Raw genomic sequence first — 144,179 nt, 5'->3', positions numbered from 1 at the left:
GATTAACACTTGACATACTGGGCTTGCATACCCCCCCCCCCCCCCCCCCCCCCCCCCTTCAAGCCCAAACCACTGACTATGGACTTGATACAAACCATGGCAAAGTGCAATCACCTATAACCATGAGTAGAAGTCCATTAGCCGAGAATCCTCCGTTGTAACAGCTGGCAGATTTGCCAAAAAAAACCCAGGTCTCTACTGAGATAGGAGCCAAAAAACCTTTATTAGGGAGTAACCAAAGTTTGTGCTCCACCCCTAAAGAGTCAACCTCCACATGTCAAACTGGTAGAAATGGGAAGATTTTGGATACCTCTAATATTCTTTAACAGCTTCCGCATCTGCAGCATCCCTACAGAAAATATTGTTGCTAGGTGGGAGACTTGGAATAGTCGGGGCCGTGACAAAACTCGGGCTGAGCCCACACTGCTTTTTGAGAAGGTTAGCAAGTTCAGATCCATCAGACGAATACTTGGCTAAATCCTCTTTATGAGCTTTAAAGATAGTTGGAATTTGAGCAATAATGTCCGTAATAACAAAGACACCCTCCTTACTGTTTTTGACCAAAACTCGGGCTAAGCCTGCACTGCTTTTTAAGAAGGTTAGCAAGTTCAACTCCATCAGACGAGAACTTGGCCAAATCCTCTTTATGAGCTTTATAGATAGTTGGAATATTAGCAATAATGTCGGTAATAACAGAGACACCCTCCTTACTCCTTTTTGACCAAAACAGCTAAAGTTTTGACCCATTTGTCAAAGGAGACTGTGTGAATCAGGGAAGTAGTATTATTACTAGATGAGGTTACAATAAGAGAAGATGATTCCACATCTTGAATACGTCTAAGAACCAAAAGTGAAGCCCTTGACAGTGGCTCCATTGGTAAATCCAGTCCCTGATACATCAAAATTGCCCAAAGGAGGCATAGTTAGAAATGACCATAATTTTGAGATGTCCCAAAAATTTGAAAGGAAGTATAATAAAAAGCAGAATAAAAAACAAACTATACATTTAATAGTGTAGTGTAGTTTTCTGGTAGCCACCCCAACCTTCAACCGGTCAGAAAACATTCATATTGATCGTGTGAGGCTAGCCCCTCCTAGCTCAGACTTACTATTTTACTAGATCATCCTGACCTAGCACAATACTGGGAGCCTAGTCCTGACCCAGTTGTAAGACTGGATCTAAGTGCAATTTGTGTGTATTTTAGTATTTACATATATTACCCACAAACAAACATATACATGTTCAAAGACCAAGGTACCCAGATAAATACAAGGTTTATTATACAAAAAAAACTTAGATAGCTTGATTTTGTACGAATGAATATCAACAGGTTGGTATAGGACACCATCCAAAAGGTGAAAAATCCTTAGAACTAGCTGTCAATCTTCCAAACAGTAAAGCACCAAAAAGCTGAACCAAAGAAGGTAGCCCTCACTTGCACCCATAGAAAACAACACAACATTTCGTTAGCATCGACTCTGTATGCAGGTGATGCATGGGCATCCTAGTTGTTATCCATGTCACAAAGGTACAACTTTTTTGTGAAATTAAAGAGAAATTTCAAGAGACTTTGGTAGCCAATTACACCATCATAAACAAAACTTTACCAGTCTGGTATATTGGTACTCGTACTGGTACTCGTACTAGTACTGGTACCAGTCTTAGATCCGTAGTGCTAGCACTGGTAGTACTGGTATTGCTATATCGCTATCCTGGTATACTAGTTTATCCTCAATACTGGTATTAGTCTCAGTCTTTCACTGCTGGTACTGGTACTGGTAGTGCTGGAATTGGTATTGTTATACTATTATATTATTATATTGGTTCTTAAACATTTGTTTATGTCGAGAATACCAAAAAATAAAGAAAACTAGTAGCTCTATACTTGAAAATAGAAAATAGGTAAAGAGCCGGTGTACTGGTATTGATATAGGTATGGTATACTGTTTCTCGAACTGGTACTAGTTTTCAGATTTGCAATGCTAGTACCAATACGGTTAGTCTTGGTACTGATATTGCTAAGTTACAGGTATACAAGTATACTAGCACTGGTACTAGTTCCTATATTGTCAACATTACTACTGGAACATGTGCTGCTTTATTTCTATACTACTCTATCGGTTTATCGATATACTGGTTTTCAGACATATTGTCATGCAATGAATGCCAAAATGAATGTATAACAAGGAGTTATATAGTCAGAGAAGGGAAATAGGTAATTCTACGAGTCACACTGAGAGCTGGTGTACTGATATAGATACATATTTGATATACATTTGATATATTGGTACTAGAACGAGTACTAATCTTCAAATTTTCAATGCTAGTACTGGTACCAATAGCACTGATATTAAAACTGCTATACTGCCATACTTGGATATTCATAATGGTACTAGTTTCAGACTATCCATTCTAGTACTCATGCTGGTGGTACTGGTATACTAGTCAACCAAATGGTAACGGTATTCAACTCTCAGAGGGTTAACATCATCAAGCATATATCTTCCCTATGTGTTAATGACATTACTTCATTATATTTAACTTAAACAGAGGCCCAAATTAACAACTTCCAGTGTTTGCCAAAGGAAACCTTAAAAATCAAACCTCCGGTTGGTGCCAAACTATGCCAGGCCAAAGTTACATATCAAACAAGTAGGTCCACAATACCAAATGGTTTTCATCACCAAGTGCTATGACGAGCGTCATCCTCAGGCCTCAGCTTTATAAGGCGCCAAATAACCAGCTTAACTGGCTACAATACCCTCGTTAATGTTGAAACTACCCAAGCTCAGGATAGCACTGAATATGCATAACGAAAGGAAATCCTTCATTTACGAAAGGGACATAAAACCAATGCCGCTGATACAACTTTGAACCTCAATGTTTTAACAAGTGATTGAAAGGTCTCTTACAGGAGTATACACCATCCAAGCCATAGCAAAAGTGACATTGCAAACTGAGTATGAGGAATAGCATCATAATCTTAATCTAATCAAACTTTACCATTCGGACAACAGTCAATACTGGAAAATTAACAAAAACATGAGTTGCCATACATGTCCTTAATGTGCATGAGAAACCAATCTGAGAAAAACATCACCATCCTATCAGACAAGAATCCATTTTAATGTCAATATTCACCTGAGATTGAGTCGGAGCACACAGCTCCACAATGGCCTGCTTCTCCTTGCCTTTAGCCATAGATACTTTAGTACCAACCAATAGGCCAGGTCATAGAAAGTTCTACTATGCAGATAAATACATCAAGAACACATGCACACATTACCAATGCTAAGTGAGCTAAAAAATCTCACCTTTTATAGGGTTTAGGATCACGTAACACCTTCTTCACGGTAGTACAGCAGGCCCATCCATAGTAAGTTAATGGAGTAGTGGTGCGCCACCAGGTTAGAGGAAAACATAAGGAGGAAGAAAAAGGAGGTGTTATGGAGCAAGTTGCAGCCAACTCTCAGCATAGAACAACATGCCCATACACTAGATGTGGAGTTAAGCCACGCTGCAAGTTCTCATAATGGAGAGAGCGCGAGAGGAGGGAGCCACCATGGTTTTGCAAATGAATGCCAGTGAATGCAGAGCCATGAAACCTGCATACCCTGATGTCCTTAATTAACTACATGGTTAGGTATCTGTACGGTCCCACCTGAGTGAATACAAGCTCCTATCCCTGCAGGGAAAAATGTCCCCTTTATTTTACAAGGTAAAGATACCATAAGGTCCTAAAACCATTCTTTACCGGAGCCAGGAGTACACTCTGGGCATCCCTGGCTATAGTCCCAGGAAAATAAAACTTAAAGAAATTGCAATCAAGCAGGAACTAGCCATGAGAGAGAGAGAGAGAGAGAGAGAGAGAGAGAGAGAGAGAGAGAGAGAGAGAGAGAGAGAGAGAGAGAGAGAGAGAGAGAGTCCACCCATACCCAGGCACATACCTAATAAGGTCGTAGACCCCTTAGGTATGGACTAACTTCCTTATTAGATTGCAAAGAAAAAGAGGATCTACTCTGGCTCTTGGCCAATAATTTGCTTTTTATATACTAGCAACAAGTCCACTCCGCAGGAAACCATTATTACAAAATTTACATATCAACTTGTTGATTTCTTCATAGGGAGAAAAGTTATCCGTTGATGATTATACAATCAGTGACAGAATACCAAAGCAAGTGTTACGCGCATTTTTTAATAGGTCTGTTACTTTTCCTTTGACGAATTCAGCAGGACTAAATGACAAATTATCCCGTTTTCAAAAGAGGTGTGTAGTGTATTGTCCAATGTAGGGAGAGTGAAGTTGAATTTCCATGTTCAAAAAGCAGGTTTTTAAAATTATAGTTCTACCTTCTACCTCCACTTTTTCTAGATAGGTAGGCTCTAGCAAGAGGCAAGGTGGGTAAATCTCAGTCAGGTAGTCTTTGAAGTTCTGGTTGTTTATACTCAATAAATCATCCATGAATCTAAACGTGTTATTGAAGACTCAAAGTTGTTTGGCCTCCTGATAATATTTCATTTTTTAACACAACCATTTGTATTCAAAAAATAATAGCAGATTATAAATGAGCAAGAGAACCCCATAGGTATTCCCTTCTTTTGTCTATAGCAATTTGGCCCTAATTGGATAAAGCAATTCTACAATATTCATTTAATTACCATAATTAGAATAGTTTTGTCAAAGCACTACGGTGGCTTTTTGACAGAACTTTTGACCCAACATGGTGTTCTAACTAGTGAGATATTTTCAAACCCTTGTGTTTTTTTTGTTGGAAAAAGCCATGTTGATAATATCTTCAAGCACTCCAAGCAAGCCATCATTCCCTGAGAGAGGAATATTTTCATAACTTTGTGTAATATCAGCAGCGAAGATACAATAGATATACGTAGATAGGTTGATAAACACCTCTGATGAATTCCTAGCAAGCTAGAAAGTACAGCAATCTATACCACTGAATTTTTAAAGATCTATCCTCCTTTTCGTACAAAGATTGCAGATCTCTGCCATGACGAGGTTTAGGCAAGAAGTAATATCTTTTGTAACATAATAAAAAATGTAGTTTCAAGCATCGAAAATCCATCTGAACTTTTGTTTGTGTTTTTTAAAAGTTGGAAATAATACGGGAAGCTTATTTGAAGTTCCAGTATACCCTACATTGTCCAAATCTCTTAGCAAGGCTAAGGCCACATCCTTTAGTGTTTCATTCGCCTTTTCAAAGTCATTTCCACCCAACCTTACCAGGGCAGCTTTAGAAACCAACTTTTTACAAATAACTGATGCAGTGTTGGCTGCTTTATCAAGGCTGACAATAAACCAATCACGAGCCAACTCATGATAGTCTTGCATAATTTTTGGGTTGACCCAAGTACTATCCAAGCTGAGTCATTTATATGGCAAAAGACTAACTTTTTAAAAAAAGACTGCTTTAAGTTTTTCAACCAGACCTTGTAGGATCTGTTGCTCCAGTTGGAGCTTTAAGGCAAAGTCAGCTAGACAATCCAATAGTGCTAAAAATTCCATTCCAAGATTAAGAGGTTCTACACGTATGTGATTCAAACCCATACCAAGTAAATCTCAAAGAGAAGAAGTCTTAATAATAGTTAGGTTTGTTGTACAGACATGCATACCAAGTAAACCAAAATCCTTGCAGTAAGCGGTAAAATTTTTGCATTTACACTAAAAAATAGGTTCATGTCTCATAAATTCATTTGAGTATACAAAACACTTAATAGGGTTAGAATATCTCCAACCAAACACCATATTTTCAATCATAGAATGACTACCATATATTAGATCAAAGCATTCAACAATAATCGATTTTGGTGAAAAGAAATCCAAAATTCTATTGGTGAAATGACAATGAATGAAATTTGCACTACAGTCCGAGTTTTGCTTGGTAGACAGTGCCTCCCTATCTCGTTGACCACTACCTGCAGTCACATTTCCAAAAGGTGTTTAATAGGCAACCTTTGACCCCTTCCTCTTGTAAAGCTTCTAGATTTTCCTCTTCCAAAACTAGAGTCAGAAGACAAAGAGGGGGTAAGAAAGGAAGTAAACGTGAAGTTTGGAGTTAGCAGTTTGTTGGGTTTTTTTTAGAAGGGGACTCATCTTCTTCAAAGTTAGGCTTTAGAAGTCCCATAATAGTTTTAATCCCTTTGTAAGAACCGTAAGTAGTAAGGACCATTCCTGGTTCAGTTGTTGCTATGAGCTCCTTGAGCATGTCAACCATTAATGTACAAAAATGTATGAATGCAATTTGCACCAAAACCAACTTCTTGGCTTGTCCACCTAACCAGGAGAAGATGAGAGTAAGATGAAAGGATGTAGGCTTTTCCAGGAAAATAGATTCCAAATTGTTGAGTGCATACCAAACTGCGTGGTCAAACTATATAATGCTAGACTCACATGATGCTTTTGGGTTAAGAAATCTGCAAGCACACTTGAGATATGGTCTGTAAATATTCCATACTGGTTCTGCATAATAATCTACATTGTTTTTACTGAACTCCATGAGACCTTTGGTTCTCATGTACATACCTGCATTAGAGCTACACTTCTTGGAAACCAGAAAATACATGTTGAATGGAGCTTTAATCAGCTCTCCTTTGTCCAAACATTGCATTCCTTTGAGTGTCCTTAGCCGAGAATCCTCCATTGTAGCAGCTAGCAGATTTGCCAAAAAAAACCCAGGTCTCTATTGAGATAGGAGCCAGAAAACCTTTATTAAGGAGTAACCAAAGTTTGTGCTCCACCCCTAAAGATTCAACCTCCACTTGTCGAATTATATGGGAAGATTCTGGATACCTTAGGTACCAATTCCAAAAGCAAAGTCTCACTAAGAGAACATAAATCTCTCTAAAATTCTTTAACACTTCCGCAGTTGTAGCATCACTACAGAAAAGATTGATTGTAGGTGGGAGACTTGGAATAGTCGGGGGCGTGACAAAACTCACGATGAACCCACACTGCTTTTATGAGAAGGTTAGCAAGTTCAACTCCATCGGATGAGAACTTCGCCAAATCCCCTTTATGAGCTTTAGAGATAGTTGGAATATTAACAATAATGTTGGTAATAACAGAGACACCCTTCTTACTGCTTTTGACCAAAATAGCTAAAGTTTTGACCCATTTGTCAAAGGAGTCTGTGTGAATCAGGGAAGTAGTAGGATTACTAGACGAGGCTACAATAAGAGCAGATGCTTCCGCATCTTGAATACATCTAAGAACCAAAAGTGAAGCCCGTGACAACTGCCCCATTGGTAAATCTAGTCCCCGATACAACAAAATTGCCTAAAGGAGGCATAGTTAGAAATGACCATAATTTTGAGATGTCCCAAATTTTTGAAAGGAAGTATAATTAAAAGCAAAATAAAAAAGAAACTATACATTTAAAGGTATAATGTAATATTCTGGTAGCCACACCAACCTTCAACCGGTCAAAAAACATTCATATTGATTGTGTGAGGCTAGCCTCTTCTAGCTCAAAATGATTGTTTTACCAGATCATCCTGACCTAGCACAATACCGGGAGCCTGGTCCTGACCCACTTGTAAGACTGGATCTAAGTGCAATTTGTTTGTGTTTTGGTTATTTACATATATTACCCACAAACGAACATGTACATGTTCAAAGACAAAGGTATCCAGATAAATACAAGGTTTATTATACAAAAAAAAAATTAGATAGCCTGATTTCGTACAAATGAATATCAACAGGTTGGTATAAGACACCTTTCAAAAGGTGAAAACTCCTTCAAACTAGCTGCCAATCTTCCAAACAGTAAAGCACCAAAAAGTTGAACCAAAGAAAGTAGCCCTCATCTGCACCCATATAAAACAACACAACATTCCGTTACCATGGGCTCTATATGCAGGTGATGCATGGGCATCCTAGTTGTTATCCATGTCACAAAGGTACAACTTTCTTGTGCAAGTGAAGAGAAATTTCAAGAGACTTTGGTAGCCAATTACACCATCATAAACAAACCTTTACCAGTGTGGTATACTGGTACTTGGATTGGTACCAGCCTCACATGTGCAGTGCTAGTACTTGTAGTATTGGTAGTACTATTCCGCTATCCTGGTATACTGGTTCACTTGGTATTAGTCTCAGTCTTTCAGTGCTGGTACTGGTACTGGTAGTGCTACAATTGATATCGTTACACTATTATATTGTTATAACGGTATATCGGTTCCCAAATATTTGTCTATGTCGAGAATACCAAAAAATGAAGAAAACTAGTAGTTCTATACGCGAAAATAGGAAATAGGTAATTTTATACGAGTCTTGCAAAGAGCCAGTGTACTGGTATTGATAAAGGTCTGGTATACTGGTACTGGTATTGGTACCAGTTTTTAGATTTACAATGCTAGTATCAGTACAATTAGTCTTGGTATTGATATTGCTATACTGCTAAACATGTATACATGTATACTAGTACTGGTACTAGTTCTTAGATTGTAAACATTAGTACTAGTTCTGGTAGTACTAGAATAGGTTCTGCTTTATTGCTATACTAGTCTACCGATTTACTTATATACTGGTTCCAAGACATATTGTCATGTAGCGAATACCAGAATGAATGTATAACTAGGAGTCATATACTCAAAGAAGGGAAATAGGTAATTCGACGAGTCCTACTGAGAGCCGGTGTATTGATATAGATACATATTTGATATGCATTTGATATATTGGTACTAGAACAAGTACTAATCTTCAGATTTTCAATGCTAGGACTGGTACCAGTAGCACTGGTATTGAAACTGCTATACTGCCATATTGGCATATTCGTAATTGTACTAGTTTCAGACTATCCATTCTAGTACTGGTGCTAGTGGTACTGGTATATTGGTATATTGGTCAACCAACATGTAATGGTATTCAACTCTTAGAGGATAACACCATCAAGCATATTTCGTCCCTATGTGTTAATGACATTACTTCATTATATCTAACTTAAACACAGGCCCAAGTTAACAACGTCCAGTGTTTGCCAGAGGAAACCTTAAAAATCAAACCTCTGGTTGGTGCCAAACTATGCCAAGCCGAAGTTATATACCAAACCAATAGGTCCACAATACCAAATGGTTTTCATCACCAAGTCTTATGAAGAACATCACCCTCAGGCCTCAGCTTTATAATGCACCAAACAACCAGCTTAACAGGCTACAATACCCTCATTAATGTTGAAACTACCCAAGCTCAGGATAGGACTGAATATGCATAACGACAGGAAATTGTTCATTTACGAAAGGGACATACAACCAATGCCACTGATACAACTTTGAACCTCAATGGTTTAAAAAGTAATTGAAAGCTCTCTTACAAGAGTATACACTGTCCAAGCCACATCAAAAGTGACATTGCAAACTAAGTATGAGGAATAGCATCATAATCTTAATCTAACCAAATTTTACCATTCGAACAGCAGTAAATACTAGAAAATTAACAAAAACATGGGTTGACATACATGTCCTTAATGTGCATGAGAAACCAATCCGAGAAAAACATCATCATCCTGCTGGATAGGAATTCATTTTAATGCCAATATTTACCTGAGATTGAGTCGGAGCAATGGCCTGCTTCTCCTTGCTTTTAGCCATATATCTATTACTTAATAGTACCAACTAGTAGGCCAGGTCATAGAAAGTTATACTATGCAGATAAATATATCAAGAACACATGCACACATTACCAATGCTAAGTGAGCTAAAAAACTCACCTTTTATAGGGTTTAGGAGCAGGTAACACCTTCTCCACGGTAGTACAGTGGGCCCATCCACAGTAAGTTAATGGAGTAGTAGTGAGTCACCAGGTTTAGAGGCAAACGTAGCGAGGAAGAAAAAGGAGGTGTTATGGAGCAAGTGGTAGCCAATTGTCAACACAAAACAACATCCCCCCTACACTGGATGTGGAGTTAAGCCGCTCCGCAAGTTCTCATAATGGAGAGAGCGTGAGAGGAGGGAGCCACCATGATTTTGTAGAAAATTCCAGTGAATGCAGAGCCATGAAACCCACATACCCTAATGTCCTTAATTAACTACAAGGTTAGGTATCTGTATGGTCCCACCTTAGTCAATACAAGCTCCTACCCGTGCAGGGAAAAATGTCTCCTTTATTTTACAAGGTAAAGATACCATAAGGTCCTCAAACCATTCATTACGGGAGCCAGTAGTACACTCTAGGCATCCCTAGCTAGTAGTCCCAGCAAAATAAAAATTAAAGAAATTACAATCAAGCTGGAACTAGCCATGAGAGAGAGAGAGAGAGAGAGAGAGAGAGAGAGAGAGAGAGAGAGAGAGAGAGAGAGAGAGAGAGAGAGAGAGAGAGAGAGAGTATGTGTGTGTGTGTGTGTGTGTGTGTGTGTCTCAATTGAGCAATTGCACGACTTGTGTCGCAGATATGGTTCAAGTATGTGCACAAATTACTCGAGATTTCTTTTCTCGTGGTGTTTCTTAAAGAAGCTCTATACGGTGGTAATTGTTTCTCTGTGTTTTAGTGTCTCCTGTATGCATGAAATGTGAGATACGTATCATTTCCCAATAAATAGAAAATTTTCCCTTTGCCATGGACAGCCTTGCTGTCATACTATCTTGTGACATTGGCATTATACGGGCCGATGGAAAGCTCCCAAGCTCAACATCCCACTATAGGGAAAAAATTGAATTACAGCAGAATATTTCAATTTTGTTTATGTGCTCTCCATGGATGGTGTCGACCACAAACTCGTGAAGTAAGGGAATGAAATCATTGATGTGGATTGGTTAAGTGTATTTAAAGATCCGAACGATCGTCAACTAACTTTGCATTAAATGCAGTTTCATACATAGATATATGTATGACCACGTGATTCAGCTACACTACAAGGTGTACCATAAGGCCCCAACCAACATGGAGATCAACTCTCCATTCATTAAGGGAAAAAGGATACTATGAGGCCCATGTGAGTCATTAGGAAGGGACCTGAGTGTAGGAGGACCTCTTTATTTGACATGGGATTAAAAATGAGATTAAGGAATGAGAAAATGGGGGATTGCCATGTGGACTGAAATGGTGGGTGTGATAGGTCCTAAAAGTGAGTGGTCAAACTTGTAGTCCTAGAGGTGGAGTCGTCTTTTCTTTATTAATAGAAGGAGAAAATTAAAAAAATGAACCTTTTTCCAAAAAGTTGGTGTAAAACTCTACTCTTCCTCTCTGTAGAGACTACTGACTCCTCCCCCCTCCCTCTCAAAAGGGGGTCTTTCAAAAAACGTGCTAACATTCTCTCTCTCCTCTTTACTCTCTCCAAGTATGCTATCTCTATCCTCTCTCCCATCCAACTATGAGATCTGCATCTCTTTCTTCAAGCCTCTCTCTCTTCTTAACTCTTTGCAATGCTGCTATCTCTATTCTCTCTCTCCTCCAACTGTGAAATATGCATCTCCTTCTTCAATCCTCTCTGTCTTCTTTACTCTCTGCGAGGCTACTATCTCTATCCTCTCTCTCCTCCAATTGTGAAATCTACTTCTCCTTCTTCAATCCTCTCTCTCCTCTTTACCCTCTCCAAGGCTGCTACCTCTATCCTCTCTCTCCTCCAGCTGTGAAATTGGCATTTCCTTCTTCAATCGTCTCTCTCCTCTTTAACCTCTCCAAGGCTGCTACCTCTATCCTCTCTCCTCTCTAGCTATGAAACGTGCATCTCCTTCTTCAAGTGCACTTTTCCCTCCAAATACTTGTTGCAGCAAAGGTTTGAAACCTCCCTTCTCCATAGATGACCCAACCTCCCTTCGCCATAGATGACCCAACCTCACCTTCACAAATGTCTTCTCACTTGCACCATTGGAAGGGGAGAATCATGGATTTCAAGAAGAAAACTCAAGATGGCAAGCTGCTAGCAAAGGTAAAACCTGTGTATATAGATTCTCAATCGAAGCTTGACACATTCTTCTCTCAACTAAGTTTTTTGCAAACTGTACAATGCCCTACTTTTGCTTACATGTTTTGGACTGTCCCATTTATGCTTTTACCTCTTAGGTTGTTTCAAATGTGTACATGATTTGGTGTATTTTTTATATATATTCTTTTCCATCTACCTTTGTCGAGTGGGAGTCGGTGGAATCTTTTACAAGAAACTTTTAAGCTATACATGTGGACCTTGGCAAGCTGTTATTGCAAAGTGTCCGTGAGAGCTTGTCTCATAGTTCAAAAATTCTTCTATAACCATCCTTATGTCAAATCAAGGCAAAATAGATGCAGTAATATTTCTCCCATTAACTTAATAAGCTTGGATAGTTTGCAATGGTGGAGACCAAACAATGCATTGGGACCAGCAACCAAAAGAAGGATGGAGGTGGATGTGCATGCTACAATAAGGTGTACCTATGGGTCACACAAAGCTACCTTATTTCTCTACACATGGTTTTTTATATTCCTTTTATGTAAATAGCATAGTTGTATCATTTGGAGAAGAGAAGGTTTTTACTTTTGTAAGGGCATCTCATTCCCATGATGTATCATCATACTAGCTCAACCACATAGCTCTATCTTAATGAAAATTTATTTTACATCCCATCTTTGTGTATAACTATGGATTGTAAAGTAGTTTTCGATTCATTTTACGTGGTGCTGTTGGTAGTTCATTAATTTTTGAGTTGTGAATGTGTCAACTTTGAAAGTCATCTGTGAAATTTTAAATTTCATTTCTCCTTGTCATAAAACTCTAGCTTTCCTGCTTTCTATGCCAATTTTTGCCATCTACCTCCATGGCAACACCCCATGAGTCACTTCTGATGTATCTAACAAAGATGGGCCTTTAGTGATCACATCGATACACTAGTTCCTGTGTTTGAGGGCACAACTGACATGGAGGCAACATCAACCATTCACATTGATGCATTCAAAAAGTTTGTACATGGAGGTACACATGTCCAAATATGCAATTGTTTTAAGGGACTCACACCATGTGGTTGTTGATTAATTTTCTAAAGCATATGTACAAATCTGATAAGAATTTTTTATATTTTGAAAGGGCTTGCTAAGAGGGACTACAAGATAGAGGATGAGGATGACCTCATTGACTTGGGCATGGGGTATATAGGCACCTAATTCCTTAATTTGGACATGGTTCCAGCCTTGTTGGTGCTTGAGGACACAAAGAGGGCTAAGAAAAGAGTAAAACGCAAGCAAGCAGCTCTCATAATCCTAGTTGACAAGAAAGATAGAGAGGTTGAAGAGATAAGTGAGCATTTTGTGGCCTCAATGGCACTTGTGATCCTATAGGACTCTGGCCAGCCCTGAAGACGACAAAGATTGAGTACTAGATGGAGATGAGGTGATGGAGGACGTTTCCATCTACTCACTTTGCATGCAATGGTGATAGAAGGCGATCAATTTCTTTTCCTCAATAGCATTTCAAACATTGTGGGACTTCGAGAGAATGAAAAATTCTAAATTATTTCACATGCACTAATTTATTGTGAATGGAGCTTAGGGAATTATGGACCTCGTGCTCTTTTAATATTTTTGTATATCATGCAAGGCCACTTTCTTGGCTCTCCATTTCCTATTCTTCTTAGTTAATAGTGGTGGGGGAGGAAGGGGTTGTCATTTCTATGCAAGCTCATGTGCCTTTTTCTACTCTTCTGGGGCTATATATTCCTCTATGGTTTTAGCCATATTCTTCTTCTTTCTTTGTCATGTTCACTGATGATCTAGTTTTGCATGCCCTCTCTACAATAAGTCTACTTATTTGGAAAAATAGGGTCAATTAGAAAAAGATAGATGGTGGCTAGTGGTGGCAATATATGTACCAAAAAATCATGTGCGATGGGTTTGTTGAGAATTGGGGAGAACCTAGGATAGTTAGTGCACCATGGCACAAGTTTGGCCTATTGGATGTATTTTTGGGACCGAAAAGGGGATTTTTTCATACAAGGCCATGTTTCCAAGGCACATTTGGCAAAATCGAACGACAAATGCGTCCAAAAACCGCACCGAGGGGTTGTACGGGTCTCGAGGACCCCAAAGAGTGGCTTGTGCGCCACGGCCCGCAGATGGCCATCTAGACGGGACACATTTGGTAAAATCGAACGACCAATGTCTCCAAAAACCACATCAAGGGCGTGTACGAGACTTGAGGACCCCAATAAATGGCATGTGCACCACGGCGCATAGATGGCCATCTGCGTGCCATGGCGCACATGCCACTCATTGGGGTCCTCGAGACCCGTACACCTCCCGACGCGGTTTTTGGATGCATTTGTCGTCCAATTTTGCCAAATGTGCCCAAGAAACATGGCATCACATGGAAAATTTCCCTTTCCAATCATTTTCCGACCACCATCTTGCCAAGATATTCTGGCAAAAGGGAATATTTTGTTTTTCTCACGCATGATGGTTTCTCTTCGTGATGGGGGCCTTAAAAATGAGTGTTTCTAGAATAACAATATAAGGGAAAATCAGGCTCCATAATTAACAACTCGTGATAGCAACCATTTTTTCCAATTTAGAGTTTATGAGCTTGTCCCATAGGTTGTACGGACGTTGCTTTGTCAGTTTTCGATGAATCTGGAGTCTGTTTATAATCACAAGTCAAAATTGATGCTTTGCACACCACCATGTCCTTTTCTAATGCCATGGGCATCAATTGATGTTTCTCGATGATCTAAATAAGATACATTGTCTATAACCTCCATCTAGAAGCTTCCTTTGCAATATTTGAAACTCAATTCTAACACTTTGCCAAAAAAGAGATTATTATCTATAGACCCCCTTGGACCGTAAGTCAAATGGTCATATGAGCTTGTGGAAGTGCTTTACATGTCTATGCTATGGCCCTTTCCAATTTTAAATCAACTAATTGGTGTATCGAGCCAGTCGCTATGTTCAATTTTGCACCTATGTATCCCGAAGAGGCCCTACTGACCTAGGGTTTTTCTTAGCTTTCCATTTGTCAAAGTTTGAAACTAAGTATTAATTTTTGGTTATCCCGTTAGTAATTTTGGTTTTTCGACGACTAATTTTTCTCTTGCACGATGGTTCTTCCTCATAACATTGATAACAAGGGTCTTACAATTGTCCTTTTGTAAAATAAGAATTACAAGAGTAAATCACGCTCCATATTTAACATATTTCCATGTCCATCTTTAAGGGGACAAAGTGTTAAATAGTAGTAACTTTCACTAAATCAAAAATGTAGGTCATATATTTTTTAAGTTGGCTCTAATTTCATTTTTAGGTATGTAGTGGAGTTGTAAAGCTTCCACAATGTCTCAATAACAATTGATGGAATTCATCTCTTTTGGGCCTTTTGAAATCAAATATGAGTCTTATCTTTTTTCCACATATTTAAACTATATTGTAATGTATATTTCATATTGTATACAAAAGTTATGGTCGAGTTAACAAAATCAATCATAAGCTACGTGGTCGAAGCCATGTACTTGATCCAAAGCAGTTTTTTTACATATGTCATGAGGTCTACCACACTCCAAGGAACTTTTATACATACATCCTAAAACTCGTGTTAATAGACCCTACCATTCTAACCTTTGTCTACCAAAGTTTGATTACGTCTTAGCACTTCCTTAAACTACCAATTGAATAGGTCTCCTATACCAAAGTCTTTCTAATTTCTATAAAGGTTGATTGCACTATTAGTAGCAACAACCTGTTTCCACAATTCAGATTTAAATGTCCTTTATATGGAAACAATAATAATGAGCTTTCCTTTGTTTTATGGTGCCTTGTGTCCATCCTTTCACTAGCCATTATTGACATCCAGTTATGTGCAAGAACATCTCAACTACAAGAGTTCCTAGTGTTATCGGGTTATCAACCACGGACATTCGCATTAGGGCTTGTGTTCACATAGCCCTAGTGTTTCCAAATCTCTCAAAGCCAAACTTACTTGTTTGATTTATTTTATCCACCATAAATGTATTTTGTATGATGGAAGGAATCCAACCATTGAATATATGACATAAAAGAAGAAAGAATTGTCAGTTTCTTTGCTTGGAGTTCACAATGCCCAAGCCCAAAAACTATAAGATATGTACGCGAAGAACTTGCTTGCTGGATAGGATAAACGTGTAAACCATTAGACCCACCAAAAAGCAACCATGCTCAGATATCCTATGATCACAATTGCTACAAAATTAAAGATAGCATACGCATGCACATGTTCAAATAACACGGCGCACGTTGTAAAAAAGCATTCTACTATCTATTTTTCACACAATAATATTCTCTCTTGTCAAGAACCACTAGGCTTCTAGGTTAGCCAATTTCATAACATCATCCATGTCACGTGTAAAATCCCATTCCCACAAAAGGTCATTACACTAGCAACAAATTTATAAAGAAATCAAGATCCAGGATATTGTACAAGTGCCTCATCATTAACAGCTACAGAAAATGTCAACAAAAGAATGGCATCACTTTTTTGGGATGTCAGACAATTCTTTCCTACTATGTTGCTGAACTAATTTAGTACCAACTAGACCCTGCCAGGTTACGACCAATGCAGATAGCGTGAAGGAAAGCCAGGACCTTTTTTAACAACGGTCCACAAGAAAAATCTGCATTCTCATCACCTGCTTCTGTTAATTGCACCATGAGTTGACGTGCTGCTTTCATTCAAAGCTGATCAATGCCTTGGGAGGTGAGCAGTAGGCATTGATTCCTGATCGAAGAAACTGATCCCTGGTGATCTCAAAGCCGGATACGTCCCAGAATTGAAGACTTGAGGAGTCGCAACTGTTGAAGCGTACTTAACGGCACCTGGCCCTGCATGGGAGGCGGCGGCGGCGGCGGCGGCCGAGGAAGTACATTTGCATATCCAAAACTGTGTGTGCTCATATTTGTTGGTTGCGGTGGACCTGGGTGGAGTGGAGGATAATGAGGTTGACCCTGCCGAGGAGAGGATGAGTACATACAGTGGCCCTGTTCCTTGTAACGGAGGCGGTTGGTGCACAAAAGCTGAGTTATTTTCTGAACTTCGCACAAAGTCTGATCCCTCGAGGGGTGCACTTACAGTCCTTACGTTTGAAGCTTCTTCAACCACCATTGTCAAATCGCCAACGCCACTTACCCAACAGCCTCTGAAATGACCATCAAACTAAATAAATTTTAAAGTTGAGCCCCATCAGTTGCATGTCTTTATAAAAACACTCCTGTTTAAACCTTGCTTTCACCATCTGAATTGTACACCTCTTTAAATAAATAGGAAGTTACACACGATGATTGCCATGACCACCTAGAACAGAACAACAGGTGGAACTGGTTTATATAAAATGATTCAAGCAGCCTCTTTCTTCTTTACACCTCATCAAAAAAATTTGGTCAACTTCCAGTTAGATCCACGAAAACGTAGCACTACACAAAGCACCTGATCAAACAACCTTGCAGTCCTGAGACTAGATCTCTTGGATCTATCCGTGATGTAGTTTGGGGGAGCTCCTCGCCGTCTCCAAGCTCTAATCGTCTCAGCATGCTCTAGGGTCGGTGGTGGTGGATCTCTGATCCTCTGGAAGAAGTCTATAATCTCAAGCGGGAATGCATAAAATATTATATACTAGTAGGGCCGGCCGGCTTCGGCGGCCTCTCTCTCTCCCCCTCTCTCCCTCTGTATCGCGTGCAATTTTTTTCGTTTTGGACTTTAGCCTTTAGGTCGCAGATTTCGACATGTGTAAAGGGGAGCCCTTCCGCCATATTATGTTAGTAGATACGCTTATAATAAGACTTTATCATTTAATTGAGAGAGAGAGAGAGAGAGAGAGAGACACACACACAGAGAGAGAGAGAGAGAGAGAGAGAGAGAGAGAGAGAGAGAGTGTAAATTACGCTGGTAGCTTTTGGCATTGCTTTTTAGACTAGAAGCTTTTGAGTTTTGAAGGCTTTTTACTGTAAACTGCCTGTGGGGCCTAGGGCCTTTAAATATGTGCTGAGGGCTCATTCTCTGGCATGCTTCCTGGAAAAGGTGCAGAGTCTAGAGTACCGGCTTGGGGTGGAATTCTGCCACTCCGTGTCGCGTGTCGTCTCTCTCTCTCTCTCTCTCTCTCTCTCTCTCTCTCTCTCTCTCTCTCTCTCTCTCTTTCAGTTTAGTTGTTATTGAAGTGCTAAAAGTCTGTTCAGTCTATTCTTTTCTATTGGCACGTGGTGCCCAACTTGTGACAGTATCTGTTGCAAAAATGCCAGGGGATCTGTAATCGCCAGGCTGATCTGCAACTTGCAAAATGTTGGGACTGATCTGCAGCTGGTGAAAACGCCAGGCTGTTCTTGATGGTTGAAAATGCTAGGTGTTCCGCCCGGGGGGGGGGGGGCTGAGAAGGTGCACTGTCAGACTCGTGGTCTTTGCTACCTCTTCTGCCAGAAAACACTAGAGCTAGCTTTTCTTATATACCTGCTTGGTGAAATTGCCCTACCCAGTTTCCCATCAAATAGGAAAAACGATCTGTGCACTATAAAAATGGTCATGATGGCTACTGACTGTATTGATGATCATGTTGTGTGCAACCAGAGGATATGCATCTACTCTAAGTGTCTGGACATACACCGTCTGCGAACAGACTCACAAAAGTGCCAGAACACTTCCTAAGCTAGGCTGATTGAATCGTTGTTATGAAGTAGCTTGTCCACATGCACATAGGGTCCTAAGCTAGGCTGATTGAATCGTTGTTATGAAGTAGCTTGTCCACATGCACATAGGGTTAGATGTGCACGTGACATCCCCTCCTTTTTTAAGTGAGGTACTGGTACCGATCTGCATGGCTTCCTTGTAGGCTGCCAGCATTTTGAGATAATCTTTGACAAACTCTTCATCAACCCACACTACTTCGTGGGTTCCTCGATCCTTGAACTTCAAAAAGTATTGTCTCACTTGCTTCTTTGAACCATGGCGAAACTGATGCAACAACACTTGCTCCGGCTCCATGACTTCAGCCTCATCGATGATCTCTGGTTCTTCTTCTTCTGAAATGTCCTTTGGAGGTGTTGCCTCAAACACTTTCAACCAAGAAACATAGAAAACATTGTGCATTGACCATGAGTTAGGCAATTGCAATTTCATTAAAACCTCATTTATCTTTTTAATGACAGGAAATGGACCATACATTCTGAAAGACAACTTTGGACACTTCTTTCCAACTTGCTTAAGACATTGCTTCACGATTCTTAAATACATCCAATCCCCTTCCTTGATCAAAACATCCTGACCATGCTTGTTGGGCTGTCGTGAGTAAGACTCCTGAGCCTTGCTTAGCGGAAGCTTCACACTCTCAAAAATCTCATCCAACGATTGACTTTCAACATTGGCATCATGCATTTGACTGATCGAGTGAGTCAAAAGTGACTGGAACGGACGACCAAAAGCTGCCTCATACGCATATATCAACCAATGGCAGAGAAAAAGAGTCATTCAAAATAGCCTGAACCAATGGCAGATAGAGCTCCCAATGAGACAGTTGATCATGCACATATGACTTTAAAACATCAAAAGCCAACTGATTGTAAATCTCTGTCTGAGTATCTGATTGTGGATGGAAAGCCGATGAAAAATTCAACTTAGTCCCAAAATTTTCAAAGAGTGCACGTCAAAAATTGGACATGAACTTAACGTCCCTATCTGAAACAATCATTTCGGCAAACCACAGAGAGTACCAATGCTTGATGAACAACCGTGCTACATCTTGTGCGGTGACTGTGGCCTTACAAGGAATCAACATGCAAAACTTGCTGAAACGATCAATAATTGTCAAACATTGAGTATTCCTTGAAAGCAAACTAGGTGGAAGGTTAGTCACAAAATCCATGTAAATATCTTAAAAAGGTTCATCGGGAATAGGTAGCGGCAGCAAGAGGCCTTGCTGTTTACCCCGAGGAGCTTTTACCTTTTCACAAATAGTGCACTGTGTGACATAACAAAACACATCTTTTCGCATTTTAAGCCAATAAAAGAATCTTTCTATTTATTCCAGAGTGGTGTTCATTTCCCTGTGTCCACCCGTGAGAGAGTCATGTGCATCATGCAATATGGTTGTCCTGAGAGAGGGCAACACACATAGATGTTGACGAAAATACAACAAACCATCACAAATGAGATAGTTGCCTGGCCCTTGGGAAGCAAGAGCCTGCAACCAGTGCTTACCAAACTCGGAATCCGCATACTGGTTCTTCATGTTGTTGAAAGATGCACCCTGAAGAGAAACTATGGATCTTGACTCAAGAGCCAGGATCTGTCCTTTCCAACTTAACGCATTTGCAACATGGTTAGCTTTTCAAAGAACATACTTGCTAGGTTTAATGGCCATGTGGTCGACTGCCCATCACTAACTGCTACTAGCCGTAAGTGTATAGCTATACACTTGTGTGAGCCACTAACATTAAGTACAATGTGTATTGTGCCTTAGTGTAAAGGTAGAGAAGAAAGAAAGGGGGCACACAATACGTGTTGGCTCTCCCCCTCCAACCTGTGTGTATGGCTATGATGGTGTGTGTGTGTGTGTGAGTGTGTGCATGCGTATTCCTCTTCCGCTGTGCTCTCGGCTCCTCCCCTTCATCTGGTATCAGAGCCATCTCATTCTGAAAATCGTTTTCGCGTGCACGCGCACTTTCAAGAGTGAAAACAGGATTCCAATTTCGCCATCGGTAAATTCAGCTTTCCGAGAGCGTTTCCATCAAGTGTCCTACTGTTTTACCCCCCATTCGGAGCCATTCGAGCCATCAAAAATCCCATTCGAGCTACGATTCTAGAGCTGAAATTTTCAACCCTCTTTTGGTAGTTTGTGCTGCAGAGCTTCCATAGCCAGTTACAACTACCTTTGTTGCAGTCTCTTCCATCTACGAGAGTCCACGACTCATTCGGGAGTGTGTAGCCTTTTTCAGAGTGGCCTCATACACACACATAGAGTGGGAGTCTGACGGCATTGTCTTCTTCGACTACAGGTGCAGGTACAGGTACAGGTTTCAGTGCTTGCGATACTTTGATTCCAGTGGGAGCAGTTGTTTATGCGTACATGCATATGTTGACACTTTTGACAGTGTTTGAGCTCTTTTGAGAGCGGTTTGACTCCCCGCAGGGATGTTTATTTGCATGCACATGCTTTTGATGCTTGTTTGAGTATCGTGACAGACTTGTACGTCTTTGTGGATACTACCATTGTACGCTTTTGTGGAGCCATCTTTTGGCTAGTACGATAGTCTCGACCATTTCTGAGACTTGGTTAGGAAGATAGCCATTTCTGAGACTTGGCTATACGTTTTGCTGCATAACCTACGTTGTTGAGGGTTGATAGCGTGAGGTTTTTATTGAGCTGGGGTATTCCCAAATGTGGAGATACCTTCAGTGATACAGGTAGCTGGAGCATCCCTTACGAGGCCTCGCCATAGGACATGTAGAGAGTGGTATAGGTGCTTTTGATGCCGAGTTGGTGGTCTATGTCAATTTGACAGTTTATTCGCCTCATTTGATCTCTATACAATGTGCTTTTGAGAGGCATTGCTCTCTTTTATGCTTTGTGAGTAACATAATTGGTCATTTTGTCTCGTATTTTGGTTGACATAGTCCCAAATACAAAGGAGAGTAGGTCAAGATGGTTGAGAATAAACCAAATGGTATGATCAAACCACATGATACTAGATTCACAAGAGGCTTTAAGGTCAAGAAATGTGCCGGCACATTTTACATAAGATTGAAAGACATTCCAGATGGATTCAGTGTAGGAATCTGGGTTACATTTAGCAACTTCCATGTTTCCTTTAGTACGGATGTAGAGGCCAGTATTGGAGGGACATGTGGAGTGGTCAATGAGATTGAGGTTGAAAGGTGCTTTGATGAGCTCCCCTTTGTCCAGAAATTGTCCTCCTTTCAAAATCTTGACTCTGAAGTCTTTCACAGTAGAGGCAGGGAGGTTGGCAAGGTATACCCAAGTTTCACTCAAAATGGGTGCTAAGAACGCTTTGTTGGGCAGGATCCAAAGCTGATGGTCAACCCCAAGGGATTCAATTTCAATTTGTCTAACTGGTAAGACAGGAAAAAATTTAGAGATCTTAGGTACCATCTCTAAGAGGTTAGAGTCATTGAGGGAGCAAAGATTACTCTGAAATTCTTTCACTGCTTCAAGAGCTGCACTATCCCTACAAAAGATACCACCAGTTTGTGGGATAGTCGGAGCAGCTGGTGTACAGACAAAAGAGGGATTGAGACCGCACAGCTTCCTTAGAAAGTTAGATAGATCAGAACCTGAGAAAGAGAATAGGGCAAGTTCTTGTTGGTACTGTGAAGATAGTAAGGGAAGTTGGGCTATGTATTGGGTAATCCAATTCACCCCTTCCTTGGAGTCCTTGTCCAGAGTAGCCAAAATTTTGACCCAATCATTAAAAGACAGCATCTGTAAGATAAACAATTTTTTGTCAGAGGTAAGAGCCAAGTAATACATTAGGTGAGAAGCATCCAAGTTGCTAATACATATGAGTACAAGAGATGTGGCCACTGAGAGGGGCTCAGAGGTCAATTCCAATCCTTGTGAGAGAGCAAGAGTCTGCATATTTCAAAAAAGTGTGGTGAGGTTTACTTTTTCTTACCATAGTAAGTAATACGATCTTTGGCTTTCCTAGTAAGCAAGGGTCTAGTTCTAACTGCCAAAGCATTCTTTAGTTTATGGTCCTTAAGGTATAGCTTAATCTGTTCGAGAATCTTTGCATGTTTCTCAGGGTTGTGTTTAGTACTCGTGCGGGCTATCTTTCTAAAGGGTATGTAGTCCTGAAAAAGGAACAATTTAAACATAAATAAAAGCAGTAACTATAGTTTTGGGCCTGCAAATCTTAAACCGACAAAGTCAAAGACTATAGTAGCCGTGAGCAGGGGACCAGAAATAGAGTCTATGAAGGACCACCTAACACCACTCAATCAGTCAAGGGATTATAGACTGTGGGTCCAACTTAGAGCTCAATTTTGGAGTTAATTTCCAAAGCTAGTATCTTGGTTTCTCTAGAAAGAAAAACCTTATGTATAGGATGTGTGTGTAGCTGTTTAATCTTAGATAATAAGACATAATTGAACTTTTACATTCAAAAGACAGCTGGCTAAGGAGCAAAAAAAAGATAAGTACAGAAACAACTCAGTATTAGAATCATTTATGTACAATGTTTGTAGGAATGAGGTCCCATTCCAATATACAGATAGTAGAAAAACTTCCCGAATCATAAGTGAGTGTGCAATCCAGTATAGGTCAGCCTGCCAAAGTTAAAAAAAAACCTCCAAGATAAGATAGAGTCCTTACCTGCATCCATCCAAACAAAACAACAATTCAGTTAGCTTTGGATGTGTTTTACAGGTATCAATGGACTATACCAGTTGTTATCCATGTCCATCTTACAAACTTTTTTTTATATTACAAGCTTAGTTTTTTTTTAAAAATTTGTGTTTTCTCTCATTTTCTTGAAAGATTCCCAAAGTTTCTGGTAAAAGAGTATCATTTGATTAGAAGGCCATCACCCCTTCTAATCCAAGTGTCTGAATCCCCCCCTTTTTTTATATATATTTTCAACAGTTTTATCAGTCCTAAAAGCTCCACCAAATGAATTTTATAAAAAGTTCCATTTACAGTTTTTATAAAGTATCAAGCTCGTTAAAACTTGCTTTTAGGTTAGATACCCATCACAGTGAATGGATTCCAAATCATAAATCATTTACCATTTACTTCTGCTTAAGCAATCCAAGTAACAAGGAGCACTACTAAAAGCAAGGCCATACTCCTTTCCATGAAGTTTTTAAGGGAAAAGATAAACCATGATTAAAGTGCTAGTACCATAACAATATCCAAAGCTATAACATGAGCAACATCTGCCTGAGTGAATGCAAAAAAACTATAATGTATATCCTATCCTTTGAACAGTAAAGACCAAGAACTACCATAGTGTGCAACCGGGTTACCCAAAGGAAGTAGAACCATCTAACACCCATATGTAGCAGGGTGAAGTTTTATCTTTTTGTATTTATAAAACAAGATGCTAATGCAAATAACAAAAAAGCAATATATCGGCCAGAGTTAGGGAACCGTTACAAAAGTCGTAACCGAATGCATTTTCGACAGCTTACCTTACCAAAGTAATGCCAAAGTAATATAACCCCTTTTCTGTTTAAAAAACCAGTCTAAAAAACACAGACAACAGTAACCCATAGTATCAAGTCCTTTAAAGGGAACACCAACTATTAGTGGGTAGACTAAAACGTAAAGTATAGCATTGAAGGTTCATTTAGAAACTGCCATAACGTACAGCCTGGCACAAAGCATATAAACACACAATCGGTGTGCAGAGGGTGGAATACCATACCCCTTTCTTTACCCAGTTCACCATCCAAGCCCAACTATGGTTCAACCAGTCAAAAGGAAACAACCCATGTAGTCAAGGCACCAATTAGCTGGCCAATCAGTTACTAGGGTAAAAGGCCATAGCCAAACAAGTGGTCCAGCCACCGATATGCAATCAGTAGACAGTAAGCTGTATAAAAGAACCACTAATACATAATCTTTAATAGAAAAAAGCAGCACATATCAAAAACCTCATGTAATCGGCAACCAGAAAACATCTTTAACATTAACAGTGCCCTCGACATTACCATAGCCACCATGTCATGTCATGATAAGCCATGTGTGCTTCTCATCTAAGAGTAACATAACCCGATATCATAGCAAGAGCAACATGAAAAAAACCGTCCTCGATAGTAGTTATTTCAAGAAAAAACGTGCAATCAAAAACATATGGCCAAGGAAACAGACCTGTGTGCTAGAAGAAGAGAGCTCCATGCTTCAGTGTCAAAATACCACGGAGGATTTTCAAGGCAAGGCAACAATAAAACAAAGCTAAGCGAGGGCCAGAGAAGTGCCCTCACCTCTTTAAATAGAGGAAGGAGGGAGAGAGGCGGTCCACTAGATCGAAGCCATGAGTAGAATCGCCATGAGTGTACCGACAGCATTACACGACAGTGAGGCCGCCTATAGTTGTAGAGAGAGCCCCTGCGCCTTCACGACAAGTAATGGTAGTAGGGTAGTAAACCACTAAGTAAAAACCTACTTGGAGGTAATAGATAAGGGCCCAGTCCCATGGTGTGAAGTTCTTTTTTAAAGGCCATAAACTATATCTAAGTACCACTGTGTGTGTGTGTGTGTCTCAGTTGAGAAATTGTACGACTTGTGTTGCAGATATGGTTCAAGTATATGCACAAATTACTTGAGATATCTTTTCTAGTGGTGTTGCTTAAAGAAGCTCTATAAGGTGGTAATTGTTTCTTTGTGTTTCAATGTCTCCTGTATGCATGAAATGTGAGATACATATCATTTCCCAATATATAGAAAATTTGCCCTTTGCCATGGATAGCCTTGCATCATACTATCTTGTCACATTGGCGGTATATGGGCCGATGGAAAGCTCCTAAGCTCAACATCCCACTGCAAGAAACAAATTGTATTACAGTCGAAGATTTCAATTTTGTTTATGTCCTCTCCATGGATGGCGTCGACCCCAAACTCGTGAAGTGAGGGAATGAAATCATTGATGTGGATTGGTTCAGTGTATCTAAAGATCCGAAGGATCGTCAACTAACTTTGCATTAAATGCAGTTTCATACATAGGTATATGTATGACCACGTGATGCAACTACATTACAAGGTGTACCAAAAGGTCCCAACCAACATGGAGATCAACTCTGCATTCACTAAGGGAAAAAGGATACTATGAGGCCCATGTGAAAAAGTCATTAGGAAGAGACTCGGGTGTAGGAGGGCCTCTTTATTTTCCATTGGATTAAAAATGAGATTAAGGAATGAGAAAATGGGGGATTTCCATGTGGACTGAAATGGTGGGTGTGACAGGTCCTAAAAGTAAGTGGTCAAACTTGTAGTCCTAGAGGTGGAGGGGTCTTTTCTTTATTAATAGAAGGAGAAAATTGAAAAAAATGAACATTTTTCCAAAAAGTTGTTGTAAAACTCTACTCTTCCTCTCTGTAAAGACTATTGACTCCTCCTCCCTCCCTCCAAAAAAGGGGGTCTTTCAAAAAACGTGCTGACATTCTCTCTCTCCTCTTTACTCTCTCCAAGTATGCTATCTTTATCCTCTCTCCCATCCAACTATGAGATCTGCATCTCCTTCTTCAAGACTCTCTCTCTTCTTTACTCTCTGCAATGCTGCTATCTCTATCCTCTCTCTCCTCCAACTGTGAAATTTGCATCTCCTTCTTCAATCCTCTCTCTCTTATTTACTCTCTGCAAGGCTGGTATCTCTATCCTCTCTCTCCTCCAACTGTGAAATTGGCATTTCCTTCTTCAATCCTCTCTCTCCTCTTTACCCTCTCCAGGGCTGCTACCTCTATCCTCTCTAGCTATGAAACGTGCATCTCCTTCTTCAAGTGCACTTTTCCCTCCAAATACCTGTTGCAGCAAAGGTTTGAAACCTCCCTTCTCCATAGATGACCCAACCTCCCTTCCCCATAGATGACCCAACCTCACCTTCACACCTTTGCGTAAACCTCTAGGATTTGAAGCCCTAGGTTCTTCTAGAGTATCTTCCTAAACACCTTCCTTGGTCCTTCATTGTGTAGATCTAAAATGGTCTACCCTCATAAATCAACATTGTTTTGAAGATTAGGCATAAGATCATTATTTGGTAAGACCATTAGCCTTCTTTCACCATATATATTGGTAAGGACAATGAGCTTTGTACCTATTTCTAATGTTCTCATAATTTTATGCACTATATTGGTTTTTGTTTCCATCTTCCAGGTAAAGATTTGTAACGGTTCCATTGTCTACTATTGTATAGATCTTAGCATTGTTTGTCATGATGCACTAAGAATAATCGTGTATATGAACAAATCTTGATTTTTTTTTGCAGTGTGAGCTACATTTCTTTCATGGCTTGTTTCGGTGCTTGTCAACCCAAGAGCGTTATTGAGTCATTAAGATGCAACAATGTGCAAGATAATAGTGGGGATTGCTATCGACTACAAATGATTTATGCAGGCCTTCACAATACAACCAAACTCAAGAGGTATATTGAAGGGGTCAAGGAGACATTTGTCTTCTCAGATGCATCAATGGAAGGGAAGAATCATGGATTTCAAAAAGAAAACTCAAGATGGCAAGTTGCTAGCAAAGGTAAAACCTATGTATATAGATTCTCAATTGAAGCTTGACACATTCTTCTCTCAACCTAAGTTTTCTGCAAACTGTACAATGCCCTACTTTTGCTTACATGTTTTGGGCTGTCCCATACATGATTTTACCTCTTAGGTTGTTTCAAATGTGTACATAATTTGGTGTATTTTATATATATATATATATTTTTTTCCATCTACCTTTGTCGAGTGGGAGTCGGTGGAATCTTGTAAGCTATACATGTGGACCTTGGCCAGCTGTTACTGCAAAGTGTCCGTGAGAGCTTCTCTCATAGTTCAGAAATTCTTCTATAACCATCCTTATGTCAAATCAAGGCAAAATGGTACGGTAATATGTCTCCCATTAACTTGATAAGCTTGGATAGTTTGCAGTGGTGGAGACCAAACAATGCATTGGGACCAGCAACCAAAAGAAGGATGGAGGTGGATGTGCATAATACAAGTGTACCTATGGGTCACACAAAGCTACCTTATTTCTCTACACATGGTTTTTTATATTTCTTTTATGTAAATAGCATAGTTGTAAATAGCATCTCATCTCCATGATGTATCATTATACTAGCTCAACCACAAATCCCTATCTGAATGAAAATTTATTTTACATCCCATCTCTGTGCATAACTGTGGATTGTAAAGTTTAAGGTAAGTTCTTTTAGTTTTCAATTCAGTTTAGGTGGTGCTTTTGGTAGTTCATTAATTTTTGAGTTGTGAATGTGTCAACTTTGAAAGTCATCTGTGAAGTTTTAAATTTCATTTCTCCTTGTCATAAAACTCTAGCTCTCCTGCTTTCTATGCCAGTTTCTGCCATCTACCTGCATGGCAACACCCCATGAGACTCCTCATGTATCTAACAAAGATGGGCCTTAATTGATCACATCGATACACTAGTTCCTGTGTTTGAGGGCACAACTGACATGGAGGCAACATCAGCCATTCACATTGATGCATTCAAAAAATTTGTACATGGAGGTACATCCAAATATGCAATTGTTTTAAGGGACTCACACCATGTGGTTGTTGATTAATTTTCTAAAGCATATGTACAAATCTGATAAGAATTTCTTATATTTTAAAAGGGCTTGATAAGAGGGACTACAAGATAGAGGATGAGGATGACCTCATTGACTTGGGCATGCGGTATATAGGCACCAAATTCCTTAATTTGGACGTGGTTCTAGCTTTGTTGGTGCTTGAGGACACAAAGAAGGCTAAGAAAAGACTAAAATGCAAGCAAGAAGCTCTCATAATCCTAGTTGACAAGAAAGATAGAGAGGTTGAAGAGAGAAGTGAGCATTTTGTGGCCGCAATGGCACTTGTGATCCTATAAGACTCTGGCCAGCCCTCCAGACGACAACGATTGAGTACTAGATGGAGATGAGGTGATGGAGGACGTTTCCATCTACTCACTTTGCACGCAATGGTGATAGAGGGTGATCAATTTCTTTTCCTCAATAGCATTTCAAACATTGTGGGACTTCGAGAGAATGAAAAATTCTAAATTATTTCACATGTGCTAATTTATTGTGAATGGATCTTAGGGAATTATGGACCTCGTGCTCTTTTAATATTTTTGTATATCATGCAAGGCCACTTTCTTGGCTCTCCATTTCCTATTCTTCTTAGTCAATAGTGGTGGGGGAGGAAGGGGTTGTCATTTCTATGCAAGCTCCTATACCTTTTTCTACTCTTTCTAGGGCTTTATATTCCTCTATGGTTTTAGCCATATTCTTCTTCTTTCTTTGTCATGTTCACTGATGATCTAGTTTTGTATGCCCTCTCTACAATAAGTCTACTTATTTGGAAAAATAGGGTCAATTAGGAAAAGATATATGGTGGCTAGTGGTGGTAAGATATGTACCAAAAAATCATGTACGATGGGTTTGTTGAGTATTGGGGAGAACCTAGGATAGTTAGTGCACCATGGCACAAGTTTGGCCTATTGGATGTATTTTTGGGACCGAAAAGGGGACTTTTTTATGCAAGGCCATGTTTCCAGGGCACATTTGGCAAAATTGGATGACAAATGTGTCCAAAAACCTCACCAAGGGGTTGTACGGGTCTCGAGGACCCCAAAGAGTGGCTTGTGCACCACGGCCCGCAGATGGACATCTTGACGGGACACATTTGGCAAAATCGAACGACAAATGTGTCCAAAAACCACATCAGGGGGGGTATACGGGTCTCGAGGACCCTAATGAGTGGCATGTGCACCAAGACGCATAGATGGCCATCTGCGTGCCATGGCGCACATGCCACTCGTTGGGGTCCTTGAGACCCATACACCCCCTGACGCATTTATTGGACGCATTTGTCGTCCAATTTTGCCAAATGTGCCCAAGAAACATGGCATCACATGGAAAATTCCCCTTTCCAATCATTTTCCGACCACCATCCGGCCAAGATATTCCGGCGAAAGGGAATTTTTTTTTTCTCAGGCATGATGGTTTCTCTTCGCGATGGGGGCCTTAAAAATTGTGTGTTTCTAGAATAACAATATATGGGAAAATCAAGCTCCATAGTTAACAACTCTTGATAGCAACCATCTTTTCCAATTTAGAGTTTATGAGCTTGTCCCATAGGTCGTACAGACTTTGCTTTGTTAGTTTTCGATGAACAGTGGAGTCAGTTTATGGTCACAAGTCAAAATTGATGCTTTGCACACCACCATGTCCTTTTCTAATGCCATGGGCATCAATTGATGTTTCTCGATGATCTAAATAAGACATTGTCTATAACCTCCAGCTAGAAGCTTCTTGTACAATATACAGAACTCAATTCTAACACTTTGCCAAAAATTATCTTTAGACCCCCTTGGACCCTAAGTCAAATGGTCATACGAGTTTGTGGAACTGCTTTATATGTCTATGCTATGGCCTTTTCCAATTTTAGTTCAATTTGGTGTATCGAGCCATTCGCTATATTCAATTTTGCACCCATGTATCCCGAAGAGGCCCTGCTGACCTAGGGTTTTTCTTAGCTTCCCATTCGTCAAAGTTTGAGACTGAGTATTAATTTTTTATTATCCTGTTAGTAATTTTGGTTTTTCAACGACTAATTTTTCTCTTGCACAATGGTTCTTCCTCATAACATTGATAACAAGGGTCTTACAATTATCCTTTTGTAGAATAAGAATTACAAGAGTAAATCACACTCCATATTTAACATATTTCCATGTCCATCTTTAAGAGGACAGTGTTAAATCATAGGAATTTTCACTATATCAAAAATATAGGTCATATATTTTTTAAGTTGGCTCTAAATTCATTTTTAGGTATGTAGTGGAGTTGTAAAGCTTCCACAATGTCTCAATAACAATTGATGGAATTCAATTCTTTTAGGCCCTTTGAAATCAAATATGAGTCTTTTTTCCTCATATTTAAACTATATTGTAATGTATATTTCATATTGTATACAAAAGTTATGGTCCAGTTACCAAAATCAATCATAAGCTATGTGGCCGAAGCCATGAACTTGATCCAAAGCAGTTTTTGCACATATGTCCTAAGGTCTACCACACTCCAAGGAACTTTTATACATACCTCCTAAAACTAGTGTCTAACCTTTGTCTACCAAAGTTTGATTACGTCTTAGCACTTTCTTAAACTACCGATTGAATAGGTCCTCCTATTACCACAGTCTTTCTAGTTTCATAATGAGCTTTCCTTTGTTTTATGGTGCCTTGTGTCCATCCTTTCACTAGCCGCTATTGACATCTAGTTATGTACAAGAACATGTCAACTACAAGAGTTCCTAGTTTTAACACGTAATCAACCACGGACATTCACACTAGGGCTTGTGTTCACATAGCCCTAGTGTTTCCAAATCTCTCAAAGCCAAACTTGCTTGTTTGATTTATTTTTTCCACCACAAATGTATTTTGTATGACGGAAGGAATCCAACCATTGAATATATGACATAAACGAAGAAAGAATTGTCAGTTTCTTTGCTTGGAGTTCACAATGCCCAAGCCCAAAAACTATAAGATATGTACTTGAAGGTTTTGCATGTTGATTCCTTGTAAGGCTACAGTCACCACACAAGATGTAGCACGGTTTTTCATCAAGCATTGGTACTCTCTGTGGTTTGCCGAAACGATCAACAATTGTCAAACATTGAGTGTTCCTTGAATGCAAACTAGGTGGAAGGTTAGCCACAAAATCCAAGTAAATATCCTAAAAAGGTTCATCGGAAATAGGCAGCGGAAGCAAGAGGCTTTGCTATTTACCCCGAGGAGCTTTTACCTTTTGACAAATAGTGCACTACGAAACACATCTTTTCACATTTTAGGCCAATAAAAGAATCTTTCTATTTTTTCCAGAGTGGTGTTCATTTTTCTGTGTCTACCCGTGAGAGAGTCATGTGTATCATGCAATATGGTTGTCCTGAGAGAGGGCAACACACACAAACGTTTACGAAAATACAACAAACCATCACGAATGAAAGAGTTGCTTGACCCTTAGGAAGCAAGAGCCTACAACCAATGCTTATTAAACTCGGAATCCGCATACTAGTTTTTCATGCTGTCGAAAGACGCACCCTTAAGAGAAATTGTGGATCTTGACTCAAGAGTCACGATCCGTCCTTTACGACTTAACGCATCTGCAACAGGGTTAGTTTTTCGAGGCACATACTTGTTAACTGCTACTAACCCTAAGTGTACAGTTATACACTTGTGTGAGCCACTAACATTAAGTACAATGTGTATTGTGCCTTAGTGTATAAGGTAAAGAAGAAAGAAAGGGGACACACAGTACGTGTTGGCTCTCCCCCTCCAACCTGTGTGTATGACTATGGTGGTGTGTGTGTGAGTGTAGACGTGTGTATTCCTCTTCCGCTGTGCTCCCGGCTCCTCCCCTTCATCTGCTATCAGGGCCATCTCATTCTCGAAATCGTTTTCGCAAGCGCGCGCACTTTCAAGAGTGCAAATAGAATTCCGATTTCGCCATCGGCAAATTCAACTTTCCGCCCAAAAACTATAAGATATGTACTCGAAGAACTTGCTTGCTAGATAGAAAAAACATGTAAACCTTCACCGTTCTCCGAAAACATTTTTGGAACACCCAAGTTTCCCTCACAATGGTTGTAACCATTCAAGCATATTTATGCACAAGAGGATGTGGGTAATCTAGGAAAAAATATTTTAGAATTGAACATTTGCACTTCGACAAATTAATCAATTGCTTGACTTTAGCTTTTAAATGTCGTGATGACCATAACCAAATTTGTGAATCAAACACCAAAATCCGCATCTTATCAACCAATGTTGATTCCAACGAGGAATGATGCAAATTGATTAGCCATGCACAACATTTATTTAACGATGTTTGCAAGTAGAATACTTTAACCATATCTACATGCAACTCATTTCAAGTTGTCAATGGTTCACCTGACAGGCAACCAATATAGTAATCAAAAGCTATGCCATATGACGTCAAATGCATTGCTCATAAAACGCGAAGATAGATCTATGCATTGGCTAATAAAAGAGATGAGAAAGAGAAAAAGTATCCTCTTTCCTTTGACATTCTCAAAATCTCGAGTAAGAATGCATCACTATGCACTGACATGCCGAGCAATATGCATCATAACATGAGCACTCTGCCACATCTGCATGTCCTGCTCGAGCAAACATTATGCGGAAGAATTTCACCAAGACTTTCTGGCTCAGCCAGAAACTAATGATAAAAGCCAATTTTTCTATGACCTTTGCACATACAGTCAATAGACCAGCACCTCCCAAACCATTAGACCCACCAAAAAGCAACCATGCTCAGATATCCTATGATCACAATTGCTACAGAATTAAAGATAGCATACGCATGCACGTGTTCAAATAAAACGCTGTAAAAAAGCATTCTACTATCTATTTTTCACACAATAATATTCTCTCCTGTCAAGGACCATTAGATTTCTAGGTTAGGAAATATACATGTAGCCAATTTCATAACATCATCCATGTCACGTGTAAAATCCCATTCCCACAAAAGGTCATTACCCAAAACACAACAAGTATCACCTCTGCGACTGAGCAAGACTGACCAGACTGAAAGCCAGAGTACCAAGAAACTGGCATCCAACCACATTACTATGATAGCAATCTTGTTGGCTTCGCTTTCAGTATTGAACATAAAGATGTCTTAGGAAACCTTGTTGCGCTGTCAGTCATTGTGCATGGAACACTAGCAACAGATGAGAATCAAATTTATAAAGAAATCAAGATCCAGGATATTGTACAGGTGCCTCATCATTAACAGCTACAGAAAATGTCAACAGAAGAATGGCATCACTTTTTCGGGATGTCAGACAATTCGTCTACATTCTTTCCTACTATGTTGCTGAACTAATTTAGTACCTAGTCTTCAGAATTCTAATTAAGTACCAACTAGACCCTGCCAGGTTACGACCAATGCGAATAGATTGAAGGAAAGCCAGGACCTTTTTTAACAACGGTCCACAAGAAAAATCTTCATTCTGATCACCTGCTTCTGTTTGCACCATGAGTTGACGTGCTGCTTTCATTCAAAGCTGATCAATGCCTTGGGAGGTGAGCAGTAGGCATTGATTGCTGATCAAAGAAACTGATCCCTGGTGATCTCAAAGCCGGATACGTCCCAGAATTGAAGACTTGAGGAGTCGCAACTGTTTGAAGCGTACTTAACGGCACCTGGCCCTGCATGGGAGGATGTGGTGGCGGCGGCGGCGGTGGCCGAGGAAGTACATTTGCATATCCAAAACTGTGTGTACTCATATTTGTTGGTTGCGGTGGACCTGGGGGGAGTGGAGGATAATGAGGTTGACCCTGCTGAGGAGAGGATGAGTACATCTGCACAGAACCAGAATAATACTGTGGCCCTGTTCCTTGTAACGGAGGCGGTGGTGGTGGCGGTTGGTGCACAAAAGCTGAGTTATTTTCTGAACTTCGCACAAAGTCTGATTCCTCATCAATCCGTTGCCTTTTTTCTGGGAAGTTGATATTGGAAGATCCCTCAAGGGGTGCACTTGCAGTCCTTATGTTTGAAGCTTCTTCAGCCACCATTGATGATAATACAGATGCCAGCACCTGAGCTGAGGATGATGAAGCTGCTAGCTTGGCCGCAACCTCTGCTGCCGCAGAAGTTGCTATGCCAGGACTCTTGAACTCATCTACGAAAGAGGTCATTTCTTCTGTTGGGGGAAGTGGCGGCCATTGGTACGTATCGCTTGCCATGCTTTTGAAGGATCCCATTTTGGCATCCAGTTTGTCCTGCTGCTGAACTGATTCTGTTGGAGGAGGGCTGCTGCGTGCCAGAAACTGCTGCCGTAGTTTCTCAGAATGATGTACCTGAGACTTTGCATTCTGCGTACATCATAAAGAGAGAGTTATTGCAGCAAGGAGGCAGCCCACTGTTGGATAGAATAGGAGGCATTTCACAATTAGAAGGTTCACCTGAAGTTGAGACCGAATCAGCTCAAGCTTACTCTCCTGGTGGACAAGAAATCAATGTCCGGTAACAGCTTCAGCCAAGTGGGGATAACCAATACTGAGAAAGATGACTATAAAAATTACCTGCTCTTTTAGTGCTTCCTTTAACACAGAGATGAGAGCAAGTTTTGCAGTCTCACTTGTCTCTAGCTGCCCAATGCAGTGAGAAACAATATCTTCCTGCTCCTGTAATGCAGTTACCAGAATGCTTTTATCTGACAAGACATCTGCCGACAAGCACACCAATCTTGATCAGCACAAACTAGCAGTTAAAAACCTGAAACTCTTCTTCAGGTATAAGCAATCATAATGAACCTTGATAAAAGTGCATTCTTAATAAGAGATGTATGTACTCATAAGGAGAACTTCCACGCTGTGCATAAATATGCTCTGCGAAGTCCTGTACATAAAAGCATGGCCTCTTGCATGTAAGGAGGTACCTGCTTCTTTCTCCAACCCTTCGATACGAGCGGCTGCAGCATTGCATCTACCCAACATTGCTTCCTCATCATTTGCAGCATTTTGAACAGATCGATAAGCAGAAATTAATTTGTCCTGTAGGCTACTTACTGCAACTTTCTGTAGCAAAATCTCATCACCAGAGAATAAATATACAAATGCCTCCATAAAAACAATAAACATGAGCAGTAAGGTATGACTAATGGATTTAAATAAACACTAATAAAAAGAATGTTACAATTAAATAATTCCCTTACCATTTTGGCATTGTTATTTGCCTTAAGATGCTGCTCTGATAAGTCAGTTGGAGGCTCAGCTCCAAGTAGTTCTTCCCTCAACGTTTTAGCTCTAATTCCAAAGACTTTTCTATCATCCCATATGTCTACCTGCCAACAGCACAGGTGTTAGCAAAAAAGTAAACAGCAAGCATGCCAGAAACATTATCACATGTACAATTCAAAACCTACTAGCCGCAGTACAACACTGTGTGCTTGGTCATCCCCTTTCTCGAGCACATCTTTCAGAGCTCCCGGGAGCACTTTCCAAAACTCTATAACAAACTCTCCACCTCGGCGTCTACTATTTTGAAGAATATCATTTGCAAGGTAGAGGAATGGTATACGCTGTTCCTTTGGTAGCACTCTGAGTTGTTTGTCCCAGGTTTCAACAACCAAATGCGCTTTCTTACGGTGGAAAATGCACCAATGAGACAGAGCTGTAACAAACCATTAGACATGTGTTGCTGCTTAAGATTTTTTAACTTCATACCAAACACAGTTTCCAGATACAAAAATGTCCTAGTGAGTTAAAAGTTCTTATACTTACTCTCAATGCTCTGCTGTGAGTTGTTAAGCTTTTTGAGCTTTTCTGCTAGAATCTGATCATTGAATGCACTGTTCATTGTGACTTTCACATACAAATTATCCAGATAGCAGAAACATGCTACAATACCCCTGCAAAACAGCTCAACATAAGGAAACTTCTGAACATAAAATACAAATCCATCACACGCTTATTCCTTCCTACTTCAAAAAGAAAATGGAAGCTGCAAAATCGCTCAGCTCTTTAACATTATAATGTTTCAAAGTGGCCAACGCCACTTACCCAACAGCCTCTGAAATGACCATCAAACTAAATAAATTTTAAAGCTGAGCCCCATCAGTTGCATGTCTTTATGACAAAGAGAGTAACAAGGGCTCATGCATGACAATTTGCATCACAAATATGCAACGCAGTGCTCAAAAACACTCCTGTTTAAACCTTGCTTTCACCATCTGAATTGTACACCTCTAAATAAATAGGAAGTTACACACGACGATTGGCATGACCACCTAGAACAGAACAACAGGTGCATTCAGCGCATCAGCCACCATGCAAAACTGGAACTGGTTTATATAAAATGATTCAAGCAGCCTCTTTCTTCTTTACACCTCATCAGAAAATTTTGGTCAACTTCCAGTTAGATCCAGGAAAACGTAGCACTACACAAAGCACCTGATCAAACAAATTGTTCCAAAAATCTTAGTCAAAGAATGCCAGCTGACATTGAAGGTACAAAAAATACACGAAGTAATCATCTAGTTGTGGAGACCATATGTCACCTGGTAGAGTGGTGATCCATCTTGGCTGAGATACATTGTATGTAAGAGAGAGAGGTAGCACTATCTCTAGAGGTGTAAATGCAGCTATATGCTCAAGGTAGCACAACCGTGCAGATGTATTAGACTATCTAGCTCCATCATGTGCTAAACAGGGGGTGAAATATGTGGTACATGGATGGCTCTCGGGTAAGAACAGCCCGAATAAATGCTGCTGGGTCTGCCAACAACTGGGCTGGTCTCTCCCAGACAAGCTTGCAGTCCCGAGACTAGATCTCTTGGATCTATCCGTGATGTAGTTTGGGGGAGCTCCTCGCCGTCTCCAAGCTCTAATCGTCTCAGCATGCTCTAGGGTGACCCCTCTCTGTGTGGTCGGTGGTGGTGGATCTCTGATCCTCTGGAAGAAGTCTGTTACAAGCGGGAATGCATAAAAATATTAAAAATACTCTGATAATTAGACTTTATCATTTAATTGAGAGAGAGAGAGAGAGAGAGGTGCAACGGATGTGAATGTTGAACTTTGCTCAAGATGAGTGCTCCAAACTGTGCTCAAGGGTTCCTTTTAATTACGGAAGGGAGAGCCTTCCATTCCTTTAGTGAGAGAGCGCAAATGATCACAAACAAAGTGCTAAACACTGTGAATGAAGGTGCTGAGACTGAGAGATAGAGAGAGAAGAATACGACACCGAAATGTTGTCAAACCCTCCTCCGAAGGCCCCACTCTCTATGGCGAGAGCGGTCTACTATTGATTGCACAAATCTCTACAATGCAATGGACTTGCCGACGATGAGGACGGCAACAAGACGGGCTGAAATCTGAAAACGCTAAGGGCTGAAATCTGCAAATCTTGTATCTGCTGAATTCTGACTCTATGTCAGTGACGACGCGCTGAAAACGCAAATGCTGAAATCTGCAAATAGCGGGCTGAATCTACAAACGCTGGCTGATTTGACCGTGCGGCAAGGATCTGCTGCGGGAAGGTGAGATCTACAAGGTTTGGGGGCTACAGTACCGAGGCTAACTGCTGAAAATGTCAAACGCCAGTGCAATGAGGCTGAATTGTCGCCGGAAACTGCAAACGCTATGGTTGGTCTCCTGTTCCCAAAACGCTAGGCTGAATATGTATCTGTCACAAACTGCTGACGTGTCAAAGCCTACAGAATGGAGCCAACTTACAGATGCCGACCAAGGGGCCTAAACCCTAAGAAGAACAAGTAACAAAAGAAGAAGAAGTCCTACCAACTTATGGGGACCCCGTCCGATGGGGCCCTAAGTGACATAAATGAATTAAAATAAAGCAGGACCAACCCACACACACGCAATTGATGACGTGGCAATAGTACGGACGTCCCAGAAATTACGCCTTGCAGTGCTGACATGGCATGCCGTACGGATTTCCACGTAAATTACGCTGGCAGCTTTTGGCATTGCTTTTTGGACTAGAAGCTTTTGAGTTTTTAAGGCTTTTTACTGTAAACTGCTTTTGGGGCCTAGGGCCTTTAAATATGTGCTAAGGGCTCATTCTCTGGCATGGTTCCAAGAGAAGGTGCAAAGTCTGGAGTACCGGCTTGTACTGTGTTGATGCAATATAAAGAAATACCGAAAGGGGCGCCAAGGTTTGGGGCCAATATTCTCTGGGGTGGAATTCCGCCACTCCGTGTCACGTGTCGTCTCTCTCTCTTTCAGTTCAATTGTTATTGAAGTGCTAAAAGTCTGTTCAGTCTATTCTTTTCTATTGGCACGTGGTGCCCGTCTTGTGATAGTGGTATCAGAGCATCAGTCGTGTACTTTATTGAAAGCATATCGGTCCTACAAAAGACAAACAAAGCTATTGGAATTTTATTTGAGGTATCTTCGGCCACTCGGCCCCGGACTTATTAGCCACTCCCACCCTTACTTCATCGTGCATCGCGCGCGCTCCAGTTTTCACTGCTCATGTCTTACAGGGCATAAGCCATTAAGATCACTTGCAAAAGAAGGATCCAAGATTTGTTTCGAGTCACTGTTTTTCTCAGAGGGGCAGTGCCATGCAGATGTTGATAGCTACCAAGCAGCATACTCCAAGTATTTGGCAAACTTTCAAGAAAACTTTTGCCCGAAGTTGTATGGTTTCTGACATCTTCCTTCAGAGTGCAACTTCTGGCAGAGTGGGGCATCCTGAAATGCTTACCATGGAAACCCTAGCAGATTATATCTTGAAATTTCTCGACATCTCTCAGTATAACCTTGGAGGTTCGGTGCGATTGCTATGTCTTGGAACTACCATCGCCGCCAGAGGAACACTGTGTATCCAAGAGCTGATGGACCATGCTGTGGTTGTCTACGACCTTATGGAAGGAACCTAACCCTAATTTTTTATGCAGGTTTCAGGATGGAAATTCAGTCGACTTTTCGAGCTCGACTGACGTTGAGATTACTTTTTAAGTTTGAGTTTTGTTTGGAATCTGTTTGAAATGGATGGTATCTGTTTTGAACCAGTCTTGGTGCCGATTTGAAATGTTTGACTTTGGTTTAAATACTGGTTTCATTAACCGGTGATTTTACTCCCGGGTGGAGAAGTGAGAAATGATGTTTAAGAATGCTTGTTCATACTCATGGCCCGGATCCTTGTGGTTATTTGCGGGGGGAGTATTGAATGATTGAAAAGTGCGGAATATTCCTAATTGGATGAGATTGCCTGGGTGTGCAATTTTAGTGCATTAAGACACCCATGGAAGATCAGTGCGGTTAGGGTATGAGGCTAATTTTACTACGTCGGAATATCAAGAGTTCCAATATATACGAAAGGAGAAGCTAACTCCTTGATCAAAAGAGCCGAAGAGAGAAGCTAACTCCTTAACAAAAAGAGCAAATTGATTGTCCCTCGGAATGACCCTCGGAAATTTTTTATCTAACTTTGTTTTGCAAATATGCTGTAATCGCGGAGAGTAAACGATTACTCTCTTTCAAGAAGGGGCGATGTCACAAACTGCTGACTTGTCAAAGCCTAAAGAATGGAGCCAACTTACAGATGCCTGCCGAGGGGCCTAAACCCTAAGAAGAACAAGTAGCAGAAGAAGAAGAAGTCCTACCAACTTATAGGGACCCCGTCCGATGGGGCCCTAAGTGACATAACGGAATTAAAATAAAGCAGGACCAACCCACACACACACGCAGTTGATGACGTGACAATAGTACGGACGTCACGACAAGTACGCTGACAGTGCTTACGTGGCAGGCCGTACGGATTTCCGCGTTTCGTGCTGGCTGATGACATGGCAGCCTGTACGGATTTTCGTAAATTACGCTGGCAGCTTTAGGCATTGCCTTTTGGACTAGAAGCTTTTGAGTTTTGAAGGCTTTTTATTGTAAACTACTTTTGGGACCTAGGGCCTTTAAATATGTGCTAAGGGCTCATTCTCTGGCATGCTTCTTGGAGAAGGTGCAAAGTCTGGAGTACCGACTTGCACTGTGTTGATGCAATATAAAGAAATACCGAAAGGGGCACCAAGGTTTGGGGCCAATATTCTCTGGGGTGGAATTCCGCCACTCCGTGTCGCGTGTCGTCTCTCTCTCTCTTTCAGTTCAGTTGTTATTGAAGTGCTAAAAGTCTGTTCAGTCTATTCTTTTCTATTGGAAAGTGGTGTTCGTCTTGTGACAGAATCTGCTGCAAAAACGCTAGGGGATCTGCAATGGTCAGGCTGATCTGCAACTTGCAAAACGCTGGGACTGATCTGCAAATGGTGAAAACACCAGGCTATTCTTGATGGTTGAAAACGCTAGGTGTTCCGCCCAAGGAAACGGGGGGGGGGGGGGGGGGGGGGGGGGGGGGCTCTTGCTGAGAAGGTGCACTGTCAAACTTGTGGTCTTTGCTGCCTCTTCCGCCAGAAAACACTAGCGCTAGCTTTTCTTATATACTTGCTTGGTCAAATTGCCCTACCCAGTTTCCCAACAAAGTCACTTATTGATAATAAGTGAAAAATGGCTAAAATAGGGAAAACGGATTTGTGCACTGTAAAAATGCTCATGATAGCTACTGACTGTAATTTGATGATCATGTTCTGTGCAACCAGAGAATATGCATCTACTCTAAGTGTCTGGACATGCACGGTCTGGGAACAGACTCTCAAAAGTTCCAAAACACTACCTAAGCTAGGCTGATTGAATCGTTGTCATGAAGTAGCTTATCCACATGCACATAGGGTTAGATGTGCACGTGACATCCCCTCCTTTTTTAAGTGAGGTATTGGAACCGATCTGCATGGCTTCCTTGTAGACTGCCAACATTTCGAGTGATCATTGAAAAACTCTTCATCAACCCACACTACTTCGTGGGTTCCTCGATCCTTGAACTTCAAAAAATATTGTCTCACTTCTTCTTTGAACCATGGCGAAACCGATGCAACAACACATGCTACGGCTCCATGACTTCAGCTTCATCAATGATCTCTGGTTCTTCTTCTTCTGAAATGTCCTTTGGAGGTGTTGCCTCAAACACTTTCAACCAAGAAACATGGAAAACGTTGTGCATTGACCATGAGTTAGGCAATTGCAATTTCATTGAAACCTCATTTATCTTTTTAATGACAGGAAATGGACCATACATTCTGAAAGACAACTTTGGACACTTCTTTCCAACTTGCTCAAGAAGTTGCGTTATGATTCTTAAATACACCCAATCCCCTTCCTTGATCAAAACATCCTGACCATGCTTGTTGGCCTGTCGTGAGTAAGACTCCTGAGCCTTGCTTAGCGGAAGCTTTACACTCTCAAAAATCTCATCCAACGATTGACTTTCAACATTGGCATCAGGCATTTGACTGATCGAGTGAGTCAAAAGCGACTGCAGCCGACGACCAAAAGCTGCCTCATACGCATATATCGACCAATGGCAGAGGAAAAAGAGTCATTCAAAATACATGAACCAATGGGAGATAGAGCTCCCAATGAGACAGTTAATCATGCACATATGACTTTAAAACATCAAAAGCCAACTGATTGTAAATCTCTGTCTGACTATCTGACTGTGGATGGAAAGGCGATGAAAAATTTAGCTTAGTGCCAAAATTTTCACAGAGTGCGCGCCAAAAATTGGACATGAACTTAACATCCCTATCTGAAACAATCGAATTCGGCAAACCACACAGAGTACCAATGCTTGATGAACAACCGTGCTACATCTTGTGCGGTGACTGTGGTCTTACAAGGAATCAACATGCAAAACTTGTTGAAACGATCAACAATTGTCAAACATTGGAGTGTTCCTTGATCAAAAGAGCTGAAAGGAGAAGCTAACTCCTTAACAAAAAGAGCAAACTGATTGTTCCTGGGAATGTCCCTCGGAATGACCGTCGGAAATTTTAGATCTAACTTGAGTTGTTTTGCAGATATGCTGTAATCGCGGGCGATTACTCTCTTTCAAGAAGGGGGGATGTCAGAAACTGCTGACGTGTGAAAGCCTAAAGAATGGAGAAAACTTACGGATGCCGGCCGAGGGGCTTGAAACCCTAAGAAGAACAAGTCGCAGAAGAAGAAGAAGTCCTACCAACTTATGGGGACCCCGTCCGATGGGGCCCTAAGTTGACATAAAGGAATTAAAATAGAGCAGGACCAACCCACACACACATGCAATTGATGACGTGGCAATAGTACAGACCTCCCGAAAATTATGCTGACAGTGCTAACGTGGCAGGCCGTACGGATTTCCGCGTTTTGCGCTGGCTGATGACGTGGCAGCTTCTACGGATTTTCATAAATTACGCTCGCAACTTTTGGCATTGCTTTTTGAACTAGAAGCTTTTGAGTTTTGAAGGATTTTTACTGTAAACTGCTTTTGGGGCCTAGGGCCTTTAAATATGTGCTAAGGGCTCATTCTCTGGCATGCTTCCTGGAGAAGGTGCAGAGTTTGGCGTACCGGCTTGTACTATGTTGATGCAATATAAAGAAATACCGAAAGGGGCGCCAAGGTTTGGGCCCAATATTCTCTCGGGCAGAATTCCGCCACTCCGTGTCGCGTGTCGTCTCTCTCTCTCTCTCTCTCTTTCAGTTCAGTTCTTATTGTTCAAAAGAGGGAATAAACGCTGTGGTTCCCTACAAGCTGCCCCGCACAAACTCGACTGAATTTCCACTGTTCCAGCCCGATTTCGGTAGCATAACTGTACTAGAACCCTTCACAGTCAGTATTCCCACGCATTGGCCGACTTTCCCGACGCATACGGGCACTTTACAAAACCTGGCGAGAATCTGCAGCACGCTGAATTCTCTGTTTTCAGCCCTGAAAATGCGCCAGATCACCTGTACAGCGGTCCCCTTGCGTCCCCGAACCTCCTGGGGGTATTAGGGTCCGTTTAGGGCCAAAACCCTAAACCTCCAAAAATACACAGCAGGCTGTAATTCACTGTTTCGGGCTCCGTTTCGCGTGCCGGTCGCATCCGTAGCAAGTCCTCGAGCTCCCGCACCTGTAGGGCTACTTGCCCTTTGAATCGGGCGAGATTTCTGGCGTGAAACCTCTACGAATTCACCTGTACCTGCGGGGGATTAGCCGCTAGCTAATCGAGTACCTGTGCAAGAGGCTCTTGCCTCGGCAATCGCGCATGAACCCACACAACTGTACATTGGTCAAATGAAGAGCCCACTAGAGGGGCATAACATACTGCCAAAGGGGAGAGAGAGGGCAGTGCGTAGCGTGCAGGGCATCACTCCTGGCACCGCACTGTGCATAAGAGGGAAAGTAAGCACTCCATAGCTCTTAACCTGTGACAAAATCTGAAAAATGAGCCTATATGCAACATCACTGATTATGTTGCACACTTGAAAAGGCCCATAGTAACGCATGCTGAGCTTTGGAAACAGTCTTTCCTTGCCCTTCATCTTCTTTAACCTTGCCTTTTCAAAGCGTAAAAGCACCCAATCACCAAGCGAATATACCACTTCACGACGGTGACGATCAGTTGCTTTCTTTTGCTTTCCCTGAGTCCTTTCTAAGGCCACTTTGACCTTCTTGTACATTTCATCCATGTCCTGAACATACTTATCTGCTTCAAATATCTTGTCCTTTGTATGCAGAATGGGAGGAACTTTCTTGCCACCTTCAACTATCTCAAAGGGTGCCTTGCCAGTTGATGAATGCACTGTATTATTGTATGCATACTCCACCAATGGCAAATACTGCTCCCACTTTCCTTTATGCTCTGACACATAACACTTCAGCAGATCTAGGACAGTAGAATTTGCCTCTTCTGACTGCCCATCTGTTTGAGGATGAAATGACGAAGAGAATTTGAGCGTGGTGCCCATATTCTCAAACAAGCCTCTCCAGAACAAACTTGTCATGCGTGGATCACGGTCGCTAACAATCGACTGTGGCATGCCATGATACTTGAAAATATTGCTCATAAACAAGCGTGCCATCTGATCTGGCTTTATCTTCTTCCTGACAGGAATAAAATGAGCCTGTTTGCTGAATCTGCAAATAATGGTCCAAATACCATCGTTTCCTGTGTGCGTTCTCGGAAGATTCGGATAAACCTTCTGTAATAGGAGCATAGTCCCAAAAAGCTTCGGACATCATGCACCGTCTTCAAATTTGGCCATGACTTGATCACTTCAACTTTTGCAGGATCCATTCTGACACCATCCTTTGAGACAATGTGTCCCAGAAAGTGAATCTCTTCCAGAAAAAACTCACTTTTCTTTGCATTGATGAGCAACCTATGACTGCGTAGCTCTTTGAACACAATGGCCAAGTGATGCCTATGCTCCTCTTCATTCTTTGAGTAGACTATCATGTCATCAAAGAATGTACCAACAAACTGCTGGTGTGGACGGAAAATTCTGTCCATCATCCTATTGAACGTACCAGGAGCATTTGTGAGACCAAAGGGCATCACTAAAAATTCGTAAAGGCCAAATGTCGTTCTAAAAGCAGTCTTGTGCACATCCTCTGATCTAATGCGGATCTGATGGTACCCACTCTTTAGATCTATCCTGCTAAACATAGCTGCTCCTTCTAATTTGTCCATAATATCATCAATTCTAGGTATAGGGAACCTATTCTTGATGGTATTCTTGTTCAGTGCACGGTAGTCGATGCACATACGCCATGAGCCATCCTTTTTCTGCACCAACAACACTGGAGAACAGAATGGAGATGAACTGGGCTGAATCAGCCCCTTTTCTAACAGCTCCTGTACTTGGCCCATTATCTCTTTCTGCTGAGCCGCACTAACCCTGTACGGAGGCTTATTTGGTGGGCTACTGCCTGGCACCAAATCTATCGCATGGTCCTCGGGTCTCTCTGGCGGTAATTGAGATGGTAATGAATCGGAAAAACAGTCACTATACTGTTGTAAAAACATTGACCTTTCTTTATCTAGCACAGATAAATTTGATTCATCACAATCTGACACTTCACGTGCAAAAACCAAGTACGCAGAAAGATGCTTTTTCATTACAGAAGTAATAGCAGAAGCTGATACAGTAGGAATAGACTCTCCTTTAAGCTTTACATCCAGAATGTGAGTCTTTCCCCTACTCTGTACAGTGATCTTTTTGTTGTAGGCATTGAGGATTCCCTGTACACGAAACAACCAAGGAATACCTAACAACACATCACATCCGTCCAGTGGCATGATGTAAAATTCTTCAGCATCTACATAGGACTGGATATGTAGACGCAACTTTCCAATGATGGGTGTCACAGCCTCTGTATGGCCAGGACATGCCAAACCTGCCTCTGCTGTATACCCCATCTCTTCAAGTCTGATTCCCAACTTTGAAGCCAATTCTGGGGAAATGAAGTTGGCTTTGGCACCTGGATCAAAGAAGATAAGCACTGTTTGATCCCTGACCTTTCCCCATGCTCGGCAAAGCTCACTTGCATCTGAATTTGGCTTGTCGCCCACCATATCTGGCACTAGACCAGCCATGGGCTTCTTTCCTTTCTTGTCTTCCTTGTCATCAGAATCAGCTGGCCTTTTCTTTGTAGGACAATTGTAAGCAATGTGGCCAGGCTGCTCACATATAAAGCATTTGTTCTCTGTCCTCAGGACCTTCTTTTGCTCTTCTGACTTGCGAGGAAAACGTCTTTTCCATTTCTTTGCTGGTCCTTTTTCTGATTCAGCCGTAGCTTTGTCTTTCCCTGCGTTGGCTGACTCCTGAGTCCCTTTAGGAGCCTCATTGGGAATGTGCTTCTTGGCTGAATTTTTCTTGCCTGATCCTGCCTTGACGCCAGTGTTTAATTCACAATCTTCTCCCTTGAGCAAACCATTCCCAGTGTTTGCTACCTCGATGAGCTGCGTCAAAGTAGTGACTTTTGTCTTCGTGCAATATTTTCTCAATCCTTTGGGTAGGCCACAACAATATTTTTCAATCTGTTCTGTCAATGGCACAAACTTATAGGAAGTTACTGGAAGTAGAGCTTTCCAAAACTTCCGATTGTAATCATCCAGATTTCTGCAAGTGGCAGCATTTAGCTGGTGCCATTCTGTCATGACATCTACTTCGAAATCATCAGATAACCATGTTGCTGCAAAAATCTGCTTGAAGTAAATCCATGTGGACGGAGCTTGCCCTTGAAGCAATAAAGTTGTCCACCATTGTCCCGCATTCCCTGTCAAGAAAGTGGCTGCCTTGCGGACCTTTGAAGCCTCTGTAAAGTTTCCCCTTGCATAGGCCTTGTCAAACTGCTGGAGGAATGAGAGAGCCTTCTTCCTGTCATCAAACCCTGTAAAGGTCGTGAATGACACACCTTTGCCACCTTCTTTGTACGGAGTTGGCCTCTCCAGCGGCGTTAAATTGTCATATGGAAGTGACTGAAACATGGGAACACTATTAGGGTTCATCTGTGTTCCTTGGCCGCTATTGACTTGACCTGGAAATGCCATATTTGGCTGCTGATTTGTAATTCCAGCCATACCAAAATATGCTTTTGGCATCCCAAATTGGCCCTGAGTGCTCTGAAACCCTGGTTGCATACCCATGACACTGTACATGGGGTTAGGCATCATCGTTTGAGCACCCCCAAACACTGTTCCTGGCGTGTAAAACTGATTTCCAGGTGCATGACCAGCCATGCTCTGGAATACCGATCCACCTCCAAAATAGCCAGGGTGTACTGAAGGTGGTGGGAAGACCTGTTGCATAGCCTGTAGGTTGCTTCCCTGCCCATTAGAACCAGCTATAGGCTGCTGAAAGGTGGCGGGCTGAACTGGTACAGCCTGAAAGACTGGCATATCAGCCACCTGTTCTTGCACCTTAGGCATAGATTGTGGAGACTGCATGTTCTCCGTCAAGTGTACAGCTGTTTCCATTGACTGTGCGGTATGAATCACCTGTGCTCGAGCCTTAACAGGCTTTTGAATATGATCTAGTGACCCAACTTGCTGAGACGGAACAGGAGGTTGCAGAAAGGCTAAAAACCTCGGGTTCTGCATTACTTGTGTGAACATAGCCACAGCAGTAGCCAACTGGGTCCTGAATATATCATCATCAATCTGTGGTGGTCTTGAGGACTCACCCACTTCATGTGTCTGTTGACCTTGTGAAGAGGAAACTTCTTCAGTCACATCATCTGGTCTGTCAGCCATAATTGCAATTCCCTGTGTCTGGTCTATGATCCCCTGTGTCTCCAAGCCCAAAACTGACCAAGGCTCACTTCTATGGGAAAAAGTGATTTAATCCCGTCGATGGAACCATGAAACCGGCCTGTATAATCCAAAAAGGGCGGTAGACTTTACTTTAAACCTTGATTTAGCTTTCACCCATTATTAGTCGTCTATTTTACCTGTACTTTCAAGACACAACAAAGGGGAGAGGGATACAGGCTGCTAGATTGCACCTGTATAAGTAGACCGACACCAGATTGGCCCCTAACTTAGGCGCCCCTTTCGGTATTTCTTTATTGTTCAAAAGAGGGAATAAACGCTGTGGTTCCCTACAAGCTGCCCCGCACAAACTCGACTGAATTTCCACTGTTCCAGCCCGATTTCGGCAGCATAACTGTACTAGAACCCTTCACAGTCAGTATTCCCACACATTGGCCGACTTTCCCGACGCATACGGGCACTTTGCAAAACCTGGCGAGAATCTGCAGCACGCTGAATTCTCTGTTTTCAGTCCTGAAAATGCGCCAGATCACCTGTACAGCGGTCCCCTTGCGTCCCCGAACCTCCTGGGGGTATTAGGGTCCGTTTAGGGCCAAAACCCTAAACCTCCAAAAATACACAGCAGGCTGTAATTCACTGTTTCGGGCTCCGTTTCGCGTGCCAGTCGCATCCGTAGCAAGTCCTCGAGCTCCCGCACCTGTAGGGCTACTTGCCCTTTGAATCGGACGAGATTTCTGGCGTGAAACCTCTCCGAATTCACCTGTACCTACGGGGGATTAGCCGCTAGCAAATCGAGTACCTGTGCAGGAGGCTCTTGCCTCGGCAATCGCGCATGAACCCACACAACTGTACATTGGTCAAATGAAGAGCCCACTAGAGGGGCATAACATACTGCCAAAGGGGAGAGAGAGGGCAGTGCGTAGCGTGCAGGGCATCACTCCTGGCACCGCACTGTGCATAAGAGGGAAAGCAAGCACTCCATAGCTCTTAACCTGTGACAAAATCTGAAAAATGAGCCCTCCCAGCTTAATATTCAGCGCCACTTCTTGTTGCATGAGGCAAGTGCCACTTGGCACATTTACAAGCATTTTCCCGTTTCGGGGTTGCCATCTAAAAATCTCCCAACCGGTTGCCCAGTTGACTTCACGGCAGAGTAAGAAAATGTTCCCCTTGTCATTCCGGAGGTAATGACGCCGAACACATTTTCAGGTCCCAAAATAGCACTTCCCTAAATTTTAGGAGATGCTGCCATTGTATCTTTCTAGGTCATCCGACCCTCTTTGTACACTGCGGCCACATCCAGAACTGAAATGTAGCCTCTGTAGCAAAGGATTCCACTTTGGCTAGTCAATGACCCCACTTGGCTAACCATAGTCCTTGTCCAACCTTAGTGCTCTCTTGCCCTCAGGCCTGGACTCCCTCTGGACAGTTCCACACTAGCTATGCAATGCAGGGCAGTTAGATTTCCCGAGGGGTGTTTCCAAAAAGTGTGAGTAAATAGATAATAAGAAAGAAATCAACAAAAAGGATAGATAGTAGTCACACGCTGGTGACACAGTCAGTCCAGTCAGTTTAGATTAGCAGTGATCTGGCACTTTTGTGAGTCTATTCGTAGACCGTGCATGCCCAACCACTTAGCATAGATGCGTATCCTCCGGTTGCACACAGCATGATCATCGGAATTCCCATTAGAATCCATTAGCATGAGTTAGGGGAATTTTCCAGTGCATTTAGCCTATTTTCCTTTATGGGGATTTTCACTTATTATTTTTAAGTGACTTTCCAACAAAAGTAGGTAGGGCAATTTTGCTAAGTTAATATATAAGCAAACCAAAGTTCACACTTTCTGGCAGAAGAGGCAACAGGAGCACCTTGCTCAACAGGCAACTTCTCAGCAAGACCAACCCCCACGACTACTTTGGTGTTTTCTCCACAGAAGACCTAGCGTTTTTGCATCAGATCAGCCTTGGCAATTTGTGCACAGCGGATCAACCCCGGCGTCATCACGACACAGCAGATCAGCCTAGCGTTTTTGCATTTGCAGAACCCCGGCGACAGAAGGACCAATTTCAGCCCCTGGCGTTTTTGGATTTCAGCAGCAAATTAAGACCGGCATTATTCACCTAAAGTGTAGCAGATTCAGCCCGTAAAGACCATCAGTTTTCAGCCCTAAGAAACCTCAATTTTCAGCCAAGAAAACGCAGCCAAAACAGTCATTTTCAGCCACCAAACAGTCCCCGAATTCAGCCAATAGAAGATCCCAGATTTCAGCCATCAAATCGTCGTCGTCATCGGCATAGTCCCATTGCATCAGTCCATTGCATTCGCATTGTACACCTTTTGTGCAATCAAGTTAGACCACTCTCGCCGACGAGAGTGGGGCCTTCGGAGGAGGGTTTTACAACCTCTCGGTGTCGTATCTCTTCTCTCTCCTTCTCTCAGTCTCATTCATTTGCACGCACAACATCCACCCACTTTGTTCGTGACCACAACACTCTACAAGACGAAAAGCTCTCTCTTTCCCTAAGAACTAAAAGGAACCTTGAGCAATGAAGATCACTAATCTTGAGAAAATACAACATTCATTCCGCTGCACCTAACATTGGTATCAAAGCTTTGGAAGTGTTCTGCATTACTCAAGGAAAGAACCAAAAGAACCACAAGAATTTTTTTTGCTTGTTGCGATCGCACGAACCCAAGTTTACTTGGGCGTGGCGATTCCTAATCGTGTTTTGTTGAAGAGTGACAGGAATCCCAAGAAAGAAGGGCTTGTGCAACCTCCCCTTGTGTCTCTTTTCACTCATTGAGAGCGGAGCGTGCACTTAGCGGCCGGCCAATCGACGTGAGGTGGGAAAAAGCAACCTTGGTGTGAGCGCAAGGCCGCCAAGGGGTGCGCCCGCAGAAAAGGGTACAACTCTGGTGAAGAAAAGATCGTTCTCCAACGCGATTTGCAAGCGAAAGAAAACCTCAAGAACCCCAAGAATCCAAGACCCTCAAGACTCAAGAACCTCAAGAACCTCAAGAACCCAAGATTCTCACGAGTCAAGGACCTCAAGACCCCCAAGAACCCAAGTTCCTCGTGAACTTAAGAACCCAAGACCCGCAAGAACCCAAGTTCCTCGTTGAATTAAGAACCCACAAGAACCCACGATTGCAGAATGATCATCACTCGAAGCGGATTGGATACTTCGCTTGGAAGTGATGAGTATGAGAGAGGCGAAGAAGAATTTTCCCCACCAGGAGGTTTTTCCGACCCTTCCCCATCTACGACAAAGATTGCACTAACTCCTATGGAGGAGTTGCACCAAGAAAGAGAAGCAGAAAGAAAAGCCTACGAAGAAGATATGGCAGCCATCGAGCGTAAGTACCAAGAAAGAAGGGCAGCCATAGAAACAAAATTTTTCGCGAGAACAAAGCACAAATGCAAGAGTTATTGCGACTCTTTTCTCAAGCTCAGGCACAGATGCAACAGAATCGGGAAAAAGAGACTCTCTCAGTCTCTTCTTCTCAAAAGCATGATACACAGGATTTGCATGATTGTGTGAAGCATGATGATGATTTGATTGACAATGATTTGCATGATGAATTGATTGACAATGATCAGCATGATGATTTGGATGTCAATGATTTGCATGATGATTTGGATGAAAAAGACAAGCATGATGAATTGCATAAAGATGATGTGATTGTTCATAAGGATGATGTCTTAGTGGATGCTTTTTCTAGCGAAGCTAACCTCGTTGTAGATTCAATCAATCACGAAGATCTGATCTTTGCTTTCGAGTCGAGATCAAAAGAAACCTCGCAGGACGATTCGATCATTCAGGATGAACCGATCTCGGCTCTCGAGCCTTGGTCCAAAGAACACTCACAGGAAGTATTATGTGTTCGCATGATTGATACGCACGCATTGTTCGAGTGTTTCATTCGTGAAGGTTTCTTGTATTTTAGTCAACATCGTTATGTGATCCCTTTTACTAGGCATGACATATTGTATGTTGAGCACGTTTCTCTTATGGATGAGCACGAATGTATACGGATTGTGCATGAAAAGCTGAAAAGTTTGTATGCAAGGAAGTCACATTCCATGTCGCTTCCTTGGTATGACACAGTTTCCGAGAGAGCACATGATAGTATGAGCACCAAGCATGGGCATTTCCATTGGGATTTGCCACAGTTGATTGATTTTGATCAAACAGAAAAGATTCGATTGCATTGTTTGCATGTGTTGGATGGACGGTTTGTCATTCCGTCTCTATGTTCGTCTACATTGCATACACAGTCTTTAGAGAAGACAAGGATTTTTTCCTTCACTTTACATGGAATGGGTATGTTCATGGTTTTGTTTTGGAGATGGTTTCAGGAATTTTCAGCCATGGAGATTCTTGAAGACGAAAGAAGCAGGACTCTAGACGAAGTTGAAGCAAGAAAGGAGGTTCAGAAGACTTTGTGTCGCTTTCGGCGCGGCCCAAAGAAGCAAGCATTGCGGACCTTTATGAAGTTCAAGTACCACTCGACCCACACAGCAGAGTGGGCCGGTGAAGAGTCCCTTCCAGGATTCCGGATGTTGTTGGCGATCTCCCTCGACGCCATACAGTTCGGTACCAGTACCTCACTTTGAAAAGGAGGGGATGTCACGTGACACATCCCAACCCTATGTATCCGTGGACAAGCTACACCACAGCAGGGTTCAGTCAGTCCAGCCAGTTTAGATTAGCACTGATCTCGCACTTTTGTGAGTCTATTTGTAGACCGTGCATGCCCAACCACTTAGCATAGATGCGTATCCTCCGGTTGCACACAGCATGATCATCGGAATTCCCATCAGAATCCATTAGCATCAGTTAGGGGAATTTTCCAGTGCATTTAGCTTATTTTCCTATTTATTGGGATTTTCACTTATTATTTTTAAGTGACTTTCCAACAAAAGTAGGTAGGGCAAATTTGCTAAGTTAATATATAAGCAAACCAAAGTTCACACTTTCTGGCAGAAGAGGCAGCAGGAGCACCTTGCTTAACAGGCAACTTCTCAGCAAGACCAACCCCCGCGACTACTCTGGTGTTTTCTCCAAGAAGGCCTAGCGTTTTTGCATCAGATCAGCCTTGGCGATTTGTGCACAGCAGATCAGCCCCGGCGTCATCACGACACAGCAGATCAGCCTAGCGTTTTTGCATTTGCAGAACCCCGGCGACAGAAGGACGAATTTCAGCCCCTGGCGTTTTTGGATTTCAGCAGCAAATTAAGACCGGCATTATTCACATAAAGTGTAGCAGATTCAGCCCGTAAAGACCATCAATTTTCAGCCCTAAGAAACCTCAATTTTCAGCCAAGAAAACGCAGCCAAAACAGTCATTTTCAGCCACCAAACAGTCCCCGAATTCAGCCAATAGAAGATCCCAGATTTCAGCCATCAAATCGTCGTCGTCATCTCCGTCGTCGTCATCGGCATAGTCCCATTGCATCAGTCCATTGCATTCGCATTGTACACCTTTTGTGCAATCAAGTTAGACCACTCTCGCCGACGAGAGTGGGGCCTTCGGAGGAGGGTTTTACAACCTCTCGGTGTCGTATCTCTTCTCTCTCCTTCTCTCAGTCTCATTCATTTGCACGCACAACATCCACCCACTTTGTTCGTGACCACAACACTCTACAAGACGGAAAGCTCTCTCTTTCCCTAAGAACTAAAAGGAACCTTGAGCAATAAAGATCACTAATCTTGAGAAAATACAACATTCATTCCGTTGCACCTAACATTTGAATAGCGTCCTCCCGCGAAAGCGATGTCAAACTGCTGTATAAAAGACAAAGCCTTCGAAGCATCTGAGTATCCTGAAAAAGTATCAAACTTGATGATGGAGTGGCCACCTTCCTTAAACTCTCGGACTTTCTTGCTTTTATCTTAAAGAAAGTCATACTGGTTGGCTTTGTAAAAATTCTTCTTGTTCGCATAAAAGTTTCCATTGTCAGAGTCTGAACTGTCCGTAGACGAGTCCTCTGTAGAAGTGTCACTCACTGATCGAGACTTAGACTTCCTTGCCTTTTTCTTGCCCTTTCCGAAGCGTTGTTTCTTACTTCGCTTTTTGCTTTTCTTGTCTTCTTCGCTCGAGTCTGAATAGCTAGAAGAACTGTCAGAAGAAGAAGAAGAAGAAGAACTGGGTAGGTCTTCAAACTTGACGCGCTTCTTCAATTTCTTTGCCTTGTCAAATGTCGATCGACGACCCAAATATCCCGGGAAGTCAGTGTCTTTCTTCTGCTTTTTGCCGTGCTTTTTGCCTTTCTTTTGCACGTTGAAAAGCTGAGCAATCCGTGCATCAACCACGTTCTCCAGTTCCTTCTCCGTATATTTCTTGGAGGCAGAAGGTTTCTTGAGAGCGGGTTTCGGGAGTGGTGTTGTGGTTCTTTGCCACTCCATCTGTACCTCTTCCAAAGAGGTCTGGTTCATATATTTTGCCATCTTTGGGTCCTTGGCAAAATTGAGCATCATCTTTGTTGCATCGCCAATCAATTGACGACGCTCTATCTCTCTTTGCTCCGCTTGAGTAGGCCGAGGCGGTCCATACTCTCTGTCTGAATCTTCGTTGTGATCCCAGCCCGCATCTCCAGATGCAGAGGGAGTCGACTGATCATTGCCTGAAGCCATAGGTGCCGCGGAAAAAAAATCGGGGATCGGATTTCCCGTAGAAGAGAAATCCGCCGTGCTCTGATACCACTGTAACAGACTTGGACACTCCAAGTCAAGAATCAATCGCAACAGCACCAAATAACCACTTCAAAACAATTCACAGATCACAATAGATTTGCACTGGCTCGGCGGAGTTCGGTGCCTAGAGATATTGGCCCCAAAGATTGGCGCCCCTTTCGGTATTTCTTTTTATATTAATCAGATCAAAGTACAAGAGTGTGGCTAGGGTTTCACTCTCAGACTCTGCGTCCAGATGCTTTGAGAAGTGAAGCCCTCTCCACATATTTAAAGGTACAAGGGGTGCCAAAAAGAAGAGCCCCAAAAGCTTTTAAAATAAAAAGCATAAGAGCTCAAAAGCTCTTCTCTCTCAAGTTCTCCTTTTTTTTTGTTAAAAAAAAGCATTCTCTTCAAAAGCGATTTTCGGAAATTAGGGTTTGAAGGAATTTTAGGGTTTTTGCTATCCGCCACGTCATCACTTTGTGGCAACCCCTTTGAGGTATGGACGAATGCGAGCAATGTCACCATAGGCGCTGTGCTTCAGTAGCATGGGTCGTCCAGTAGCTTCCCTTAGTCGAAAGCTCAATAGTGCAAAAAAGAACTATTCAGTTTATGATAAAGAACTTTTGTTTGTCATTCACTCTTTTGTTTTGCTTCATTTGTCGACAGATGGGCTATCTAGCGAAGGCCTGTTCCCGGAGGAGGCCGCGACCTGCACCTCAGCCTCAGCCCCAGCCTGCCAGGGCTGGCCCTCAGCCACAGTCAGAGGCACAGCGCACAGATGCAGAGCCACCCTCCGAGTCTGGGGCTCCAGCGGAGGAGGGGTGGCAGCAGGCCTGTGGTCGATGATGACAAGGGCCACAGCGTCAGCTTGGCACTCACAGTGGCCCTCAGGCGCCTACTTAGCAGCAGTGGGTTCCCATGGGGAATTGCTTTGGTCCTCTTGAGCAGGAGGAGATCCCTGCGTCGGCCCCCACCTCCGCTTCACCCTCTACAGCCTCTGCCCCCCCAGAGTTCCCCCTCTCTTCCTCATCCTCCCCCCCGCCTTCTGCTCCCGTCGCCTCTCCACCTTGTCCCTCTAGCTCTGTTGCCCCATCCCGCCCCTCTTCTCCTCCGCTCTCCCCAGCTCCTTCTCCCCCCCCTCCTGCTCCAGTTCCACAGTCGACCCATGGGACTGGTCCTTCTCCGGCGGCTAGGAGATCGCTTGGTAGCGCCTTTGCCACGAGTCGCCTAGCGAGAGAGGGTCAGCCTTTCTTACGGCCCCCTTTGCAAATTCAGACATCTTCCCTTGCAGCTATCCCTCGTGGTGTGACGAGCATTGACATTCGGCGCCGTTGGGACTTCTTCGACTATGGCTTCACTCGTTTTCTCGGCGATTCCGCAGCAGACCATGAGGCAGCCTGCTTCAGGGTCCATGCTTTGTTCCTTGTCGCTAGGGGGACAAAGGCCTTGGACTCAGTAGTTGGTTTCTCCTCCCCCCTCTATGGCAGGGCCAAGTTAGAGTGGATCCTTGACTCAGTGTTGGGATGGTTGCATACACAGGTCCTAGAGTTCTCTCACCACATGGGAGAACTTGGAGTTACAGATATGCTGCAGACTTTGTGGCCATTGGCCAAGTTTGCAGTGACACCCCCAGACTCAGCAGGATGTAGGCACATTGTGGTGTACTTCTTTGCTGATACGCAGTGTTTGCCTTGCTATGTATACAATCATGAGGACTCCTGGACAGAGGAGGTTGCTTTACGCACGGCTCGCTCTGCTTGGGCTTGGGCTAGGCACTCACTGCAGTCACGCCTATCTAGAGGACGCTCGGATGCGGATTACTCCCCATCCAAGCTAGCCTCGAAGATAGCCCGTCTAGCTGCTTCGGCAGCATCTGTTCTCTCTCGCTCCCCATGAGGATCGTCTCATGGAACATGCAGGGACTAGGTGGGCCCCAGTTTCAGCGTCAGCGAGGCCGATTGCGTCAGGAGCTTCAGCGTTGTCTTGTGGGAGGAGAGATTGATCTCCTTATGCTTCAGGAGCACCATCTGTGTGAGAGCCGCATTCGGCGATGTGGTCAGATTTTGCGTGGACGATATGATACCTTTTGGTCAGCTGCTTTTGGACCTGGAGGCATCCAGGGTGGGGTATGTATGACTATTGCGGACTCATTGCAGCAGGCCATTATGGGCAGAGGGATTATTGTGCCAGGCAGGGCTCAATGGATTACTATGCAAGTTCAGGGTGGCGTTGTGGGTTTCCTGAACATCTATGCGCCCAATGTGGCGAGTGCTCGTGCAGAGTTTTGGTCACAGATTGTTGAGTCTTTGCTGCAGGCAGACCATTGGTGCATAGGAGGGAACTTCAACATGTTGGAGGACCCTTCTGACAGGATTGATGGCAGCCATGCTACTGTGCATGGAGTCGAGTTGGCTGCTTGGGAGAGGTTGTGTATGACTTTGAGGGTCTCGTATACATGGCAACACTCTAGTTTTGTGAGGCTCCCAGACAGTCTTGCCTTCTCTAGATCGGACCGCAGAGTGGGAGGAGTGAATCTATCGCGGATAGATCGCTTCTACACTAGTGACCACTTCAGTGACTTGGGAGGATCAATGGGCATCCTAGCACCAGTGATCCGTACAGTGGCAGACATGCAGAGGAGTGGGAGCACGATGCTCCGCATCCCAGAGAGGGTTTTGTTGGACTCAACACTCAGAGAGAGGGTAGAGGCTCTCTGGACAGAGGGCATGGACAGACAGGATTCTCCTGCAGACAGAGTGGCCTTAGGCCTGGCTCAGCTTAGCCACTTTTTTCTTCAGGAGTCTCTAGCTCGCCGGGCTACAGCGAGAGAGGCGGAGCAGCGTCTCAGACGGGGCATTGCTTCACTACAGAGGATACAGGAGCAACATCCAGACAGTCCATGGTTGGAGGAGCAGTTACAGTAGGCTCGACAGGAGCTTGCTAGCACAGAGGAGAGGCGCCATGAGTTTGCCTTCCACCGACAGGCATCTCATTGGACTCAGGTGGGTGACAGAGTGACTGGTGCTTTTTTTGAGACAGTGGGACCTCGGCACTCGCATGCCAAGGTCAGTCAGTTGAGGAGGCCCGATGGGGCAGTTGCTTGTGAGCCCGAGGATATGCGTGCAGTTGCTATTGACTTTTACCGTGAGTTACTGTCTGCTGTGCCCCAGTCAGAGCGGTAGGATGCATGCAGGGAGCAGGTTTGGGCACAGATACCATGTCTCGTGACTGAGGAGATGCGCCGGAGGCTAAAGATGCCACTTCACCTGGAGGAGCTGCACACGGCTCTCAGGGCCCTCCCCCGTGGTAGCTGTCCAGGTGAGAATGGGTTGACTCTCAGCTTTTTCTTGGAGTACTGGGACCTGCTTGGCCCAGATCCCTGTAGTGCTTTTCAGTACATTTTGCACACAGGAGTGATACCTGACAGCATGAGTGAGGGCCTGATCTACCTCATTCCCAAGGAGGGTGGCTCCTTGGATGAGATTCGTCAGTGGTGCCCCATCACCATCCTCAACTTAGCCTACAAAATTCTTGCCAAGGCTCTGAGTTTGAGGATTCAGCCACTGTTAGAGAGCCTTATACATGGGACTCATACAGGTTTTGTCAAGGAACGCAGTATCCTTGACAACATCTTTACTTTCTGGGAGGCTTCTGCCCTGGCACGGCTCCGTGGTGAGGACCTCGTGATTCTTCTTCTCGATTTTGAGAAGGCATACGACAGAGTTGACTGAGACTTTCTAGAGGGCACTCTACGCAGGATGGGCTTCTCAGATGCTTGGATCAGAGGGGTGTCAGCCTTGTACAGACAGGCTCAGAGTCAGGTGCTTTTGGCAGGAGGTAGAGGTGATCGCTTCATGCTTACACGCTCAATCAGAGAGGGCTGTCCTCTTGCCCCTTTTCTCTTTCTGTTCTATGCGGAGGCGATGAGCAGATTTTTGGTGTCACAGCAGGTTGGTCTACGGGGCTTAGCACTCCCTATTCGGGGAGATGAGCTACTGGACGCCGAGTTTGCCGATGACTCAGCCTTGTACTTAGATGGCCAGGAGGCCAATCTTCACAGATGTGAGTAGGCTTTGGAGACCTTCTGTTGTGCATCGGGCGCACTGATCACCTGGAGAAAGACAGTGGCTTTCTCGGTTGGTAGTGCTGCTGTGCCAGATTGGATGCCATGAGAGGGTTTCAGGTGGATTCCCCCAGGGACTGCAGTTTGGTACTTGGGTTGTCAGGTTGGTCTGGATTTGTCTCCCGAGCAGGAGATTGCTCCCCTTCTCCTGTCCATCAAGAGAAAGTTGTTACATTGGAGCTCAGCACGACTTTCTCTGGCTGGTAGAGTAGTAGTTGCCAACCAGGTGTTGTTGGCGACTATGTGGTACATCACTTCCTGCTGGATCTTCTCGAGTTCTTGTATCAGCCAGGTAGAGAGGCTGATCAGGAACTTCCTATGGTCAGGACGTGACACTCAGATAGCCCGAGCCAAGGTGGCTTGGTAAGTCATCACGCTTCCTTGTTCTCAGGGAGGGCTTGGGATCATTGATCCAGCATAGCAGAGCAAAGCCCTTCTTGGGAAGTTCATAGTCAGAGGACTTCTTCCAAGTGAGGAGCCTTGGAAGGAGTTCTTGCTACAGAGGCTTCGTGCCAGGGTGCCTCAGTCAGGAGGCCCTTGGCAACCTTCGACCAGATGGATCTTTACAGAGATCCGCAGAGTTGGTTTGAGCAGGAGACTAGAGGACCGATTCGCTGTGAGTTTGCTTCGGTGTTGGGAGCTCTTACGACGTGGCCTGGAGCAGAGACAGCCGACGTGCACGGAGGAGCGCTTATGGCAGCCCCTCGTCTGGAACCCCATGGTTAGCACTCAGAGAGGCCACTTGGTTGGTAGTCTGCCTCATGTTTCCTGGGGTCCCATGGCAGCAGGCCCAGCACGCTCTCTAGGTGACTGGCTCGAGTTCACAGGTTTGTCAGAGGAGGTGCAGGGTTTCCAGCTACAGGGCATGAGAGGGGTGCAGAGCATGTGTCAGGACATTTCAGAGTCAGTTCCAGCTGAGTGGCTCACGCCTCTGGAGTCAGTAGCACCCTGGTCGATCGGAGCCTTCACACGACTGGAGGTTCTCATTTCAGTCAAGGCCTGCTCAGAGACTGTCCCAGCCCTTTTCTTCGAGCTTCAGGGTGGGGAACGACTACAACGAGTTGCAGTAGAGGCCCCACAGGTGGTTGAGTGTTGTTTTCAGCGGATCCGAGTTGTGGGCATCTGTGGGAGGACTTGCATCATAGACCCTGACCCAGCAGCTCTTGAGACTGGACACTGGAGGCTATGGGCTTGGGAGTGTTGTCCACTGGCACGAGTGCAGTGGGATCCTGGTGAGTGGCTATGGATGGACCCCTTCTCTTCTGCAGACCACCTAGGAGTCCCTTTCTTTCAGTACACTGCTCGGCTTGGATGTCATATACTTACAGCAGAGAGAGAGGCCCGCCGCGCTGCAGCACGTCATTGGCAGGAGGGCCTCACAATCGAGTTCTTGGCAGTCTTTTGGGAGAGGCTGTGGGACTCCAGACAGCTGAGGCGCGTCACCTTGTTTCAGTGGCTGGTCGCACACAGAGCTATAGCAGTAGGGAGCTGGCTTGTGCATAGTGGTCTCTCGGCTGCATGTGCAGCCTATGACCATTTGGTGGAGAGTCAACGACACTGTCTTTGGGACTGTCCCTCAGCCCAGCAGGTGTGGCTACGAGTTCTTCGGCTAATGCCTACTCTCTCCACGGCTAGACAATACACTTGGGGGGCAGCGGCTTGGTCCACTCTCTCGGGCCTGGCACTTCAGTTTGAGCTATCTTCCACCACCAGGATGATAGTGATACAGGGGGGGCGACCTACACTCCAGCCTGCTACAGAGCTTACTCCACAGGAGTGGTGCAGTGAGAGAGAGGAGTATTGGGAGCTTATCAGTGGCCTGACACTTTGGTTCATCTGGCGGGCCCGGTGTTTCCGCATCTTTGAGGCTCGCCTTGTGCCACCAGCAGAGACTGTTCGTGACTTTTGGCTAGAGCTGATCCATACTCTCAAAGGACAGCTCGAGGGACTACAGGGCAGCTCCGACCGCATGCGGGAGCGCCGTGAGGCTTTCCTTCGACTCTGGCGCCCTGGCCTTTCTACACCATTGTCCAGGGTGTGCTCAGATGGCATTACCGTCTACCTGTGTGGCTTTTCCCTCCATCTCTTCATTTAGCCTCTTTGTATATCTGTTGTTCTTTCATTGGGAGAGTCTTCCCATCATGATTTTTGTAGCCCTCTCTTGCAGAGGTGGTTGTAGCCCTATGGGCAGTTTTCATTAACTAATAGAAGGATCTTTTACTCGGAAAAAAAAAGTGTATAGTTGTACACTTAGGGTTAGTAGCAGTTAGTGATGGGCGGTCGGCCACGTGGCTATTAAACCTAACATTTGGCAAATGAAGGGGAGGAGCCGAGAGCACAGCGAAAGAGAAATACGCACGCACACACTCACACACACCACCATAGCCATACACACAGGTTGGAGGGGGAGAGCCAACATGTACTGTGTGTCCCCTTTCTTTCTTCTCTACCTTATACACTAAACCACAATACATTGTACTTAATGTTAGTGGCTCACACAAGTGTATAGCTGTACACTTAGGGTTAGTAGCAGTTAGTGATGGGCGGTCGGCCACATGGCCATTGAACCTAATATTCTCCCACTTGATGGCCAATGTGGGAGACCATAAGAATGGAAGAGAACCACTCTTCACCCAATGCCCATCAATGTATGATAGTGCTGAAACTGATGGCTGAAGAGACTTTTAGGGAGTGCATCCGCTGTGTTCTTTGACATAGGAAATTTCACTAAATCAAGGCTCTTGTTTGCTAGGCATTCACGACTGAAGTGATAACGCACATCAATGTGTTTCGTTCTGGAATGAAACACTAGATTCTTAGCCAAGGCAATAGCACTCTGACTGTCACAATGAAGAACTGGTATACGCTGCTCCAATCCAAGATCTTTCACTAAGCGAGCAAGCCAAATAGCTTCTTTACATAGCCTTCCCCTTCTGCATGTTGAAACGATCCAGAACCTTGTGCACATACTCTTTTTGAGAAAGGTACAACAACCTCTTCTTACGGTCACAAGTAATGCGCATACCCAAAATGTGATTGACTTCACCTAAATTTTTCATGTCAAATTGACTTTTCAGCTTGGTTTTTAAGTCAGCAATGTCCTTCTTAGAATGACCAGCAATAAGCATGTTATCTACATAAAGGATAAGCATAATAAGCTGTCCATTGGGCTGTCTTTTCACGTAAAGACATGGATCCTCATTATTGCGCTTATAGCCTAGGGAACGCATAAATGCATCAAACTTTTGATACCGTTGTTTGGATGATTGCTTCAAGCCATAGAGACTTTTCAGAAGCTTACAGACCAAATGTTCCTTGCCCTTTTGCTCAAACCTTTCAGGTTGCTGCATATAAATCTCTTCCTCGAGATCACCATGTAAGAAAGCTGTAATGACATCCATTTGATCAAGCTCCATATCTTCAGTGGCAACCAAAGCAAGCAACATTCTCAGTGTGGTCATCTTGACCACTGGAGAAAAGATTTCCTGGAAATCGACACCATATTCTTGCTTGAAACCTTTGGCCACTAAACGAGCTTTGTAATTGTCAATCTTCTTCTTGTACACCTATTTTCAAGGCAATGCTTTCCTACCTTTTGGCAATGGAACGAGTTCCCATGTTTTGTTCTTTGCAATACTGGACATCTCCCTCTTCATAGCATGTTTCCACTGAACCTTATCATTGGCTAACATAGCCTCTTTTTAACAAGAAGACTCACCACTATTTGTCAGGAAAACAAAATCCACGCGTGGAACAAAACGTTGTGGCGGATGTGAGACTCTTTGAGATCTTCGTGGCTGATCAGAACTTGTACTAGCCTGTGTAGTAATTGGCTCGGGGGCGTTCTGGGCAGGAGGTGATACATCGGAAAACGTCACTCTTTGGAATTCAACCTCTTTCACTGGCTGTTTATGCATCTTAGTCTCATTGAAGACAACATAACTAATACGGATCCTTGATCAACTTTCCGGATTCCATAAACAATAGCTAAATTGACCATCTACACCATAGCCAATGAAGATGCATTTCTTGGACTTAGCATTTAGCTTAGCACGCAACAACTTTGGTACATGTGCATAAGCTTCACAGCCAAATCTGCGGAGTTTTTCATAAGACAATTTATGTTCTGACCATAACTCCAAAGGGACACGAAACTGTAATGAAGCATGTGGTGATCTATTGATCAAGTACACGGCTGTGTATAATGCTTCAGCCCAAAACGCTTGCGGTAAATTAGCCTCTGATAGCATAAACATAATCCGCTGTTGGATGGTCCTATTCATTCGTTCCGCAACACCATTTTGTGCGGGGGTATAAGGAGCTGTAAACTCACGCTTAATTCCCCTACTTGAACAGAAGTCTGTAAACTCTTTGGAGACATATTCTCCACCATTGTCTGAGCGCAAAGCTTTCAACTTATGTTCAGACTGAGTTTCAACACTAGATAAGAACTTCTTGAAGCAAGAAAATGTCTCATCTTTGGATTTCATGGTATAAACCCAAACATTCCGTGTTGCATCGTCAATGAATGTAACATAATAGGACGCACCACCATGGGATTTAGAAGGCATAGGCCCACATAAATCACTGTGCACAAGCTCTAAGGGTTTTCTTTCTTTTTCAAAAGAATGTGTACGATGTATCCGTGCTTGCTTTCTATATTGACAGTGCTCACAAAAGCGAAAATCAGAAAATGACAAAGACGGTAAGTAGCCCAAACGAGAAAGTGTCTCCATTCCCTTCTTTGACATATGTCCTAACCGGCTATGCCACAAAGCAACGGTTGGTAGCTCGGTTACAGAAAGAACACTGTTTTTATCAGATACATAAAGAGGATAAAGTGAACCAACTTTAGAACCATGGGCTATGATAAGATGACCCTTTGTAACACGCCAAGACTGCTGATGAAAAGTGACTTTGTAACCAAAGTCATCAAGACGTCCAACTGAAATCAGATTGCGTGTCAAGGCTGGAACATGACGCACATTATGGATGATAAACTTCACGCCATTTGCCATAACCATGGCAATATCTCCTATGCAAACAATGTCACAAGAGTAACTATCACCAAGTGTTACAGAGCCAATGGTTTCCTCGTATGTAGTAAACCAATGCCTATGAGGTGTGACATGTAATGAAGCACCCGAATCAAGAATCCATGTGTGGGATACTTCACCACTAACAAGGAGTTCAGCTGGCATAGAACTCTGCAAAGATAGAGTTTCATGTGTATCATAAAAGACATCATTATTTTCAGTCAACATATTAATGTGTTACGCATCACTGTCATCCTGAACTATGTTCAATTCTTCAATCTTAACCGAACTCTTTGGTTTCTCTTCTTTATCATCATGATCTTTGCCTTTATCTTTGTCCTTCTCTTTGTTACGCTTCCAAGAGTAACAATCCTTCTTTATGTGGCCAAACTTATCACAATAATGGCATTGAACATTGCGGTGACCACGAGACTTTGATCTATCCTTTGATGCATCTCTATTGCCCTCTTTCCTGGACTCACGTTGCGAAGAACGGCCCTTACGTTGCTTATCATCCCTTTGCACAGAATGAGCTTCGCCATAATGCGAGCTAGTCATGATCTTCCGACGCATCTCCTCTGACAAAAGTGCACTGGTAACATCATATTACTTTAGTGTACCATTAGGAGCAGAGTTACTAACAGCTGTGCAAAAGATATCCCAAGAGGGTGGCAACGAACAAAGCAAAAAGATTGCTTTCATCTCATCATCGATGGTCATGCGTTGTGCACGAATCTGGGCAAAAAGAGAATCAAAATCATTGATATGGGTGGCAACACTAGCTGACTCCTTCATACGAAGGTTGAAAAGTTTTCGCATAAGGAAAACCTTATTGTTAGCCGTATCCTTTCCGTAAGTGTCGCATAATTTCTGCCATAAAGCATGAGCAGTCTCGCTTTCTAACACTGAAAAGTACACCAACTCACCAAGGTGCAGTCTAATCGTAGACATGCATAGCTCATCAAACTCCTCCCATTGAAACTGAGTCATGTGCATGTTTTCAGTTCTAGCCGCATATGCAATAGGCAACTTTTACTTCTTTTGGACAAGCATATCATGCATTTGGTTCTTTCAAAGCTGAAAATTAGTGCCATCAAACTTCTTTATGTCATAAATGTCACGGTCTTTGCTAGTAGACATGGTGACAAAACTACCAAAAGATTCTGGGAAAATTTCGGCAGAGTCTCCTTTGTATTTGGGACTATGTCAACCAAAATATGAGACAAAATGACTAAGTATGTCACTCACAAAGCATAAAAGAGGGCAATGCCTCTCAAAAGCACACTGTATAGAGATCAACTGAGGCGCATAAACTGAAACTGATCATAGACCGCCAACTCGGCGTCAAAAGCACTTATACCACTCTATACATGTCCTATGGCGAGGCCTCATAAGGGATGCTCAAGCTAACTGTACCACCGAAGGTATCTCCACATTTGAGAATACCCCAGCTCAATGAAAACCTCACGCTATCGACCCTCTAAAACGTAGGTTATGCAGCAAAACGTATAGCCAAGTCTCAGAAATGGCTATCTTCCGGACCAAGTCTCAGAAATGGCCGGGATTGCCGTACTAGCCAAAAGATGGCTCCACAAAAGCGTACAATGGCAGTATCCACAAAGACGTACAAGTCTGTCACGACACTCAAACAAGCGTCAAAAGCATGTGCATGCAAATAAACATCCCTGCGGGGAGTCAAACCGCTCTCAAAAGAGCTCAAACACTGTCAAAAGTGTCAACATATGCATGTACGCATAAACAACTGCTCCCATTGGAACCAGAGTATCGCAAGCACTAAAACCTGTACAGTCGAAGAAGACAATGCTGTCAGACTCCCACTCTATGTGTGTGTATGAGGCCACTCTGAAAGAGGCTACACACTCTCGAATGAGCCGTGTTTTGGGTTAAAGGCCCAAATGGCCCCCTTTTGTGTATAGTTTAAAGGTTATTAACCTTTGGCCAAGTTCACATTGAACTTGGCCACTAACTTTAAAATTGGTTCTATACTTTTAATAAAGGGAAGGTGAGTCATTTTACTCACTCAATTTCTTCCCCTTCCAAAATCTAGCGCTACCTCTCTCTCCCTCTTCGTTCTGCTAGCGCCCACCTATCTGCTTGCACTCGCCTCTCTCCAAGGTACACACCCTACACTTCTTCGCGTGCTCTATCACCTGCACACACCGCTCCGCGCTCATCAACTAGTATCAGAGCCAAATTAGGGTTTGCTTCCAAACCTGCAAATGCTGATTTTCAGCCAAGGAGGTCAACTTTCACGCGAGATTTTGCAATTTTATCGCCAAACGACTCGTCCCCGGACACTAGAGGGCTCCCGACAAGTCAAATTGACCTAAATCAGGTTGAAATTAGGTCAAAATCAGTAAATTACAGGTTATGACAGCAAAATACAGGTTTTGCAAATCATGTATTAAGGTGTGGGAACATCTTTGCTAGGTCCCTGCTACCCAAAAACAAAGAAATTGCCGAAAAACAAGTCCCAAAACAGGTGTTTTCAGCAAATTTCAGATTTACGCAGGTTTTTGCAAGTGTATTTTTGATGCATCTACATTGAGGAAAGTGCAAATTGTTGGAATCTACGCACATTTGACAAGTTTTGGCTATGTATGACCATTTGTGGCTCAATTTTGTGCAATTTGATGCTACAAATTGGGGCTTTTGCCCATACATACTTCTAAAGGCTGTGCATTAGCCTTATGTATGTTCTGTAAGGCTAAAAACAACTAAAATTGTTGTTTTGGAGTACAAATTCACTCGCTGAAATTTCCTGCGCATAAATTTCAGAAATTATTTTTTGTGCCTAAATCGACCCATTTTGCCCCAAATTGCTCCTGTGACCATTTGGAGCTGTAGTGCACACTTCTGTGAGGTTATACTCCGGTTTTGGTGCATTTTGCTCAAAAATTCAACGTATTAGCCCTCTTATTCGTGCAACTATGGCCTCATCTTCTTCGGATGTAAAGAATCTCTTCTAGATTAGGAGGTTCGATGGAACAGGTTTCGACCTTTGGAAAGACAAGATCCAAGGAATCCTAATTCTTAAGGATTGTGAAGAGGCACTTGAACAGGTAAAGCCACAGAATATGTCGGATGAAGCATGGGTTAGCCTAAACAGGAAGGCAATTACATACATCAAGATGGCCATGACCGATGAGACAGTCATTGATTTGAAAGGTCTCACAAATGCTTTTGATGTATGGGAGAAGTTAAAGGCGATGTATGAGAATACAACGCCTGTCAACCAAGTGCATTGGATGCGAAAACTTGTTGGCATGCAGCTAGATGAGTCCAAGAGCGCTGCAGAGCACTTGTCGTTGTTCGCAGGTACTTTGTCGCAATTATAGGATTCAGGCTTGCCCCCTTTTGATGATAAGCTAAAAGCAATCTTCTTGCTTATGACGTTACCTGAGTCATAGAAAACATTGGTGGTTTCATTGTCCAATAACCCCATTTTGACCTTTGATGGTGTTAGGAGTTCTATCTTGAATGAGGAAATCAGGAGGAAAGCAAGTGGTGAGGGCGGCAGCTCTGCCAACATGGTTAGAGGTATGACAGAGAAGAAGAATGTCTATGCACAAAGAAGTAAGAGTAAGAGTAAGGAAAGGGAAAATGCCAGCAAAGGCAAGGGTGATGTGACTTGCTATCAGTGTGGCAGGAAAGGTCACAAGAAACCCGATTGCAGGTACTACAAAGCCGAGTTAGAACGGAGAAAGAATGGCGGAGACAAAAAGAAAGAGAAGAAGGAAGTCAAGACAGATGCACAAGATAGCTCAAAGGACAACGAGAAGGCCAATGTGGCTTCTAGTGTTGTGATTGAGAAGCTGTCAGATGTAGAGGACATCTTGTGTGCCACTTTGTTAGATGATGATGCTTATGACCTTGATACCTCTCTTAATGTTCATTCACAGGACATGCAGATCACCAAGAGTGATCTTATTGATGCTTTGTTGACTGTCAATGATGCATTATCCCAGACTTGGATTGCTGATTCCGGTGCTTCATTTCATGTAACTCCTATCAAAGAGTGTTTCTCTACTTTTGATGCAAGCAAGCGTGGCCATGTATACCTTGGAAACAATCATGCATGTTCCATTGAGGGTATTGGCACTGTGCATGTCTCCATAGATGGCACAAATGAGCTTGTCTTGCATGATGTTAGATATGTGTCAGTAATCAAGAAGTATCTGCTTTCTATTGGTTAGATGGATATGCATGGTTATAATATATCTTGTTTGAGAGAGGATCATGGAAAATGACCAAAGGCTCAAGGCTGATTGTAAAGGGCACAAAGAAAGGGACACTTTACTGCATGCATAGAAAGGCCGTGTTGGGCAAGTTTATTGCATTGGCTGAAAGGCCGTGTTCACAAGTGCTGAATTTACAAATTTTGTGAAAATTTGGGCATTAAGAGGGAGCTTACTGTGCCATACAACCCCTCTTCTAATGGTGTGGCTGAAGGATTCAATAGGACACTTTGTGAGAGGGTGAGATACATGCTGTCCACAGCTAATCTCTCTCATGGATTTTGGGGAGAAGCTTTGAAAACTACAGTGCATATATGCAATCGATCTCCTCACATGTCTTTGAAAGGTGACATCCCTGAAGAGGTTTGGTTTGGCAAGCCTGCTTCATATGATCACTTACGCATTTTTGGTTGCGAGGCTTTTGTGCATGTTAGACCCGAGTTGAAAAGTAAACTAGATGCCAAGTCCATTAAAGGCCTTTTCATGGGATATGGTGAAGAAGGCAAAATGGGTTACAGGATTTGGTTACCTCAGCTCAAAAGGGTTGTACGCAGCTGGGATGTTGTTTTTAATGAGGCAAGGCTGCTTCAAAACAATTGTGCCTCAAAGCATGACCATAAAAGGGTCAAATTTCAGCATGACCAGCCACCTGTTAGGCGTATTTTTGACCCTCAAGATGCACCACATATGGCTGAAAATGTAGAGGATCTAGTGGTGTTTGAGCCAGATGATGTTGGGAAGCAAATTGAGGCTCCTGAAGGGCATTTGCAGCCACGAAACAATGCTGAAAATGGTGTTGAAAATGATGTACAGCAGCCCATTGTTGATGATTTTATCATGCCACCTTGATGTAAACCCATTGCCGGATAATGTGGATCATGGGTGAGACGGTCTACTCGTCAAAGATTGCCTGTGAGCAGATATGATCCCTCTTTGCATTACATTATGTTGACAGATGAGGGAGAGTCTCTTACGTATAAAGAGGCAAAAACATGTGAGCAAAGCGACAAGTGGGAACTTGCTATGCAGGAAGAGATTAAAGCTTTGCATGCTAATCATACTTGGGATTTGGTGGAATTGCCCAAAGGAAGGAAGGCTATTCCTAACAAATGGGTGTATAAAATCAAGACAGTTGATGCAAAACCCAAGTATAAGGCAAGGCTAGTTGCAAAGGGATATGTTCAAACCAAGGACATAGACTTTCAGAAGTACTCTCCTGTTGTGAAGATGACCACTTTGCATGTATTGTTTGCCATAGTGGCTGCTCTTGATTTGGAAATGGACCAAATGGATGTACATATCGCTTTCTTGCATGGTGATGTGGAAGAAGAGCTTTATATGAAGCAACCCGAGGGTTTTGTTATTCCTGGCAAGGAACATTTGGTATGTATGCTCAATAGAAGCTTGTATGGGCTGAAACAATCATGTAGACAATGGTACAAGAAGTTTGATCGCTTCATGCTTAAACATGGTTACAAAAGAAGCCATGCAGACCATTGTTTGTATACCAAACGTGATGAGGATGGCAGCCCTATCATTCTTGTGCTCTATGTGGATGATAGGTTGATAGCTGCAAAGAAAAGAAGCAATGTTGATGCTCTTAAAGGGTAGCTGAACATATACTTGGAGTGCATGTTACAAGGCAAAGAGACAAGTGCCTATTGTATTTGTCGCAAGAAAAGTACATTGAAAAGGTGCTGGACAGATTTAACATGGTTGAAGCAAAGCCTCTTGGTGTGCCATTAAAGCCACATGTCAAAATCTTTAAGGATGATTGTCCCAAGTCAAAGGAAGAAGCCAATGACATGCAAAGTGTGCCTTACGCTTCAGCTTGTGGTTCACTTATGTATGCTATGGTTGCTACTAGGCCTGACATAGCCCATGCAGTGGGAGTTGTGAGCCGGTTTATGGCTAATCCAGGCAGGTTGCATTGGGATGCAGTGAAGTCCATTATGAGGTACTTGAAAAAGACTAAAAATAAATGCCTCTGCTATGGTAAAGGACCATTGGAGTTGAAGGGATTTTGTGACTCTGACATGGCTGGTGATGTGGATACACGGAAATCCACAAGTGGCTATGTGTTTACTCTTGCGGGAGGTGCTGTTTCATGGTGTTCTAGATTGCAAAAGATTGTTGCATTGTCTGCGACTGAGGCTGAATATATTTCAGCCACTGAGGCTTCCAAAGAAGCCATTTGGTTAGCACGTCTATGCAGCGAGTTTGGTTTGCCTGACAAGGCACCTATGCTTGGTTGTGATAGCCAGAGTGCCATATGCCTGGCAAAGAATGCCATGTTTCATGCACGCACAAAGCATATTGATGTGCGTTATTACTTCATACGAGAAGTGCTTGAGGATGGCCTTATTACATTGGTTAAGGTCCTTACATCACAAAATCCAACAGATGCTCTCACTAAGTCCTTATCCAAAGCACAACATTATCTATGCATAGAGATGGTGGGAGTCACATAGCTTAAAGGCGCCATTTATGCCTTTAAGTGGGAGGTTGTTGGGTTAAAGGTCCAAATGGCCCCCTTTTGTGTATAGTTTAAAGGTTATTAATCTTTGGCCAAGTTCACATTGAACTTGGCCACTAACTTTAAAATTGTTCCTATACTTTTAATAAAGGGAAGGTGAGTCATTTTACTCACTCAATTTCTTCTCCTTCCAAAATCTAGCGCTACCTCTCTCTCTCCCTCTTCGTTCTGCTACCGCCCACCTATCTGCTTGCCCTGGCCTCTCTCCAAGGTACACACCCTGCACTTCTTCGCATGGGCTCTCTAGATGGAAGAGACTGCAACAAAGGTACTTGTAACTAGCTATGGAAGCTCTGCAACATAAACTACCGAAAGAGGGCTGGAAATTTCAGTTCCTAAACCGTAGCTCGCATGGGATTTCTGATGGCTCGAATGGCTCCGAATGGGGGGGTAAAATACTAGGACGCCTGGTGGAAACACTCTCGGAAAGCTGAATTTGCCCGTGGCGAAATCGAAATCCTGTTTGCACTCTTAAAAGTGCACGCGCTCGTGGAAACGATTTCGAAAATGAGATGGCTCTGATGCCAGATGAAGGGGAGGAGCCAGGAGCACAGCAGAAGAGGAATACGCACGCCTACACTCACACACACACCACCATAGCCATACACACAGGTTGGAGGGGGAGAGCCAACACATATTGTGTGCCCCCTTTCTTTCTTCTCTACCTTATACACTAAGACACAATACACATTGTACTTAATGTTAGTGGCTCACACAAGTGTATAGCTGTACACTTAGGGTTAGTAGCATTTAGTGATGGGCGGTTGGCCACATGGCCATTAAACCTAACAAGTATGTGCTGGAAAAGCTAACCCTGTTGCAGATGCGTTAAGTCGCAAAGGACAGATCCTAGCTCGAGTCAAGATCCACAGTTTCTCTTCAGGGTGCATCTTTTGACAGCATGAAGAACCAGTATGCGGATTCCGAGTTTGATAAGCACTGGTTGCAGACTCTTGCTTCCCAACAGCCAAGCAACTATCTCATTCGTGATGGTTTGTTGTACTTTCGTCAACGTCTATGTGTGTTGCCCTCTCTCAGGACAACCATATTGCATGATGCACATGACTCTCACGGGTGGACACAGGGAAATGAACACCACTTTGGAAAAAATAGAAAGATTCTTTTATTGGCCTAAAATGCAAAAAGATGTGTTTCGTTATGTCACACAGTGCACTATTTGTCAAAAGGTAAAAGCTCCTCGGGGTAAATAGCAAGGCCTCTTGCTTCCGCTGCCTTTTCCTGATGACCCTTTTTAGGATATTTACATGGATTTTGTGACTAACCTTCCACCTAGTTTGCATTCAAGGAACACTCAATGTTTGATAATTGTTGATTGTTTCACCAAGTTTTGCATGTTGATTCCTTGTAAGGCCACAGTCACCGCACAAGATGTAGCACGATTGTTCATCAAGCATTGGTACTCTCTGTGGTTTGCCAAAATCGATTGTTTCAGATAGCGATGTTAAGTTCATGTCCGATTTTTGGCGCGCACTCTTTGAAAATATTGGTACTAAGTTGAATTTTTCATCGTCTTTCCATCCACAGTCAGATAGTCAGAGAGAGATTTACAATCAGTTGGCTTTTGATGTTTTAAAGTCATATGTGCATGATCAACAGTCTCATTGGGAGCTTTATCTCCCATTGGTTCATGTATTTTGAATGACTCTTTTTCCTCTGCCATTGGTCGATCTCCGTATGAGGCAGCTTTTGGTCGTCCGTTCCAGTCACTTTTGACTCACTCGGTCACTCAAATGCTTGATGCCAATGTTGAAAGTCAATCGTTGGATGAGATTTCTGAGAGTGTGAAGCTTCGGCTAAGCAAGGCTCAGGACTCTTACTCATGACAGGCCAACAAGCATGGTCAGGATGTTTTGATCAAGGAAGGGGATTGGGTGTATTTAAGAATCATGAAGCACGTCTTGAGCAAGTTGGAAAGAAGTGTCCAAAGTTGTCTTTTAGAATGTATGGTCCATTTCCTGTCGTTAAAAAGATAAATGAGGTTTCAATGAAATTGCAATTGCCTAACTCATGGTCAATGCACAACGTTTTCCATGTTTCTTGGTTGAAAGTGTTTGAGGCAACACCTCCAAAGGACATTTCAAAAGAAGAAGAACCAGAGATCATCGATGAAGCTGAAGTCATGGAGCCGGAGCATGTGTTGTTGCATCGGTTTCGCCAAGGTTCAAAGAAGCAAGTGAGACAGTACGTTTTGAAGTTAAAGGATCGAGGAACCCACTAAGTAGTGTGGGTTGATGAAAAGTTTTTCAAAGATATCTCGAAATGTTGGCAGCCTACAAGGAAGCCACGCAGATCGGTACCAGTACCTCACTTTAAAAAGGAGGGGATGTCACGTGCACATCTAACCCTATGTGCATGTGGACAAGTTACTTCATGACAACGATTCAATCAGCCTAGCTTAGGCAGTGTTCTGACACTTTTGTGAGTCTGTTCGCAGACGGTGTATGTCCAGACACTTAGAGTAGATGCATATCCTCTGGTTGCACACAACATGATCATCAGATTACAGTCAATAGCCATCATGAGCATTTTTACAGTGCACAGATCCGTTTTCCCTATTTCAGTCATTTTTCACTTATTATCAATACGTGACTTTGTTGGAAAACTGGGAAGGGCAATTTGACCAAGTAGGTATATAAGAAAAGCTAGCGCTAGTGTTTTCTGGCAGAAGACACAGCAGAGACCACAAGTTTGACAGTGCACCTTCTGAGCAAGACTCCCCCCCGGGCGGAACACCTAGCGTTCTCAACCATCAATAACAGCCTGACGTTTTCACCAACTACAGATCAGCCCCAGCGTTTTGCACCTTGCAGATCAGCCTGGCGATTGCAGATCCCCTAGCGTTTTTGCAGCAAATATTGTCACAAGACGGACACCACATGCCAATAGAAAAGAATAGACTCAACAGACTTTTAGTACTTCAATAAAGAAATACCGAAAGGGGCGCCTAAGTTAGGGGCCAATCTGGTGTCGGTCTACTTATACAGGTGCAATCTAGCAGCCTGTATCCCTCTCCCCTTTGTTGTGTCTTGAAAGTACAGGTAAAATAGACGACTAATAATGGGTGAAAGCTAAATCAAGGTTTAAAGTAAAGTCTACCGCCCTTTTTGGATTATACAGGCCGGTTTCAGACTGAACCTTGCTGTGGTGTAGCTTTTCCATGGACACATAGGGTTGGGATGTGTCACGTGACATCAAAGCACTCCAAGATTCGGAGAGCTACCTCTTACTTTAAGAGGAATGCTCGTACTTGGTGGTCCACGCTTCGTTTAAACAAGACTGCGCCAGTTAAATGGCTGAAATTTAAGAAGCTTTTTATTTCTTCTTGGTTAACGCAAGAATATGAATGACCAAGAAAGACACAATCAATGCTTATTGTGAAAGATTCTGGAGCTCTTTTCTACCCGCCTCTTCATTCAAGAAGATCTCGTTCAGAGAACAGATTGAGCGGTTTACCTTGGGTCTACCTACACAGATTCGAGATCACTGCTTGGAATAGAAGTCAGCTTCTATTTAGAAGTTGTTGAGTCATGCGAAGCGGGGCTTTGCCATTCACTCTGGCAGTTTGACCTACCCCACAGATAAGGCCATGACACAACGAGCCGAACAAACTTCTGGGAATGAAAGTAGAAAGAAAAAGAGCAACCCAGAGAAAAAGGATGCACGACCCAAGCTTACTCTTGAGAAGAGAGCTCGCTTCATCAGAGAAGGGAAGTGCTTTGGATGCGGGGAACATGGACATATCTCCGCAGTGCCCTAAAAAGGCACAGAAAGAACAGAATGATAAAGACGACGTCAGGCCTAAGAGTTCGAGAGCAACTGAGAAAAGGCAGATAGAAAAACAGAACTGGTACCACATGGCGTGGGACCTGCACCGAATCTAATGAATGGAAGTACAAACTTTGCCGCTTTTGGAGCAAAGTGAAGGATCAAGAAGCTCTTTTGAAGGAGCCAAGGCCAACTTCTTTTCACTTGGAATTGGCAGCTCGATTTGGAATTACGCCAGACAGACTGACGCCACAGGCGGAGGTAGTTCGACTGGCACCCGGATGGGATGTTGCCATTACACCGAGCATTGGCAAACTTCGTTTGCAATGACAGGGGTGTTCTGGACACGCAAGTGACGTTCTACTCAGGATCCCTTGGTACCACAAGAACTACGCCGTGGTTGACTACCGGGCCGAGAAAGCGACTTTGATAAATGAACGGCTTAGAGATTGTACTTGATGAACTTCAGTTTCTTACTCATTCTTTTGGGAGAGAACTGAACGATGGATAAAGGTGGAATATGTTTTGACCTCAACAAAAGAACGCCAAGATTTTTCTCCACGCTCATGCCGATTGCTTTTTAAAGGGCCTGAAGATCATACCATTGATCTCATATCTCGAAGCACGTCACCGAACCGGCCACGTTACCATGAGAGCCGAGCAAAGAATGAAGAGATTATGAACCAAGTGAAAGACCTCTTGGAAAAGGGTCTTGTCCAGCCTAGTACTTCACCGTATTGCTCTCCAGTGTTGTTGGTTTTGAAGAAAGACGGATCTTGGAGAATGGGCATCGATTATAGAGCTCTCAACAAAATCACCATAAAGAATAGATTTTCGATTCCTAGGATCGATGATATACTCGACAGATTACAGGGATCCTCGTGCTTTAGCAGGATTGACTTGAAGAGTGGATATCATCAGATCAGGATAGCGCAGGGAGACGTCTACAAGACAGCTTTTCGGACGACTTTTGGGTTTTTGGTGATGCCTTTTGGCTTAACCAATGCTCCTGCAACATTTAACCGGATGATGGATAGGATTTTTCGAGAGTACAGGCTATTTGTTGGCACTTTCTTTGACGACATCATTGTTTTCTCCAAGAATGAGCCAGAACACAGAGATCATCTGCTTCAGGTCTTTCAGGCATTACGAGATCACAAGTTAGTGATTAATGCAAAGATAAGTAAAATTTTCCTACCAGAGATACATTTTTTTGGACACATTGTGTCAGCAGCAACAGGAGTGCAAATGGAGGCCAAGATAGAGACTATCCGTAATTGGCCCGACTTGAGGAATGTCCATGAAGTTAGAAGCTTCTTGGGACTGTGTTCTTACTAAAGGCGGTTCGTAACGAAAGTTGCAGAGGTTGCTTCCCCTTTGCATATCTTGACACAGAAAGGAGTACCTTTCTCGTGGGGATCCACAGAGGTGACTGCCTTTCAGACCTTGAAAGAGAAATTGACTACACGACCTGTTTTGACTTTGTCCGACTTGCAGAAGTCATTTGAAGTATATTGTGATACTTGTGGTCGTAGTCTGGGTGCGGTCTTGATGCAAGAAGGCCATGTCATGGCTTACGAGAGCCGTTTGTTCTCTAGGCCGGAGATGACAGCACAGATTTATGAGAAAGAGCTTTTGGCGGTTATCCATGCTCTTACTCAGTGGCGGCATTACCTACTCGGAGCGGATTTCACTGTCTTCACAGACCATCAGAGTTTACGCTACTTCTTGTCACAGAAGCAGCTTTCTGAAAAGCAGATGCGGTGGGCGAACATCTTGTCACAGTTCCACTTCCTGATTGTCCATGTGCAGGGACAGAAGAATGTGGTGGCAGATGCTTTGTCTCGGAAACCGTTGGTTCTAGCTATTTCCGCGATACATCATAGGAGCTTCGAGGATATGGTCGATCAGTATGCCACAGATACAGATTTTGCAGATATTTTCACACGGCTACGGGATGGGGAGACAGTATCTGGATACTCCCTTCGGGAAGGCTACATGATGAGAAAGACAATGTTGTGCGTTACACAGCCGTTGAGGGATAAGGTTATGACTGAATGCCACTGTCCACCTTTTACGGGTCACCGCGGCATTGCTACCACCATGAAAGGGGTAGAGAGATACTTCTTTTGGCCGTGACTCAAAAAGGACGTGGAAGAGTTGTGCGCAGTATGCCAAAAGGTCAAGTTTGACAGGCATAAGACAAAGGGTTGTTACACCCTTTTACCCATACCCACCCGCCCCTGGGAAAGTATTGAAATGGATTTCATTTTTGATCTCCCGATTACACAGAATGATCACGATGATTTTCCGATTACATGGCACGTCTGAGACGATTGTCTCCAACAGAGACCCCAGATTTATGAGTTTGTTTTGGAAGGCAATTTGGGAGAACATTGGCACGCGGTTGCAGTTCTCGTCATCGTTCCACTTGCAGACTGACGCGCAATCTGAGATTGCCAATTCAGTGGTTTCAGATTTATTGAAGTCTTGTATCTCGGATCAGAAGACTCAATGGGAAAAGAACTTACCTTTGGTGGAATTTGCCTACAATAACACGATACACTCTTCGACGGGGAAGACGCCATGTGAGATTGTTGAAAGTGCTGCGAAGGTTCCATCCTTCCTGAGCACGAAAGATTAGATATTTGAAGCGGATGAATATTCGTGAGATTTGGATACGGCTTTTGCCAAGGTTCGCGAGACTTTGCAGGAGTCTCAAGAACGACAGAAAAAGGCAACGGATCGCCATGGTCACGACTTGAAATTGAAGGAGGATGATTGGGTGCTCTTACGTTTTGAGAAGGCACGCCTATGAAAGAAAAAGGGAAAGGAGAGGCTTTTTCCAAAGCTTAGTATGCGATACTACGGACCTTTCCACATCACTGACAAGATAAATGATGTCTCCTTCCAATTGAAACTGCCAGATACTTGGAGAATTCACACTGCATTGCATGTGAGTCTCTTGAAACCTGTTAAGGGTGATGTGCCTGATGATGGGGAGCCTGATGAGCAACCCGAAGTGGAAGAAAACGAGGAGATCCTTGTTCCTGAACAGATTTTGGCACATAATGAACGAAGAAAGGTAAAGTCCGAAGGCGGTTCTTGGTTAAGTTCAAGAACTTTCCTGCATTTGATGCGAGGTGGATGGAGGAGGAGAACCTAGCAGATACTCCTCGGATTGTGAAACTTTACCTCGATGTTTTGGTTTAGCATAGTCTACTCCAAACGGAACCCAGAATTCAGCTTGGCCGGAGATCTGGTGCAGTGGGATGCACAAGAGGGGAGTCACTCCGCTCCCTTGTCCACAGATGCCTCGATTTTGATACTAAAGTCACTAATGTCTCTTTGAGCTTCAGGGATACTGAGAGCTGACAGTATTCTGTTGGATGACTTTATGAAATGGAATTCCTGATAATGATACTGATTTGTTCTTGACTTCTTGTGAGTGCAGGAACTGATAGCCGAAATGACTGCAACATTTTGGTCTGATTGATCTCGAATAGACATGGTTGCAATAGGGGTTAGTCAATCGGACATCGTTGAGGTCCCGATTGGACCTAGATGTGATTGCTAGCTACATTGCCGATAAATCATGGTCTAAGATCCAAATGAATGTCGAATGTCATGTGATGTCCTGTGATGTCTGGTGATGTCGTGTGATGTGATTGTCGATTTTGTACGTGTGCTAGATGTGTGTTCCTAGTACGTAGGTACTAACAGTCAATGTCTGCTAAGACGGTTTATGGCTTTTGTCGGTTTTGCAGGCGTAATCGCGGTCGATTACAATGTTTTCAAGAGGGGGGTATGTCACAAAGTGATGACGTTGCGGATAGCAGCAACCCTAATTTCTGCCAAAAACCCTAAAATTCCTGCAAACCCTAATTCCTGCCAGAAACCCTAATTTTCGAAAATCGCGAAGGCTGAAAAAAAAAATTTTAAAATGATAAGCGACGCGAATTTCGCTTTTGAAGAGAATGCTTTTTTTTAACAAAAAAAGGGAGAACTTGAGAGAGAAGAGCTTTTGAGCTCTTATGCTTTTTATTTTAAAAGCTTTTGGGGCTCTGCTTTTGGGCATCCCTTGTACCTTTAAATATGTGGAGAGGGCTTCACTTCTCAGAGCATCTGGACGCAGAGTCTGAGAGTGAAACCCTAGCCACACTCTTGTACTTTGATCTGATTAATATAAAAAGAAATACCGAAAGGAGCGCCAGTCTTTGGGGCCAATATCTCTAGGCACGGAACTCCGCCGGGCCAGTGCAAATCTATTGTGATCTGTGAATTGTTTTGAAGTGGTTATTTGGTGTTGTCGCGATTGATTCTTGACTTGAAGTGTCCAAGTCTGTTACAGGGGTCATCCCAATAGACAAGGATAAGACACAGCGCTTCTGTCACCGCAACCTTGAGAGCTGCGAAAGCCTCAATGGCTGCCTCGGGTAAATCCACGCACTGTCGGCGAGTCTCGACCCCTTTCAAAACATTTGTCATAGGTGCGGCAATGCGTGCAAAATTCTCTATGTGCAAATTATATGCTTGACATAACCCAAGAAAAGAACGCACATCATATGCAGTTTTGGGCAAATCCCAATAACGTACATGTTCCACTTTTGAGGGGTCTAGCTTGACGCATTCTGCAGAAATGATATACCCAGATAAGTAACTTCAGTGAGAAAAACTAAGATTTCTTAGCTGCAATGTTCAGCTGACACTCATCCAAACGGGCTAGTACCCTTTCTACATCCTTTTCATGTTGTTCCCACGATGCAAAAAAATTGAGAATATCATTAAGAAAGATAAACACACATACACCAACCATATCATCAAAACGGCCTACCATGAGACGGTTAAATGTACCCACAGCACCTGTCAATCCAAAAGGCATCACAACATACTCCCATTGCCGTCGCTCCGTGCGAAAGGCGGTCTTGTAGATGTCGCCTTTGAATACCCTTACCTGATGGTATTCCCTTTTGAGATTGACCTTACTGAAAACCTTTGGCCCATTGAGCCTATCAAGGTTCAAGGATATACTCAATGCGAGGCATCAGAAACTTGTTCTTGACTGTCACCTTGTTCAATGCCCTGTAATCAACACACAAACGAGACGAACCATCCTTCTTGTGGACAAACAAAATAGGAGCAACAAAAGGACTTACACTAAGACGTATGAATCCTCTAGCCACCAACTCCGTGAGTTGCCGCTCTAACTCTTCTTCATGTGTCTTGTTCAAACGGTAGGGAGCCTTACTGACAGGCTATGCCCCCTCTGTAAGCTCGATGCGATGGTTCTCCGCGTGGAAGATCATTCTGCAAAAAGAGATGCTTAAACTTGGTAAACAAAGATGAATACTTGTCTGGAGCCCAAATGCTCTGGGTAACTGGAGAGGCATAAATGAATGCCGCTTGTGCTCCTCATCGTAATTCACGCTTTACCTGCACGTGAGAAATGAGAGACAAAGAATGCAGAACCTCCTCAGCACGAATGATCATGGGAGAGTCACTCTTGACATTTAATGTGAGAGTTGTCCTCCCAATCAATGAGAGGGTTATACAGAAAGCAGCTTGTTGAACTGTAACCAACACATCAGGGCACTCTTGCGTGATGAGAGAGTCCATACCGGGAGCGAAGCCAGACACCTCGAGAGGAGATGTCTGACTAACATCTAGGTGGGCTCTCTCTACAAGAGGCACGAATCACATCATGCATACTGTTGAATCAAACAATATGACAAAACGCTGACCCTTCACATAACCATAACACTTCATGAGAGACTCATTAATGTGTGTGTCAGAGACATGAGAAGATTCAGCTTGGTTCATTAGAGTGCTTGTGGTTGTTGCGGGTGCCTTAGGTTCTTTAGGTGGGCTGTCTTAGGACAAGCCGCTTTAATGTGACCCTTGACATGACATTGATAACAACGACCTTCCTTAGCATAAATGACTTGTTCTTCGGCCGTTATGTATCCTCCTATAATTCCCTTTGCGGCTTTTTCATTAGGGGTTAGCTTAGGTTTAGCAGGTGTTTTAGCTTTACCCTTAGATTCATTGTTAGAGTTCTTTTTCGAATGGCTAGAAGAGTTACCATTCTTACCATTCTGAGGGTTCTGAGAAGTCTGAGAAGTACTTTGAAACGACTTGTTCTCCTTAGGCTTTCCCTTGTTGTGCTTCATCTCTTCGGAGAGAGCAATTGCTACCGCCTTGTTGAGATCCGCGGGGTCGAAGACTTCTACATCAAACTTGATATATTCGTCAAACCCAAAAAGGAAAGCCTCTTTGCGCTCATCATCCGATTTGCGTAATTGGGTGCCAAGTTGCAAAACGCGGTTAGAAAAAGACATGACTGGCATACCATTCTGCTTGAGATTACGCCAATCTTCTTTCAACCGCGCTAGGTACTGAGGAGCCATAAACCGCGCCTTGAGCTTGTCTTGGAAGTCGGCACAATTGAAGGAAAGGGACGCGTCTCCGTCGGCTTCCTCTAGGTGCACGGTCAACTGTGCCTCTTGCCATGGGTGGTACCAATTAATGGCATCATCGGCAAGATACATGGCAGCCGTTAAAACCTTGCTATTCCCCGTCTTCTTAGTTGTCGCAAAATAAGCATTAAATTGATGCAACCAAGAATGAATAACACTAGCATCCATCTTACCGTCATACTTACTGAATGTAACTTCTCGATGACGGGGTTGTTGGAATCCGAATCTCGGCTTGCGCCACTCGATGAACCACCACCGTCTTTAACCGACACAGGTTTCGAGGTGAGTACTTGTAGGACCAACTCTTGCATGCCTTGGTCTCTCTGCGCCTCACGCTCTAACTCCAAGACCGCTCGTCTGTCTTCAGCCGCTACTCGTTGGGCTTCGCGTGCTTGCTCACGCTCAAGCTCAATAGTTGCCTTTCTTTCTTCGGCCACCAAGCGCACTTGCTCACGCTCCAAGGCTACTCTTTTCTCTTCGGCCGCCAAGCGCGCTTGCTCGCGCTCACGCTCCAAGGCTGCCCTTTACTCTTCGGCCGCCAAGTGCGCTTGCTCGCGCTCACGCTCCAAGGCTGCTTTTCTTTCTTCGCGTTCACGATCCAATTCTGCTTTTCTTTCTTCGCGTTGATTGCCTTTCTTTCTTTGCGCTCGCGCTCCAAGGCAGCGCGTTGCGCCTCTTGTTGTAACATCATGTCCATCATCGTCTTGACCAAAGCCTCCATAGGATTTGGTGCAATCCTTGGCGTAGATGGGGAGGGGGGAGAGTCGGAAAAACCTCTTGGTGGGGAAAATTCTTCTTCGCCACTTCCATGCTTATCATCTCCATGCGAAGTATCCATTCCGCTTCAGGTCATGACCATACACTGAAGTCTTCGGTTCTTAAGTTCACGAGGAACTTGCATTCTTGTGATTCTTGGGTTCTTAGGTTCTTGAGGTTCCTATTTTGCTTGCAATCTGTGTTAGAGAAGGATCTTCTCTTACACAAGCTCTTCTCTTTCCTGCGGGCGCACCCCTTAGCGGCCTTGCGCTCACACCAAGGTTGCGTTTTCCCACCTCACATCGATTGGCCGGCTGCTAAGTGCATGGTTCTCTCTCAATTAGTGAAAAGAGGCACACAGGGAGGCTGCACAAGCCCTCCTTTCTTGGGTTTCCTCTCACTCTTCAAAAACACGATTAGGAATCGACACACCCAAGGGGACTTGGGTTACGTGCGATCGCAACAAGCAAAAAAAAAATCTTGTGGTTCTTTCCTTCAGTGATACAAATCAATGCCAAAGCTCTGATACCAATGTAAGGTGCAACAGATATGAATATTGAACTTTGCTCAAGATGAGTGCTCCGAACTGTGCTCAAGGGTTCCTTTTAATTACGGAAGGGAGAGCCTTCCGTTCCTTTAGTGAGAGCGCGCAAATGATCACAAACAAAGTGGTAAACATTGTGAATGAAGGTGTTGAGACTGAGAGATAGAGAGAGAAGAATACGACACCAGAATGTTGTCAAACCCTCCTCCGAAGGCCCCACTCTCTACGGCGAGAGCGGTCTACTATTGATTGCACAAATCTCTACAATGCAATGGACTTGCCGACGATGAGGACGGCGACGAGACGGGCTGAAATCTGCAAATCTTGTATATGCTGAATTCTGACTCTATGTCGCGACGACGACGTGCTGAAAACACAGATGCTGAAATCTGCAAATAGCAGGCTGAATCTGCAAACGCTGGCTGATTTGACCGTGCGGCGAGAATCTGCTGCGGAAAGGTGAGATCTGCGAGGTTTAGGGGCTATGGTACGGAGGCTAACTGCTGAAAATGTAAAACGCTAGTGCAATGAGGCTGAATTGTCACCGGAAATTGCAAACGCTAGGGGATCTGCAATCGCCAGGCTGATCTGCAAGTTACAAAACTCTGGGGCTGATCTGCAATTGGTGAAAACGCCAGGCTGTTCTTGATGGTTGAAAACGCTAGGTGTTCCGCCGGGGGGGGGGGGGGGGGTTCTTGCTGAGAAGGTGCACTGTCAAACTTGTGGTCTCTGCTGTCTCTTCTACCAGAAAACACTAGCGCTAGCTTTTCTTATATACCTGCTTGGTCAAATTGTCCTACCCAGTTTCCCAACAAATTCACTTATTAATAATAAGTGGAAAATGGCTAAAATAGGGAAAAAGGATCTGTGCACTGTAAAAAATGCTCATGATGGCTACTGATTGTAATCCGATGATCATGTTGTATGCAACCAGAGATATGCATCTACTCTAAGTGTCTGGACATGCACGGTCTGCGAACAGACTCACAAAAGTGCCAGAACACTTCCTAAGCTAGGCTGATTGAACCCTTATCATGAAGTAGCTTGTCCACATGCACATAGGGTTAGATATGCACGTGACACACACACACACACACATGTCACAGAGTAGTAGGGACCAAGAGATGGGATGGTCCCCCCAATAAGAGTATCTTTATTACTGGGGGAATTCATCATACAAGCACATGAATTGGACATATTCCCACGTTCCATTCTAGATCTCGGTCTTGGAGCTAGGACGCCAATCTCAAGGCGAGACCCTAACCTTTGGAACCATTGTCCCTTGCTCAGAATCCTCAAGAATCAAGCCTCTCATCTCTAGAACTCACTATCCAGTCTCAGGCTATTCGGACTGTGTACCAAAGTCCTCTTCACTAGGAATCTTAGCATCAACTCTTCTATCTTAAACATGAAGTATCTCCTTAGGAATCTCTATACCTTGATCTCCACTCCAAAGTCTACCACTCTCAGATCTATGGATCCACTCCCGAGTCCCAATCTTAGGGTGCAAAACCTTTTGGGCTGATTTGGCTTTGATTTCACGAAGCACTTTTCTCCTGCAGAGACTCGTGTCTTCGTCTACTCCTACTCCCTTGTGAGAAGGGAGAACATCTGCAAACTAAATCATCTAAACATGAAAAGCATCACCTATGCAGACTCAAAACTCAAAAAGCAACTCCTTGGAAGAGAACTCTATGTAGAGGACCTTCCCTTCCAAATCCACATATGAACGGTGTGCTCTCGGGTTCCTTCTCGCACAAGAACCCTCTACCATGTTTATGGGCTGAAAACAGAGAAAATAAGTGATTTATCACAATGGAAATAACCTCTGAAGGTACATCTTCGTGATGAAACTCGTCACCTTCCCTTCCAAATCCACATAGGAACGGTGTGCTCTCGGGTTCCTTCTCGTAGATCAGCCCCATCTACCACATTTATGGGCTGAAACCAGAGAAAATAAGCAATTTATCGCAATGGACAAAACCTACGTTATGGAACTTGTCTATTCGGTCATGGCATCATCTGATACACTTGGGGCAGCCATAGGGGTCATCGACATCATAGTCTTTGGGGCTGAAATCTGCAGCAGCATGGAGTCTTTGGTGCCTTTCTCTTCTGCTACTGATGCCCAGAATTGGGGGCACTAGGTTGCTCTTTTAGGTGTTGGTACACGGAAGAAACAGCCGGCCACCCTGGGATCCCTTTCTTCCAGTACACTGTTCGACGGGGGCGTCACATACTGGCAACACGGAGAGAGGCTCGTCCTGCTGCAGCACTTCATTGGCAGGAGGAGGGTCTCACAGCTGAGTTCTTGTCAGGCTTTTGGGAGCGGACGTGGGACTCTAATAAATAGCCGAGGCGAGTCACTTTGTTCCTAAAGGCAGAGCGTCAGAAGGCCATTACCCCTTCTGAAGTAAGTGGCTAGTGCCTAAAGATTTTTCTTTATTCAGTTTCCCAAATGGTTTAATTATGATCGGATGGCTATCACCCCTTCTGATCCAAATGTCAAATTAAAAGTCTCTTTTCTTTGTACCACATTTTAATTTCATTTTTTTAAGAAGTTTTTTTGGAAGTATGAAGTATCCAAGTTAATCATATTTGAAAAAGATGTCATCTCGATCTTAACCGAGTAGAAATAACCCCACTTTTTTATTAGCAATAAAGGCATCAAAAGGCCATTACCCCTTTTAAAGCAAGTGGTTTGAAAAAATATTTTTCCAAGTAAACACTTGTTAGGCCCACCAACTTGCTAGGTCCAAGTATATAGTGAAATGGTTAGCACCGGCTCAATATCATAGTTTAGTTTAGTTGAGATTAGATTAGTTCACAGCAGGGCAACCACTACCAAATCTGGCAATTATAAATGAGTGGTTTGATTCAAGATGTTCTACATTCATGATCCTAACTATTCAGCTAAAAAATGATTTCAACCATTCAGTGAGGCAAGACCATAAAGTCTATTGCAAGCCAGTTAAAAGGCAACCCAATTCACGAGCGGTAAGGCCTCAAGTAATCTCCTATTCCTATATGCATAGTACTCTTTTCATGCCCCAAACATTCTCAGGTAAAAGTATTACTCCAAAGCACTACAAATCCATAAGTCAAAACTATATTCATTGATTATGGTATCATGACAAAAGGTTATATCGAGGGCTAACTCTAGGCAAGTCAAAATAACCCGCGAATGCTTCCAAAAAAACCAGATGCATAGATTACAACTAAATACAGTGAATGTGGTACCCAAAACTTCTAAGCTAGACCGAGGAAGCATTCCAAGCCGGTCAACCATAGTAAAAAGTAGTTTGTAGAAAAGCAACCAGAATATAAGCTAGAGTAGCTACCAAATTGGGTTGGCAAACCAGCTATTCACAAGAAGTAGTTAAAGTCAAAACCAATTTAAACCTTAATGTTATCAATATATACACCCGGGTTTTATTTAACCAAGGCCAAAAAGACAAATCAAACAAAAGCTATGAGCTACAAAATCTCCATAGTATGAACACAGCAAAGCTAGTAAAGCTTCTCCATAATCACAAAAGCTCCAAGTTTGAGGAACCCAGAGAATCGACTATACATAATAAAGACGCCGCAAATTTTCTCATTCACTTCAAATGAGCAGAAAAAACAATATCATCCATAAGGTATGCCAACCAATATTCATTAGTTCAAGCATCACTACAAGCGACGCAAAACCCACATCAGTAAAATTGTATGCCAAAAATCACCGTAAAAACCAACAGGTATTGAAAAGTCTTGTGCAGAGGTAGTGAATTGACACTGCTCTAAGTTATAGCAGAGAAACCATTATTGTAAACCAAAAAAGTCAAGAGCAGTTAGTAATTTCTAGAGTCCCTCGGTAATAACACTCAGATTTGAGCAGAATACTGAGTCACGGCCCAGATCAGTAAGCCCAATAACATCAGTCGTAGCCATAGTAATCACAGAGGTAAGAAATGCTCTTAAAATCCATAACGTTTTGGTTTTTGTAAAATTCCGAAAAGAATAGTATAAATAGACCATTTTCCACAAAAAGATGTCCGGTGTTCCATGTTTATCCAGATTAGGACAGCAAACAACAAGCAGAGCTCAAACCAGGTATGAGACAAAGTTTGGCCATGACAGCATTATCAGAGGTAGGTACTGGTTGAGCCACTACAGAAAATACCTCCACTCAGCCAAATAACCAGCTGCAGTGTTTTTCAACCAGCTTTGAGTTAAAGTTGACGATGTAATGCCCCAGCAAAGAAAGCAGAGCACTCTTCACATTTATATTCACAAACGTTTTGCAAGGCAAAGTTGACAGAGTTGCGCCATAGTAAGCACAGCGATCAGTATTCGCAAGGCTGAGTGTTCAGATCATCTGCTTATAGTAATTTCTTCACAAAAAAATCAAAATCAAGAAAAATTTAGAACACCTTTTATCCTTTAACTTATCATGTCTCGGATCATCAAGACCAATTAGTTCAAACATGATTTTTGGGGCCATTAGGTATAATTTTCAGAAAGAAGTTAACAGGTTACGGCCACATGATTCATTATCACAGTGAATACTTTAATCATCCAATATATGTAAAGCCTCAATAGTTTAATAGTCTTTAAGATGATAATGAGAGAGCACTTGAAAATGAGCACGTATTTCCACAAAGACCATGGCAACAGAGTTGTTCATCCACAAAGCCAGCACTCCGACCATCATTCAACATACCATCAAACATATTCATTCAAACAATGTTGCAGAGCTTTCATCAGTATCAAGATGTACACCCTCTATCACATTCCATTCATAGTATTGCAAAGTACAAGAAGTATTGCAAGGCTAGTGAGAGCAACAAAGAACCCTCACCTGTTTAAGTAGGTTGCATGGCTGCAGGCAGTTTCCAACATTTGTCATCGATTTTTGCATTGAGAATAGCCATGCACAGCTACAAAATCTCCACCAAATCTTGGCATGTACAAGGTGAAGCCTAACATCGGTACACGGGTACAGGATGCTCAATTTTGTGTGTGTGTGTGTGTGTGTGTGTGTGTGTGTGTGTGTGTATTATATATACATATATATACATACATATATACACACAGGTATTTATTCCTTTAGTACCAGATAATTCAAAGATGTATATCTTTGAAGTGCGTCTACATATGGAAAAGGATGAGCCCATGGGAGAAGGCTCTACTAGTGCTCCACCCATTCCACCAACTCCCAAGTTTGTGCAAGGTATCAGAAAGGTACGTGGAGAATCTTATCGCAGACGCTTTTTTCTAGACATCGAGTGCTAGCACAGCCGTGTGGGTACCGGTTGTAGGTGCAGCTGTTGTGGTTGAGGTTGAGAGTTTGTTTTTTGTTGTAAGCAGTATTTCTCTTACTTCACCCCACCGTAGAGAGTTAAAAGTGCGCTCTTTAACCTGAGATCAGCTTCCCATTTGAGCAATGCTTCTTGGTTTGCAAGAAGCTCTTCCCTTTAATAAAGCTCTTTTTCTTTTTGAAGTAATGCATCATAAAAGAAAAAAATGGGGTTCTTGGATGTTGATGCCATGACTGAGAGATCGTCATAATCTGAACTTGATGAAGAGGAGGATTCTCTTACTGGTGGTAGATCATAGACAGATTTAGCTTTGACTTTTCCACTTGCCAGATTATTGATGATGATATGCGTCTCATAGCTAGACAGTTATCTGCTTGAATTAGGTTTGCAGCTTCGACTTGGATGGCCGCATTAGTTAGATGAAACTCATTAACATATACATTTGGCCATTCATGTTAAAGAATGTATACTAAATCTAGTGTAGGATAGCCATATAGTAATCCATTTCCTTCCATCTGAATTTGAGGTATCCATTGTCGAATGTAATAGGCTGCAATTGGTCCAGAATATCATTGCCAATGATCATATCATAGCTTGGTTGAAAACAGAGACAGGCAAAGATAGGGATTCTGGCTTTTCCAAGCATTAGCCATATTTTAGCCTAATATTTTATCGGCTCTTCTGTCTTGTTAGCACATATGATGAGAAAGGGTTCTTCTAGCTTTTCCCAAAAATTCTCAGAGACGAACCTTTCGTTGAGGAGTGTTAAGTTGGCTCCTGTATCCAATATAGCATTGAGGAAATTCTGAAATTTAGTATTCAGGATTATAGTACTGGAGACTCCTTTAATGGTGAAAGATTATTATCTCCATTAATTGGTTCCTGAATTTCTTCTTGTGTGATAAAAAAAAATCATTTACCTGTTTTGCAATTCTTGCAAGGCTTTGTTGACTATTTAATCAACTTTGTGTTGTGACATACTCTAGTTCGGATGTCATTAATTTTTTCATAAAGTCTGTCAAGTTTAGTGAGAACCAAACTTTTTTATCTTTTTGTGTTCTTGATTGGGAGATCGTTGGGTAGAACCTTTCTTCTACTGCTTGCTCATCTTTTCTTTTGCTCAATGTCATCCTTCTAGGATATGATCCTGGATTTCATAATGATGTATTGTTTGAGTAAGGACTTGAAGCTCTGTTGAGTTATCAATCGACTGTTGATAATAGGATTGATCCGTATGACTTCACCATTAATTGGTTTAATCTACTCAGCATCCAATTGCTTAGGGGGGTTAGCTTCTTCAGACATTTCTGATTCTGAATCAGAGTCTGCATAGTTACATAGAACCTTCTCCAATCATTATACCTTGATACTCTTTGTATTGCCACATTGGTATTAAGCCATTTGGCCTCATCTTTATCAGCTTGAATATTGAGAGGGTATTCAAGATCCATAATATTTTCTTCTTTTTTTTAGAAATAATGGATAGAAGAGTTTACCTTTTCTAACCTGCTTGGACACTCAAAACCCGAAAATCAATAGCAACACACAAACAAGTACTTCAAAATTATTGAACTTCAATTAAACAAGAGAGAGAGAGAGAGAGAGAGAGAGAGAGAGAGAGAGAGTCGACAAGGCCTGGCGTAGTTCCATGCCCAGAGATAATGACCCCAAAGTCTGGGGTCCCTTTTGGTATTTATTTTCATTAATCATTGCAAAGTACAAATCCTGAGGGACCTTTGCTCTCAGACTTTACGTCCAGATGCCCTCAGAGTGAGGCCCGAGGGGCTCTTATAAAGTTTACAAGGGATGCCAAAAGCAAAGCCCCAAAAGCTTCAAACTCAAAAGCAAATAGTCCCCAAAAGCATCTAGTCTAAAATCTGCTCCAAAAAGCAGGCAGCGCAAATTTCGAAAATCCGTACAGGCTGCCAGGTCAGCATGTCAGCACGTTATGCGGAATCCGTATTGCTGCCATGCATGCCACATCATTAGCTTGTGACATACCCCCCTCTTGAAAGAATTGTAATCACCCTCGATTACGACTACAAAGTCGGACATAAGCCATAAACCAATTCAGTAGACACTGACTCTAAGTACCGACACACTAGACGACACAAATCGAGCACTTGTACAAAGACGACAGTCACATCACATCACATTCAGATCACATTCAAATCACATCACAAAAAAAATCATTCCAAATCTCGGACCATGACTGCCAGCAACGTTGGAAGGGGGGAAAGGGAAACACACACGACAACACACACACACACCTCTCTATAGCTCAGATGGAATCACAACACCCCGATCCACTCAAAGAAACACATCAAACCACAAAACTTTGTTGCAAACACTCAGTTGCACACACCAAGCCCACAATCACACATAGAAGCAAAGCTTATACATCTCAACCATCACAATCGATTTTCGATTCTCGACCACACAAAAAACCTCTCTCGTTCTTCCTCTTTGCACACACACCAATTGGTTCGGGGGACTCACACACAGCCTACACACGCCGACACCTTTGCACAAGAGAAGAGAAAAGAAGGGATAGGGGAGACAACACCAGAGACGATACAATCGAAGCTTCCTTCTTTTCCAACAAGTGATTGGCTATGGTGGAGCATACACCAAAAGGCTCCCTCAAACCTTTGTCTCCTTCTCTTTTCTTTCCGCAACATTAAAAGCATGAGTTTTACAAAAACCGAAGTATCTTTCAAATGGTACAGAATTAGCCTGCGTGCGTGAAACGCAAAAAGGTCTGAAATAGCATTTTCCTTTCAGCAGCACCGGTTGTTTTTAGAAAAAACGCATTTTGCAAAAAAAAATTAGAATAGGACTTTTCGATTGTCCATATGCAAAAAAGTTGGGCCACACATCCACTTTCTCTTTTGTCAGTAACCACATGCCCTCCACTTTATCTTCATGTCCCAAGATTCTTTTTACATAGAAAAACCTCTTTGAAACATCGAATCTCCACCTTAGTCTATGTAGCCACATAAATCATACACATCACGAACTTCTTCATCGGCACTGGACCTTCACATATGCTTTGAGATCTCTACACAAATCTGTAAGCACCTTTGATACTGCTTTTCAAGCTTTCAAGCATCGACACCTTTTGGCTGCACCATCATTGCCCAACCCCCTTGTTGAACATTCATGTTCAACCAAAAAACAGAACTACTCAAAATGAAAACTGCAAAACTAGACAACACTATTAGCAAACCATAAAAAACCACTACCATATGTCAAGGCCCTACGTCCTACCTGCTACTGGGTTGTCCCACCCCTTGCATAGTTTGTCCTCCTGGATCAAACACCTAGCTCTGTTCACTTTCATCCATCTGCAACAACCTTCAATAGTGCTTTACCCGAGTACGTAGCGACCCTTCCTCCCAACCATGTACAACAGAGCTCCTCTCAAAGGAAACCTGAATCAAACGGATATGATAGTGCATTGTTGCACTTACCAGCAAACTTCTCAACCATGTGTTGTTTACCTCCTCAGAAAGCTTAGACACATCTTGTGAATCTTCTTCATCTTCCATAGAGCACACCTGCTGTATTGGAACCACCATTGACTCCATGCTCTCCCGCATCTCCTCTTCAAACTCAATTCCAGTGTCATCAAGCCCTCTATCATCAATTGGCCCTTCAAGATCAATCAGTAGTACCGCTTTGTCAACTGCATCCGCTTGCTCTTCCACTTCATCCTCGGCCAAAGAAGATAGAGAATCATCCCTTACCGCACTGCCTTGGTCTTCTCCCAAATCCAAGCTTGCTTTATCTTTCATGGTATAACTCTGTACCTGTTGCACTACTGTGGCACACTCCATAGCAACCTTAACAAGAACAGCCATCAACATGGCACCGCATAGCATCTTTATCTGCATGTCTACCTTTGTAGGCCTCGATTCCTCCACTTGGACTTCATCAAGCACATCAGTTTGCACTTCCTCGTGCTCCTCAAGCTCAACTTTCACATCTTTATCTACATGCAAAAAATCAAATTCCTCATACCTCGAGTGAGAAGAATCGGTTTCCCATGTCGTGTCAGCATCTATGGAACTCCTATCCTCTGTTTTCACTTCTTCTTCCGACTCAAGATCTGGGATTTCCTCTACCTTTATTGCTTCAACATCGTCTGCGAACTGCACTCTTTGATCCCTAGCACTTGCCAATGGAACTTGACTAACCATACATGAGTTTGCCCGTGAATCTTCTACTCGATTGGGAACCGCTTTCACTTCTTTTACAACTGGAGCTTCCCTAAAACTGGCATCCTTGGCATCGAAATTGCTCCACCTCTTTGAAGCCATAAAACCCTCGGTTCCTCTCGCATCGACACTTCTCTTTGCATCAACCTTGGCTTTGCTTCCACCACTTCTTCGACCTGCCTAGACACCACAACATTTGACAGACTGCCTCGCCTGCCGCTTCTTCAAGATCTTCTTGGTTCGGCCTCTTGCCAAATTTACAGCTTCCACGTACGTCACTTGTAAGGTGCAGCGGAAGTGAATGTTGAACTTTCCTCAAGATGAGTGCTCCGAACTGTGCTCAAGGGTTCCTTTTACTTACGGAAGCGAGAGCCTTCCGTTCCTTTAGTGAGAGCGTGCAATTTTTTGTTTTGTTTTCGGAGTCGGGTAGGGCACGCCCTGCTACTCTCCTTATACACCAAAAAAAGAGCACAAGAAGAACGAACAGGACAATGCACCCAGAAACCAAAGGCAAATGCTTTTGTCACTAGTTTCCTCTAGACTACAAGAGATCAGAATTATCTACACTCTTACGGCCATGACTATTCCCTTGAGAGACCTATTTCGCCAACTTGATTTGGGCGTGACAGCGACCAAGTACCTCTGTTCAGAGGCCCAGGTACTGCGGGACTTGCTTCGGTCTTCCCTTTGCAGTTGCCTCCTCCAGGTAACTTATCGCTCACCTCACTAAACTGCCTTTGAAACCCAACGATTTTCCCCTAGGAAATGCCATACCCGCTTGGAAGGGCGTCGGCTCACAGGTGGCGTCCACTGAGGTCGGTGGTGTCTCCCTTTTGCACCTCCCAACCCCCTTTTAGGTGAAGTTGACCCCCCGGGGGGAATGGCACTTGGGTGCTCTTGTAGCTGATCTGGCTTCGCTTGGGGAGAATTACGTCATTTCCCCCGGAAGGGATCGGATTCAAAATAACAGCATAGGAAGGGGAATCTCCCCAGCCGCCTATGCAAAGCACCCAAGAACCGGGGTACAACTTTACCGAGGAACTTCGCCACAAGCACGTGCCTTGCGGTTCCGTCCCTCAAGTGCAGATCACGGCGTACCCAGAAGGGCATCCGCTTCCCGCGAGCCTCTCCACCGAGGAGGATAACGGTCCTTTCTTCAGGGTCCAACGAAGGGTCGATTACATTGAAGTGGAGTTGAATCGATTTAGCCATCTCCCTCTAGAATCATCAACCGTTGAACAGTTCATCAGCAAATGCGAAAGGGAACGACCCTCTAATTGGGAGCACAGCGTGCAAATGCTGTGTCCGCGCATGTAACTATCAGTCGGTTTGAGCCCACCTACTCTCGTGAGAGAGTGCAATGGACACAAACAAAGTGGTGAACACTGTGAATGAAGATACTAAGACTGAGAGATAGAGAGAGAAGAATACGACACCAGAATGTTGTCAAACCCTCCTCCGAAGGCCCCACTCTCTATGGCGAGAGCGGTCTACTATTGATTGCACAAATCTCTACAATCCACTCTCTCGTCGGCTAGATCTTTAAGGTCTCTTGGGATAGTTTCCTACCACATTAAAACTCTCTTCTTCTTCTTCTTCTTCTTCTTCTTCTTCTTCTTCTTCTTCTTCTATGGCGAGAGCGGTCTGACGATGAGGACGATGACGAGATGGGCTGAAAACTGAAAATGCTAATGCCTGAAATCTGCAAATCTTTATCTGCTGAATTCTGACTCTATGAGTGACGATGGCGATGACGACGAGGCGACGACGACTTGCTGAAAATGCAGATGCTGAAATCTGCGTTTTCAAGGCTAAAACTCAAACTTCAGTGTATCTGACCGTGCGGCGAGGATCTGCTACAAGAAGGTGAGATCTGCAAGGTTTGGGACTTCTACTGCGGTGTCTGACTGCTGAAAACTGAAAACGCTGGTGCTATGGCTGAATCTGTCGCCGGAAATCTGCAAAACGCTAGGGCTGATTTCTGACCCGCTGCAAAAACGCTAGGGGATCTGCTGAGTCTGTTGTCGCCAGGTTGGTCTGCAAATGCAAAACGCTGGGGCTGATCTGCAACGGATGAAAAACGCTAGCTGACTCTTGTTGATGGCTGAAAACGCTAGGTTGACTGCCCCGGGGGGGTCTTGCTGAGAAGATGCACTGTTGGATGTCAGGTCCCTGCTGCCTCTTATGCCAGAGTGCTAGCGCTAGGGTTTCTTATATATCTGCTTGCCAAAATTGCCCTACCCAGTTTCCCAACAAAAGTCACTTAAAAATAAAAAGTGAAAAATGGCTAAAATAGGAAAAATAGGTCTATGCACTATAAAAATGCTCCTGATGGGTTCTGATGGAAATCTGATGATCATGTTGTGTGCAACCAGAGAATATGCATCTACTCTAAGTGTCTGGACATGCACGGTCTGCGAACAGACTCACAAAAGTGCTAGAACACTTCCTAATCTAGGCTGACTGAACTGAATTGAACCCTTGCATGAAGTAGCTTGTCAACGTACACGTAGGGTTAGATGTGGACGTGACATCCCCTCCTTTTCAAAAGTGAGGTACTAGTACCGAACTGTGTGGCCTCGAGGGAGATCGCCAACAACGTCTGGAATCCTAGTCTGATGCGTGGGTCATGCAATACTTGAACTTCATAAAGGTCTGCAACGCTTGCTTCTTTGGGCCGCGCCGAAAGCGACAGTCATTTGTGGCTCTTTCAATGCTCATGTGCTATGGCTATTATTCTTTCTTCATATTTTGCACTCTATGGCTGATATTCTTTCTTCGCTTTCTAACTTCCTGTCCATCACCATCTTGTCGAAAGCCTCCATAGGAGTTAGTGCAATCCTTTGCGTAGATGGGGAAGGGGAAGGGTCGGAAAAACCTCCTGATGGGGAAAACTCTTCTTCGCCACTCCCATGCTCAACACCTCTATGCGAAGTATCCATTCCGCTTCGGGTGATGACCATCCCTAAAGTCTTGGATTCTTAAGTTCACGAGGAACTTGGGTTCTTGTGGGTCTTGGGTTCTCAAGTCTCGAGGTTCTTCTTTCGCTTGCAATTTGTGTTAGAGAAGGATTTTCTCTTTACCCGAGCTCTTCTCTTCTCCGCGGACGCACCCCTTAGCGGCCTTGCGCTCACACCAAGGTTGCTTTTTCCCACCTCACGTCGATTAGTCGACCGCTAAGTGCACAGTCTGCTCTCAATGAGTGAAAAGAGGCACAAGGGGAGGCTGGACAAGCCCTTCTTTCTTGGGTTTCCTATCACTCTTCAAAAACACGATTAGGAATCGACACGCCCAAGGGGACTTGGGTTGCGTGCAACCGCAACAAGCAAAAAAAATCCTTGAGTGATATAGAACACTGCCAAAGCTCTAATACCAATGTAAGGTGCAGCGGAAGTGAATGTTGAACTTTGCTCAAGATAACTGCTCCGAACTCTGCGAAAGGGAGAGCCTTCCGTTCCTTTAGTGAGAGAGTGCAATGGACACAAACAAAGTGGCGAACACTATGAATGAAGGTACTGAGCCTGAGAGATAGAGAGAAAAGAATACGACACCAGAATGTTGTCAAACCCTCCTCCGAAGGCCCCACTCTCTATGGCGAGAGCGGTCTACTATTGACTGCACAAATCTCTACAATGCTTGGACTTGCCGATGATGTCGACGACGATGAGGATGACGACGAGACGGGCTGAAAACTGAAAATGCTAATGGCTGAAATCTACAAATCTTTATCTGCTGAATTCTGAGTCTATGTCGGTGACGACGAGGCGACGACGACACGCTGAGAATGCAGATGCTGAAATCTGCGTTTTCCAAGTTGAAACTGCAAACTTCGGTGGATCTGACCGTGCGGTGAGGATTTGTTGTGGGAAGGTGAGATCTGCGAGGTTTGGGACTTCTATTGCGGTGTCTGACTGCTGAAAACTGAAAATGCTAGTGCTATGGCTGAATCTGACGTCGAAAATCTGTAAAACGCTAGGATGCTCTGCAAATGCAAAAACGCTAGGGCTGATTTCTAACCCGCTGCAAAAAACGCTAGGGGATTTGCTGAGTCTGTTGTCGCTAGGTTGGTCTGCAAATGCAAAACGCTGGGACTGATCTACAATGCATCAAAAACACTGGCTGATTCTTGTTGATGGCTGAAAACGCTAGGTTAACTGCCCGGGGCGGGGTCTTGCTGAGAAGGTGCACTATTGTGGATGTCAGGTCCCTGTTGCCTCTTCTACCAGAAAGTGCTAGTGCTAAGGTTTCTTATGTATCTGCTTGCCAAAATTGCCCTACCCAGTTTCCCAACAAAAGTCACTTAAAAATAATAAGTGAAAATGGCTAAAATAGGGGAAATAGGTCTATGCACTGTAAAAATGCTCCTGATGGGTTCTGATGGAAATCTGATGATCATGTTGTGTGCAACATGAGGATATGCATCTACTCTAAGTGTCTGGACATGCACGGTTTGCGAACAGACTTACAAAAGTGCCAGAACACTTCCTAATCTAGGTTGATTGAATTGAACTGAACCCTTGCCATGAAGTAGCTTGTCCACGTACACATAGGGTTAGATGTGCACGTGACATCACTGGCCCATCGGTTTCAACCTTGTCTCGAACATCCTCATGCAGGCAATCCAACAATTTGCTCAATTTCAAACAATCAACACTTTGGGGAGAAGTTACCTCCATCAGCTGTCTCCAAAGGACTTCAAACTCCAACACAAACGCTTGAATATCACTGTCCAACCTTTGCTTTAGACCATCCAACCTCCGCTTCACTTCATGCACTTGCACATATTGTCGTCGAAAAGCCGCTTCTAAAGCTATCCAATCCACCTCTTCTTCATCTCACAATCCGTCGTACCATCGTTTTGCTTTTCCACGAACCAAGAGTGGAAAAACTTGAACCGTGCCTTCTTCTCTTGATAACCTGCTTTCCAGCACAAATAGACCATAATGTTGCAACAACCAGGTTTCCGCATCTTCAACCCCAATGAAAATAGGAAAACCTGTCCAAGCCATCTTTCACTGCACCTGCTCTTCAAAATCCGCACTTCATCATCTCCGAAACCATAACTTTACCTTCAAATAGGAGCAATCAGATGCTCCTCAGTGGGGGCACCAGAAGATGGAAGGGGGGAAAGGGAAACACACCCGACAACACGCGCACGCCTCTCTATAGCTCAGATGGAATCGCAACACCCCGATCCACTCGAAACACACTAAACCACAAAACTTTGCTGCAAACACTCGGTTGCACACACCCAAGCCCACAATCACACACAGAAGCAAAGCTTATTGCATCTCAACCATCACAATCGACTTTCAATTCTCAACCACACACAATAAACCTCTCTCTTTCTCCTTCTTTGCACACACCCCAATTGGTTCGAGGGGCTCACACACAACTTACACACACCCAGACCTTTGCACAAGAGAAGAGAAAAGAAGAAGGGATAGGGGAGACAACACTAGAGACGATACAATCGAAGCTTCCTTCTTTTCCAACAAGTGATTGGCTATGGTGGAGCATACACCAAAAGGCTCCCTCAGAGCTCTGTCTCCTTCTCTTTCCTTTCCGCAACTTGAAAAGCAGCAGTTTTACAGAAACCGAAATATCTTTCAAATAATGCAAAATTAGCCTATGCGCGTGAAACGCAAAAACGACTGAAAAAAGCGTTTTCCTTTCGACGTAGCGGACCGTTTTTAGAAAAAACGCGTTTTGCAAAATTTTACAACTTTTTGCCTATCCATATGCAAAAAAGTTGGGCCACACATCCACTTTCTATTTTATCAGTAACCACATGCCCTCCACTCCTCCACTTTATCTTCATGTCCCAAGATGCTTTTTACATAGAAAAACCTCTTTGAAGCGTCGAATCTCCACCTTAGTCCATGTAGCCACATAAATCACACACATCACGAACTTCTTCATCAGCACTGGATCTTCACATATGCTTTGAGATCTCTACACACATCTGTAAGCACCTTTGATACTGCTTTTCACGCTTTCTGGCATCGATACCTTTTGGCTGTACCAACGTATTTAGCAATCACATCTAGATCCATCCCAAGCCTCACTGATGTCTGATTAACTAATTCTTATTGCGATCATGTCTATAGAGATTCTCAAGACCGAAATGCTGCAGCCATTTCGTCTTTCAATCCTGCACTCGAACACAGTTACATGTTAGAGTGTTCATCAATCAGAATCATATCCGCGAATTCCCATGTCGAAGTACTTCTTTCAGAAAGTCATCCAGCAAAATACTGTCAACCCATCAGTATCCCTGAAATCCAAAGGAAAATCAGTGATTTTATTTTTTTTAGGTAATCTGTGACAAAGGAGTGAAGTAACTTCTCTCTTGTGCAGTCCCGGCTGCACGATTCAAGCCGCTGATCTCCGGGAACTCTTGGAATAGCCAAAGCTAGACCAAAAGCATCAAGGTAAAGATCCAAATCTGAGAAGTATCTGCTAGGTCCTCCTCCTCTATCCACTTCGCATTCAATGCCGGATACTAGAGCATGGAAGTCCTCTCTAAGAGAAGTGGTAGCACTTCGTGATCGTTATAGAGGCAATCTCTATATTCAAAGTGTAAATGACTACTCTATTTAGAGTTGAAAATAGTGTCCAACTCGTTTTTTTTTTTTTAATGATAAATTACTTTACATACTTAAGTTGAACTTTACAGTCTTTAAATAACTTTACGGCCATTTTCAGGTCTCCGTTCCCCGTTCCCATTCCAAGTTCTTGTTCCGAACCCCCGTTCAGTGTTTCAAACGTGAGTACCCGTAACAGGGAATGGCATTTTGTTCCGCGTTCCCGTTCCGGTTTCCCGTTCCTGGTACTATGAAATTACAGCACGCTGAAATTGACCTACAGCTCACTAGAAAGCTTCCATACCGCAAGGGAAAGTGTTCGTGACGTGTACTTTTGACCTACAAGGAATATTTGCGCCGTTATGCTGGCGAAATTGGGTCAAAAACCTACAATTACAACCGTGGACAGGTTTGGACAGCTTGGTGAGGGCTAGGTGCAAGGCTTCGGATCTTTTATTTGTCAGGGGAGTCTCGGGAAAGCATTGGGTGCTTGTATAGGCCATTTTGGAGAGATTTCCCACGAGGAATCTCGTCTAATTCAAGGGGCAAGTGACCCTACAGGTGCAAGAGCTCGAGGGCTACCCAAAAAAGTGATCGGCATGCAGATCGGAGCGCAAAAACAGAGAATTCAGCGAGCTGCAGTTTCTCGCCAGGTTTTGCAAAGCACTCTAAAGTGCGTGGAAAGTCAATGTTTGCTTGGGATTTTGTCCGTGGAGACTTCTACTGTGGTTATGTTGCCGAAATCAGGTTGGAGTAGAGGAATTTCAGCCCGATAAAAGTGAAACATCTTGTGGAAGTTTCAGGTTTTTCTCAAGTATAATAAGAATAAAGAAAATACCGAAAGGGGCGCCAGTCTTTGGGGCCAACAGGGTGTCGTTGTCTGCTCGGTAGCGCTCTAGCTGCCAGGCCGTGGTTTGTCTTGAAGTGTTGAATCCCAGTCCACAGGCTTATTCGTGAAGTTCCTTTGTGTCGTAAAGTCTAAAGTAAAGAATTTCGGGTGAAAGCCAAAGCCTACCGCCCCACCACAGGCCGGTTTCAAGGTTCCATTGCCGGGATATCAATCACTTTTTCCTCAAGAAGTGAGCCTCGGTTGTTTTAGGTAAAGACACAGAGTACAGGAACTTGGAATTACACTGGCTGACAGGACAGATAACACCAAGGAAGAGGGTTCCTCTTTATAAGACACACAGGAAATTCCGTATGTTCGCCCTGCCAAAAAGTGGTCAAATTAGGGTTGATTTTGTGCTGCGTTTTTTAGGGTTTCCAAGTATGAACCAAGATGGGATAGGGAGAGGTCTCACGGTGGTAGATTGGCCACTTGATCTCCTGCGGGAGTGATGTGGGTCTGCCAGGTGATATGCTGCTTGCCGATTCTCTGAGGCGATTGCTTGGATTCTTTGACGCATCGGTAAATCATCTTGAAATTTAAGCTTACTTGGTCGTCGGTGGTACGTCACAGTGTTGTGGAATTATGCTCGTTTGCAGAGGCAAGAGCCTCTTGCACACGTAAAGGCTAAGGGACAGGTTGCAAAGATGCTACTAGGTGAAGTTCAAGAACTATCCGCCTATGATGCAAAGTGGATGGAAAAGCATAAACTGCCAGAGTGACCAAATATATTGCAGCTTTACCTTGAGGCCTTTGGGTTACAGCCTACGTATGCCCCAACCCAATGTCTGCAAAGGAGGGGTAATGATAAAGCTAGCACATCAAATGCACTCATGGATATGTCACGAGGACGTGGCAATTGCTAACTTGAGTTGTTGGTTTCTTTCCGATGATTTTTGTTTAATTTTTGGGACACTCTTTTTGAAGTTGCAAATGATCGGACATTGCGTGGCCAGTGAAACGGCCGATGGCCGAGAGTTTCACCCGCAGTACGGAAGGACAGGTCACCATGAGTTGGTCGGGCTAATCGGCACTGGAATCTGAGCAGTGAAAGGGTGTCTAGGCTCAGTTCAAAGTCATTTAGGCCCCTCGCGACACTTATAAGTTGGTGGGTACTAGGAAATTAACTCAAAAGTGGCAAACTGGATACATGGTGGCTCCAGGCTGACTTGCCATGTCTGCAAGAAGAGGAGGCGCCCAATTTGAGAGTGGGGGCTGATTTTTGCTTCATTGTGGTTGCTACAGTGTGTGTGAGTAGTGGGTGCAGGTGATCATAGCTTTAATGGAAAGCTTGCCTTCTCCCTTGCTCTATGTAGCGCCACGATTTGCTCTCGCCCATCTCTCTCTCCCCTTTGCACATATGGTAATGCCCCACTAGTTGGGCTTCTCAGATGACCATGTACAGTTCTGGGGGTTTTATGCGTGTTTGCCAAGGCAAGAGCCTTCTGTACAGGAACCGGATTAGCTAATTGCTAATCCCCTTCAAGTACGCACAGTTCCATCACGAAGGAATGCGAAAACGGAGAGTTTTCTCACGTGAAAACTCGTCCGATTTACAGGGGAACTGTCCCATTGCGTGCGGGAGCACCTGAGACACGCATAGGCGTGCTCGCTCCGCTCGAAACGGTCCAAAACAAAGAATTACAGCCTGCTGTGTTTTTCTGCAGGTTTAAGGTATCGCACCTAAACTGCAGGGAATTGTCAAGGGAGCCTCGAAAAGGCCTTGTGACGCGTGTACAAGGCAGTAGGCACCAAACAATGGCAAAAACAGTAAATTACAGCACGCTGAAATTGACCTACAGCTCACTGGAAAGCTTCCATACCACAAGGGAAAGTGTCCGTGACGTGTACTTTTGACCTACTAGGATATTTGCACCGTTATGCTGGAGAAATTGGGTCAAAAACCTGCAATTACAGCCGTGGACAGGTTTGGACAGCTTGGTGAGGGCTAGGTGCAAGGCTTCGGATCGTTTATTTGTCAGGGGAGTCTCGGGAAAGCATTGGGTGCTTATACAGGCTATTTTGGAGAGATTTCCCACGAGGAATCTCCTCTAATTCAAGGGGCGAGTGACCCTACAGGTGCGAGAGCTCGAGGGCTACCCAAAAAAGTGATCAGCACGCAGATCAGAGCGCAAAAACGGAGAATTCAGCGAGCTGCAATTTCTCGCCAAGTTTTGCAGTCTAAAGTGCGTGGAAAGTCAATGTTTGCTTGGGATTTTGTTTGTGGAGACTTCTACTGTGGTTATGTTGCCGAAATCGGGTTGGAGTAGAGGAATTTCAGCCCGATAAAAGTGGGACATCTTGTGGAAGTTTACAAGTTTTTCTCAAGTATAATAAGAATAAAGAAATACCAAAAGGTGCGCCAGTCTTTGGGCCAAACAGGGTGTCGTTGTCTGCTTGGTAGCGCTCTAGCTGCCAGGCCGTGGTTTGTCTTGAAGTGTTGAATTCCAGTCACAGGCTTATTCGTGAAGTTCCTTTGTGTCATAAAGTCTAAAGTAAAGAATTTTGGGTGAAAGCCAAAGCCTACCGCCCCACCACGGGCCGGTGTCAGTCGCTCTGTCCTTGTCTTGCTTTGGCTGCCTTTCTTTCTGCTTTTCTTTCTACGTGTCTGCGATCCATTTCTGCCATTCTTTTTGCATTTCCTGCTTCGCGTTCTAACTTCCTTTCCATAAACATCTGGTCCAAAGCGTCCATAGGAGTTAGTGCAATCCTTGACGTAGATGGGGAAGGAGGAGGGTCGGAAAAACCTCCTGGCGGGGAAAATTCTTCTTCACCTCTCTCATGCTCATCACCTCTAAGCGAACTATGCATTCCGCTTCGAGTGATGACCATACACTTAAGTCGTGGGTTCTTGTGGTCTTGGGTTCTTAAGTTCACGAGGAACTTGGATTCTTGAGGGTCTTGAGGTTCTTGAGGTTCTTGAGGGTTTTATTTCGCTTGCAATCTGTGTTAGAGAAGGATCTTCTCTTTACTCGAGTTCTGCTCTTTTCCGCGGGCACACCCCTTGGCGGCCTTGCGCTCACACCAAGGTTGCTTTTTCCCACCTCACGTCGATTGGCCGGCCGTTAAGTGCACAGTCCGCTCTCAATGAGTGAAAAGAGGCACAAGGGAAGGCTGGACAAGCCCTTCTTTCTTGAGTTTCGTGTCACTCTTCAAAAACACGATTAGGAATCGACACGCCCAAGCGAACTTGGGTTCGTGTGACCGTAACAAGCAAAAAAAAAAAAAATCTTGTGATTCTTGTGGTTCTTTCCTTGAGTGATACAGAACACTGCCAAAGCTCTGATACCAATGTTAGGTGCAGCGGAATGAATGTTTGCGCTTTGCTCAAGATGAGTGCTCCGAACTATGCTCAAGGTTCCTTTTGTTCTTAGGGAAGGTAGAGCCTTCCGTTCTTAACGAGAGAATGCTATGATCACAAACAAAGTGAATGGACACTGTCACGAGGACGTGGCAGTTATTAACCATGTCACAGAGATGTGGCAACTGCTAACCTTGGTTGTTGGTTTCTTTCCAATGGGGTTTATTTTATTTGTTTAAGACCCTCTTCTTGAAGTAGCAAACGGTCGGACATTGTATGGCCAATGTGAACGGTAGATTCACCCGCAGACGGGAAGTGGTCGGCACTGGAATTCGTATGGTAAGAAGATGTCTAGGCTCAGAGCAAGATCATATAGGTCCCTCCGTCGCACTTAGCAAGTTGGTGGATACTAGGAAGTGAACTCAATTAAGGCGTAAAGTCAAGGTGGGACTTCCAACAAAAAGTATCCGACAGTTGGGCCACATTGCATTTTTGGATGCGGTCCCAATGAGGATAGATGGTCAGAAGACCAGTGGGAGCCCAACGGAAGCATCTCCTAAAATTTAGGGAACTGCTATTTTGGGCCACGAAATGTGTTCGCGTCATTACCTTCGGTATGACTAGGGGAACACTTTACAACTCTGCCGCGAAGTCAACTGACGCACCAGTTGAGATATTTTTAGCAGGGAAAGCCCAAACTCGGAAACTGGGCGACGTGTCAGCTTGTGAGCGATTCTGCCACTCTGGGAGGCAAAAACGAGCTGCATATCATCAAAGGGGGCGCCATTTTCAGCCACAGGCGGATTGTAACAGGTACAGAAGCTATGGAATGCTTACCTTGCCCTCTATGCACAGTATGGTGATGGGAGTGATGCCCCGCACGCTACATACTGCTCTCTTTCTCCCCTACGTGCAGTTATGTGATGCCCCACAAGAGGGCTACTCATTTGACTGATGTACAGTTGTGTGGGTTCATGCTTTTGTGCTGAGGCAAGAGCCTCCTTGAGCAGGAACAGGGGTAGCTAACTGCTGCTCCAAAGCAAGCACTGGTGAGGGTCATAACCTCACCGTACAGGTGCAAAATCAGCGCTGTGTATGCGCTGTAATTTGACTGTTTTTCAGCCATATGGACGCCAGGATCATTGGGAATCGTGCCCCACTGGCAAAGGACAGTTAGGGGACTGTTTGGGGCTGAAAACAGGGCAAAAACCAGTAAATACAGCGTGCTGAATTTACTGTTTTTGGACAGGAATCAGAGGGTATACGACAGTGCAAGCGAGTTCCAGCAGGGAATTGGTTTCGCGCAAGTTTTGGGGCTGTTATGCTGCCGAAATTTGGCCAAATCAAATGGTATCTAGGTGGATACACGTGAAGGATTCCCAGGACCTTACCTTGTAATTTACCCTCCTAAAGAATAAAGAAATACCGAAAGGGGCGCCAATTTTGGGGCCTACAGGTTGTCGGCGTCTGCTCGGAGCATTCTAGCTTCCGAGCCGTGTGTGAGTTGAAGTGTTAACTCCCGTCGCAGGTTCTCTTTGCAAAGTGCTCTGTGTGTGTGTATAAAGTAAAGAATTTCGGGTGAAAGCCAACGCCTACCGCCCTACGGGCCGGTTTCATGGTTCCGTTGCCGGGACATCAATCACTTTTTCCTCAAAGAGTGAGCCTGGATTGTTCAGGGTAAAGACACACAGTGCAAGAACGCGGGGATTACACTATGGCCGACAAGGGGAAGGGAATTATGGAAGAGGGTTCCTCTCCAAAGGACAGGCAGGAGATTCCTATGGTTTTTGAGATTGGCGAGAGCTCACGGCCATGTCAATCTGTACCTCCTGTCAACGTGAATGTCCCTCCAGTAGTACAGGGCTTTATGACAGGGCAACTTGAGGATGATGCGTTTAAGACTCAGTTAGTTGCCGCGGTGAATGTCTTTTCGCAGCCGGTGCAGAATCCGAGGTTTATGGAATTCTTGCAAGCGCCACCAGTGCAACAGCAAAATAGGCAACCTACGCCGCGTACGGAGCTTGTTGAAGCTCAAGCCCAGGTACTTCATGAGGCTCAGGAGGAAAGGGAACACTCGCATGTTGCGGAGTCGGGGGCTCCAAAGCAGGTTCCTCCCGTGCTTGAACAGGTGGCTAGAACGCCTATTCCACAGGTTATGCCAGTTCAGCCCGCCACCTTTCAGAGCCCGCATGCTGTCTTGAATGGACAGGGAGCTGGATACCAGGCTATGCACTCAGTTTTTCCACCACCCACGGTACATCCTGGGTATTTCGGGGGTGGATCAGTGTTCCAAAGTATGGCTGGTTATGCGTCTGGAAGTCAGCCGTACATGCCAGGAACAGTGTTCGGGGGTATGCAAGGCATCATGCCACACCCCATGTATGGTACTATCGGCATGCAGCAAGGTTTCCACGGCAACCAGGGCCAGTTTGGGGTGCCACAGGCTCATTTTGGCATGGCTGGTTTTTCTGGACAGCAGCCAGATATCGCACCTCTTACGCAAAATGTGAATGGCCAAGGCGTGCCGATCATGCCTAGTACAGTGCCCATGTTGCAGACCATTCCGTATGACAACTTGGGGGCACTAGAGAAGCCGAAGGCTTACAAAGAAGGTGGTGCAGCAGTAAAGTTCAGTACCTTCAGTGGTTTCGAGGACAAGACAAAGGCACTCACTTTCCTCCAGCAGTTTGATACAGCTTATGCGGGAGGGAATTTTACAGAGGCCTCGAAGGTCAGGAAAGCTGCCACTTTCTTAAAGGACAATGCGCTTACCTGGTGGACGACATTGTTAATGCAAGGACAGGCACCCGCCACTTGGGTTTACTTCAAGCAAATGTTTGCATCTGCTTGGCTATCAAATGAATTTGAAGCCGATGTCCTGACAGATTGGCACCAGCTTACAGCAGCTTCGTGCAAGAGCTTGCTGGAGTACAATAGGAGGTTTTGTAAAGCATTACTCTCAGTGACCTCCTACAGATTTGTGCCACTGACAGAGCAGATAGAGAAGTATTGTTGTGGGTTGCCTAAAGGGCTTCGCGATTACTGTACAAAGAATAGAGTGGCTACCCTTACTCAGCTTATGGAAGTTGCGAACACTGGTCTTGCCCTGTTGAAAGGAGAGGACAGTGGATTTCCGAGCAGTGATAAAGGAGGGCAACAAAAGAAAAATTCAGCGAAGAAGCCCTTTGTGAAGACGGCTCCTAATGCGTCACAGGGGTCAGAAAAGGCCACCAAGGACAAGGATTCAGCTGGGACTTCTGGAGCGCAGGCAAAGAAACAGAAAAGGAAGCCTTTTGTGCGCAAGTCGCTCGAGGAAAAGAAGGTCCTAATGGCTGAGAACAAATGCTTTATATGCGAGCAGCCTGGTCATATTTTTATCAATTGTCCACAAAGGAAAAGGCCAGCTGACTCAGAGGATAAAGAAGACCAGAAAGGCAAGAAGCCTAAACCCACGGCAGGTTTAGTGCCAGACATGGTGGGTGACAGGCCCAGCACAGATGCCAGTGAGTTATGCAGGGCATGGGGTAAAGTTAGGGATCAGACGGCACTCATCTTCTTTGATCCAGGTGCCAAAGCCAACTTTATCTCACCAGAGTTAGCTATGAAGCTCGGCATCAAAGCTGAAGAGATGGGGTACACAGCAGAGGCAGGGTTGGCATGTCCTGGCCACTCAGAGTGTGTTACTCCCATCATTGGAAAACTGCGTCTGCATATTCAGTCGTATGTGGACACTGAAGAGTTTTACATCATGCCGCTCGAAGGTTGTGACGCCTTGTTGGGGATCCCGTGGATGTTCCGAGTGCATGGAGTCTTGGATGCCTACAACAAAAAGATCACTGTACAGCATAGGGGCAAAACTCACATCTTGGATGTAAAGCTTAAAGGAGAGTCAGTCCCTATTGTATCTGCTTCTGCTATCACTTCTGTAATAAAGAATCATCTTTCTGTGTACTTGATTTTTGCACGTGATGTCTCAGATAGGGATCAGTCAAATTTATCTGTGTTAGATAAAGAAAGGTCAGCATTTTTGCAAAAGTTTAGTGACTGTTTTTCTGATTCATTACCGTCGCAATTACCGCCAGAGAGACCTGAGGACCATCGGATAGATTTGGTGCCAGGGTGTAGCCCACCAAATAGACCTCCCTACAGGGTTAGTGCGGCGCAGCAGAAAGAGATTATGAGCCAGGTTGAGGAGTTATTAGAGAAGGGGCTGATTCAGCCTAGTTCTTCACCCTTTTGCTCCCCAGTGCTCCTAGTGCAGAGAAGGATGGCTCATGGCGCATGTGTATTGATTACCATGCGTTGAATAAGAATACCATCAAGAATAGGTTTCCTATTCCTCGCATTGATGATATTCTCGATCGTTTAGAGGGTGCTGCAATTTTCAGCAGGATAGACCTGAAGAGTGGGTACCATCAGATTCGTATAAGCCCAGAGGATGTGCACAAGACTGCGTTTAGAACGACATTTGGTCTTTATGAGTTTCTAGTGATGCCGTTTGGGCTAACAAATGCTCCTGCCACGTTCAACAGAATGATGGACCGGATTTTCCGCTCGCATCAACAGTTTGTTGGAACATTCTTCGATGACATGATTGTGTATTCGAAGAATGAAGAGGAGCATAGGCGTCACTTGACCATTGTGTTCGAAGAGCTGCGCAGTCACGGGTTACTTGTCAATCCTAAGAAAGTGAATTCTTCCTTGAAGAGATCCACTTTCTGGGCCACATAGTCTCAAAGGATGGTGTTAGAATGGATCCCGCAAAGGTCGAAGCTATCAAGACATGGCCAGACTTGAAGACTGTGCACGATGTCAGAAGCTTCTTGGGATTGTGTTCCTACTATAGAAGGTTTATCAGAAATTTTGCAGAGATAGCATCGCCTCTTCACGCATTGCAAAAGAAAGAGGTCACTTTCAGATGGACCCAAAAAGAGATTTCAGCTTTTAGTCTCTTAAAGGAAAAGTTGACTTCAGATCCAGTTATTGTTTTGCCAGATCTCAGGAAGTCATTTGTGGTCCAGTGTGACGCGTGTGGCAGTAGCATCGGAGCAGTGCTAATGCAAGATGGACGGGTAGTAGCCTATGAAAGCCGAATTTTGCAAGGGCCAGAGAGGACTATGCAAGTCTATGAGAAAGAGCTCTTGGCCGTGATTCATGCGCTTTCTAGCTGGAAGCACTACCTCTTAGGTGCTGATTTTGTTGTCCAAACAGATCATCAGACCTTGCGATACTTCTTGACACAGTCAAAGTTATCCGAAAAAGCATATGCGATGGGCAAACATTCTTTCCATGTTCCACTTCCAGATTATGCATGTGGAAGGCAAGAAGAATGTTGTGGCTGATGCGTTATCAAGAAAGCCACAAATTTCAGCTGTGTCAATTCCTTATCATCATGAGTTAGATGACATGAAGGAACAGTATATTGCTGATGAAGATTTTGCAAGGATCTTTGAACAGTTACAAGAGGGGCAACATCACGAGCACTACCTCCTCAGAGATGGTTTTATGATGATGCATGGCAGACTTTGTGTCACTAGGCCACTGCGACATAAGGTCATGGAAGAGAGTCATGTCCCACCGTATGCAGGGCATCGTGGCATTGATGCGACAGTTAAAGCGGTAGAGACGTTCTTCTATTGGCCTACCTTGAGGAGAGATGTGGATGCCTTTGTGCGAGCATGCATAGTTTGCCAAAAGGTCAAGTTTGACAGGCAAAAGGCACCAGGGTTGTTACAACCACTGCCGATTCCGGATAAGCCATGGGAAAGCATTGCTGGACTTTATCTTTGATCTTCCAAGGACACCAACAGGGAATGATGGTATATGGACCATTATCTGCAGGTTCAGCAAGCAGGCCCATTTTATCCCTGTCAGGAAGAAGATAAAATCTGATCAGATGGCACGCTTGTTCATGTACAATGTGTTTAAGTACCATGGTATGCCACAATCGATTATCAGTGATCGTGATCCTCGCATGACCAGTTTGTTCTGGAGAGGATTGTTTGAGAACATGGGTACTACGCTCAAGTTCTCGTCTTCGTTTCATCCACAAACTGATGGACAGTCAGAAGAGGCCAATTCTACTGTCTTAGATCTGCTGAAATGCTATGTGTCAGATAATAAGGGCAAGTGGGAACAGTATTTGCCTATGCTTGAGTATGCGTACAATAATACGGTGCATTCGTCTACTGGCAAAGCACCTTTTGAAATTGTTGAAGGCGGCAAAAAGGTTCCTCCCATTTTGCATACAAAGGACAAGATCTTTGAGGCAGATCGATATGTTGAGAACTTGGATGAGATGTATAAGAAGATTAAAGTTGCCTTGGAGAAGACTCTGGCAAAACAGAAAAAGGCTGCTGATCGTCACCGTCGTGAATTGCTACTATCACCTGGTGATTGGGTTCTTTTAAGGTTCGAAAAGGCAAGGTTAAAGAAGATGAAGGGTAAGGAACAGCTGTTTCCTAAGCTCAGCATGCGTTACTATGGGCCTTTTCAAGTGCTTGACAAGATCAGCGATGTGGCTTACAGGCTGAAATTGCCTGATGCGTGGAAGATTCATAATGCGTTTCACGTGAGTCTTCTAAGACCCTTCGTGGGTGATGTGCCAGAAGATATGCCAGTTGAGGATCAGCCAGAAGTTGAGGAACTTGATGAGATCCTGGTACCTGAGCAAGTTTTGGCACATAAGGACAGAAAAGTTAAAGGACAAGTTGCAAGACGCTATTTGGTGAAGTTCAAGAACTATCCGCCTATGGATGCAAAGTGGATGGAAGAGCATGAACTGTCAGAGTCACCAAATGTATTGCAGCTTTACCTTGAAGCCTTTGGGTTACAGCCTACTTATGCCCCAACCCAACGTGTGCAAAGGAGGGGTAATGATAGAGCTAGTACATCAAATGTACATATGAATTCAGTGCCATAGATGGAAATGGCAAAAGTATGAAGGCCTCATTAAGTCATTTGTATCTATGTATGTTACGACCTTTCTTGCGGATACATGCGATGATAATAGAGTGTTAATAGCACAAGATCATCAGTGGCGTGTATTTATGGTATGCAATCGAGGACGTTTGCGATTTCAAGAGGGGGGTATGTCACGAGGACGTGGCAGTTATTAACCATGTCACAGAGATGTGGCAACTGCTAACCTTGGTTGTTGGTTTCTTTCCAATGGGGTTTATTTTATTTGTTTAAGACCCTCTTCTTGAAGTAGCAAACGGTCGGACATTGTATGGCCAATGTGAACGGTAGATTCACCCGCAGACGGGAAGTGGTCGGCACTGGAATTCGTATGGTAAGAAGATGTCTAGGCTCAGAGCAAGATCATATAGGTCTCCCGTCGCACTTAGCAAGTTGGTGGATACTAGGAAGTGAACTCAATTAAGGCGTAAAGTCAAGGTGGGACTTCCAACAAAAAGTATCCGACAGTTGGGCCACATTGCATTTTTGGATGCGGTCCCAATGAGGATAGATGGTCAGAAGACCAGTGGAGCCCAACGGAAGCATCTCCTAAAATTTAGGGAACTGCTATTTTGGGCCACGAAATGTGTTCGCGTCATTACCTTCGGTATGACTAGGGGAACACTTTACAACTCTGCCGCGAAGTCAACTGACGCACCAGTTGAGATATTTTTAGCAGGGAAAGCCCAAACTCGGAAACTGGGCGACGTGTCAGCTTGTGAGCGATTCTGCCACTCTGGGAGGCAAAAACGAGCTGCATATCATCAAAGGGGGCGCCATTTTCAGCCACAGGCGGATTGTAACAGGTACAGAAGCTATGGAATGCTTACCTTGCCCTCTATGCACAGTATGGTGACAGGAGTGATGCCCCGCACGCTACATACTGCTCTCTTTCTCCCCTACGTGCAGTTATGTGATGCCCCACAAGAGGGCTACTCATTTGACTGATGTACAGTTGTGTGGGTTCATGCTGTTGTGCTGAGGCAAGAGCCTCCTTGAGCAGGAACAGGGGTAGCTAACTGCTGCTCCAAAGCAAGCACTGGTGAGGGTCATAACCTCACCGTACAGGTGCAAAATCAGCGCTGTGTATGCGCTGTAATTTGACTGTTTTTCAGCCATACGGACGCCAGGATCATTGGGAATCGTGCCCCACTGGCAAAGGACAGTTAGGGGACTGTTTGGGGCTGAAAACAGGGCAAAAACCAGTAAATACAGCGTGCTGAATTTACTGTTTTTGGACAGGAATCAGAGGGTATACGACAGTGCAAGCGAGTTCCAGCAGGGGAATTGGTTTCGCGCAAGTTTTGGGGTTGTTATGCTGCCGAAATTTGGCCAAATCAAATGGTATCTAGGTGGATACACGTGAAGGATTCCAAGGACCTTACCTTGTAATTTACCCTCCTAAAGAATAAAAAAATACCGAAAGGGGCGCCAATTTTGGGGCCTACAGGTTGTCGGCGTCTGCTCGGAGCATTCTAGCTTCCGAGCCGTGTGTGAGTTGAAGTGTTAACTCCCGTCGCAGGTTCTCTTTGCAAAGTGCTCTGTGTGTGTGTATAAAGTAAAGAATTTCGGGTGAAAGCCAACGCCTACCGCCCTACGGGCCGGTTTCAGACACTGTGCGTGCAAGTATATTAGACTGAGAGATAGAGAGAGAAGAGAGATACGACACCAGAGACGTTGTAAAACCCTCCTCCGAAGGCCCCACTCTCTATGGCGAGAGCAGTCTACTTATGATTGCACTATCTGGTACAATGGGAATGCATGTGACTGATGCAAGTCTAGGCTATGTCGGCGATGACGACGGGGATGGCGACACCGACCTAAGGGCTGAAATCTGCAATCTTTTATCTGCTGTCCAAAAACGCTATGGGCTGAAATCTGCAAATCTTGTATCTGCTGAATTCTGACTCTATGCCGATGACGATGTCGATGGCGACGATGTGACGACGACGCGCTGAAAACGCAGATGCTGAAATCTGCGTTTTCCGGGATGAAACTGTAAACCTTGCAAAAACTGACCGTGCGGCGAGGAACTGCTGCGGGAAGGTGAGATCTATGAGCTTCGGGACTTCATCTGCGGGTGCTAACTGCTGAAAACTGAAAACGCTGATGTCCCTTGCTGTTCCGTCGCGGTAAAGCTGCAAAACGCCGGGGCTGATCTGCAAACCAAAAACGCTAGGGCTGAAATTCTATTGTTGTCGCTAGTCGCTCTGCAAAATGCAAAACGCTAGGCTACTCTGAGGTTCTGCTGTGGCCGGAATCTGCAAAAGCAAATCGTTGGCTGATCTGGTGATGAAAACGATAGGTGATGGCTCTGCTCCAAAAACGATAGGTCTCTTGGGGGATGGGGTTCTGTTGAGAAGGTGCATGTTGAGCGTGGAGCTCCTGCTGCCTCTTCTGCTAATTAGTGCTAGTCTAGGTTTGCTTATATACAAACTTACTCAATTTGCCCTACCTACTTTCCAACAAAAGTCACTTAAAAATAATAAGTGAAAAATGTCAAAAATAGGTAAAATAGACTAAATGCACTGGAAAATTCCCCTGAAGGATTCTAATAGGATTCTGATGGAAATGCTTATGATCATGTTGTGTGCAACCAGAGGATATGCATCTACACTAAGTGACTGGGCATGCACGGTCTACGAATAAACTCACAAAAGTACCAGATCACTTCTAAATCTAGACTGACTGGGCATACGAATAGACTCACAAAAGTGTCAGACTGACTGAACCCTTGTCATGCTGTAGCTTGTCCACGGACACATAGGGTTGGATGTGTCACGTGAAATTTCAGCATCTGCATTTTCAACGCGTCATCGCCGCATCGTCGCCATCCACATCATCTCCGACATAGAGTCAGAATTCAACAAATAAAGATTTACAGATTTCAACCCTTGGCATTTTCAGATTTCAACCCGCCTCGTCATCATCGACATCGTCGGCAGGTCCAAGCATTGTAGAGATTTGTGCGATCAATAGTAGATTGTTCTCGCCATAGAGAGTGGGGCGTTCGGAGCAGGGTTTGACAACATTCTGGTGTCGTATTCTTCTCTCTCTATCTCTCAATCTCATGCACCTTCATTCACGGTGTTCACCACTTTGTTTGTGTCCATTGCACTCTCTCACTGAAGGAACGGAAGGCTCTTCCTTCCGTAAGTAAAAGGAATCCTTGAGCACAGTTCGGAGCACTCATCTTAAGCAAAGTTCAACATTCACTTCCGCTGCACCTTACATTACCCTTCACTGTTCTTGAGATGAGGGCATCTCAAATTCTAAGTTGGAGAGATTGTAAGGTCTCTACTTCTGAATTTCATACAAGTACTATTACTTATTCGAATTTTCCAACCTTCGCTCATTCGAGTTCAAATTATGAATCGTAGGTTGAGAAAACGTATAATTAAAAAATTTTAGTACAGAATTTTGACATGTTTAGCTATACGAAACACTAACTAACTGGTTGCAAGATTTATTTACCGATTGTATTAAAAAAAAATTCTATTCTAAAGTTATTTAAAAACTGTAAAGTTTTAACTTAAGTATATAAAGTAATTTATCATTAAAAAATTAAAAAAAAACTCTAAAAACGAGTTGGACACTATTTTCAGCTATAAATAAAGTAATCATACTCACACTTTGGATATAAAGATTGCCTCGCTCACGAAGTGCTACCACTTCTCTTAGAGAGAAGGCTTCTACAAATAACTAAGAGAGCAAAAACTCGAGTGGATTAGTAAGTACAAAAAATGGCTCAGAAGCCTGCTCGAACCCAAGACGCCAATGATCATGAAGCTGGTACAAGTAACGTGGGGACTCCTACAGAACATGCTATGTCTCCATCAATCGAGCCAATGGTACATGTTAATACTATAATTTCAAGTAATGCATTCATTGCATATGCGAGACCTTAGAGATATATTAATAACCTTAAGAAAAGAAAACACGGACCAAAACCAAGCGACTTAACTCTAACAAATTCGACATATGTATGACAAGTAGGAAAGAATGCCTGGTTAAACTGTCTGCCATAAGAAAGAATATATATCCAATACCTTTCCGTATGGTTTTCCTCAAGACTATCTACTTATTAGCGCTGACATTAGGTGACACTTGCCGAGACATGAGGTGATACCCAGGGTGACACAGCTTATACTGCGGTGAGAGTACACCCAAGATGGCCTAGCTAGATACTGCAATTATGTTTTGCCATAGCGTAAGGATGACGCCCAAGTTCGCACCGTTACTGTGACGGGAGTACGTCCAAGTTGGCAAAGCGAGTACTTGTCGAGCGGTATGGGATGCTCAGGATGACAAGAGTTTTTATGAATAATGGATATACAAATCGGATCTAATGGCGCAAGTAGAGACTCTTAAGTGAACCTAATCCAAAAGTTGTTGGTTTAAAATGGACTACTTCTTGTTTTGCTACTGTCTATAATATTGTTTGAATGGCTGTTTTAATGAACGAGTACCATAAATAAGGTAAAAGAACATGTAACAAAAGATAGGTAAGTGTGGTGTGGAAAATGAGAGAATGATACCTTAACGGTATCATTCTATGAACGCGTGGACCCAATGAGTTGGGTAACTTTCCAACGCTAGGAGTTTTTATAGTTAGTCGTAAACCTTCAAAGAGATAAACCTTGTGGCTGTGCCTCTAAAATATGGGAAAAATAGCGCAAAGGTTAATCATTTTAAGGTTTATACTCTGAAGTAGAATTGATAATAGATAGGGTTATGGTGGTCACGCTCCGCTATCGGTTCATGCAGCTAAGGCAATGTCCGTTGATTTTTCTTTCTCAAGATTGGAGATCTATCAAAGGTGCTCCGCTCTTCGAAAGGAGGCAAGGACCTCACAATGGTATCAGAGAGTAGGTTAAAGCTTAGAGAGATTTTTAGATTGTTGTTTGAATGTTGAAGGACGTGAATGGATGTTGAAGGAGACGAATGTTTGAAATGATCGAAAAACTTAGGAAAATTGTTTTGAATATTTATATGGTATTAAGGATTGAACTTTCCTGGTACAAGAAAATGTTTATTCGGCCTATCAGAAATTCCAGGTGTTCACCATCATGTTCAAAAGTACATGTCAATCACCAAATTATCAGTTTCGAAAAGTGGTGATGAAGATTTTGGATAGAGTATTTGCACCACCTATCCCAAGGGTACATAGAGGATGGGACATCAATCGGAGTCCATCTAGAGGAATCTATACCATTGATGCTAACAACATATAGTCCATGGCTAGCAAACCTCAAGAAACTTCGATGGTCAAAGGAATTAAAAGTTATCGAAGTTTATCTTTTCATTGGTACTAAGAAGCGATATGCTACCATTATCTTAAGAGGAGAAAAGATATCTCAGACTCAATAGGTCTATAACCAAGTTATTAAAGTTATCCATGGTGGTATGTCCTAGCTTTCGAGGGTCAAAGAAAACTTAATTTCTTTATCCTTCAGCATATCCTTGTGTAATCACTAAACTCAAAATATAGAAACATTACAAAGCCGTGTACTCAAAGACCACCAACCTTGGTAGCAAATAATGTGTGTGAATAAAGTTTGGATCAATATGGTTTTTTGCCTGTACTATTGTCTGATCAAGTCTTGTCTTAAAGTAGATTAAAGTTAGTGTATCAAATAAAGTTTTACTTAATCTATATCGCACAGAGTGCGGTGTACACATCTCTTCAAGAGAAAAAGCTACTTCTCAAGCAAGCTCAACCTCCCTCTCTCAAGGGGGGAGGAACTCAAGTTGAGCGGGATGCGGAAGTGTAGCTTGAAGAGATGGAGAATTATTTTGTTGTTGCTGGCACTATTCCCGATAATCAAGCAATGTTGGCTATGTTCTGTCTCACGGGGGATGCCAAGCTTTGGTGGAAACAGCACTGCTAAGATAACCGAGTAGCTCAAAACACTCAAACTTAGGAAGACATTAACTCTGCTGTCAAAGGATGTTATCTTCCACTTACACACGAATCCCTTAAGATGAACGAATCCTTCAACTTACGTCAGTTTCATCTTGCGATGGAAGAATACTACTCCAAATTTGTAACTCTTAAGCGCCATGCTCCTCCAATAATCGCAGATCAACAAGTAGGTTGTTTCTATGAAGGACTAAATGCTCCCTTAAATACTCATTTAAAAGCCATGAGGACTATAAATTTACAAGATGCTTTTTTAAGAGCTAAAGCGATGTCAAACTCTCAAAGGGGACGAAATGGAAATATAAGGAATGCTGCAAGGAGAGGACAACCTATGATGTGGAACCAAAGGCCATTTCACCCAGTCCACCAAACTCATCCGATAGTTGCAGTTTTAGCAACTGGAGCTCGAAACGCAGATCTTAGATGCTTTGAATGCAACGAGCTAGGACATTTCAAGAATGTATGTCCAAGGCGAGTCTCTACAACAAATATACCTAATCGAGCCAGAGGGCGAGGTCTTAATAAATCGTGGAGGAAGAAACGTAGGACGAAGTCGAGGACGCGGAATGGCTGCCAAAGTCACTACTATCATAGGAGAGCCAACATTGGGAGAAGAACAAGAGAAAAGAGCAACTCTACATGCTACAATCGATAACCTAGGAGCAAGACAACGATCGTTGTCATTCAAACACGTGCAAATCACCAAGGTAAAAAATTTGAGTTTGAATATCTTAAATAATGAGCGATGGTTGAAAAATTAAATGCGTAATAGTACTTGTATGAAATTCAAAAGTAGAGACCTTACATGATTCAGATATAGACAGTATTCCCATCACAAAGAACTTCTCTGAACAGTTTATGATCCGTAATGTAATTTAGTAGACTCCATATATAATCCCTTATTTGTTGGTTTGAAGAGAGCTACAACTTGAAAGATATCACTTGTCAAATGTTGAAAATTGTTGGAGCATTTGTGAGAACAAATGCCATGACCAAGTACACAAAAGTGGCGATATCTTAATTACATTTTGCACTACTATCCGTGCAATTATGCCACATTAGGTTCCACGATTTGCAAGTTGGGCCATATTATTATCCACGTTAGCATGTCTTTAGGGTTTGAAACCCTAACCACCATGGGGGCCTTGCCACATCACCAACTTGCGACATACCCCCCTCTTGAAAGAAGAGTAAAGGTCCACGATTAGACCTACAAAAATCAATCCAATTCTTTGACATACACTTCCTTTAGCCATACATGCCAATGCCCATCAGGTCAGATGGCACATTGTACCATAGAGTTTCACAATCGGAATTTCATCGAGTCATCTCATCCGCATCAAAGCTCTTGATATTTCGACGAGGCAATATTAGCCATTACACCAAGACCGCATTGATCTTTCAAGGGGTGTCTCAATGCAATAACATCACATAAACAAAAAATCTCATCTAATCATGAATCATTGATGCACCAAATTCATATGGTTCACACTTTACAAATGACACCGAGTTCAAATGTGCAAACATATAACATAAAACATCCAGATTCATCCAAACCCTCACGAGACCGAAGTTTGAGTCGTTCAGAGGGTTCCAAATACAACAAAATACTCCCTAGACCGAAGTCTGTGTCGTTTAGAGGCCATATACAACCAAACGCTCCCAGACCGCAACCTACATCACTCGAAGGTTCCAACTACAACTAAATGTTCCCCAAACCGCAGCCTGCATCGTTTAGAGGTCCCAAATACAACTAAACATCCCCCAAATTACAGTCTGCGACATCCAAAGGTTTTCAAACAACATTTTAAACCATAATCAAACATACTCAATCGACACCAAAACAAGGTCAAACAGGTTCAACCAAGATTTGATCTAGTTCAAACAATTTCCAAACATTATTCAAAATCTCAATTAAAATTCAAACGAGTGGTTCTTCTTGTTGCTTTTCCATCTCCCATGCTTGTAACTTCACCTTCCTCCATCCTGCTATTTGTTGTCTCCAAAAAGCACCCAAAATATAATTTCCACACGTGCTAAGAAACCCTAATTTGCTGAAAAAAGCCCTAATTTTTTAAATTATCAAAATCAAACTCCATTCATATCAATTTGTAGGGCTTGTCAAGAGGATCAACTTTGACTTTTGTTACATATCTAAATTCTTATCCATCCAAGAGATTTTTAGAGGTCTCTATAACACAAAAGCGTAAAAAACATGTTATTAGAGCTTTTTAGGGCAAAACTGAACTCTTATTTCTTCCTCTTCTCCTTCTGTTGTCGTTTCTTCTTCATCCAACTCCATAGCTTGCCGTTGTAGATTCATGTAGAACCGGTTTACTTGTCGGAACAGCAAAAGATTGACGCTCTAATACCACTGTAACAAGAGGCCACGTGCCAACGGAAAAGAGCAAACTGGAAGAGACTTTTAGCACTTCAAAACTAGAGAGAGAGAGAGAGAGAGAGAGAGAATCCACATGATAGACACGAAGTGGCGGAGTTCCACTCCCAGATCACTAGCCCCAAAACCCTAGTGCCGTTTCTCTATTTCTTTTGTATTGCTTGACAAAGGTACAATTGTCAGGGCTCTGCTCTAATTCCACAAAACTTGGAATTCAGAAAGAGTCCCCCAAGTGACATATTTAAAGACCCTTGGCCTAAAAGCGACTCCACTGAAAGCTACTGCTCTCAAAAGCCCCATGCCAAAAGCTAGGCGCCCACAGGGCTGTTCAACGTTTTGCGCTGCTGTCCATACAATTATGCCACATCATCAGGTTCTGCGATTTGCCGGCTGGGTTGTACGGTTGTCCACGTCAGCATGTCTTTAGGGTTTTAATCCTTCTCCGCCAGTTGTCCACTATTGGGGTCTTTAATGGCCCTAACGTCCATGGGGCCTTGCCATGTCACCAACTTGTGACACAAACAAGTCTATTTGTTGTGACTCATCAACTTTCTGTCAAGGATTACTCATAAAAGAATGTTCTTAAAATCTTATAAAGCAGGAATAACCCTACAATGGCACACATCGTAATCATTTTCACTCAAGCTTGCAATCATACTCTTACAGTCCTCTTTTGACCCGCCGTTTGCAGCCAAACAACACAACATGTTCGCAATGTAGTGTCACTCTTCATTGCATGAGTTTGTTACCAATTTGGTACGGTGATTAGATGACACATATCAAAACTCTAACAAGGTGTCAATGCCCTCTCAAAAATCTTAATGAGCAACAATGTAGTTTACCAATATCTCAGATTTATCACATGCAATTGCAGCCTCAGGCTCCCATATCTTCTAGTAAATCCAACCGAACATAGGTTGAACCCTCCACACTAAATGTAGAAAGTTAGCAATCAGCTTGCTTTTGGGGAATTGGCAATCCTCTTTCAAAAACCAAGACCATGCTCATTGCTCAAACCTCATGGAGTACCCTGCCATATTGACTTATGTAACAACACGTCCTCAGCCAAAATCAGATAGTGGCACTGGCAACAATGATGAGAAAAAACAAACTCATCGAATTTAGGGTAGTTTGTAATCATCCACGAACTATTTTGAGAGCCCCTCGGTCACAAATGAGGTCTTACCTTCTCAAAGTCTAATATATATACATACGAAAACATGCATGTGTATGTGCATGTATATAAACACGTGTGTATGATCAACTCTTGCACAACCACAAGAGGAAATCCAAGATGTAGGAAAGCCTAGAAAGTACATTGAACTGCTGTAAGTGGAAAACAGCTAATTCACAAACTTGTCTACACTTAGACTTTGTAATTAAACAGCAAATTGCACTAGAAAATTAGAAATTCTGCCCCTCATGCTTTCCAAAAACAAGAGGATGGAAGTTGCAAACTGTCAAAAGAACTCTCTACTTGGTCAGTGTTTCAATCCCCTGATCTGATACCATCATCCATACGGAAAATTGCAGAATTGATCTTCCAACATATTTGAGCACAGAAGTGTGTCTTTGTGGGTTGTGAGTACAAGCTAAGACAGGGCCACAGCTAATAGCATTATCCAAACATGCTGCATACCACTACATATAAGAACAGCTTTGCTGCTTAGAAATGTGGCACCCAGAATATCTAAATGATCCCGTAAAGTTGCCGACATCACTAAATGCATAGCATACTTAAGAAAGAAGCAAACATACGCTCACACTCAAAGAGACAAAGGACACACAACAAGGAAGCATTTAATTCAGTCAAAGTACATTCACAAACCCCAATGAAAACATACATAAACACAGGCACCTCCTCAATGTAGAAAATACAGCCAAAAGTAATAAACAGCAAGCTTCAGGTTCACTTTAACACAGTAATCACGGAAGGCAGCAATTTACCAGGAGAATTTGAAGGCACAGGATCAAAATTGCCAGGTTACAAATGCTGTTTTACCCGTTGTTCTCCTGCGCAAATAGCTCACCTGTAGCAGAAAAGCTTGATACGAACCTGCACAAACACACACCCCAGCTCAGCGCGGGCAAGAACAAAGAAACAGAGAAAGGGAAGAAACAGCTTATACCGGTTTCTCTTCTGCTTCAAAGCCAGGCCCTTGCGGCTCTAGTTCTGAAGCAAATAGTGATCTGCGAGCAAATTACGATGTGCGTGTGTATGTGTGTGTAAGCACGGTCGGAGAACAATAGCAATATAATTACGCTCCTGGGCCTACGTACATTAAGGTTCCTTCTCCCTGCTCGTACATTTCCTTCTCTTACCTCGTGAGTTCAAACCTGAGGATACTAGCTAGTTGCAAGAGTCATGTTGTCCAAGTCAAGGACTTTGCCATCCCCATCCCACATCGTCGGTACATTCGACTCTCAGTCATGATAATTTTGTATGGTGGTGGTAGATGACTCCTGTTGCAAAGACTAAAGGCAAGCTTGCTACCATGATATTCTAAGAGGGAATTTGTGAAACTTGGAACTTGAGCGTTCCACGTCATTGGGAGTTAAAGAGGGCTTACATTCCAAGCCATTGGGAGCTAAAAAGGGAGCGCTAGAGTTTTATTAATAATAATAGCACAATTATTGTCGAAAAGCAACAAGCCACATAAGAGCATTGGAACGTAAAGCCGAGTACGCAATAAGGTCGTGTTCGAATTTGTAGTGTACAATAGGCTGAGTCTGACAAGCACATGGCAAGGATTGCTCTCAATTGTTTCATCATTTGTGAAGCAAGGAAAACTTCCCTTCAGATGCAATCAATTACGCTTGCATTAAATTTTAATGTATGTGTTGTGTATATTGTGTCATAAAACTCCATGGACAAGAAAATCATAACAACGATTTGTCAATAAGTGGTGAGGTTTGGAGGGAGACATAAGATTCAAAAGGGGCCCAAATTGTTGTGGAAGAGGATAATTTATCAATGTGTTACAAAATGATTGTGTCAGCGCTAGACATTTTTTATCACTTACTACTTTTTGGACATTTTATCAATTTTGCTTATGTTGTATCCTCAAAAACCATTCAAAAGAAGCAATGTAAATAAAACTCTTATTTACCTACTATTCTTAGAATTTAAGTGAAAAGCAATCATTTTTATTTTCGGGTGCATGCATGAAGAGAGAAAGAGAATTCCGAAATCGCGTCTTTGTGCGCACCACAGTTTCTCAGTAGAATGAGCTTCTTGACTCTTCACGAGGAAGACGAGTGCTCCGACAACATCCTTTACAGGTGACCTATTGTTTTATCCCCCTTTCGAAGTCGACAAAGCCATTTGAATCTACATCAGAGCAAAGCTGCAAAATTATACATTTTGCCATCTTTTATGCTATTTTTCTCCCTGAATCATGGCATACACTCTCTTGATTGTGTAGCTCATGCTCTCTTATCTTTCATATATTTATCTTATTGTAATTCATACTCTATGAGATAAATAATGAGGCAGAAGGTAAATATTCAATCATATTGATTGAGGAAGATGGTCGGTACCTAGTATGGTGTCTTGTGTTTTGATTCTTATTTATGTTTCTCTCTTTCTGTGTTGTGATTATTCAATCAATTGTTTTGCTGAATTTAGTTTATTTAGCGAGTCAAAGCAGTGTTGAAAGTGTTGGAAAGATTTTAGGAAGCTTTAAAAACACTCCAAACAATGTGTAGAAGCAAAAGAAGAGTGATTCTTGTGGGCAAATCAGCATAAATTTTGGCATGAACCATCCAAGAAGATCGCTTTTGGAAGGCTTTCTCTTTGCTAAAGATGAAAGAACAACAAGCTTCCTCATCTCAATAGTTTCAATCACAACTACAAACGATCTATTTCAAAGAAAACGATTCAAGAAATTGAAAAAAAGTAACAAAAACAATGCATTCATCCATCACACTGTTTAGGAACAATCACAAAGTATTGAAAATCATCTTTAAATTCAATCAAAGTGCCTATAATTATCGACAAAACAAGAAGACTTTCTCTCAACTACTTCAAGCCACTAGTTTGGATTGTTAAAAGGCTTTGCATATTCACTAGAGGTCTTTATGAATTTTTTCTGGGTTGTTCAACATACACAGATATCATCTTATTCATTTTCTTATGTTTTTTTTTAAAATTTAACTCTTGTATATATTTTGGATTATATCAATATTTTAACTTTTCTTTTGTTTGAGTTAACCAACTATGACCACCCTAGATTCTTTTGTTATGGATTAAAACATTGATGTTCTTTTTGAAGATCTTTAGAAGGAACGTGTTGCAAGTACTCTCTTCAACAAAAGCTTGAGAAGTTACAAAAGCAGAGTTTCCACAAGTACAATCCTGAAGGTGACAACAAAAACAAGTGGCTTATCAAAGTGATTTAGCATACTTTGGATGCTCAAGCCAAGACAAAACAAAACAAGACTTCTAAAAAGGCATTTACTTTTATAAAGTATGATGGAAGAAAAGATGCACGTCTACTTCTCTCTTTATTATCATCCTTGGATGACTACTTTTAAGGAGAAAAGTTCAACAAACGAGACAAAATCAAGTATGCACAAAGTAAACAACGGAACGTGTTTCTCATCGATGGAATGTGACTCGCAATGACACAAATAACCACAAACTTGGGAGCAAAGAATGATAATGAAGTACTGTCTCCCTTCTCAATACAAAGAGAAAGCTAGATATGCATAGGATGCTCTTCAATTTAAGACATATGAAACTCTTACACGATACACAAATAGATTTTGGCAAACTCAACTTTCTCTTCAAAATGTAGAAAAAGTTTCTTGTTCTATTTTCAAACACAAATGTTGTTGGTTTGGAGTATACTTTGCGTGTTGAGGTCAATAAATTGCGTCCTTATACATTGGAAAGAGCTATTTCTTTAGCTCATGATGCTAAATCTACGAAAGGTAAAGATCCAACTCCAGGAGGTTAACCAATCAGAAAGATTTATTCTTGTCTTCCACCACCACAATGTACAAATCCTACTACACCTCAATCAAGGGCCAACAGTACCAATGGACAATGATAGATGCAACGTTACAATCAATATCGACCATAATCAAACAATTCTAATCAAAATGGTTTTGAACAAAAGAAGATAAATAAAAATGGTTCAAGTAATGCTTTTAAACCTTCATCTTTTGTTGCCATCATGTACATGTGGCAGTGATGTGTGTGAACACACTTAGGACCGCCATAGCATTTTTTTCCTCACTAGGATATTTTTTCCCATGTGCATTGTATATATGTCCATCACTCTAGGACTATCTTATCTTTCCATTGCACACTAAGTAATACATTGTGCCTTGAGCTTCCTTGATCTTCTCCAAGGTGTGTGCGTTTCCTTGCAACCCTATTTCCAACAATTGGTATCATAGCAGATTGCATCCTCAGGAGCTTAGTCATCAGCGTCGCCAACACATTCCTGCTCATTTTCTCTTATTTTTGTGAGCTTTGTTAAGTGTTAGCAGGTCAAAAAACACTTCGAGCTAGCTCATAGAGCTTGGTATGCTCATATTTTTTTATTCAGGCTCATTTCGGCCTTCGTTTCCACTACGGACAATGCTACGCATGCAATTCATCATTTTGTGCAAAAAATTTGTTAGTGTCGTTTTTTGCATAATATGTCTCTTACAATCTTCTACAGGTTGTGCTATATAGCACGTTTTGGTTTCACATTGTTTCTCCTCTTTCTGAGTAATTTTCACATAAGGTGCAAGCATTTTCCATGGCTGACAAAAACACAAATGTGTTAAAGATGTTTGCTGCTCAGGCCATATTGCATGGGGACAATTACCCTATGTGGACTGACATGATGCAACATATTCTTGTGTCAAAGGGCATTTGCAACATTGTGCAGGGCATTGATGTACGTTCTGGTTCTGTGGATAAAGGCGATGTTGAGGATGTTGCAGGTTTTGCTAGCAGGATTGCTATTGTTAGAATTGTTTTGCCTACAACTGAGCAAGCTCGTTGGGATGTAAGAGATGTGCAGGCTCATGCATTGATTGTGTTGTATGTGAAGCGCACTATTACTTCTTATGTTCGTTTTGATAAAATCTGCAAAAGAGACTTGGGATATTCTGGTTGGTCTTTATGCAAGTCGCAATGAGGTTAAAATTGCATTGTTGTGGAGTCAAAGATTATGTACGAGGAAGATGAAATGGACACTTTCCTTTCCGGTGTCAAAGATATAAATGAGCAACTTATATCTACAGGTGAAGTCATTTCTCACATTTCCCTTGTGCAGACTGTTTTTGATGCTTTTGCCAAATTCTTACCAGACTTTTGCTAGTACTTGGAGACTTATGACCCAAGGAAATCCTAGAGTTGTCAAGTTTGATGCATTATGCACATGGTTGTTGCAAGAGTCACTTTCTTGCAGTTGAATAGGCCTTTATTGCTACTCAAAGAAAGGGTGGTAACAGCAATGCAGCCACTTCTTATGGTTCTTCTGTGTGTGGAAAGGCACTTGTTCCCAATGCTTCTACTGCCAACACTTTGTCTAGAAAATCTGGTGAAAAGGGAAAAATGAAGATGCGTTGCCATTATTGTGAATCTAATGATCACTTGATCAAGCAGTGTCCTAAGTTGGAGGCAAAAGAGGCTGGTTCCACTACAAGTGCAGCTATTGTTGAGTCTTATGTGAAAGGAGATTGTGATGCTGGTGTTGATGCAGAATGGTCTTTTAATGCAGAGTGCACTTATGATCCTTCTATCTATGATGCATGTATGTCAGTTGATGCAGATGCTCATGTGTGGTACTTTGACAGTGGTGTTGCAAAGCACATTATGTCTCATCGTGACTTGTTTACCTCTCTCGAGGATGTCCCTTGCAGGAATACAATCACTTGTGCCAAAAATGCCTCTTATCCGATTAAGGGAGTTCAAAAGATTGTGTTGACTTTTGCAAATGGTAGTTCTTTCACACTTGTTGATGCATTGTATAAACCTCGGATCAAGAATAATATTTTGTCTGTATCTGCACTTGCTGGACTTGGTCTTGTAGTCAAATTTGTGGATGAGAGATGTACAATACATAATCTTAGTTTTGGTGATGAAATTCTTGCATCCGAAATTTTATGGCGTGGGCTATATAAGCTTACTTTGTATGACAAGTGTGGGTAGAATTTTGAAAATGCAGTTGTGGATTCAAAGGTTGTTTCAGATGCAAAACTTTGGCATGCACGTTTTTGGGCATTTGAATTTTGTCAGTTTATTGTGTTTGTAGAAATTTGATATGGTTGCTTCTTGGCTGTCTCTTGAAGCACCTGTCAAACATGTTTCTAAAGGCTGTATTTTGGGTAAGATGTAGCGTTCCAAGTTTTTAAAGGATGGTTTAGTTAGGGCCACATGCAGGTTGCAGCTTGTGCATAGTGATGTTTGTGGGCCCATGCAAACTCCATCCTTGGCAGTTACCTTTACTTCGTGACTTTCATTGATGATTACTCCAGGCATGCATGGGTGTATCCGTCGCTTAAAGCAAATTTTGAAGTGTTTTCATGCTTCAAACAATTTATGGCTATGGTTGAAAATGTCTCAAAATGTACTATGGGCACCCTCCGTTCAGATCAAGGGGGGGAGTATATGTCTCATGAGTTTTAATGCATTTTTTGTCATAAAATCTAATATCTCCCTATTCCAAAAAGACTTTTTCATATTGAACTGATCATTTAATATGGGGAGATGAATGGGAACAAGAGGTAGAATATAGACATGTGCATATAATGGAGCTTAGAAGACCTTAGGGTTAGCTTCATTAAAGACCTCCAAAGGTTAGTGTTAAAAGTCCTTAGACTTAGGACCTTAAGCAAGCTGGGGCTAACCTTGAGATGGGAACCCTACCCAAGCTTGAGGTGTTTGTTGTGCTTGCTGACTAAGGTGCTTAAGGTTTTTGTGGGAACCTTGCCCAAGCTTGAGGTGTTTGGCATGCTTAAATGACTAAGGTGCTTGAAGTGTTCAATTCAAACACGATTTCTCAAGAGGCATAAAAGATTGTCATGCTTAAATGACTAAAGTGCTTTAAGTGTTCAATTCAAACATGATCTCCTAAGAAGCATAAAAGAAACATGTCAAGATTTTTCTCATTTTGCCCTCATGATGTGCTTGAATCCTATTGGATAGGCTTTAAAGGGGTCCAATGAGAATTTAGCTGCATTTAAATAAATAATGAAGGTCTTTCTCTCAAAGAGGGAAAAGAGGACACTTGTCCAAATTATATAATTATATAATACGAGAGCGAGCGAGAGAGAGAGAGAGAGAGAGAGAGAGAGAGAGAGAGAGAGAGAGAGAGAGAGAGAGAGAGAGAGAGAGAGGAGGGGGGAGTGGTTCGACCAAGCATGAGAGGGAGATTGGTTTGGGCATCCTTATTCTCATTCTCTCACACACGCACACTTTGATGGTTTGAAGCAAAGAACTCCATCTCCTTCTCCAAGCTTGAGAAGTTGAGAGCCTACACCAACAACTCTTGGCTATGGAATGCCAATCCAACCAAGAGCCAAGCTTTAATGGCATGCTCATCTTCTCTACCATCTATATTACTATGCTAAGTTAAGCTACAAGAGTAATCTATGGTGAGGAAGGTACTTCTTTCTCGTACGTTACTTCTTCTTCCTCTTCCCTACCCTCATTCCCTGCTAGCTCTCTCCACCTTTGAAGGTGTTTGAGGTCTTGGGACTGAGGCCGGGACAAGCTAATGGTTTCATTAAGTTGGTTAAGGGAATAATTTTGATGCATGAAGCTTTCCATCTTCATTGCATTGATTAAATCTTAAGAAACACAAAGCTTGTATTGTACCAAGTCTCTCATTATGGGAGAATCTATAATACAAAAGCCTTTTGGAGGGGGACCGCCGGCTCCAAGTAAATCCAGTCCCCTATTGTTGTCAACTTCTCTAATTCTCTCTAATGCAAAGTATTGTTCATGACAAGCTAATTAGGTATGATGAATATGTTGCTATCTATCATCAAGTCTTCTCTTAAAAATGGTCACTAAAGTTATTTTAATTCCACTACGTTCCATGTTACAAGTTCAATTCCATTACATTGGTATTAGAGCTATTGGTTTTCCTTTTCTGGCTTAAGAAGAGAGGTCCTTAAGTTGTCCACGAAATGGGACTTGTGAATTGCAAGAGGGTAAGTGGGATAGGGATCTATTTTCTCAATGAGAAGAACTTAGTTCGAGGTACACCGTTGAGAACTATAGACTTAATAAATTGAGTCTTTCGGGACTTGCCTTTGGCTTAACCATTATTGAGCTAATAGCAAACTTGGCAGGAACCATAATCCATCGGGCACTGTTAGACCCTCTCCACTACACTTTGCAATCAACAATCTCTAAACCACGGGTGTGGTTGCTTGAGAGCTGATTTTCAAGAGTCGAGAAGGGTAGCAACTACGGTTTTGAGGGTACCGAAGCACAAAGTACTGCTTACATAAGTTTAATTAGCATGTCTGACAATAATAAAGAGAGTAGAATAAATGTTGATAACTTTGATTTTGCACATGAAGGTGCTACTGAAGATGCCTCCATGTTTGTGAACTACCTTGTCACTAGGCTGCAACAAGCTATGGGCAACCCTGCGCTACAAGCCAAAGTTACCCAACAACTTCGCAGCTATGACCTCCTTCAAACTTCCCAAGATGAGAGAGAGCTTAGGAATCCTCTTAATGAGACTTCCAAAAGAAGACTCTCTCCGGTGCGGGAAGAAGAAGAGGAAACCACTGAAAGAGAAAGAAGTGATTCGAAGGATGTGGCTCCACAAAGACGATGGTCTCAATGATTACCAACTCCTCCTAAGACGGCCGTCTCAACGATTATCAACTCCTCCTAAGAGGAAACGATCACCGCATAGTCCTTCTCCTTGTCATTCTGACAAGGAAGGGAGGAACCAAAGGAAGAAAAAGACAAGAAAGAGGTCACCCTCTTCTCCATCTTCATCATCTTCTTCCTCTCCCGATGAAAGCAGTGGCTATTCTCCTAAATAATATAAGAGGATAGGACATCGCAAGTCCCATGCTGCTTGGAAAAGGTCTTTCAAGCTGAAGAAGTTCAAGGAGGGAGGAAAGAGCATCTCTTTTCTCACCTATGATGGCACCTTTGGTGCTACAGACAAAGGTTTGGCCTTCATCCAACAGTTCGATGTGGCCTTTGGAGACAAGAGCTTCACAAAGTCCTCCAAGATATGCCATGTAGCTATGCACTTCCAAAAGTTTGCCCGTCAATGTGAGCTAGTCTCTGTGGGAATGGCGAAGCCCAAAGAACATGGAAAACTCTACGAGTTTCCATAATGAAGCAATTCCTTGCAAGCGATTCCAAGGACTAAGTTCTCACCGAATTGAGAAGTTTGAAGCTACTTTTCAACGAGTCTATCCACAAATATGTAGACAAGTTTTGGGATTTACATCTCAAAGCTACAATCTTTCAAAGGATAGACTTCGCCGAACAAAAGCAACAATTTTGTGCGGGATTACCTGAAGAAATGGCCAAGTATGTCAACTCACAACGGCCTAGCCCTATCACCGAAGTCATCCACCAGAATATGGTTGCTTCAAGGATCAATTTCCAACAAGGGGTGAGAAGAAATTTCAAGCCCATGGAAAACAAGGATCAAAATGAAGCAAAAGGAAATAGCAATTCTCAAAACTCTTCCCAAGGCAACACCGACACCAACAACAACAAGGCCAAGGAGAAAGGAGCTTACAAAGGTAAAAATTAGCTCTCTCCCAAATAATTAGAGGCCTTTCATAAAGACCATAAATGCTTTAAGTGTGGGGAGCAAGGACATGGTTATCTTTTCTTGCCCCAAAAGAAATGTACGCAATGACACTCCTAGAGCTTCCATGGTTGAAGCTCCAAAAGAGGATCTCATTGCAAAGGCTCATCCCTTTCCTATGCTTGGGGAAAGGTGAGGGAGCACGATGCCCTTATTCTCTTTGACCCTGGCTCTACTTACAACTTTATGTTAAAGGAGTTGGCCACCAAGCTGGGCATACAAGCTTTTGAGATGGGAGATATGGTCACTGCTGATGGAGATTTCAAGGGACAGCAAGCCTCCGTCATGCCCTTAATTGGGAATTTGAGGCTTCATGTCCAAAGCTATGTCAACAAAGAAGATTTCTTCATCTTCCCTCTCCAACATGAGGATGCTATCCTAGGGGTACCATGGTTCAATCGCATGGCTGCCAACATAAAGTTCCCTGAAAGGAGAATCTACTTCACCTTCAGGGTAAAGAGCATGTACATAGATGCTAATAAGTCTGGTCGTACTATACCACTTGTAAATTCACATGCTTTTGATAAGTTAATGAAAAGCTCGATTTTTGCGTACATGATTTTTGTAAAGAATCCACTGATGAACCTAATGTTTTAGGTAAAGATGCTAAGAATCCATAGGAATTAGAGTTGTCTAATTTCTTAAATGGATTCCAATATGTTTTTATTGAAGACATCCCTAGAGAGCTACCTCCAAAACAAGGGGATGATGACTATAACGTAGAGCTTCTACTTGGGAGCTCACCACCTAATAATCCTCCTTCTAGAGTTTCTCAAGCTCAACAAGAGGAGATTATGAGGCAAGCACATAAATTGGTAGATAAAGGGATGGTGAGGCCTAGTTCCTCTCCCCTTTGTTCACCGGTGCTTCCAGTGCAAAAGAAAGATGGAACATACCGCATGTATGTGGACTATCAAGCACTAAACCACATCACTATCAAAAACAGATTTCATGTACCACGGTGTGTAGAAGATCTGTTTGACTGGCTACAAGGCTCGACCTACTTCAGTCGGATTGACCTTAAAAGTGGCTATCATCAAATAAGGATAGTGAATGAAGATATCATAAAGACCGCATTTCGCACAACGTTTGGTCTTTATAAATATCTTGTCATGCCTTTTGGCTTGACAAATGCTCTAGCCACGTTCAACCGCCTGGTGGAGAAAATCTTTTGACCAACCGTATGTTTACTACAATGTTCTTTGATGATATCATCATCTACTCCAAATCCATTAAGGAGCATAAGCAACATCTCCAAGTAATTTTTCAAGCTTTGAGGGAGAATAAACTTTTCATTAATCCAAAGAAGAGTGAAATTTTCCTTCAAGAGATTCAATACTTAGGTCACATTATCTCTCAAGATGGTATCCCTATGGATCCAACAAAGTTAGAGGTAATAAACGGATGGCCTAACCCAAGGATTCTACATGAGCTACGAAGATTTATTGGTTTGTGTGCATACTATAGACGCTTCATAGCTAAGTTCTCCCAAATAGCGGGACCATTACATGACTCGACAAAGAAGAATGTTAAATACGTATGGTCTACCAAGGAGCAAAATGCTTTTAATAAACTTAAAGAAAAGCTTACCTCGCAACATGTGCTTACATTTCCGAACCTTTCAAAACCATTTGAGGTCAATATGATGCTTGTAAAGATTGCCTTGGAGTAGTCTTGCTTCAAGAAGGGCATGCCATAGCATATGAGAGTCAAAGACTCAATTCCGATGAGCGTGTCTTGGGCATCTACGAAATGGAGCTACTAGCTATCCTACATGTCGTTGATACATGGAAGCACTACCTTTTGGGGACTCCATTCATCCTACGAATGGATCACCAAAGTCTTTACTTCATGACGCAAACCAAGCTCTCCAACAAACAAATGAGGTGGGTAAATTTTCTTTCGCAATTCAATTTTCATATTGCTCACATTGCTGACAAGCACAATCAAGTAGCTGATGTACTATCACGACGGCCAAGGGCCAATGCGGTGTCCATAGAAACTCACAATGATCTATCTTCCATGATAATGAGTATGCTACAGACCCCAATTTTAAAGATGTAATTTTAGCCCTTGCCTTAGGGAAGAAAGAAGAACCATTCACTTTGCAAGATGGTTATCTTCTCCATGGAAATCATCTATGTGTTACTCACTCTCTTTGCGAGAAAGTAAAGTATGAGTCCCATGCTCCTCCCTATGTGGGGCATAGAGGGATTCAATCTACTCTTCGAGGAGTAGAGACGTATATCTATTGGCCTACCATGAAAGTGGAAATACAAGAATATGTTTCCAAATGTGTGATATGCCAAAAGACCAAGTATGATAGGGGGGAGCAATCTGGATTACTCCAACCATTGCCAATTCCTAATTCACCATGGGAGAGCATATCCATGGATTTTATCTTTGGATTGCCCAAGTCTATCCATGGAAATACAGGAATATGGATGATAATTGACAGGTTTAGCAAACAAGCACATTTCATACCTGTCAAAAAGACTATCAAGGCACACCAAATGGAAAACCTCTTCATATCCCAAATTTTTAAACACCATGGCTTGCCAACATCAATAGTGTTGGATAGAGAGCCTCGAATGACCAGTAATTTTTGGAAGGGTCTCTTTGAAAATCTAGGTACACGGCTAAATTTCTCTCCGCTCTATCACCCACAAATGGATGGCCAAAGTGAAAAAGCCAACCTTATAATTCTCAATCTACTCAAGATTTATGTTACAGAAGTAGATCAATGTGCCCAATGGGAGAAGTACTTACCTCTTGTAGAGTATATGTACAATAACACTGTCCATACCACTACAGGGAAGGTTCCTTTTGAAATCATTGAGGGAAGACCTAAAAGTCCCTTGCTACTTACGGTACATGGGAAGATCTTCGCCGTTGATGAGTATAACCGAGACCTACAAGAATCTTTTCAAAAGATTAAGGAGGCTATATCCATCTCCCAACAAAGGCAAAAGGTTGTTGCTGACAAGCACATAAGGGCCTTAGCCTTTAAGAAAAATGATTGGGTCCTACTCAAGTTTCTCAAGGCTCCATTGACCCAAACTACGGGCAAAAATCCTACGGGCCACCAAAAGTATTATGCTAAGTTAGCAAAAAGATACTATGGTCCTTTCCAAATCTTGAAACCAATCAACGAGATAGCCTATCAACTCAAGTTGCCTAACCATTGTCTCATTCACAATGCTTTTCATGTGAGCCTACTCAAGCCTTACAAAGGCAAGCCACCAAAAGAACCAATAATTGAGGACCCGCCTGAGACCTAAGATCAAGAAGAGGCATTGCTGCCTGAATCAATTCTTTGACACGAAGACAAAGGTACTGAGACATGGTATGTCATAATAATCAATATCTAATTCTCCTAAATGAATTTCTCATGATAAACTGATCATTTAATATGGGGAAGTGCCAGGGGAGAAAAAGCTAGAATATTGGTTAAGCTAGCAGACTAGCCACAGTAGGGATCCAAAGGAGGGAAGGGGGGGCATCTGCAAAAGAGCTATGTGCAACAATGGGCTCAAAAGACCCTAAGATTCAACCCATTAAGACTTCCAAAATGTTAAGGTTCCAAAATTCAAAGGTTGTGTCCAAAGGTCAAACATTAGGGGAATTGGATGCTTTGAGTGTGTCCCTAAAAGTCTTTGTCAAACCCTACATAGGAGGGGGCGAGCCCAAGAAGTAGGGGATGAGAGAGAAACACCCACACACACTTAATAAAAGAAGGAATAAGAAGTACACAAGGGGAAAGAGGGACACATGTCAGCTCCCTAGGCCAGATGCCCACAAGGTGTACCAATGAGAATTAGGCTAGAGTAAATCTAGTTTAATTAATTTAAAAACACTTAATAAAAGAACCAATAAGATTAAGCTCTCTAGAAGACTATTGGACAGTCTCCCAAGGGGACCAATGAGCATTCAACAGCCCAATGGCTTGCCTGATTCCTATTGGCCAGGAGGCAAAGGGGTCCAATGAGAGTTTAGTTGCATTTATTAACTACCTAAAGCTCTCACAAAAAGGGAAAGGGGGACACATGTCAGAAGGCTATCACTTATGCTGCTTAATTTCCATTGGCTAGGCCTGGGGAGGTCCAATAGGGCTGTAGCATGAGCATTTAGCAAGGGGGGTCGACCAAGAGAGAGAGGGGCTGATTTTTGCAAGGCATTATCACACACACACTCACATAATCTCATGTGTGAAGCAAAGAAGACTCTCTCTCCTTCTCAAGCTTTAATGGAAAGCTTACCTGTTATCATATACATGTGGTAGTGATGTGTGTGAACACACTAGGACCGCCGGGGCATTTTTTCCCTCTTTAGGAGGTTTTTTTCCCCGTGCATTGTATATACGCCCATCACTCTAGGGATATCTATCTTTCCATTGCACACTAAGTAATACACTCTTTGTTGTGTGCCTTGAGCTTCCTTCGTCTTCTCCAAGCTGTGTGTGTTTCTCTGCAACCCTAATTCCAACAATTGGTATCAGAGCAGGTCACGTCCTCCTGTGCTTAGTCGCCAGCTACTCTAGCACACGCCTGCTCATTTTCTCCAATTTCAGTGAGCTTTGGCGAGCGTTCGTAGGTCGACAAATATTTTGGGCAAGCTCGTAGAGCTTGGTCTGCTCAGAATTTTGATTTGGGCTCATTTCAGCCTCCGTTTCCACTACAGGCAGTACTGCACAGGCTATTTCGTCATTTTGTGCAGAATTTATGTCAGTGTTGTTTTCTGCATAACAGGTGCCTTATAGTCTTCTACGGTTTGTGCTACATAGCACAGGTTGTTCCCGCTCCGTTTCTCCTATTTTTGGGCAGTTTTCACATCAGGTGCAACATTTACCATGGCTGACAACAACAACACAGATGTGTTCAAGATGTTTGCTGGTGAGGATAGGTTGGATGGGGACAACTACCCTATGTGGGCTTATATGATGCAACATGTTCTTGTGCCAAAGGGTGTCAGGAACATTGTGCAGGGCATTGATGTACGTCCTGGTTCTGAGGATGTTGCAGGTCTTGCTGCAAGGATTGCAACTGTTAGAGTTGTTTTGCCTACGGTAGAACAAGCTCGTTGGGATGTTAAGGATGCGCAGGCTCATGCATTGATTGCGTTGTCTGTGAAGCGCACCATTGTTCCTCACATCCATTCAGCAAAATCTGCAAAACAGGCTTGGGATATTCTAGCAGGTCTTTATGCAAGCCGCAATGAGGCTAAAATTGCTTTGCTGCGTAAAGAGCTGGAGTCGAAGATTATGCATGAGGAAGATGATATGGACACTTTCCTTGCTAGTGTCAAGGCTATCAATGAGAAACTTATTTCTGCAGGTGAAGTTATTTCAGACAGCTCCCTTGTGCAGACTGTTCTTGATGCCTTACCAGACTTTTGCTAGTACTTGGAGACTTATGACCCAAGGAAATCCAGAAGTTGTCAAGTTTGATGCATTATGCACATTGTTGTTGCAAGAGTCACTTTCCAAAAAAAACAAGACTAGACAGCGTGCAGTTGAACAGGCTTTTATTGCTTCTCAAAGAAAGGGTGGTAATAGCAATGCAGCCACTTCTTATGGTTCTCCTGCGAGTGGCAAAAATTATGTTCCTAATGCTTCTGCTGGCAGCAATTCGTCTGGCAATTCTGGTGATAAGGGAAAAAAGAAGATGCGTTGCCATTATTGTAAAGCCAATGATCACTTGATCAAGTCGTGTCCTAAGTTGAAGGCCAAGGAGGCTCAGAAGAAAGAGGGTGGTTCCACTGTAAATGCTGGTTCCACTACAAATGCATCCATTGTTGAGTCTTCTGTGAAAGGAGACTGTGTTGCTGATGTTGATGCAGAATGGGCTTTTAGCGCAGAGTGCACTTACAATCCTGCTTTCCATGATGCATGCTTGTCAGTTGCTGCAGATTCACATGTGCGGTATTTCGACAGTGGTGCTACAAAGCACATTACCTCACATCGTGAATTGTTTACCTCTCTCGAGTCTGTCCCTCATGGGAATTCAGTCACTTGTGCCAACGACGCCTCTTATCCAGTTCAGGGAGTTGGAAAGATTGTGCTCACTGCTGTTAATGACAGTTCCTTCACACTTGTTGATGCACTTTATGTACCTGGGATCAAGAAGAATCTCTTGTCTGTATCCGCACTTGCTAGACTTGGACTTGTAGTCAAATTTGTGGATGATAGATGTACAGTTCATGATCTCAGTTTTGGTGATGAAATTGTTGCATCTGGGCTTTTGTGCCGTGGGCTGTATAAGCTCACTTTGTGTGACAAGTGTGGACAAAATTTTGCAAATGCTGTTGCAGATTCAAGGGTTATTTCAGATGCAAAACTTTGGCATGCACGTTTTGGTCATCTGAATTTTGCCAGTTTGCTGCGTTTGCAGAAATCTGATATGGTTGCTTCTTTGCCGCCTCTTGAAGCACCTGTCAAACATGTTTGTGAAGGCTGTATTCTGGGTAAAATGCAGTGTTCTAAGTTTCCAAAGGATGGTTCAGTTAGGGCCACATGCAGGTTGCAGCTTGTGCATAGTGATGTTTGTGGGCCCATGTAAACTCCGTCCTCGGGCAATGACCTGTACTTCATGACTTTCATTGATGATTACTCCAGGCATGCATGGGTATTTCCGCTTAAAGCGAAGTCCGAAGTTTTTATGTGCTTCAAACAATTTCTGGCTATGGCTGAAAATGTACTATGGGCACCCTCTGTTCCGATCGAGGGGGAGAGTATATGTCTCATGAATTTAATGCATTTCTGGCTAGTTGTGGGATAAAACACCAATGTACAGTACCTTATACACCTCAGCAAAATGGTGTTGCTGAGAGGAAAAATAGGTCACTGGCGGAAATGGCACGATGTATGGTCAAAAGTCAAGCTTTGCCGCATTCTTTTTGGCTTGAGGCCATCATGTGTGCCACTTATGTACTTAATAGGTGTCCTACAAAAGCTTTGCAGTCTATTACTCCATATGAAGCATGGCATGATAGAAAGCCTTCTATTGAGCACATGCATGTTTTTGGCTGTTTGGCATATGCTTTGGTGCCACAAGTGCAGCGCAGAAAATTGGATGATAAGGCTGTCAAATGTATTTTTGTTGGTTATAGTGCTGAAAGCAAAGGTTACAAGTTGTATCATCCGCAAACAAAACGTATTCTGGTTTCACGGGATGTAGTGTTTGTGGAAGTTTCTGTTCAGCCCTTGCTGTTTAGTACTAGAGACAGTAATGTAAGCTCACAGGACATTTATGACACTTTGTTGCCTCTTTTCAGTGGTGGAAATACGAATGTAAGTTCCAATGAGGCAAATGTACAGCCTATGGGGGTTTCTGAAAATGTTCTAGATCAGCCTATTACTGATGCAGATGTACATGATGTAATTGATGAGGAAAGGGCTCAAAATGAGCAGGCTAGAGGTATGCCAAAATGGCTTGTGCACACTTTGTGTGACAGTAAATTGGATGCACCTTTGTCTAGTCGTACTCGTTCAGGCTCTTGCCATGCATCTTATGTATCAGATTGTTATGCTTTGGCTGTGTCTAGCTTACATGATGTTGAGGAGCCTCTGTCTTTTGATGAAGCAAAGAATTCAAAAAATTGGATGGCTGCCATGCAATCAGAATATGATGCACTTATAGAAAATGACACATGGACTTTATGTGATTTGCCTCCTGGAAAAAAGGTCATTGGTACGAAGTGGGTTTACAAGTTGAAACGCGAGCCGGATGGTGAGATTGATCGCCATAAGGCTCGACTTGTTGCAAAGGGTTATGCATAGCAAAAAGGCATAGATTATGAAGAGACTTTTGCTCCCACTTGTCGTATGACTACTGTGTGTTTTCTATGTGCATTGGCAGCTCATTTTGGTTGGGATGTACATCAATCAGACATTGTTACTCCTTTCTTGAATGGTGACATATTTGAGGAAGTTTATGTAACGCAGCCTCGCGGTTTTGTCATAAAAGGACAAGAGGACAAAGTGTGCAGATGTAAGAAGGCTTTGTATGGGTTGAAGCAATCTCCTCGTACTTGGTATGAGAAAGCTGACACTCATTTGGTTAAACGAGTCTTTCGTAACAGTCCAACAGAAAGCACATTGTATGTAAAGCGTGAGGGTGATGTACTTCTCATTGTGGTTCTTTATGTTGATGATTTGTTGATCACTGGACCAAATGAGAGACATATTGCTGAATTTAAGGCTGATTTGAATGCTACTTTCAAGATGAAAGATTTGGGGCTGTTGCATCATTACTTGGGTATAGAGTTTAAGCAGTGTGATGGTGGTATTGCCTTGTGTCAGAAAAGTTACATAGAGACATTGCTATGTAAGTTTGGACTTGAGGATTGCAAACCTATTGCCACTCCCATGGAAACAGGTTTGAAGTTGATTCTACATGATGCTGGCGATCATGTTGATGTCACTCTTTATCAAACTGCTGTTGGCTGCCTCATTTATGTATGCAACACGAGGCCGGATATTAAGTTTGTTGTCTCACAGGTCAACAGATTTATGCATAGCCCAGTGTCTAAGCATTGGCAGGCTATCAAGAGGATTTTCCGCTACCTTAGTGGCACTTTACATCTTGGCTTGTTTTATCCCAAGGGGGGATCATTGCCGCCAGACTTACATGCTTTTTCAGACTCAGATTGGGCTGGTTGTTTTGACACGCGAGTGTCCACAAGTGGTTTTGTTTCATGCTTGGCAGTTCATGTATATCATGGTTGAGCAAGATGCAACCTACTGTGGCCACTTCGAGTTGTGAGGCTGAGTACAGGGCAGTCTTCACAGCTACGGTTGAGTGTGTATGGCTCAGACACCTTATGGCTAATTTGGGTGTTGGACAGGACACTGCCAACACTATCTACACTGACAGTCAGAGCGCATTGGCAATTGCAAGGAACCCAGTTTTTCATGCTCGCACAAAGCACATTGAGGTGCATTACCACTATGTCAGGGAGAGGCTCTCAGCAGGAGAGATCAGCTTGGCTTATGTGCAAACACATGACAACCTTGCAGATCTTTTCACAAAGGCATTGTCTCGTGAGAAGCTTGAAGCTTTCCGCAAAGCTTTGGGCTTACTCCCTTTTGTGGACTGATCATGTCCTTCGGGCATGGCACTTCCCTTTACTCATGTGCCAGCTCTCGTTCACCGCATCACTCCAGGGGGGATTTGTTACCATATACATGTGATAGTGATGTGTGTGAACACACTAGGACCGCCAGGGCATTTTTTCCCACGTGCATTGTATATATGCCCATCACTCTAGGGCTATCTAGCTTTCCATTGCACACTAAGTAATACACTCTCTGTTGTGTGCCTTGAGCTTCCTTCGTCTTCTCCAAGCTGTGTGTGTTTCTCTGCAACCCTAATTCCAACATTACCACCTACTCCAAGCTTGTGAGAAGGGATGCCTACACCAACAACTCTTGGCTTTGTGATGCAAATCCAACCAAGAGCCAAGCCTCAATTCATGCTCATCTACTCTACCATGCTAATTACTAAGCTAAGCTATGCTAATATGAGTGATTATGTGAGGAGATGTACATCTTTCTCGTAAGAATACTCCTTCTTCCTCTCAATCTACTCTCATACCACGCTAGCTCTCACCATCTTCGAAGGTGTGTGAGGTCTTGGGTCTGAGACCGTGAGGGAATCGATGTTGTGTTTGATAAGTGTTTTGCTTAGTGCATGAAGTTTCCATCTTCATTTCACTAGCTAGTATTGAAGGAACACAAAGAATTGTATTGTAAAATGTCTCTCTTGATGGGAGAAAGCATAATACAAAGCCTTTTGGAGGGGGGACCGACTTCATGCAAATCCGGTCCTCAACTGTTGTCAATTGCTTAATTTCTCTCTCTTTTGAAGTATTGTTCATGCTATCTAACTAGGTGTTATACTTCTTGTTTCTCTCTCCACCCAAGCACTCTTGTTTTTATCATTAGGAATCTATTCTAATGAAATGCTCACTATGTTCATGCTATTTTCCGCTACACACAAGTTACTAGGCCATTAAATGTTACATGGTAAGCTAATCTGCCAACTAAGAATTTATCTCTTCTACTTGATAGTCGAGGATGACTATGGTTTCAGGAGAGAGGTATGTCATAAAATTTAATATCTGCCTATTCCAAAAATACTTTCTCATATTGAACCGATCATTTAATATGGGGGAGATGAATGGGAAAAAGAGGTAGAATATAGACATGTGCATATAATGGAGCTTAGAAGACCTTAGGGTTAGCTTCATTAAAGACCTCCAAAGGTTAGTGTTAAAAGTCCTTAGACCTAGTACCTTAAGCAAGCTGGGACTGACCTTGAGGTGGGAACCCCACCCAAACTTGAGGTGCTTGTTGTGCTTGCTGACTAAGGTGCTTAAGGTGTTTGTAGGAGCCTTGTCCAAGCTTGAGGTGTTTGTCATGCTTAAATGACTAAGGTGCTTGAAGTGTTCAATTCAAACATGATCTCTTAAGAAGCATTAAAGACACATGTCAAGATCCTCCCTATTTTGCCCTCATGATGTGCTTGAATCCTATTGGATAGGTTGTAAAGGGGTCCAATGAGAATTTAGATGAATTTAAATAAATAATTAAGCTCTTTCTCTCAAAGAGAAAAAAGAGGACACTTGTTCAAATGATATAATTAAATAATGAGAGAGAGAGAGAGAGAGAGAGAGAGAGAGACTAAGCATGAGAGGGGGGATGATTTGGGCATCCTTATCCTCATTCTCTCTCTCTCTCTCTCTCTCTCTCTCTCTCTCACACACACACACACACACACACACACACACACACACACACACACACACACACACACTTTGATGGTTTGAAGCAAAGAACTCCATCTCCTTCTCCAAGCTTGAGAAGTTGAGAGCTTACACCAACAACTCTTGGCTATGGAATGCAAATCCAACCAATAGCCAAGCTTTAATGGCATGCTCATCTTCTCTACCATCTATATTACTATGCTAAGTTAAGCTACAAGAGTAATCTATGGTGAGGAAGGTACTTCTTTCCCGTATGTTACTTCTTCTTCCTCTTCCCTACCCTCATTCCCTGCTAGCTCTCTCCACCTTTGAAGGTGTTTGAGGTCTTGGGACTGAGGCAAGGACAAGCTAATGGTTTCATTAAGTTAATTTAGGACATAGTTTTGATGCATGAAGCTTTTCATATTCATTGCATCGATTAGGTCTTAAGGAACACAAAGCTTGTATTGTACCAAGTCTCTCATTATGGGAGAATCTATAATACAAAAGTCTTTTGGACGGTGGACTGGCTCTAAGTAAATCCAGTCCTCAACTGTTGTCAACTTCTCTAATTCTCTCTCTTTCAAAGTATTGTTCATGCCAAACTAATTAGGTATAATGAATATGTTGCTATCTATCATTAAGTCTTCTCTTTATGCTCTTGAAGAATTTTCTTAAAAATGATCATTATAGTTATTTTAATTCCGCTACTTTCCATGTTACAAGTCCAATTCTGTTACATTTTTGGCTACTTGTGAGATAAAAGACCAATGTACAGTGCCGTATACACCTCAACAAAATGGTGTTACTAAGAGAAAAAGTAGGTTTCTTATGAAAATGGCACGATGTATGGTCAAAAGTCAAGCTTTGCCACATTTTTTTTGGCTTGAGGCTATCATGTGTGCCATTTATGTACTAAACAGGTGTCCTACAAAATCTTTGTAGTCTATAACTCCTTATGAAGCATGGCATGATAGAAAGCCTTCTATTAAGTACATACGTGAAGGGGATAAAGTGTGGAAATGTAAGAAAGCTTTATATGGGTTGAAGCAATCTCCTCGTGCTTGGTATGAGAAAGTTGATACTCATTTGGTCAAATGAGGCTTTTGTAACAATCCAATAGAAAGCACATTGTATGTAATGCATGAGGGTGATGTACTTCTCATTGTTGTTCTCAATGTGGATGATTTGCTGATCACTGAACCAAATGAGGGAGATACTGTTGAATTTAAGGTTGATTCTACTTTCAAGATGAAAGATTTGGGGTTGTTGCATCATTACTTGGGTAAGTGTGATGGTGATATTGCCTTGTGTTAGACAAGCTACATAGAGACATTGCTATGTAAGTTTGGACTTGAGGATTGCAAGCCTACAATGCCACCCCATTGCCACTCGCATGGAAACAGGTTTGAAATTGAGTCTTTATGATGTTGGTGATCATGTTGATGTCACTCTTTACCAAATTGCTATTGGATGCCTTATTTATGTATGGAACATGAGGCCAGATATTTAGTTTGCAATCTCACAGTGCAACACGAGGCCGGATATTTAGTTTGCAATCTCACAGGTCAGTAGATTTATGCATAGCCCAGGGTCTAAGCATTGGCAAACTTTCAAGAGGATTTTTCTTTACTTGAGTGGCACTTTACATCTTGGTTTGTTTTATCCCAAGGAAGGATCATTGCTGCCAGATTTTACATGCTTTTTCGGACTTAGATTGGGCTAGTTGTTTTGACACGCGAGTGTCCACAAGTGGTTTTTGTTTCATGCTCGAAAGTTCATGCATATCATGGTTGAGTAAGAAGTAACCTAATAAGGCCACTTCCAATTGTTGTGAGGGCTAAGTACAAGGCAGTCTTCACAGCTGCGATCGAGTGTGTATGGCTTAGATGCCTTATGGCTGATATGGGTGTTGGACATGACACTGTCAACACTATCTACACTGACAATTAGAGTGCATTGGCAATTGCGAGTCCCCCATGCATTGTATATACACCCATCACTCTAGGGATATCTTATCTTTCCATTGCAAACTAAGAAATACACTCTCTGTTGTGTGCCTTGAGCTTCCTTCATCTTCTCTTGTGTGCGTTTCCCTATAACCCTATTTTTAACACTTTTTCTTTCTTAAAGTCATAGAATAAGGCTCCACATAGTCACAACAAGAATAATGGAAAAATTAATGTGAAGACTTTTTTTGCTACACTTGTCATCAAGCAAGATGGAACGCACAGGTAACAAGTGACCTAAAAGCAAGTCAACATCCACATCATTTTGGAGTTTTGGCATAGGAGCATTGTTGGGTAAGATTATTAACACTAGAATGGTAACCTAACAGGACATAAAAGTGTCCTTTCAGGGTTTTGGGAAAAAATTCCAAAACCATAGTAGATCCACTCATTTTGAAAAATCCTTTCATGAGCTTATAGTTCAATAACTAGTACATAGGGAAAAAATGAGAAAATTGTAATTTTTCTCATCCCTTGGTGATGGACCAGTGCATTTTGCCCAAAACAGCAATTTCTTATGGTTGATTGCATATAAATAAGATTGGGGATTTTTGTAGGACATGAGATAAAATGCCCCGTTAACTTTAATGGGTTGGTGACTAGAACATATGGTTGCTTTTACCTCACTAATTTGTTTTTGGGCAAAAAGAATGGGTACAAAAAAGTTGCATTTTTGCCATTCTGCGTACCTATCATCAAAGTTTCTATAGTCACGCTCAATACAGATACTATATACATGTTTTCTTAGTTCCCTTTGGGCCTTTGTATTCAAAAGGAGCCATGGAGCATGTCAAAAGGATAATGGATCTCTTACAATTGGAACCTTGGGGGCAATGATAAAGTGCTAAATACAGCAAACATGAAAAAACTGGGTTTAGCATTATGACCTCTAGAAACCCATAGAAACTACTCAATATCTAGCCAAGTTTGTAGTCTATGATTAGATATGGTTACTACCTACAAAATACACACAATCGGCCTAAGAAACTAGCAATATTGAGAAAGTTATACTTGCTACTCTAAAATGTATCGTATTCTTCAACAATAAAAAAACTCAACCATCATCATATACTATGCTATATAGCATATTAGGTCCCCCAAAACTCAAGGAAGATTAGCTTTATGTTATACATTACACTTACACAATCAAAATTGAATTGGGATATCAAGGAAGCCACCAAAAAAATCATAAAAGTGCTAATTTTGGCCAAAAAACAGGATTATGCAATTCTTGTAAATTGGTCATAACTTTCAATTTTAACACTTAGATCTCCCTACAAGCATCAAAACATGTTGAGAACTATGAAGGCCTAATTTGTAGCCATATAAACCTCACAAACATGAAGTTTAGAGTGGTATAATTGCCAAAATTTGAAAAAAAGCCAAAAACAGGACCCGTTTTTTCACACAGTTTAGGTTCAAAAATGTTGTGCAAGACTAAGGTTAATGGTGAGATCGATACTCCAAAAAAAATGCTCAGTTTTTTTCAGCTCATAAGGCAACTTTGTGGATATATAGCACCTAGTAATTCATTTTCATACTCTTTAAATAATTCAAGCAAAATGGTCACTTAACAGGACACAAAAGTGTCCAAGGACATAAAAGTGTCCTGTTACCATTCTAGTGTTAAGATTCTTTAGCATATGTGTTTGTAAAAACAATGAGCTTCATTCCTATTTTCAATGCTCGCTCACCATACAGGTTTTTGTTTCCATCTTGCATGTAGAAATTTGTAGGAGTGCCATTGTCTGTCTTTGTATACATCTAAGCAATTCTCGTTATGCCGCACTAATAAAAACTGTGTATATGAACTAATCTTCATTATTGTCACAATGTGTTTTGCAGTGCTTTCATGGCTTCTTTAGGTACTCGTCAATGTGGAAGACTTATTGGCTCAATAATGTGAGGCGAGCGGATGTGTCGCGAGTGCAAGTGCAAGAAGTGTACGCTCACTATGGGTGGATCTATAATGGATAATACACCGCTACCCCTTATTATGTTTATGTATTTAAGAATAAGGTTAAAGTTAGATGGGTGACACTCGGCACCCATCCAGTATGGCCCGCACTCTTACAATCACCCACTCGAAGGCCATAGTGGCCCAAGTGGCCTATGTTAGTACAAACGTGTACAAATGTGAAGCATCACGGGGCTTCACCCTGTGCCCATCATCTCAATGCAATGGGCTAACCGCTATGCGGCTAAGCTCTTTGTAAGAGCATCTGTTGGCACTGTGAACTTTGGCTAACTCAATGCGTTTGCTAGCCAAAATATCCCATATCACATGATACCTGACCTTGACGTGTTTTGACTTGGAATGAAACGCGGGTCTCTTTGCGAACGCAATTGCACTCTGACTGTCACAATGTAACGCTGGAGTTGGTGTATACCGAGGTCTCCCACTAAATGAGATAACCATACAACTTCCTTGCTAGCACTAGAAATTGCAACATACTCAGCCTCAATGGTGGAAGGCGAAGTGCAATTTTGGAAACATGATCTCCAATAGACTGCCACTCCAACAAATAAGAAAATGTAGCCAGATGTGGATCTCCTAGTGTCCTCACAACCCGCATAGTTTGAATCAGTGTATCCAACTATGGATGCATCACTGTTCCCCAAAGCATAAGTACTTGCTGGCCAAACCCCTTATGTATCTCAAGATATGCTTCACTACTTTCCAATGCTTTCTGCTTGGATTTGCCATATACCTGCTAACCACTCCCACTGCAAATGCAATAGCTAGTGCTAACCATGGCAAACATGAGACTACCAACTGCCAAAGGATATGGCACCTTTTCCATCTCTACCTTTTTAGCATCCGATTTGGGGCAAACATTCTTGGTAAGTTTTACATATGCAGTCATAAGGGTACTCAATGCTTTCCCCCCTTGCATGTTAAAAAGTTGTAAGACCTTGTGAATATACTCTTCCTGTGATAGTTCAACTATTCCACACTTAGGATCTCTCTTGATACATATACCAAGAAAATGATGTGCATCACTCAAATCTTTCATGGAAAACTGCTTGCTTAAGGCATTCTTGAGAAGTGCAATCTCATCTTTAGACTTCCGGACTATAAGCATGTCATCCACGTACAAGATGAGAATGATGAGGGAACCATCGTTCAACCTCCTTGTGTACAAGGAGTGATCCTCTTGGCTTCGTACATAACCTTGGGATTGAATGTACTTATCAAACTTGATGTACCATTGCCTTGAACCTTGCTTTAGACCATACAAAGCTTTCTTGAGTCTACACACCAAGTCTGCCCTTGTTGGCTTCTTAGGCTTCATCTCAAAACCTTATGGCTGCTTAATGTAGACATCTTCAACAAGATCCCCGTGAAGAAACACCGTCCACATCCATTTGTACCAACTCCATGTCCTCAATGGCTACTAAACCAAGCATAGGACGTAGTGTAGTCATCTTGACTACTAGAGAAAAAATCTCATCGAAATCTATGTCTTTCTTTTGCTTGAAGCCTTTAGCAACCAATCTAGCGTTATATTTAGGCTCGGGATCTTCTCTTGTGTACTTCTTCTTATACACTCATTTGCAAGGAAATGCTTGTTTACCCTCTGGTAACTCTGTC

At 42.9% G+C, this 144,179-nt stretch overlaps 1 protein-coding gene across 4 annotated transcripts; it reads right to left on the bottom strand.

The window, feature by feature from the left end:
- Positions 1 to 32,986: 32,986 nt before the first annotated feature.
- On the bottom strand, positions 32,987 to 119,329 carry LOC147422561 (uncharacterized). 4 transcript variants are annotated; one of them, XM_086503154.1, is made up of 11 exons: positions 119,311 to 119,329; positions 119,160 to 119,220; positions 118,978 to 119,086; positions 86,296 to 86,416; positions 35,897 to 36,024; positions 35,539 to 35,786; positions 35,329 to 35,457; positions 35,053 to 35,191; positions 34,697 to 34,839; positions 34,577 to 34,612; positions 32,987 to 34,486 (listed from the first exon to the last, which is right to left on the bottom strand). In XM_086503154.1, the coding sequence occupies exons 4-11, from the start codon at positions 86,334 to 86,336 to the stop codon at positions 33,680 to 33,682; spliced, it is 1,671 nt and encodes a 556-aa protein (XP_086359280.1). In that variant the 5' UTR covers positions 86,337 to 86,416; positions 118,978 to 119,086; positions 119,160 to 119,220; positions 119,311 to 119,329; the 3' UTR covers positions 32,987 to 33,679. The 4 variants fall into 4 exon arrangements, with proteins under 4 accessions (XP_086359280.1, XP_086359278.1, XP_086359279.1 ...); XM_086503152.1 differs by lacking the exon at positions 119,311 to 119,329 and having other exon boundaries at positions 119,160 to 119,304; XM_086503153.1 differs by lacking the exon at positions 119,311 to 119,329 and having other exon boundaries at positions 86,296 to 86,394; positions 119,160 to 119,304.
- Positions 119,330 to 144,179: the final 24,850 nt, after the last annotated feature.

The sequence above is a fragment of the Adiantum capillus-veneris genome, chromosome 27 (assembly GCF_014529385.1).
Source record: "Adiantum capillus-veneris isolate H3 chromosome 27, ASM1452938v2, whole genome shotgun sequence".
Lineage (NCBI taxonomy): Eukaryota > Viridiplantae > Streptophyta > Polypodiopsida > Polypodiales > Pteridaceae > Adiantum > Adiantum capillus-veneris.
Note: the sequence above shows the minus strand (reverse complement) of the source record. Positions and strands in the feature narration are given on the sequence as shown.

What these genes read in the sequence shown, in the direction of transcription:
- LOC147422561 (XM_086503154.1), bottom strand. Translation starts at nt 86,336, where the DNA reads ATGTTGGAAACTGCCTGCAGCCATGCAACCTACTTAAACAG. An exon ending in CATGCAACCTACTTAAACAG is followed by an intron (nt 36,025 to 86,295) that starts GTGAGGGTTCTT and finishes GCTGTTTTGCAG; the next exon opens with GGGTATTGTAGCATGTTTCT. An exon ending in ACAGTGTTGTACTGCGGCTA is followed by an intron (nt 35,458 to 35,538) that starts GTAGGTTTTGAA and finishes TGCTGTTGGCAG; the next exon opens with GTAGACATATGGGATGATAG.